Below are 109,650 nucleotides of genomic sequence, written 5' to 3' on the forward strand. Positions count from 1 at the left end.
TTTAAAGCTGTGACTTGCGGCACAGAAAGGAAGAAGAGTTCCCACTGAGACACCCTCTCCTCTTCTTCTGGCAGAGCCTTGAGCTTACACAGCATCTGCTCCAGCGCGGGGGAGCGAGTTGGAAGGGATGGAGCAGCTTTAATGCAGGATCTCCTCACCACTGCCAGGCCAAGAGAGACCCCTGGCACTGCTTTGGGCTATTCTCTGCACTCAACATGTGGGGCTTGGCTGAAGAGGTGGGACAGGTCTCCGAGGAAGACACTGAACCACAGTGCAGGGAGCTCTGGGCTTGGCTCCCAGTTCTCTCACTGGGACTGGGCAGCCCTGAGCCAGCCTCTGGACTGGGAGCTCACTTTCACCTGCTATCCAGAAAAAAACAAACAAGCAGAAACAGAGCACTTCAGCCAAGAGACTAAAGGGATGACAAAGTGAATGCAGACAGTAACCTCATCACCTGGAGAAAAGGTTCAGGATAAAATCTTTGCTCCCTTCACAGGAAATTCACACTTGCATTTCTGCAGCCTAGCACAGTCCATGTTGGTTACGTAACTGGCAAACAAATTCACATATTAAGACCCAGTTCACATGTAGGCGCAAAAATAGAGCTGGCTGAGAGAATTCAGCAATTGCAGAAGTACCAGCAGACTCTGGTGGTTTGCAGGCAACCCCTACCAGCAGAGGAATAAACTGATGGCCTGCACCTTAACTCCTTCAAATGGGAATGGGACTACCCTTGTTTACATGAGATGTCTGTCTGAAGAGAGTCCTGTTTCAAGCTAAACCCAAGGTAGTTACAGCACTGCCTGCAAAGGGACAGCAGGACACCAGAAGTGACTGCAGCATGCACATTATTCCATTAACTGCTGCTTCACATCCACTTTCTCCCCTGCTTCTCTGCCCTCTTTTTCTTCAGCAGAAGGTGATCCTTCCCTGTTTGTAGCTTGTACTGTCTAATACATGCCAAGTGAAAGCAGCCTAATTATATTTATTGGCATGCAAATACAGCCTACTGGAGCTTAAGGAGGCTATAAAAATACAGTCATGCTGGTAATTAATATCTGCTGTAAAGTAAGGTAAAAGCTATATGACAGAGAGCCTTGCTGGACCAAGGTTCAGTTCTGCAGGAGAGCATCTCCCTGTGCCCTCTCTTAGAGTCTCTTCTGAACGTTGAAGACATTTTCCTAATGAACTTAGCTCTGCCAAGGTTGGCTCCTATTTTTTTAGTTGGAGTTCACTTTCCGAAACCCAGGGTATTTTTCACCAGGACATCCCCATTCCCTGCTCCAACTGCCCCAGCACAGTCCAGTGAGGAAGCATTAACAAGATACTTTTATTTGTATAATATACCTCTGCTTTTCCCCTGTATTCCCTCAGACTCAGTCACTCAGGTCAGGGTGAGTCCCATGAGTGGGGCATCATGTGAGGGACACTTGTCACCTCCACCCATTCTGTCATTAAAGAGAGACCTTCCCCCTCCAGGCCTGCCAGGGCAGCTCCTTCCATCAGCACCAAGTTCACACAACAAAAGTGAATGACAACTGGGAAGGCCAGACTGTCTCAGTGGGAATTTAGCTCCATGAAAAAAACAAGTAAGACCCACAGGACCCCGGCTGCCAGAGGGGCTGGGAAGTGGACCTGGTGTGGAGGGAGGGTGGCACATTCTTGCTCCTCATGCCAGGGCAGAGCAGAGCCCCTGTGCCGCCTTCCCTTGAGACCTTTACACGAGCCACGGGAAAAAGGAGCCTCCTGGGGTGTTCCTCAGCCTTTGAGGGGTAAATACAGATTATCACCTAATCCCCTAATCCTTGAGGATTAATGGATGATCTGAACTCCCACTACTGAATTCAGCAGGGAAAGGCCATTGGCACCTGGAGTCCAGAGCACACACATCCTCACCGAGTCTTGGCTCCAGTGGAGTGGGATAAATCATTTTGTATTTTTGAAGCAGAGCTGCAAGGCAGCAATCACACTTCCATTTTCAGTGATCACCGCAGCACCAAGTAAATATTTTATCGGTGTTTTACAAAGCAGACTCGATAACGGTACATTTATTAACAGTGTTAGCAGTGTAAGTATTAATTTTTCATATGCTCCTAAAGTGTAATGAATAAAGCTCCACTTCTTCTCGGGCCACAGCGGGGCAGTTTCATGCTTTAGAACAAGTTTCTTGCAGAGGACAGAGGAGGAGGAGGCCAATTGCTTGGGGCAGTCTCCACTTCCAGAGCTTGAGGAAGAGCATCAGAATAAACCCTTGGCTGGGGAACGTCTGACTAGAAATGCAATGCACAGGAAGTTGATCTGCCTGACTTGAGGCAAAAGGGGCTTGTGTGAGTGTGTGTCTGGTTTCTGCGCTGCTGTAATTAGAGATGCCGTGTTCCAGCTCCCTCCTGCCCTGTGTGGACTCTGGGCTCCTGCTGTCCCGCATCCCAGCGCGTGGCTGGCAGCAGAGTGAAGGTCAGGAGCAAATCTGCAGACTGGAAACCTCCCGTGTGGTCACTGTCCCGGGTAACCCACCCCAGGAGAGGCTGCTGTGCTGAGTGTGTTTGCAAGTGCTCTGTCTGCTGGTACAGCTGTGTTTCGTTTCACTCCTCGAGTGCTCAGCATCTGCTGCAGCACCAGGGGGCCCATAAGCCCACGCCGGGTGGCCTGTGGAGCAGATGCTGTGTGGAAAACAGGGAAGATAACAACAGAATGTTTAAAAAAGGTTAAAGGAACAGATGGAACAAAGATTCCTTCAGACCACTTTTTTTTTTTTTTAATCTCAGAGTAAAACCGACGCAGTGCCTTGAACTTTTCCTTGTCACTGGATGGGAGTGGAACCGGGACAGACGACACCGAATCTGACCTGAATAAAAAATGAAGCGACCCGGCTTCCAACATCCACAGAGAGGTTTTTGGAGCCACCAAAGCAAGGTACACGAGTGAAATCTGCTGAATTTCCAAAGGATGTGAGCCACAGATGCTAGACATGATTAGGTACCTCACTAAGTTGGGCGATAAACCCCTATTAATCTACGAAAATGCCAGTAAAAGAGAGATGTGTAAGGATACCTGAACATCTGAACCTGGATGACTGGAGTTCTTTGAAGAAAGTTTAATTTATATACGTGAATATTTGTTCTGCTTGTCCTCAGTGTAAGTGGTCAAATATCTTTGCTCTTCTCTAACAACTATTTCCTTTTGTCAGAAAATTAAAGCTTTGACAGACAGCTGAAAAGAATGGCTATTGCAGCAATTGTCAGCCTTAGATTTTTTGGTCAGAAATTGCTAGTAGCTGTTTTCCATGAGAAATTAAATCCTTTTTTTTGATCAAGTCTGCTCTTGAATTCTGTATGAATGATTCCCTGGAGAGCACTTACAATACCCAGCAGCTCCCTGCCCCTCTGCTCACCCACCTATTAAACCAAGCTAATAACAATATTTACATCCCTGACTCAAGTTTTGTGAAGCTTCTTTAAGGAACATTTTCAAAGCGCTTTCAGATTCTTAAATGAAGGCTGTCCAGACAGTATAAAATTCAATTACTCTAGAAACTAAAAAGCCACGATTTAATTTTTAGCTTCTGAGTAAAACATAAATCTAAAAAATACGTTTTAAAAGTGGAGACCAAAACCAAAAGCCCAATTGGAGAGGTGGAGCTGTGAGCAGAGTTAATGTGGTAATCGCTTTTGTATTGTTTACCTCAAACAAATCAGTTATGGCTTGTCAAACCAAATCTGTGGCAGAGCCTGTGGATAACAACAGAGAAGTGAGCTGCAAACACGCCTGAGTACAAACTGAGTAGCTTTGCTCAGCCAGAGGACTTGAGCCCAGCAAAATCCAGCACCTTGCAGCAGATGATGGAGGGTTAGGGAGCAGAAGAGAAATTCGTATCTAGGCAACATCAGGAAGCCTATATTTGGACATAAACGTTCTTTGTTTCTTTAATGAAAAAGCACGTTAGTGAGGACATGTCATGTGAGGTATAATTGGCCGAGAGATATTAAAAACCCTGCTCACCCCAGAGTAAGACGTGACTTATGGAAGGTCATCAAACAGCAAGAGGCAAGAAGATGACAAGACATACCTGTGCCAAAGCATTACCAGAGAGGCTACTGCCAACTCAAAGTCTGAAGTTTGCAGCTTTCCTTTGTGTTTCTTTCCTCAGCTCTTCCAGGGAAATACGTGACTGCAACACACAAACCATTTGTCCCAGTGTCCCCCCTGCCAGCATGACAGGCAGTGGGCACAGGGCCCTGGTTCAGCAATTTACTGGGAATATGGCTCTTGGTTTTCTCCCAGTAATCCAGGCTGCCCTGGCTGTGTGGCACAGGGATGCTCATCTCCCATCAGCTCATCCCACTGCTTCCCCATGTCTGGGATTAACTCTGCAGGAGGGGCTGGGAAGGGTCGGGCACCTTCGGAAGTGACCTAAAGCCAGCGCAGAAAGAAAAAGCCTGCAAAAACTCCCCATGGCTTGTCTTCTTTTCTGAAGGGTTAGAAAGAGCAGCTTTCTGCACACCAAAGACTTAGGCTTGGTTTAAGAATTAGGCAGACCTGCTCGATGGATTAAAGCACCTCCTGGACAGACACACACAACCACTCTTACAGCACAGCTCAGCCTGGCAAGTTCCAGGTGCTGCTCTGCATCAGATGAAAATCATTTCTGCCCTGAAATAAGGTCAAATGAAATAAAATCAAGTAATTGGCTTTTTTCCTTGATACTTTTACTTTCTTTTTCTCTGCCTGTTCAGACCTTCTTGCTATTTCTTGAGTCTGCAGTGAGGAGAGCAGAGAGCTTTTTCAAAGTGTGTTGCTGATTCCCAAGGGGAGTTTCTGCTTTCAGTCATTTTTGCTCAGAGCCCCATCCAGGACAGAGGAGGAGCAGGAGTGTCCCACAGGCTACAGGCAAAGCCATCCCATGCTCCACGAAAGGGTTCAGCTCTTCAGTGACGAGTTGCATTCCTGTGCCTTGACTGAATATTTCCTAAATTAGCAACTGTTTTTGCTCTTGTACCCCAGACATTTATTTCTGAGGACTGTCAGGTACCAGGTGGGGTTTTCATGAACAGGAGCACTTCAATGATTGTTTCCTGGTGCCCTGTCTTTTAAGCATGAGCTTTGCCAGTACATAAATACTCAAAAAGCTCAACATTTCTGATGCAGTCTTAACCCTTCCTTATGAACATGCTGGTGCTGTAGCTTACAAGCTGATGAAACCTTCCTGTGAGCATGTGGGGTGTGTGCTTTTTTTGGTTACTCTATCAGGTTAATTTACCTGGCAGAAGCCTGCACAACTGCTTTTATTTAACCTTGAAACAGGAAGACTCAAGGGCATATTTATGAACATTCCTGCAGACGAAACTACCGAGTCCCTCTTTTCCAGACAGCAAAATACACCAATAAAATCTTTGCCTCTACAGTATCCAGATGGAGATTAGGCAGGCAACTCTCCCTCCCAGCCATAACCTTGTACAATTGTCTTAGTGCATTACTGCTTGGTTTTTTGTGTTTTGTTTTGTTTTTTTTCTGCAAATCCCTACGGACCACACAACAGAGCCAGAAGTATCCGGCATGAAGCTGATTATGAGTTCTTAATTCAAGAACAATTATTAGTCAACTTACAAAAGAAAATCATAGTGCAACTAGGCTTGCAGTCTCTCTGATTTTCCACACATTTCAATGCTAAACTTGTCTTTTACCAGTGGGAGGTGATAATGAAGCTTTCAGTTCACGGATCTGCATGAGAAGTGATCCCAATTATTTGCCTGGGTAGGCAATGTGTAAGGCATAAACTCAATGATTTTATCCAATCCAGAAATTACTCTCAAAAATGTTGCAAAGTACATTTCTTTTTTTTCTTTTTTTCTTTTGTTGTTGTTGTTTTTGAGAAGCCTCTCTCTCTAGAGATTTTCCTGTTGAGACTGATGAGAAAAGGGCACCCCAACTCCTACCTGACTTCCTTTCCCCACCTTCTTCCATGGAAAACTTTAACTTTTTACAAGTAAAGCCTGAATGCTCTCAGTTGAAAAACCAGACGCATCTACAACAAGTTCTCTACTGTCTGCGGTGATAAGGAAGGACATGGAGCTGTTGGAGCACGTCCAGAGCAGGCACCAAGATGATCAAAGGGATGGAGCAGCTCTGCTGTGGCTTCAAACTGACTGAGAAGAGGTTTAAATTGGATATTAGGAAGAATTTCTTCCCTATGAGGGTGGGGAGGCCCTGGCACAGGTTGCCCAGAGAAGCTGCGGCTGCCTCATCCCTGGAAGTGTCCAAGGCCAGGCTGGACAGGGCTTGGAGCAACCTGGGATAGTGAAAGGTATCCCTGCCCATGGCAGGGGGTGGCACTGGATGGGATTTAAGGTCCTTTCCAATCCAAACCACTCTGGGATTGTATGATTCTATGAAGGAGTTGATAACCAGTGTAAAGTCACAACAAGACACACAGTGACAGCATTAAGAGGGGAAGAAAGGCCAGAGAGACCATTGCTGTGAGGCCTGAGATTTCCTTGGTGGGGACCAAAGCAGGCAGCTGAGCCCGGGAAATGCAAAGGCACCCAGACACAACCATCTGCCTGCACAGCCACACTGCTCACACAGACCTTGTTTAAGTGCCTTTGTTCTCCAGGCACAGTTGATCCAAACACGGCTCTGTTTTGATTATTCACGGTAGGACTCATCTGAGTTTTGGCTGCAGGGAAGCAGCAGGGGGAGTACAGTTCAGGTGGTCCCACAGTGCTGTTTTCCTCTGTGGGACAGACTCCACGCCCCACTGTGCACCACGGCCAGAGAATCCCATTGCACCCACCAGAAAGTAGGTCGATAAGAAAAACATCTCTTTCCTCCCCTCTGTAAAGCTTGTGCTATCAATTGTATCACGTTAAACTGAACCCTAAACTCCACCTCCTGCAGAAAATCAGTGGATGGTGGTTTTATTTTTAATTTTTTAGCCAATCCACAGTGAGAAGAGCGTTTTGCCCCTGAAGACCCCATTTTCTGTGGGCAAGCTCACCAGAACCAGCAATGGTCAAACATCTGCAGTGTACCTGGCAATACTGGGATGAAATAAAATATACACAAAGCATTTCCATGGCCTGGCAGGGACCCAGATAAAAGGAAAGGAAAGAAGTGCATGGCTTTTCCTGTGACTGCATCCCTGGCTCTCGCAACAATCACCAGTTGTGTTCTTTAGAGCCTGTCCCCAACTTTGCAGCCAGTTGTGAATTTTAACCTTGAAACTTTAATCATTTTATGATGCACTGAGGAAAATCAGTCCTTCCCAGTCAAAGGCTGGAAGAATCAGCCTTACTGACACTTTTTGGAGGTAGTCATTTGGTCTTTGCCCAGTAAACTGACCCTTAGTTCCAGGGTCACTGCGGACTTTCAGATATCCCTGCTTTCTCCAAGGTCATCTGTGCATAAAGCCATGTGAACCTACAAATCAATGCACCTTTTTATCCTAAATTTTGGCAAGCAGCAGTTTCCTTTTGTCTCAGGTCCCTACTCCCACTTCAGCAAGGGTTCTGTCCCTGTAAAAGCCGTAGGCATAAATGAGCTCTGGCATTTTCTATTTGTGTATTCTCTAATACTGCGAGATAAAGATTAGAAGACAGATACGGCATTTAATGGTAGGTTTGGATATTCTGGGCACACAGACCAACAGATGCGATCAAACTTAACACTCACTAAATATATCTGTCTTGCCTTGAATGGTTATTAGAGTCTAAAATTAAATGAAAGCATGCAGATATAAACAAAACACTGTAGATATAAAACCAAAGGGGGAAGCTGGAAGCTGCTGTTTTGCTTTTCATACAGTAGTGAAATGGTTAAGGATTTTTTCTGAAGAACTTTAGAGGCACAATGGAGAAGCACAGAAGCATAAATCTGAAGGTTAAATTTGTATTGGCTTTGCTCCTCCTTCCCATAGGAGCACAGATGGTAAAAACCTTAAAGCTACTCCTGCTATTATCATGCAATAAATGAATTATCAGGTTTCTCCCTCACAATCCTAACTATGGAAAGCACCTTCCTACTCACATCATGATCAAGATAATTTAAGTGAAGAACTGCTGTTTGTTTGATCTAGGGAAAAAAAAAAAAAAAAAGAAAGGAGGAAAAAAAAAAGAAAGAAAGGAAAAGACATCTCTAAAAGACCTGGATCACCCTTTGGACTTGGAGCAATTGCTTCCACAGTCACCTAAAGCAACAAAGCCAGCCAAGCCCACTGGATTTCTAAAATGATGCAAGGAGCTCCCTCCTCAGCTCCTGCATCAAAGAGCCATTGGTTGTTTGTTGTGGAGGCTGTGAGAGACACCTGAGAAGTGGCATTCCTGGAGGGAAAGCAAAGGAAAAAAGAAATCAGCCTTGCGAGGAGCTTTCTGGGAGGAGAGCGAGGAAACGTGAGGGGTAATGAGAACAAGGCAACGCAAAGCACTAAAAACATACTGGAGGGAAATATTCCCTCTGATGCCCTGACTAAAATAATCCCTTGGAAAAAGTGAACCCCCCTCTGCTCGTGCTCTGCAAGCTTTGGTGCAGAGTAAAGCCCACTTTAGCAGTAAGACCCTGGTAGGCTTCAGGAAAGCATTTCTCTTCACACATAAGCAATTAAAAAAGATGAAACTGGGATTTCAGCTGCTGCTCTGATGTTGGAATGTGGATGAAACACCACAAGGATTTAAATCTCTACGCCAGTACTCTTGCTCAAATTCAGTGAGAAAAAAAGAGCAGACTTTGAGAAGCCAGTGAGATGGGTCTTAATTAAATAACATCACCAACTGAACCCCAAAGGTCAGTGTGAGCACTAGCTCTCATGTGCACTGCCCACAGTTGCTTAGCGAGCCTTATCACCCCTGCTTCATTCTCTATATACTGAAAATAAATAAATAAATTTTTTAAAAAGCTGAAGTTTTGGTGTTTAGTTGTTTGGGAGTTTTTGTTTGGTTTTGTTTTTTTAATCTCCTCTGCATGTATAGGGGTCATCTTCTTCCAAGAGCTGCAGCTTCATGAACAACTTGAAGATTCCCAGCAGCAGGAGGTGGCAGCAGCCAGGCAAACTTACATATAAGAGAGGGATCATCTAAAAAGAGATTTGGTTTTCTTCAGTAAAATCATATACAGGTGTCTTTTCCCTTTATTTGTCATGGAATATAATTTGGAAAATATTAGTCACTCTTCTCTCAAAAACACAAGTAGTGAAATAACACAGGCATTGAAGCATTCAGATGTGATATCATAAAAAAACAGCAGAAATACAGTAAGGAGAAAATTAACATTAGTTGTTCTCAAAAAAGTCCAGCAAAATGCTTCCTCTGACTTATGAATTAAGTCATTTGTGCTTCATCGCTTGCAGAGATGAAAGCAAGTTATTGCATGATTGAAGAGCACAACTGGATTTTTATTGTAGAGATCTGCTGAGCCACTCCAGAGCTGCTGTCTGCAGCAACTGCAGCCACGCAGGGTGCTGGGAGCTGGTTCCAGGGAATATGGCCAGATCCAGGAAGGCTGGAGGGAGAACATCCACCATGACGGGCACAGGTGGATCACCGAGGGGGAGCTCGGTGTCTTTAGCATGGCAGAGGCTATTTTTGGCATCAAACCCTCATGCAGTGGGTTTCCTTTGAGTGCTTGGTCTATCCGGCATAAGCTTTTGGCCGAAGTCTTTCCAGCCAACTCAAGCACACCCACTCATTTCCATGCCATGGAAAAGCAGGATGGGTACAGAAATAGTCTCAGATGTGGTGGTTTTTTTTGGTTGTACTTCTTTCTCACACCCCTTTTTGGTGTAGCTGAATTTGCAGGCGGCTCCCAGCCATCCTCCCTGCAGGTTTTGCAGCCCCTGAAGCTGGAAGAGCAGCTCTGAGCTCTGAGAAACACGACCTGTGGGCTGGCACAGAGGGGCAGGGAACACACCGGCAAAAAATAACAAGAGAGACAGAACAGGAAGCCTGGGGCTCACCATTTAATCCCGTGGGATGAAAACTCTAAATGGGTAAAGAATAAATCTAAATGGGTGAAGAATAAATCTCTACCAAGGGTGATGCCTCAACAATGGAGCCAAAGCAGCAGCGTGTGGGGACAGAAGGGGGAACTCAGGAGGGCAGCAAGAGGGAAGGAATCCAGCTCCCCTGGGAGACTTCCCACAGACAGGCAGGACAGGGCCCTGGTTGGCCACCTCCATGTTCACTCTGAGTCCTGCTGTAATGGCACAGACAGGCCAAGATCAGCCACAAATGGCTGGGTACATGAACTGTATGGAACTCCCTCTCCTCCCCCCTCATGAGCAGCGGGGTCACCCCTCAGCCTCCCCTTCTCTAAGCTGAGCAAACTTGGCATCCTCAGCCACTCCTCCTAAGTCTTGCCCACTAGTCCTTTCACCATCTTTGTTGTCATTATTGGGACACATTCTAATATTTTAATATTATTCTTGTACTCTGGAGCCCAACGTGGCAAGATTTCCTTCAAACTTAATTCTGGACTCATTATTCAGATTTCCCAAGAGCAACCACTGTTATTCCTCAGCATCTACTGATGCCCAAAAAGGCACTTCACTACTGACACCTTTTTCTCTGAATAGTCAGAAAGGAAATTCCCTCTGACCATGACTAATTACCATGGGAACTGCTGCACAGTATCTTTCATTTCCATAGTCCTGCATGAAGGGGAGCCCTAAGCCAACACAATCAGACAGTAGAAGGGGGGAAAAAAAGCAGAGGTTCCACCTGAGGACCACAGTACTTTATACAGAAACACTATTATTTTGAGCTAAGGGAAGAAATGTTTAATCCCCAAAACACAGATAATCTGTCTTGAGCAAGATGGAGCATATGGAAGATGATGAAGGTTTCATTCATTTCTCTCAAATATTAAAAATAAAAGTGTAACAACCATAATAATGGCTTGTGGACAAAGTTCCAGCTAAGTGCTTTCAGAATAGCTGCACTCTGAAACAATCTGACCAGGAGAGGTTATAACGAAATAAACTGAAGCTTTGCCTTAGGGTTGGTGAAGTAACAGCACAAAGAAGTGTACAAAGCGTACCAAATTCCACGGAACAGGTGAAATTAGTTTTCCCTGGGTATTATTCCCTAAAAGACAGAAGGGGCTCAGTGCTGTAACATCCACTCAGCACTACATTTGTCAGATACTATTTGGCCAGTCCTTTTCTTATGAGGAAGCCTTGTCCTGTCTGATTTTACACTTTCTTTCTAATTAGCTTTCTGTGGGAAAAGCCCAAAAGGTATTTGTTGAGCAGATCACGCAGACATTCCTCCCCTGCCTCTCCTCCTAGGCTTGCACTGCTGTAGGTCTCTGACTGGCACCATTTACCTTCCAGCACCCCCTTGGGTGTGCTCTGGCACCCACAGGCTCAATGGCAGCTACTACAGGAGAAACTGGGAGCAGTTTCACTTATCCCTCCAGACTGAAAGCCACAGTTTTAAAATATAATGCTCTTATTTAAGGAGGAAAGGGATTTCAGATTACTGGAAGGGATAGTTCTCAGAGTTTGAAAGTTTCTCCTTTTAGCTCCTGGCAGGGCTGATTTACCCTAGAAGCCTGTAGGCTTTTTACCTCCAACCAAAAAAAAAAAAAAAAAAGGGATGCAGAAACTACAACAAATTAATTCCCTGACAGATCTTGGGGCAAATCGTGGGCCTGGCTTGTGAATTCCACACCATTATACCCCACCAGTATCCTGGAGGTACAACATCTAAAATGCTTAGTAACCATCATCCAGATATTGGAAGGTTTCTTTCTGTCTATTATTAAATGCATTGACCTCCTCTTTATCTCAGTCAATAGATCCTGATTTCAGTCCCCAGAGAAATTTGGGTATGCTAATTATGATCACCTTCCTCCCCCAATGGAGACCTTGTTCTGACACGCTGAAGTGCTGACTTCCAAAGGGAACAGTGAACTGTGCACGGAGAGACAAGAGGCTCCCCTTTCAAAACACGCAGGGTGGATTTTCTGCAGATGAAGGGCTGGAGACACTTGCCTGGAAGAAACCAGCCCTATGTGTCTGCCAGCAGGGACACCCCCTTGCACAGGCTCCTTCCCAGCTCCTGGGCCCCAAACATGGACCTGGAGAAAGCCAGAGCCGCTGCAGTCCCTCTTGGCAGCAGACCATTAAAACTTCACTGCCCTTCCTGAATCTCCCACCCAAATAATAACTCGCTATTTCAGTAGGAAATGATGTGGAGGTCCTATGAAAAAAGCTTCCTGCACTACAAACCCCTGAGTACACACTGCCCACATCCAGTGCTGGAAGAGCCCCGGGGAAAACAAAGCACTCAAACTGATTACTGAAGTTTCTGTCATACTGCATACACAGGAAGAGCAACCTTAATACTGACATTTCACAGCCTTTTTATGATTTACTTTGTAACCTTTGTGTCGTTCTTTTAAATACAGTCGTTTGCAACATCACAAAAGAAAAAAATGGCAAATATCCTCCTTGACATGAGAAGTACCCTCTTGACTTAGAAACACCCATTTTCCTTCCTGGAATTACTATTTCTAGGAACTGACAGTGACAGAAGAGAGGTAAACAGATGGAGGAGTGCCAAACCAGTGACCCTAGGTGTTCTGCAGCTCCCACCTCTCTGCCGGGGTGTGACCCTGTCACTCCCCAGCCAAGAGCGAGGCCACAGGTGCTGGTTCACATAAGAGACGTGTACCAGAGAACTTCTGCACCCCCCACACCTGTCTTATTTATACTGAATTCAATCATTTCTTTGAAGAAAGGAAACGTTATTCCCTGCCCTCCTGTGTACTGAGTCACCTCCTCAGATCCAACCCCACGCTGCAAGTCATTGCAGATACTCCTCAGTGTTTGTTACAGGAATTACAGCTTTGAAGTACACAATAATTAAACCAAGACTGAGCAAAGGAGGAAGAAGGTGAAAAAAAACCAGTCAGGTTTAACCTTGGCATAACTCAGATCACAGCTAGATTTTTTTTGGCTTAGAATTTTTAGAAAAAAAAGTATAAAAGAAAAATAATAATCTATCAGACTGACTCAGGAAGAGATGATGTTCCTACAAGGTGAAGCTGCGGTTGGGATCTCTTTTTCACTGCACGAAGCCCATGCTGGCTGTAACTCCACTTAAAGCCATATCAAACAGTCAAAAACATTGCAAAACTTGGTCTCTTGCAACCCTGCATTGCTGAGTTTCTAGAATAAATAAACAACTCATAAAACAAAGGCCTCAGCCCCAGTATTCCCCAATGCTCAGCCTGGGGTTGCTGTGGATACACCACTCACCTGCATGACCAATCTGCCCTGGCAGGGCAAGCAGAGCCCCAGCCTGCCAACACTGACATGCTCACACATTTTATGGCCTGGAAACAATAGTGACAATGAGAAGAGAAATGCCCATAATACAGCAAATTAATATTGCTAGCACACTGCCAGAGATTACCTTTTCCAACAATGCTACAGAGATAGAGGAAAGCCCTAACAAATTATGTGCAGAGTATAAAAATAATAAATTAAATTACAAGAGAGCAGCAACTCAATATTTTGCATGAAAAATCGATTTTCTCTCTCAGCTCTGTAATACAGCCGGCAAAAGAAAGAAGACCAGCATATTATCTCCTCAGACTCCTAAACTGCCCAAGTAGGGACTTTGTTGTTATTTTTCTAAGCCGCTGAAGCTTCTTCCTTTTGCAGCAGGTTTTGTTCTGCATTTCTCCTTTCACCCTCTGCTGACTCAGTGACTGGAAAGTTTAGAGGTGGAGCTGATAGTGCTGCTTCATTTCTAGTTGACATCTGATATTGTGAGGCCTGTTCTCTCTGCTTATGACTTCGCCAAACTCCAAGTGTTTCGGGTGAATTTTACCATTCCAGTTATCAGGCTCAGACTGGATGTTTGCATTTCTTTAATTTCATTTCAGTCCAGTGGAAGTGAAGTCTTCCTGTAAATAAAGCAATGGGAAAAGATGGGCCCCAGAGCGAAGCCATCCCAGCAGACAGGACTTCTGGAGCCTCCTTCAGCCAAGCCCTCCCTCAGACCAGAGACACAAAACATCCCGTGTCCAGCCCAGAACACCTGCAGGACTGGGACAGCCCAGTGACTCACACCCAGCCTTTCTACTCATAAAAACCCCACAAACAAGTAATCACACTTCTCCAAAAGTGGCATTTTTATAAATATCCAAGACAGATGCTTTATGTGTTCTGCAGCAGTGCCACCCAGCTTATGTAAGCGGGCACAAATGGCAGCACCAGAAACTTCCAAACACAGTTGCTTTAGGGCCAACCTCACCCAGACATTGCCCCCCTCCCTCACAGGTTCTGTGTGTTTGAGGGTTGTTAACATTTTCAGGTATAGCTCACACCCCTTCCTGCAGTTCAGCTGAACCATCCTAAGAGTCCCACGTCCAAGTGTCTGTTTTGAAAGTGGGGCAAAGTGACCATTCCTGAAATCTCGAGGGACCAGGAAGAGCAGACACTTCACCTCACAGGGAAATGGCCCCTTTCCATGATAAAAAGAAAAATCATTTTTACCTCTCAGAGCAGCCACCTAAGGCTTAATGAACACTCACAAGCCAGAGTATAGGTAATAAGCCTGACCCGATGAAGACAAGGATAATGACAAAAGAGAAGAGTTCTGCTCCTGTGGTGAGATGAGCCCAGGTGGAATCACCACGGCACCACTGTTGGCAGCAGGAAAGCCTCTCCCGAGAGTAAAGCCTTTCCCAAGTCCCGGGAAATAAGCAAAAGTCCCTCAGCTCTGGGGAGTTACAAGTTCCTCCAAAGTGCCCTAAACCAGGTTGTACTCAACCAGCTCACAGCCTTTACTTGAGCTCAACCAGCATTTCCTTGAGTTCACAGCTCAGGTTGTAAAACTTCATGCTTCTCACAAAAGTATTCCCCAGAATAATCCTGCCACGTAACAGTCCTCAGGTGCACACTCCAGTGAAAACAATTTGAGGGTATAAGGGAAAAGGAAAAAGAGGAAATATCTCCACACTGTTATGTTTTTAAGGTTTTAATACCCATTTCCTTATTCTAAATGTATTTGATTCCCAAATAGGCAAGGTGCAAGTTTAAAACGAAAGAATAAATCAATATTCCATTAAAAACAACAGTGGGATTAGACCTCCCTGACTTTTGATTTTCTGTTTGTCTTGCTGGAGCCCTGTCAGCTCCATTATTTTGTTTTGTCATCCTGTGGCCAGTTGTGAGAAGAAGTAAGAGTGTCTTGGAGAGGGATCTTCCTCTTGGCTTCCTCTTGCAGACAAGTCTCTGGTGTGAAAGTTTACAAATCTTGGGCAGGGGAGGGGGAATTTCAAGGCAGTAAACAGTAGTTTGTCACGTCATTTTTCCTGGCATTGAATTTTCCCTGAACACTGCCCAAGTATTGGAATACATTCCCAAGACTTGCCAACAGCAGGACGTTTTCTCACCCAAAACGAAGAGTGTTGACACACAGAGTAACTGTGGCAATGCAAACACCATTTTGTCTCGTCCTATATAAACCCTTCCACAAAACATAATTTTTTATATGTTTCCATGCTCCATTCCTTCACTTCCAAACTTCTTTTCACGGCCAAAACCAAATACATTCCAAATTTTCCTCAGGGAGCAAAACTTACTCTCTCTTTCAAGTCACACCAAAAATAAAGCTGACCCAGTTACCAGGGAGCTGCTCAGTCAGAAATCAGCTGGGGAAAGCAGGATGAATGACATTCTGGATCAAATGCATAATTAAAGGGTACTAAATACAGCTGGCCATAATTTTTCAAAGGAAGAGGATTTTATATAGTTTTTTTGTAAATCAACATCTTTTAGTGGGTTTTATGTAGCCAAAATTTGGGGGTTTTTTACTGTCTCATATATTTTGAACACAGTTATTTCTACCAAAGCAGCTAAGAACTCTTATGAAACAATAATCAAAACAAGTTTTTAACAAGAAATTTGGTTTCAAGTATGATTTGCTTTGTAGACTGTAACCTCCAAAATTACACCTTTATTAAAAAGACAAAAGTCGAATTTTTCTCTGAAAACGTTTTACCAAAACTTATTTGCTTTTTTCCCCTTTTTAATCCCAAAAATAGCTGTAAAGTAACAATTATTTTGTGATTAGGTCAATAATCTGTGCTTAGCTGACACCTGCTTGCAAAGAGGTTATTTATAGTCTTGAGGTGATTACCAGTACTTTCATTTCCCCAAAACTCTACACTCTGCTCTTCTGATTGGAACTAGATGATCTCTGAAGTCCCTCCCAATCCAAGCCATTCCATGATTCTGTGATTGTTAATGAATGACCATTTCCATAAAGATGGAAAGAAACCTCTCTATTTCTCCACCCCTCAAATATAAGGAGATATTTTGAACTCTGCAACATGGAAAAATTTTAAAATTTAATAGATATAGTTTTCTTCTCATGAAGAAAATACACAGAACTTATTTTTCAAGGGAACCAAGCATTTGTTTGTTCCTTCTATCAACCTAAATCAATTTGGAGTAGCTGCCCATGCACTTACATTGCCGCCTATTATTTTTATTTGATCACACAGCAGCTCTTCCCTTTCAAAGAGTCACATTTTGCAATGTGATCACAACAAGAACAGAGTACATTATTTTTACTAATGCTTTATTTAAGAAACAAACGTTCACACTGACTGAAATGCTGATTGTAATTAAGTGGTTTTAGTGAGAACAAATTCCTAGTAGAATTTCCTTTAATCAGTTCAGACTGGTTTTACAGTTTTGTTGCAGGTAAATTTAATCATGAAGACATGAAGTCACATGTAAATGTTTCACACTGTTTTGACTAAAATATCTCCTCTTATCCTGCAAGACAATTAGTGCCATCTTGGCATTCACATTGTTTGGATTTCTTTGACTCCGAACTCTTCTATTTTATGGCTTGTTGGCTCTTTGATGAGGAACCAAGTTATTTGCAGAGCTCTAGCCTTTGCAGTGTGTGTGTGTGTGTGTGTGTCTGCATGTCCTTGTGTTAATCCACACATTTTCATGTACTCTGGGAATCTCAGCTTGGACTGAATCACAGAAATTCACACTGATGGCTATGTGGCAACTGGAACAATTATCCAGATTTATTTGGATGGGAAAGACTTTTCCACCATTCTGTATTATCGCATCATAGGAAAAGAGCTGACCTGTCCCATCCCAGAGAGGATGGCATTTAGATCCAAATCTCGTGAATAAATTTCATCCAGAAGGACGAACGATATTAAGTCCTGAACTATCTTTACGTGTTTTATGGTCTTCCACCACAGCTTTATTTCACTCTGAATTTGGAAAAATTCTTAAAACTTTACGACTTACCTTCTTATCTTTAAATATGATAAGCTGCAGATTTTCCTGCAGCGAATTCTGGTTCCTAGTCAGACTGTACACTATCAGCCTCCCCGCAGCCCATGCTGAGAATTAGCAACATCAGAAAGAAGCAAAAGCGGGACTTGCAGTTTCGGATAAATTAGGCCAAAATTGCATAAGATTGATATTCAAACTAAACTTTCAGAAGACGCAAAAAATTCTACCCATTTCAGTTTTCCCCTCTCTGGGGTGCAGAATAATCAACTTCAGCAACTGATACAAAAGAGGATCTGTTCAGAGGCTCCTCTAGCAAACACAGAGCAGCACTGGAATGGAAACGAAAGCACTTCTCTGCTGCTGCAAGATGGATTGAGGAGGAATTTGGGAAACAGCACTTGGAAGTAGAACAAGGGGACTAGGCAGGCTAAAGAAATGAAGTTACCAAAACACACCAGTGCAGTAACACGAGGGATAGACACTAAGCTGATGAAAAGCAACGCAAACAGGAAGGAAAGCTGCTTGTCCAGTGTAAGTCATCAGTGGGCAGGCGCTGGGGCAGGGTTCCCCAAACAGCTACACTCAAGAGCGCTTGAACTTCGTCTCCTGCTGAAATCCCCTGCATTCCCTGAGCTGCTCTGGTTCCCGAGCTGCACAGGCAGTGCAGGATTGCCAGGGGGAGCTCCGAATCCTCGGGCTTGGGCGAGTTCCCTTATTTTAGCACTATGGGTTCTGTTGTTGGATTGGGTTTTTTCCACGTGTACATGCAGATTTTGATTCTGCTCACAGAGCAGGCAGTATTCCCCGGTACACTTTGTGTAGTTCCTGATTGCATTCCCATTTCTCCCACAGCAGCTCCCCTGCACGACACAGCTGAGACTTTACTCACAGTCAGACTTTAGCCTGGGAGGTGGTTTATTTAAAGCTGGGTTTTCATTCCAGTTATTGTCTCTGCAGAATGGACAAGAGCTCTTTAGCTGCCAGCCTTGTTGCTGCTGATCAATATTGATCTGAAATGTAGGTACAGTCATTGTGCACTTAGTGTCTTTGGGAGCCAGAGCTGAAAAAGTGACCATTTTTATACATGTCTACGTTCCAGCTACTGCAAATTAGTCATGGGATAAACAGATTTACCATGCCAGTAATTCCAAGATGAACTGGTGAGGTGAAAATTGATTTTAGAGTTTAGCAGGATCACTGTGTGTGCAGCACCAAAAACTCGCACTCAGACCATCATTACCTGATTTTGAAGGAGCTTGAGACAGGTACATATAGATGGAGCAGATGAGGCAAAGTGAGGTGTAAGGATTTCCAAAGGAAATGATGGAAGCAAAACCAAGTCTCTGGGCTGTAACCCTCCAGTAATATCCCCTCACTCCGTGGCCCCTTTGTTTTCCTCTCCTGTTTGCGGATTTATTTATCCAGTGTCAATGCACACGGAAACGATTCACTTGACAGAAACCTCCAGCTCTCTCCTGAGCGCAAGAACGGGAGAACCCACAGTTATTGGAGAGCTGAATGTCATGAGATGGGCAAGGGCTCGAGGAGAAGGGCTGAGTTAACCCTGTGTACTGATGTGGTGCCCCACAAGTGTGACCCCTAAGGTAACACTTACAAATGCTGGAGATGCCACAATTACTGAAGTCATTAGAATATCTGACTCTTCTAAACATTCCTGCATGTAAACTGAGAGTCCCACCCAGAAACACAGTTATTCCTTGAAATCCCGACTTTAACTTACACATGAAGCACACCTTGTGCCTTGTTTTTCACACTTGGCTCCTAAAGACAGATATCAATTCATGCTCCAAGGAGGAGCATGGTCACAGGAAGGTGAGGGCTGCCCTGGGAATCCCAGGGGAGATGCTCTCAAACAGCACGTGGTACAGAGGGATGCAGGGGTTGACCATACAGAGCTCTTGCTTATTGACAAGTCCAAAAAGATAAATTGGGGTAAAAATAGGAAAGCAGACAGGTACAGATTGGAACTTGAGCAAGAACTACCTTAACCAGGACCATGATTTTCCAACACACAGAAGCAGATGATGCACAGACAATGCTCTGTTCTCACCCCTATTCCCCAGCTGTGTGTGAGCTACAGAATAGTTTCATCAGAAACCGCTGGCACATTAGAACTACATTCCCACACAGCATAATTGAGGCTGCAAGCAAAACAGCAGGTTGTCCTTCATAAATATATTAAAATTAAACTGCAGAAAAGTCCGACTTACAATCATTTTGTGAACTTTAAAGATGACTGTTTCTATCTCTACACCTACATATGTTCCCACACAAAATACTACACCAAATTACAGTAAAAGAACACAGAGGATTGTATCCTGACTGAGACTCATACCTAAAACACAATAGAAATCATCACATTCAGAGATGCAGAAACTGCAGAGTGGAAAGATATATTGGGGGAGGAGGAACAAATTCACAAAACCCACTAAAAATTGGGATTGCAGGGAGAGTTTCAGATCTGTTGTTGCTGCCAGAAAGGACAGTGAACAAAGGAGAGTCATGCTCTATGATATGGCCAAACCTTGCTCAACACAAATCAGAATTAAGACTGACATGCAAGTAGAACTTTCATTATGGACTTATATCTGACTGTCTTGTTGTAAAATACTATATGAAATGTAGAAAAAGTGGGTCAGAAAGATTAAGCAGGATTTTTCCATTATTTCACCGTGTTATTTTGCTTACAATAAAGCATCCATTGCCTTAGCTTAATTTATTTTGGGGTTAATATTTGCATTCTTCACTTTTTGGGCAGCAAATTCCAGATTCAATATGATGTTTAGGTACAAAAAGGGCTTTAGAATAACCCCTTCTCTAGGGCGTCTGCATGTTTGCCTCCTGTGCTGCACAAGTAAAGCCAGTAAAGAAGTGAGTAGGAATTTTCCCTACAGGAGTTACAACACTCCTTCCAGCCAACCCCCCCCATCAAAACCCCTGGGACAGGGCAGCTGGGCCTGCCCATTTCACCACCTTTTCTGGGATTCATGGTCTTTTTACCTCCATTCTTCACAGGTCTGGAAGGCTTTGAGGAAGTCCCATCACTGGGAAACACTCCTATTTTCCTAATTCATGAAATGCAAAAAATTATATTTCCTTCATGTGCTGCAGTCCAGTAAGGAAAACCACAACAGTAAACCCCTAACAAGTTGTTACAATTAGGAGAATTTTTCCATGCACAGCTGTTGGCTAAAAGAAACCACAGAAGTCTTACCTGCTGCATCTCACTGGTCCAGTTAAGACTCTCCAATATTCGTGCCCTTAGGGCTCAGCTCGTTCCAGAAAACAAAAGAACAGCAAGGCAGTAGCTTTGGGCTTTTACCCCAAGATTAAAACCTCCACTGCCATATATCTCCAAGTGCTGCCCTGGAATAAATTCACTGTCCAACCTTACATGTGCTCAGGAAGTACTGGCAGCAGAGTGTGGCCCTGGCAGGTTTTTATGGTGGAGCAGGTACCCTCTGTCCTCCTACAGCTGGGGCAAAGCTGGAATAAGGTGGTCTGGGTGATGTTTGCTGAGGAGCCCAGCCCTGCCGTGGATCAGGGTGTTGCTGCAGGTGAGCAGGCACAGAACCAGCATCAGCTGCTGGAGCACTCCGGCCAAACAGCCTGGGCAGCACAACCTGAGCAAGCCCACACCTGGTTTGACCCCTTCCATGGAACAGGGACGTGTTCAGGATAAACAACACGCGGGGTAAAGCTGCAGTCTGCTGCTGGGGACAGACCTGGCCTCTGCATGTGTGGCCTTTGCACCCACAGGGGCACTGAGCGAAAGCAGGATCAGACGGCTCAGCCTGGGTGATTCGCTGCAGGCTCCAACGGGACTGCACAGAGGTGACCTTCTCCGAGCCCGCTGAACAGCACTTTTTGGCCCGAGAGGCTCAGCTGCACCACGCAGCCCCAGAGCGAACTCTCAGAGCAGAGCCCAGCAGGATCGCGGGGGGTTTCCCGGACGCCCGGGGCTGCCCGGCTCTGCTCCCTGCGAAACCCTTTGCCGGTGGCCATCTAGTGGAACGCAGCCGAAATGCTCCCAGCCAGGCAAAAAGGAACGCAGGGCTACTGCAGGCGTTCGGGAGGGCTTCGGTACGAACTCACAGGCAGGGCTTCCTTCCTAAAAGCATCGTTTCCAGTTACACAGCACCAGTTTTATCAGGCAAGCTCCTGACTTTGAGAAAAACACAGCATCCCGAAGGTAATGGGCTGGTTTCTCCTCTCAACTGGTTCTACTGTGATGTCTGGTCTGTGCTAGATGAGTTTGTTTCTGATTACATAAAGGTAAATAAGGTGGGAACTGGGCCTATTAAGTGTATATTGAGCTGCTTCTCTAAGCAATTTATTTTTTTCAAACATGGGGGTTATTTATTTGAGACTGGTATAAACAACTAACAGAAAGACTAACTCAGTGATTTAAGGATTCTGGGTGTGTTCCTACCATTAGCACAGCCATGGGTGACCCCAAAGGACTGGAGTTTCCCTGCAGCTGTAGAGGGTATGTTCTGATCCATTCTGGAGAACACCTTGGCTGGAAAATTCCTGCTCCTTTAGAAGGGCAAAGAAAATGCTCAAAGTACTACACAAGTTCATAAGGAAACCATGGGGGACAAATAGGACAGCTCTTCAGCCAGCTGCAATAACTGAGTGAGGGGACAGGACAGGCTGCACTCAGTACCCAGCAGACCCCCCTCTCTTTCCACCTATTAATGAAATGAGAATGCAGAGCTGCACTACCTGTCCTTTCCCCAGTTCCTTCTTCACTCCAGTACTTTCATTTAAATTGTCAGCTGGGTTCACAGGGAACAAGTTCCTGTGAAGGACCGTGAGGTGCTACAGTGAAGGGCAGCAGTGGTACCTGAATGTTAATTCTGCTCCTCACTTCACTCACTTTCCAGACTGGAGCAATTTGCAGCCACGTTCCTCCCGCAGATTTTCCACCTGTAAAACAAGACATGGCAGGGTGAAAAAACACGGGAAGTTGGGATTCTTTTACTGCAAGGGTGGTCTCAGCATGTAAGTTTTGTCCAGCTGAAATACTTCTCCATAAGACAAGTGCTGAGGAGTAACCACCTCTTCCTGCTTTATCAGTTTACAAGTACTTGAACCCTAATGGTTTCACACCCAGCTCTGGGTCATGCCAAAGCATTGATTAAATTGAAGAGAATCTGATTTAATATTGCAAAGCCTTTTGAGGACAAAAAACATGCATAAGCTGTGACCTGTGTAATTGAATCCATGCAGAGCTGAACTGGTGACAATACCAGTCTTACCAGTATTTACAGATCATAACACTGAATTAAAACCCACCTGGGATTCTTCATGTTGAAGAGCATATTTCTGAATGATGGGAACAGAGCAAGAGGATAATCCTATACAGTAAATGTCTATGAAGGTTTCAGACTGGGAAGCAGGAGGATCATACTGCTTTATCCTGAGTTCCCTTTTACTCCACAAAAAGCTGGGATAACTGGACAGATGTAGGTTGTCTGAAGGGTAGGTTACTATCTAGACTAAGCTGGGACTGCAGAATTTGTCCCTAAGTGCATAGCTTTTATTTATACTTCGAGCTCTTTTCCCCATCCAAGACAGTCCCATAAAAGAAACAATTACAGATTCTGAGTTACTGGAGGCTTTTGGTTGCTGGAAACACAAAGGTCTCGGGTTTTATTTCTGAATTCCCAGGCTTTACTTGCACAACTCCCATTAATATTGATGGGAGTAAGATATCTTAAAAACCCCAATGCACACAAAAAAGAATAGACTCCTAAGTGAATGTCTATTATCAAATGACAAAGAGCTGTAGTCTTTGCAAAAGCCAGCGAAGAGTATTCTTCTGTTTAATGCCCTAATAAGTGTCCTATTATCCATTTAGTTCAATTACACTGAATGAGTCTGGTTTCTCCAAAGCCTTTCACTTTGTCACAGTGAGTGCAGGAGGCTGACAAGAAAGATGAGCCACTGCTGGCTCTTGGGTGGCTACACCGCTCTCTCTCTCTACCTCAGTGAGAGCCAGATCCACTCATTAGCAGAAAGGAAACAGCCATGACAATGGCCCCCAGTAGAGCCCTCGAGGTACCAATCTGACAATGATCCCATTGTAAACCTCTTATCATCAAAATGTTTTTATTCTCATCCATTACTCAATCTTCAGGGACTCAGACACGGAAAACAAGGAGGAAATGGCTCCCTTCTGAGCTGCTCCGAAGAACATAAGACAGCACTGAACAATTTAAGCCAAGAGCTCCATGTTTTTTTGATATGCTGCTTAATTCTCAGGAATTGGTTTTGTTGTTTTTCCACAGCAGTGCCTTACTCTTTTATGAGACACCCCTTGTCTTTTAGGAGATGTCCTCCACGGTGCCACAGGGGAGGACACAAATGCACGGTGCTTTCCAGCAGAGAACATATCCAGAGGTTTCTCAAGCACCAGTGACACCATCAGGAGTTAGTTAATCTTATCCCATCAGAAGGGGCAGCATTTGAAAATTAGGGGATGCAAAATAATTACTGATTTCAAAGAGATTTCATAGTATTTTAGCACAATCCAAAAAGTGGATGTATGGCATTTCACCTTTCATGTGCTAGCAATTTATCCAGTGTGCAGGAGACCAGAAACACGGAACTTAAAGGATTAAGAGGTGTTGTCCCTACTACAGATACAGTTACACTGACACCATCACGCCTCCTGCCAGTTACTGTTGTCCTACCCCAAGGAATAAACCTTGAGGAGTCCAAATTTATTTTAATATATATAAATAAGCTTTCTGCATTTATTAATTAATAATAAAATAACAACAATAATAATAAATTTACAATATAGAGCCTCAACAAGTTTAAACTTTTTTTAAATAAATGAGTTTATCAATGAGGACTAAAATAACATACAGAAGAATATCAAGATCAAAACAAACAAACAAACCAGTGGCCCAAAACTCAAAAAACCGTCATGAGGATTTCAAACACCATTCTATGTTTGGACAGCTGTAACACCTTAAAGACAGTAGGAAATCTGGACAGGAAAGATGAGTCAGGACACTTTTATGAGTTAAAAAGGTGCTGCTCAGGAGATTGAACTCCCTGACTGTTGAAATCAATGCAAAGATTACCACTGTCATCACTGGGAATTTTATTGATCAGGAAATTAATTGCTGTCTCACTGCTGTGTATTTAAAAGCTTATCCTTCCCAGTGTGTACTGGCCATGTCAAAATCCTGATTTTCAGAATAAATATACTGGCCTAGATTATTATTGCTTTTATTTTTTTTCCTAGTGCCTACTAAAAGGAAATGATATTTTGTCTTAACGCATTTCTCAGAACACTTCTAGTTGATTCAAGGAAAGAAATAAGGCTTAAATACAGTACATCATAAAATCAGAAGACTGAAGGCCCACTAGTTTTATCAGCCTGGATAAGGATTATCAATAACTGACATTGGTTAGGATTGAATTTATATTCAGATGCGTTTGGATTAAACCTTTGAATTTGCTTTTCTATCTTCCCTCTCCCAGGAGTGATTGTAATAATAGTGTTTATTATCAGTGAGCTGTGAAAAAATATCACAAGTATTTCAGGAGCATAGACTGAAATCAGGATGCATTTTTTTCCCCTTGAAATCTTATTTTCTTCCGCAGAAGTTTCAATAGTCCACTAAGAGAGCAGAAATAATGCAACACAGACTTGGGCTTCTTAACGCACATCACAGGAGGCAATCAAGGATGGCACTGCAACAGTGACCCTTGAGTGGCCATGAGTTTGAAAAAAGGGTTCAAACAATCCTGGTTAACCAACAGGCAAAAGCACCACAACACATTTTTGAACAGAATTCTAACAGACTAAAGGTAAATGACCTGCCAGAAGTACTTTCCAAAGCTCTGGCTCACGTGGGATTATATGCAGGGAAAATTGCTTTGATGAAACTGCAGCACGTTTCCCGGCACGGCTTCGGTGCATTATTTGCTGGAGGAAACGGAGATCCAGAAATTAAATTTCGGATCTCGAAATGGACTCAAAATTAAAAACAAGCAACAAAACAGGAATTGAGGAAAGCTTATAGAAAGAGGTGTGATGTGTTTAGAAATAGATGTAATGATTGAACACCCCTGGTAGTCCCTGCCGGTTTTTCAGGAGGCTTTAGAGGACAGAGAGGAATAAAGTCCTGCTCATACATAGTCTTTAAACAAATGCAATGCCAGACCCGATTTGCTGTTCTCTAAAAGACGTGCTAAATAGCTGCAAAAGGCAAATTTAACTACGGTTGCAGCCCATTGTACCCTCCTCTGGAGGCTAAGACATTGAGTAATTATTAGAACATTCCTTATTGTCAGCGTTTGAAGGGAATAAATGACTAGGCAGGAGTGTTTACCTGAGCACCATTTATTGATCAGTTGGCTTCCAAATCATCTTTGGCAGAAGGCCACTCGCAGTTCTTTCAGCATGCAGATGAACACAATAAAAGGAGACTCTCCCGGCTATGCCTGTGGAGCCCCGAGGTTTCACAGCACCTCCAGTTTCTTCTGAACAGGGTTTGACAGCCTGTGGTGGCATGGGCTGAGGTGTATCTAAGGTTTCACACAATTCAGAGGCTCTTACCGTTGCAGCTAACAGTGGCTGTGAGCCACATAAAGCCTGCAGTTCTAGTCTTGTGAAAGCCTGGTGTGCCATCAGTGTACATCAGGATGAGAGACTCAATAAACTTTATGGGCCATATGAGGATTTCCGGCTGAATGGAAGAATTTGGATGGACTCTGGAAAGTGCCTCACAGCTGTCCGGTGGACTCCAGCTGGCAATCCACTTCTGGTGCTTCCCCTTATTCCAGAACACAGAATGCTAAAGGAAATGAGGCAATTTAACTGCTTTTTCACAAATAGAAAAGTTTGAAAGAAGTCTCTCCAGTGCGAAAGGCTGATATGCCACAGCCACGGATCTGCCAGTGCGTGCAAGCACCCCTGAGCATTTACCCTAAAAAACCATGTAGCACCCGCTCTGCTGTGTCACAGGGGCCTTCAGCAGGCAAAGAATCTGCCAGAAAAACCTTTAGATTTGGGAGAGCACATTACAATCACAATTTCCTCCTGAGCTTTCTCGCCTACTTCGTGCTGTGCTGCAGGAGTTGCCACAGGAGGTGCTCGTTGTAGCACATCCTTCCACCCAAGGACCGGCAGCACAAAACTGATTTGCTCTAAATATCTTATCAACTTTCTGAAAGAAAATGAGCTGAACCTCTCTTTAATGAAGCAATGTGATTATCAGTATTACAGAGAAGGGGTAAGTAATAGGAAAAAAATTGAATTAGAGACATGGGATATTTGAATCATTCTTTACATCTGTTCCCAGAGCAGTTGTGTGAAGAGCTGGAGAAAACAGCTGTTCTTCAACCAGTGGATCTGCTTTCCTTTGGTTAATTAATGAAATTAAAAGTTGACTTGGGAAATTCCTGTCATATTATTTCATAGGGGCAATTACAGCACAGTTATACTGAGGCTATGAAGCGAGAGACTCTGGGCTTTCTAAATGTACTTGGTTTTCAGACATGGGAAAATAATTTTCCTCCGTTAAGAGGTAACAAAATGTAATCCATAAATCTCTTCGCTTTACAGGCAAAGGACTAGCTGTGAACTAGGCTATGGACACTTTCTATCAAAGGAGTACCCAGAAAACTGGCAATCCTACACTGAAAAGCTTCTCTTTAAACCTTTCAAGACAGGACACATAGAAAGAAAACAGCTTTTCCTACATTTCATGAGAGGATTATATCATCCCTTCATCTCTGGATAGGTACGCAGATGACCATCTGTTTATTTGTTTTCTGGCAGCAAAATGACCAGCACAATCGCAGATGATAAATGGCCAGGAACCACCACTCTCCCTTTTGTACTGTGGCTCTTTAAGGTAGCCAAAAGCCAGCAGGAATAGCCACAAAATAGGTAGCAACTGATGAAGACATGAGCCCATCTAGTAACAGTTTTGGCCTCTTAAGAAGAAGGCTGAAAAGTTGCGATCATGTTGCTTGTGCTCAGCTTCAGATCCAAGCCTGGCTCCATTTTCCTTAATGCAGTATATATGCTCCTCCACATTAAAAAGAAAGGAAAAAAAATTTCCAATCACGCAGCTCAGTTGTGTTACAGAACAACATGTAAAAACATAACAACCAGGGGAATTCTTCTGCAATTTGCATCAGTAGGAGACACATTCCCTGCCCAAAACTCCCTGTGGCTTTCAAACCTGCTTGTGGACTGATGAGGCAGCACAGCCAAGGACTTTGAAACTTTCACAAACTGCTGCAAAACTGTAACATTTTTTTGGCAGGTTACTGTGGGGTATTTCCTTAAGGGAAAAAACCGTCACAAACAAGTGTTCTGGAAGAAATCCCACGCCTTGAGACAGGGTGCTTATCAAAGTAGAATGGAGCCCCTCAGCAGTCCTTTCTCAGGGGCACTCCGGGATGTGTAAGGACCAGGTCAGTCAATCACCTGGAAGGCTGGTTGGTAGGCTGCAAAGGGCATCAAGTGAATTTTTAATTACTGGTTATTGTGATAGTGGATGGTATAGGGTAATCAGAGTGTTTAGTGTATTTGTATGTTCATTCAATTAATGATGACTGGTTAGACAGCTGACTTAAAACTATGCCCTCAAAAAAGCAGCCTCCTGCTAAACACAGTGAGGGATCACTGAAAGATCTTAGTGCTTTTCTTGGACAACTCTGACTAAATAGACTTATTTTCTGGAAACAGTAGATTTGATGACTAAGAGATTAGTACTCACTCCCGTTCTATCTCTTCTTTACTCCTCTCGGCATTGTCTCATCAGTTTGAGAGGTTATTGCCCCTTCACCAGTTTTGAGACAGCACTCTCGGCCAGGCCTGGAGAAGGATCTACCTGGAAATAACTCGGAGGGAGAAAGCAGCTAGTACTGAAATAAGATCAAGGGCTGACAGTGGAGTGATCTATTGATAATCTCCAGCCTGTGACAGACCAGGAGCAATGATAACACTGATTTTGCAGTGTTAAAGCTGATTTTGCCCATCTAGGAGCAAAGGGACCCAAAAGAATGGCAACAGTTAAAACCTGAAGGTAGACGAAAATAATCTCCTAAAGAAACTCCTCAGAGAATAAAGGACATTGATTCTACGGCAGGATCTGAAGAAACAAAACTTCTGACTCAGCACCACAGGGCAAAGGCCTTAGGGTGAGAGAGACAGGCATGTAGCTCTTTTATTGCCTTAAAACACCTTTCTCTTGTGTTCTGCTCTCTCCTCTTCCGGCTACAAAGAATAAATATGTTGGTTTAAGGAAGCCGTTGGGCACTTGAGCACAAACTCTGGAGGGTTTCTGATCTGCAGGATGCTGAACTCAGAGAGGAGGAGAATCAGCAGGCTCTTAAAGTGCTGTGGAGGCTGCAGTGTTAAACAAAATGAAAGGTTTTGCCTTCAAAATATTCAGCAGAGATTTCAGCTCTGGTTCAATACAGACACTGCTGATCCCTTTGGTGAGTATTAAAACTCTTCTTTAATCTCCACCAGTGCACAGAAGAGCCGAAGTATCTGTGATCCCAAGTGCACTGCACCCAACATTTTCAGCTTGTTTAAGCTGCCCTGTGACTTACACAGGGATGACTGACCCACGTGCATCAGCTGTCAGAGGCTTCCTCCTGCTTGGAAGCTGGTCCTGGAAAACATGGCTTTCTGTGGGCAGGCACCACTGGATTGTCAGCACCAGCTACTAACACGCAGATCCCTGGTCTCTCAAGGGAAAAGCACCATCAAGAGTCCTTTAAAATAAGAATATTACAGGACTGATGTAGCCATGTTAATAATGGACAATACAGCTGAGAAGAGGCTTTCTATTAAAGCCTATTATTTGGTCTACTGAAAATAATAGCTTAACTACTGCTCAGTCTGTTTCCCCCCTGTAAAGCATATTATTTCAAGTATTTCTAGATCTGAACTGAGGGCTTTATTATCTTGGGTTTTGAAAAATAAAATAGAAGATGAGAACAAATCATAATGTTTCCTGACATTTTTTCTATACTCAATCACAAGGACTTAGAAAATATCTTGTACAATAGCTCTGAGTACCATTTTCTTGGAATATTTGATTCTGACAAAAGCAAATTGCAGTTTCAAGTAATTCAGACACTAAATGTAGCACCCTTAAATGCTGATCTCCTGCGAGTCCTCGTTTTAACATTCATTTCAAAGTTATTTTCAAAGAATCCTTTTTCTCTTTTTCTAAATATTTTCCAACTCCCTAGGAGTTATTTCCTAAGCCTAATGGCAGCATGGCAAATTTCCTGCCGTTCTATAAGGGAGATTTGCAGTGGCACCTCCTTGCACATTCACATCCTGCACTGGGATGTGAAAAGGTAGTGGGGTCTCTAAATCCTGGGGCTGGTTGAGGAGACTGGACTGGCAGAGAAGTAGCTTTGTTATAAGTTACTTCTTTTCTTGAATTTTGAAGACGGCAAAAATACCTGCAGGACAAAGAAATATAGCAAGAGCCTCTACTTATCACAGCTTTATCAGCAAATTGCTCTTCAGAGTAGGGCCATCTGCCATCAAAAGGCCATCAAAAGAAGTGCCAGGAAGGCCTCCATGAAGTCTCTCTAGAAGCCCCTTGCAGCTCTCAGACTACAGTGGATGGAAGAAACTTCTTTTCTACAGACTGCCACAGCCCTGCCAGGCTCATTTTTCCCAGCCTCTCTTCTCCACAGCCCAAACAACCCGCTTCATGCCTCCCTGTTACTCCCAGCAAGCCATGATCACAGAAATGGCCTCAGCTGTTGCCAGCACTGGCATCTCAAAGGCCACTCTGCCCCTTCCTCTGAGGGTGGTAGAATTTCATTACCTACACCGTTCAGAAACACTTGCTGCTTCCTGGGTAGCAGGGTTTATCCTCAAATACCCGTCACTGAGAAGAAAGACATCTCAAACAGGTGCTGAAAGAGACACAGCCTTGGAGAACACTGATTTCAGTACTGCTGTTTACACCCAGACTGTGACAGGTAACGCTGCAATCCAAACCAGCCAGCAGCTCAAGATACTCCCTACAGCAAACTGGCATCGGAAGAATGCAGGAGGATACTCAGAGTGAAGGCCTACAAATCACACCCACACAATGGTACTCAACAGGACCCTTCCTGAAAGGAGGAACCTCTCACACTCACACGTGTATCCCTGTTCTTGTTCATCTACCCAACCAGTAAACGTGTATTTCTGATTTATTGCCGTACTACTGCAGAAAATACCACCAGCTGCTAACAGCCAGGAAAAGTGGGGCACTGCAGGGCTGTGCTGCTTCAGGACTATATTGTTGGTGACAGTAACAGGCGTTGTACAGGGCTGGGTGCAGCTACAGCCAGTACATGAAACAGGGAAATGCTCAGATGCATTTAAAACTACAGCACATTCAGGACTGCACCAGGGCTGAGTATTGTTATCATTCATGCTTTCTACTTCCAATGCAATGTATGCATATTTCTACTAGAGGAGGCCTGGGGGAAGAGAGAATTCAAATGAGATACGCCGCAGTTTGGCTGTCTGAGTCAGTCTGATTAGACTTTCATATATTCTGGAAGATTTACAAATGGATTGTGTGCCTCTGTTTTGAAAACATCCTTGTCTACATGACAATCAGCCAATCCAAAGCTGCTGCCCTTTCAAGGGCACTTGTCTTGAGCATAGGAAGGTGTAAAAAATACTGATAATGGAGTTCAAAAATCTTTCAGCTTCCCTAAAGCAGGAAACCTGAGACAGCCTGGAGGCTTTCGGGAGCCACAGCTAAATATTAAACATCTATTCTGTTGGCTTTGACAATGGATTCAGTTACAAAAACGTAACCACAACCAAACATTCACCTTTGCAAATTTTTCTGGATCTCCCTTGCAGCAAACAACAAAACCCAAAACAATACAAAAAAAAAAAAGCCAAACAAAACCCCAAAGCCAACTCAAAAAAACCCAAAAAACCCCACCCCTAAACAAAACAAAAAAAACCACCACAAACCAAGAAAAGAAGCCCATTGGTGAAAATGCTGCTTTATCTCTTCTGTTTTGACTGCTGTTCATGTGATCTGAGATAGCCCTTACAAACGTCTTGCAGCTGCCTTAGTGAAGATTTCAGTTTTGTCTACTTCTAAGGCACTTAATACCAGCAGCAAGATTCATGTCAAGGCTACGCTCCATCTATTTTACCTTGATTAGTCTGAGCTCCTGTGTCCCTGGAACAAATCACACGTGGGTTTGACTTGTGTCCCGTGCTGCTCCTTTGCTTATTTTCTGCACTTACTGTAATTGTTTTCCATGACATTTGTTTATAGAAAAAGGTTCTAAAAATGTTAATAAACAAGGCAGCATAAGCTAAATCTGCCTGCAGTGACATCGTAACTCAGAGAAACCTGGAATAAAAGGATTTTGTGAGGCTGAGGGAATTCTAATATGCTCCGTTCCTTAATTCATCAATTCATTAATTTCCTTAATCCACTTCCTTAATCCTCTTCTCCCCACAAATTCAGAATTAAAGACATCTGAAATAATGCACACAAACACTGCACGTCTTGTGGACAGCTTTCAGCTCCTTAATTAATTTACACGTAGCCTCTGTAACTTGTCCAGCTGAAATCCGTGGGTTCTTGCCTCCTATTCCTAAAGCACTGACCAGGGTGGCCACTAAACACAAACAGCATCCATTTAGAGCTTTATTCTGGACTTTGGGATGTCCTCGAGCTGGCAGAGTTGTTTCTGCAGCAGGTGCTGAACCTGACCAGGGAACTCACCGAAGTGCAAGCCATCCTGGCAGAGTCAAACCGGTTTGTATTCGGCCAAATCGGTTCTCCACCCTCAGCTGCAGAAAACATCTGCCAACACGGAGGAACTGGCAATGGAGAGTAGAACCACTTCCTGCAGACATTTCCCAGAAGTGACTTTTATCAGAGAAAGATCAGGATGCATGATCCCTCCTCATTAATATATGATCAACACTTTGGACTTCGCTGTGTTGGTGGGAAGACAAAGGACAATTCTTTTGCAAACTGTGGAACCCCCGCTATTGAGTCATTAAACGATTCTCACGAAGAAATATCAAAATTGTTAATGCTCCTTTCAGCTTTGCCCCCACCCATCTTAACTAAATCTCCTTAAACTCTCACCTTCCAGCCGTATTTGAAGACAATACCTAACACTTAAAACGTTTTAAGGGTGTTTTGCAGACCTCTCGGAGCCCAAATTCAACTCGCGGGTGACAGCAAGAATTTATCAGTTTGATCACAGACTTCATTTAAAGGAGTATTGTGCGCTACCAGCAAGACCCTCCCGTGCGAATGAGGAGCACTTAGAGCAGTGAACGCTGCAGGGACGTGGGAACTGTCTCTTACCAGTCTAAGATAACATTTACCCCTAAATGTGTGTGAATTTATGTTCTGACTAACAAGACAGATTTTTTTCTGTTGCTCCCTGAGCAAAAAGAAAACAACCCAGGATTTTTCAAAAAGCTGGACGTCCAGTCCCACGGGTGATAATTTCATTCCATTTTTTAAGGTGCAGGGGAACTACTGCAGAGATCACCTGGGATCCCAAACACACGCAGATTTACCAACCACCCCAAGCAGCCAGCATGTATCTTCAGTTCCGCCACAACTGCAGGGTGTTCTGAAAGTTTAATATCTTCCTAAGTTAAAGTATATTGCAATTTCTCTTTCTTTATTAATCTATTGTCTCTGCTCCCTATCTGTTCATTGATATCACAGTATATCATAATACAAAACTGAACTGCATCTTGATAATGATGCCTAGAGGAGCAAGGTTCCCTAGCTGGATAAAAATGTTTTAAAACACATTTTCTACTTCGAAAATTATTGGAGAATATATCCATTATAACTTTATAAATAAAATTCATTTACTTAAAAAAACCCAGCAGAATTTCCCCCATTTGGTATCTGAGAGAGTTATTCCTCTCAGTTTCCCTCCTAAGAAAGGACAAACCCAAGAAGGCATTATCCATTTAAAACAAATCCAGGGAGGTTATACTCTGAAATTTCTGCCTTTTCGCAGGCACATCACAAAACAAGTTAATAGCACAAACATGCATTTTTCAAATGCGTGGAGATATCTGCAGTCAGGCGAAATGCAGATAAAAAAACTACACTGAAGTACAAAGCACTGGTCTAGATCCCTCCCTTCTATCTGGGTGAACAACAGAGTTATCTATCACCTCACTTAAAAAGCCAAGTACTTAAAAGCAAGAGAATGAGCATTTAAAGACCCTATAAATCTTGGGCTGCCTACATCATAGATGCACTATTATTTCTAGCTAGAAAAAAAAGGTCTATTTCATCATAACAAAACAGCCTCAACTACGAAATTAAGAATGAACATTATTCTCTGTGTAAACAGAGCATAAAAAGCATGAAAGTATGCAATAGGAAACACTGCTTGGCCTCAGAAATAAGACGAATGTAAATAATTTCAGCACAAAACAGAACTGAGGTCGGATCCTCCTGGACGGCAGGTACAATGTCACTGCCTGGAACCAGCACATATAAATATTTTATAACATATTTCCTGACAGAGAAATTTCTCTGAGCTGATGTTTCCACACCAGTGTGTCTCTCCCACAGCACACACCAGCCACTAAAGTGTGTGGCTCCCAGCGACTACTCAAATCTTTCAACAACTCTTTCGGTGACAGTATTTTTTGTCCAGAAAACACCCCACTTAGAAGTCTTTGGTTTGATTCTGACTCTGGGACTGCTCCTGTAGACAAGGTAAGCAGGTTACTCTGGGAACAACGTGTTATTCTCTGCTTCTGCAGAGCAAAGTTAAATGAAGACAAAAATAAACATTCATTTGTTAAAAGCTTAACAGCTCGATTCTATTCAAAGCTTGTTAACTTCTTTTAAGCTGTTTATTCTCACTGTCACAGCTTCGGAAGAGGTTTTCCTTAAAACTGACTGAAAATCCCAAATTCATTCCTTAGATATCCCTTCAGCTCAGTAATTCACTTCTCCTATACATTACTTTGTTCAACAGTTTCTCTTATAATCTGTTAAAAGCAAAAATACAATTCCTTAGGGGAAAAATACCATTATGTCTCCCCTTGATTTCTGGGAAAAAGAAAAAAGCCAAAGTTAAGAGATGCACCTGAAACAATTATTTATATAACTGACTTGTTGTTTTACCTTGTCTTTACTCAGCAACCCTCGACTAAGCAGTATTTTGCATTAGCTCAGTGAGAAGGTAAAATAAGGAAGGAGTGGCTAAGGAAAACCTGGGATAGGAACAGGACTAGCAATGCCATGTAATATAAAAATGCCATTGTGAAAGATATTCATGGGGAAATGGACTAATCAAAGGAATCCTTGCCCTTCTTCCTCCCCGGAGTTTTCTGAGTCAATCCAAATACGCAGCCACAATCAAGGAAGCAAGGCTACGTGTAAGGAAAGATATCAACAGCTCAACAACCTCTACTCAATTAATTGCAAAGCAGTCGAGGCTTTTGGAAGTTTGGCCCTTGACAGCGAGGATATTTTTATGGATTGAGAAGTGTACCCCTGATTTAGCACGTCTTTAACTTAATGAATATATAAGTGATTTTACAAAAGTCATTTTACAAAAACCTTGAGAAGTTCTGTGGTTTGGAACTAGGACACAGTAAAAACCATAGGAACAAATGAAGATTCATAATGAAATGTGCCTTGCCTCGGCCACCAGGTTAAATCATCAGCTATCCAGAGCTCTTCGTGCACAGTGGCTTGAGTTTTCTGGCTCGGAATTGGCGACAAATGCTGCCCAGAAAACAGTGTTTTCTGTTGATTCCCCCCCCCAGCTTCCTTCAGTCAATAGCAGATGGAATTTCAGTTTTCTCACAAAGACTATATAGATTAGAATAACAACACTTACATTTCCAAGGGAGATGACGGATAGCAACAACAACAACAACAAAAAAATCCCACACAAACATTCTGGCCATCTGGCCACTGAAAGGCAGAACTGAAGTTTGCTCCTGCAACAGGCCCACAGTCTCACCGTGGGAGAAGCAGGCACGGTATTTCTACAAACCATCATCTGTACATAACAACATAACCTGATATTCCCAAAGAAACAGTTTTCTATAAATACAGAAAATGTTAATAAACCTGATGGCTTCCTAAAAGTTTACGGAGATGCAGCCAAAACGATGACATCTGTTTGTACAATGAGGAGAAGCTTTACATGTGAAAAATAGCCCAAGTAATTAGTATCTTTTTAAATTAAGACAGTTACTGCTGGAAAGATCTGCAAACTTGGTACAAACTAATCTTTTGTTTGAAGTCTGGTAGAGCAGAATTTACATTACAGTCAGGGAACTGAGGAAAAATTGACAGTCTTGACCTATTTTGCAGCTAAGACTGAGTGGAAAAGTGCTGTAAGCACTTTTGGAGTGCTCAGATATGTTACTAAGACAAAATATTCCAGTCTTTCAGAACAAGAGTCACCTCGACATTGGTGTATTTGTAAATATTAATTAGAGCTAATGACCCCACTTTGAAGTGAGTAATTACTGCTATAATGATGCTGAAGCAGAGTTCTAGCAATGTGCAGCAGAATCTTGAAAACAGCATCAAAGGAATCTTTTTTTCACAGACATTTTTCCAACTGAATTAGCAGAAACCAAACTGAACAGATATACCCCTGACTTTGAATTTTGACTTAGAACTGTGACTTCTTTGGACAACTCCATTATATCTATTAAGTGACTGCATATTAGTCGAGGAATATTTTATTAAAATTTTACCCCTTCTCCCAATACAGGTAAGAATGCAAAAAATCCTACATTTTTCTTTTTTACCCTGATTTTTAAAAAGAAGTCTTAAAACACCTCCACAAAAAAAAAAAAAAATGAATGGGAACATTTAATTTCATTTTGGACACAGCATGTCAACTGACCCTCAATTATTTGCAATTTTTGCCTTTCTTTGCCAATGACAATTTGTCAGGGATGAATATGAAATTTTTGCTTTTAGAATATTTTAGAGAAGGAACCATTAATTATTCACACAGCTCCTCTACTGCACTGACCCTCAGTAAGATGCTGTAGAGCTCTGTCTCCTCGGGGAAATGGGTGTTATGTCTTCCAGAGGTCTTTGATGCCTGGAGATGGAACATTCCTCATGCATCAGCCCAGAGAAACCTCTGACTGGCTCAGGCAGCCCCCTTTGGCCCTTGGTGCCCTGGAGATGAACACAACCCATGAGGAACAGTTCATAGCAGGGACAATCCTAGGAAGAGAAAACAGGAACCCCCCTCACTGGGAGAACAGCTCTGGTCAAGACACCCTCATCTTAGAAGAACTGGAAACAAAATAGATTTAAAACACAGGAAAGAAGTTTCAACTTGACATAAATTAATAGATTAACTACTGGAGTCAACAAATCTTATAGACCACTAGAAGAATTTTTTTTTTTATTTTTCAGCCATATTAATGGAAAGTGTCATTTTAATGCAAACATTAATCCTTTTCTAAGAACTGTATTTAATGCTTATTTTTTCATTAACTTCCAGATTTCTAAGTCAGTTGATATTTTGAAATGCAGCTTTTGCACAAAAGCTCCCTCTGACTTTGCAACTGTGACTGTTGTTGTTTAGGAGTTATTTTGTTTTGTTATTTAAGAATAAACTTCTATTCATTTCCACTCAGACTCTATCCCACTGAGGACCGAGAGACAACATGGCATTCTGAGGGGCTAATTAAGAGATTGGTGGTGACATTTTAGCAAATCCAATTCCCTGCTGGGAGATATTAATTCCCTCTTTTAAAATTTTGGGGCTAGAAAGAAACAGCCAAAAAAACAAAGCCTTCTTACAGACAGTCATTTTGAAGTACTCAGATTTTTTTTTTTTTTTGCAGTTGATCAGGTAAACACTGTAAAACAGAGAGCATGACAAGGAAAACAACACTCTAACCCTGGATCACCACCGAGTTCGTCACCTGCCAACTGAAATAGGTGCCTGTGTGGTCACACAGTGCTGAATATTCTAATGATCAAGTCTTTTGCATAGGATCAAGAGTCCTTATACAACAAAACAGACACATTTCCAATCAAAATACTTGCTAGGAGTTCCTCAGAAACCTCCCAGGCAACAATATCTATCCACACAAGCATAAGAAACTGAGCAGGGAAATGCTTGGAATCTTACTGAGTGACCCTGGAAAATTCCTTATTGAAAGAGCATTTTACAAATGGACTTTCTCTTCAGCCCTATGAGTGCTTTAGTTACAATGAATAAGAGTTGACAGCTAAAGCAATTTTAAAAGCTACGCTTCTGGAATAACAAAACGTGCAAACAATGGAGAAAATGTTTCTCCAGCGTAATAAAAAAATGTATTGAAAAAATATCTTTTTCCCCTGTTTTTTTTTGTATTTCAGCATGATATCTGTGTTTACTTTCTGGGGTTTTTTCCAGCAAACTCCACCTGAAATGCCTCACCCCTGGTAAAAGCAGAGGACCTGTCACAGCCTCATCCCTTCACCGGCCCTGGCATGGTGGGTGATGCAATCATGTGGGCAGTGACCTTTTCAGCTCAAATCGAATGTGTCTTGCCAGGGCAACGCTGGATTTACCTTTCAGTTCCTCTTTGCGTGTTCTCTGCCCCCCACTGAGACAAAATCACCATCTTTATTTGCAGCGTTCAGGCTGAAGAGAGCTGGATGCACCCCCTGTCTCCGGGTGACGTTCGCCCTGTCTCATGCAGTTATTTCTGATGATCATTTTTGCTGCTGGAACAAGCCACTCTCCAGCAGTTCCTAGACCAGGCCTTCCTACAGCTCCAGTGCAGCTGAACCAGCAGCTCAGTTTAACCAGGCTGCACAAGGCGCTCAGCTCCAAGCCCTGCAGTGAATCCCTGTTTCCCCAGCGCGTGTTGGGAGCTGGGGTTTACAGTGGAACCAGGCTGAATATTCCCCAGGCACACTCCCTGGGGAAGCCTTCCTGCATCACTAGCCTTGGGATCTGCCTACTCGTGCCCTTCCATTACTTAGTGCCAACACCTGATGGGCAGCTGGAACTTCTCCTGTGCCAAGCTGTGCCCAGGGCAGGTGACAGCACCCCGCCCGCGAGTCCCCCAGACACCGAGCCAGCTCCCACCTGCCAGGGAGCAACCAGCTCCAACCTCTCCCTGGCAGTGCTGAGGGGAGAGTCTGACCCCAGACTGCTGCAGGCACAAGAGGGAAGGATTGAGAGGTGCTGCTAATGGGATATTCGGATTACCAGGGGCCTGCACGGGCTCAGGCACTGCAGACATCAGTGCTGCCTGATGCTGCGGTGAACATTCTGCTCCCCGGGCCGGGTCTCTCTCACCAGAAACAACCAGTCCTTACAGCAGCACAGGAGTCACCTCTGGCTCACATCCAGTTGAGATCATAGTGGTACCATTCCCTGTGCCAGGGGAGCTTGGGCCAGTTCTACAAGCTGAGACACAGGTTGGCATTCCCGTGAAAAGCAAATGGCTTAATTTAACACATAAAGGACAGCAAGGCCTCTGACAGAACTTATCTCTTTGCTCAAAGGATTATTCCCTGAATCCAGTCTACATATACTGTTTTAACAAGATTATAACACACAGCTGCAGGACTAAACAAGCTGTGATCAAACCCAATAAGCTTATTTCTCTTTATTCTTTCCTTCCCAGAAGCAGCATATAAACAAACGTGGTGGTGGAGCCTAAAAAGGATACTGCCAGTATCAGTGGGTTGTGGGGTTTTTTTAAAAGAGGATTATATACTTAAGCTTTTCGTTTTACTTTTACTTAAAAGCTTAGCTAAACTCCATACACATGCACAGCTCCTTTAGGGTGAGGTCCTCCAGCAATCATTTTAGCAGGCAAGGACCACAAACACAGGGACCACAAACACAGAGCTCCCCTCAGCTCAGGTTTCTCAAAGCAGGACCCCGAGCCTCTCAACACCCACACCTTGGAACAGCCCTACCCAGTGTGAACTGCTCACACCTATTAGCACTGCAGACTCACCTAAAGGTAGTGCTGCTGCAGCCAGTGAAAAATGCATCACACATCAGGTGGCAGCATTTCAAAACCCAGTACCAAGAGAGCACTCTGGGAGGGAAATGGTACGTAACTGCCATGACCTGAAACAACAGAAAAGTTATATAAAGCAGAGATGACTTAGTTTTCACTAGAAGTGATTTAGAAATAGATTGCTTTGTATTTCTGTGTAATTGTCCAGCATGCTCTTCTACAAGGTGGGTCCATGAATCAGGCCAAATGTATTCAGAAATGAATGTTTAGAGGCTGACTAGAGACATTAAATGTCTTGTTTCGGGCCAGGCCACTCTGTCAGTCTTTAGATGCTCAGGGTTATCAGAAGCTGGGACCCAGCATGAGACTTGCACAAAACCACTGCTGAAACTGCAGTCAAAATGACTGATTTACAGGAGCAGAAGAATACAGAGTTATACAACTAAGGCAAAATACCAGCTCTTCTTTTCCCCACCTGTGAAGGGCTGCCCTGAGGGGCTTGCCCGTGGGGAACAACCCCGTGGTGAGTGCTGCTTGGTGTGCGTAGTACCCAGACCCAGATACTTCCTCTGCCTGGACTCCTGTGTGCTGGGGGCTGTACAAAACTAAGAAAAACGCTGCCTATCCTAAAAACTTCATGGGTTTGTATATACCTATTTAAGGAGCACTGTGAATGTCACATGCAGATAAGCTGTGCAGATCCCTGACTCAGAGAACGTGGAGTGCCGGAAGAAAATGAACAGAAAACCAGAAGCAAGTAGGAGGCCAATGCAGCAATAAAGTTGCTGCTTGCAGAAATCACATGCGAGTTGGCCTTAGGGATCTGCTATTTTGCAGGAAAATGGTGTACACTCCTGGTGCATTTCTTAATTTGTATGTTCTTTCTGAACCAGAAGCAGATCCGTTTTGGGGCCAGTTTGTCCATTTTTAGGTGTGCACAGGTGTTCTGCCAGTTACTGCATTGTCAGACACGTCCTTTTATTTGCAATCATCAGCTTGGAAGTGACTTGTGTATCCTCACAGCACCTCGAAGCTGCTTAAAGGACAGCTGGAAAAAAAAAAAGACAACAGGAACAGAAAGCTGGACAACAGGTCCAGAAAGTATACAAAATGTAACTCAAAAATAATTCTCTCTCATTAAAAGGTCTAATGATGAATATCTAGTGATTTTTCCTTGGTAACGTGTAACAACATTTAATCGTTCTTACAGAATTTCTTATGTCAGCTTTTGCTTTCCCTGACTATAAATAAAGTCTATTATTAAAACTTTCCTTTGTGTCAACTGAAGAGATGAGTTACTATTTTTATAACAATCTGCTAAATATCAGAGCACAATCCATTCTTTACTCCCCAAATCTTCGCTTTTTCTCATTAAAAGAACAATTTTTTTGACTTTGCTTCATCTGTCACCTGTTCTTCACTGTTATAATCTTTTACGATTGCACGTGGACGCTTTGCATCCATCTGACAGAATCTGAGCTGAAGAGAATACCAAAGGAGGAATGGGGAAAATGTGTGACCTGGCAGGACACACAGATGGAACAAACGCAGAATTCTCGGAACGCCTGAGGCTCTTGCCTTTCCTAGTCCTGCAGCCATACCTGCCTGTTGCTACCTGCAGGCATCAGACCCCGCTTCGCTGGCCGCTCTCCCGTCCCTCCGCACAGCTCCCCTCTCACCTCGGCGTTTTTGAGCGCAGAGAACGCAAAATAAGCGGTAAATGCCTCCTGCGCGCCCCCTCCTTGGACAGTGTCCCGCTGAGCCTCAGCGCAGGCAGCGGGAGGGACACTGCGGAGTCCGCTGTGACTTCGGACCCAACACCGAGTTTGGGCGCGCTGGATTAGGGTGATTTCCTCGTTCCACTGCTGTGTGCCTGCCCTGAAAGAACACAGCTCTGCTGGCAGGGGGCAGAGGGAGCGGCCACCGAGAGCTCCCAGCGCTGCCCGCGGAGCGCAGCGCCGGCGGGAAGGGCGATCCACCACGCCTCGGAGGGCTCGCGTGGAAAGCACGCACGGAACAGCGGCACCCGAGCCACGCTGTGAACATTAGAGAGGGAGAAAAGCTGCCTCAGCAGGAGCTCCTGAGCTCACCCGCAGAAGGAAGCGGATTTGAGGGCTTGGGGCTATACGAGCCAAACAACGCCAAAATCCAGGGAGAAACCTTCAGGGCTTGGGGCAGAAAAGGCCAGGAACTCAGACCTGACAAGGTGTAACCTCGCAGGGGTCGAGCAACAGGCTCACCGTGTTTGTAAGGAAGAGCCCCGCGCCTCGTTTGTGCTTACGGAAGCAGAGAACAATTAGCTTAGAAATTCTCTTTGAAGTGCGACTGGAACGCACCGAAACTCTGGGAAAGGACAACCTGAAGCCATTAGGAGCCTGCGGGAGGGCAAGGACGGCAACCACACATAATAGGGGTATCGTAATAGGGGTATCACAAGGATTTTAGAGCCAAAGAGTGTTTCAAAGGGCTGAGAGACAGGCAGTGCAACAAAAGGGTAAGGGAGAATGTTTTTGTGTTCCTGGGATAACGGAAATACTAAAGTCTCTGATGGGATCTAAAGCAGCTGAATGCCAGCTGAAGAATTTTAACGGCATTGCTACAATCCTGCGAGTAAGCAAAACAAGATACTTAGGAAACATTTACTTTTAAATTCAAGGCATTAACGCTGGTTTATTCCATCATTATGCAGCCAGGCACGCTTTAAAATAGTGTATCTGAAATCCCAGGAGGGCAACTGAGATGAGTTTTCCAAATTATTACCTGAAGATGGCTCAAAATATTTGTACATTTTGTAGATTAGGAAAAAAACATACAGCGAAAATACACTGATTGAAGGTCAAAAACCAGGTAACACACTGGAGAGGGGATCTGGGATAAATACCAGTCCCCCACGACTTCTCTGCTGCTAAAGGTTGGTCTGGTTGGTATTTTCCCCACCATTTAAGGAATCTATATGCTTCTGAAGAGCAAATGCTCTATAAAATTTAAATTTTTTTAATTGTATATGATATGTTTTATATGTATCCATCTCTGCGTCTCCCTGGAGGAGCTCAAGGCCAGGCTGGATGGAGCTCTTACAAACCTGGTCTAGTGGAACATGTTCCTGTACACAGCAGGGCAGTGAGACTGGATGAGCTTTAAGGTTCCTTCCACCCCATACCATTCTGTGGCTCTGTTTTATTTACACAAACAAATAAACATGTGATAGCACAGGTCCAGTCTGGTCTGCCCTCAGCTCTCCTCCTCATCCCCCTCACCCCAAACACCAGCCACGCACCCAACCACTCGTGCCAGGCTGGTCACTCAGCAGTTCCTCCCACTCCATCAGGACAAATTGTGTGGGACAGAGCGGGATTTCCAAGTGCTGCCAGCAACCTCCTGTTGTCTGCTTCTGTTTGCTTAGGCTGGAGAACCCACAACTGGCTGGAAGCCTGAGTCCCCTACCACTTCAGGGACAGCAGGTGGGTCACTTCATGCCGCTGTGCAGCACTTTTGCCACAGAAAAACACATCCTAAGAAATTATTTCCTTTTTTTCTTTTCTCGATGCAGCGCAACGCTCTGATTTGAGCTATTAGTCTAGGAGAGGTTGTAGATAAAGGCAGTACTGACAGAAAGAAGCACTGAGCTTCGGTAAAGAGAAGCACGAGACCATGCAAAGTTAGAAATCTAATGAGAGGGGAATATCGAAATTGTAGCAGTGAGAAGTCACACAGATACCCAAAGAATTGTGCTGGTGTAAGTATGTTACAATATACTCGTCAGAGTTGCTACAAGCACCGTGAATACAGAGACCCTCCAGTAAATACTGTGGAATCATTTCATCTGTGCTGTAGCAGAGAGTGTTTCAACACTGGTACATCAAATGCCTGAAAATGTTTCAGGCTTTTTCCACCCTACTGTCATCCAGGACAGGCCAGAGGGCACAGCCACAGCCCAACCTTAGCCCCTTGTCCTGCAACACAAAACCTCTGATGGAGATCTTGCTGAGTGCCCCTGCACCTTTGGAGCACCCCAGAAACACTCCTTTTGGGAACATTTTCCATACTGAAACAACCTGAGCCTCTGAAGCTGAGGTGTCAACAACACGCAGGTGTGGAGAAAGCTTAGTTGGAGATTCAGCAAAAGCCTGACCCAGACCATGCTATTGGGAACCTCAGGCATAAAAAGAACTAATGGGAACTTGGAACTCTTCCGAAAAATGTCAAAACTACTTCTTCCCCCCCTCCCCAGTAAACCTGGTGCATTTAGCTAGAGAGATAAACCTGAACTGCAGTTTGCATTTTATTGATGAAAAAAAAAAAAAAACGTGGGGAGTCAATAAAAACAGAAGTCACAGGTGCTATTCCTTGGAGAGAAACAAGAATTTTGTGGACGCTGGGGTCCAGATAATTCCTCTGCTGTGAGGATGCGGCAAAAACAAAAAAACCCACCCCCAAAAAAAACAAACAAAAAACCAAACCAACAAACAAAAACACACACACACAAAACAAAACACCAAAACAACAAAAAAAAACACAAAAAAAATTTGAGAGAAAACAGCACCAGAAGATTTCCAAATGGGACACTGGCAGAAACTCTTGAAGAGCAGGTCAGACACAGAGAAAAAACAGTAATCAGCCCGTGATTAACTGCAATTCTAGGGCAGAAAGAAACAGTGAAAAACTTACGGAGAATCTTGCCAACTCTCTCAACCAGCACAAGTCCCCCTAATTTTTACTTGTCTCACCACAGTGACACCACCGGGTCTGAAAAACACCAGCTCCTCCCTGTTGCCTCACCGGTCCATTCTGGAGCTCGACGCTGCTGCTCTTCTTCACTGTTCCCTCGAAGTTCCGCTCCTGTCTCTGCTTTCTTCTCTGACGGCAGTCATTCCGTACGATGGTGATTTACTTTCACAAGAATCCCTTCACTTCACCCCGCCTGCACTTCCAGTTCCTGCAACTACACCAATCCAAACTGTTCATTCTGCTAAAATCTTTATTATTTGTGGTACTTTAATCATCTTATAAACTTACAGGTCCCCGCTACAAAAAGGCTGCAATGTCTTCCCTAAGCTACTTCTGATTTTGTCCTCAAACATGATTAACCCCATACTCCAGGATGTTACTATTGTCCCCTCAGATTTTCCCTCAAAACCTGCTCCGCGTGTCCTTTCGAAGTGCCCTCAGCTTTATGTCCATGAAATTCCGTCCCTTCTGAGTTACCTCAGGCGTTCAAGAAGCTTTTCCCTCAGTAACTCCATGAAAGACCCTTCTGCCCCTCTGGCGCCGCTGCTTAACACTCCCTGCCTCTGTAACAGCCTAAAATCTGCCCCGGGGCGACCCCAAAACCTTTTATCGGAGCTTCTCAAAGCGCCTTTCGCCTCTCGGATCACGGGAGCGGCGGGCAGCGCCTTCCCACCCTGCGGCACAGGGAGCCGCGACTGCCCCCCCTCAGGGCTCCCTCCGAGCCCCGCAGGGACCCTCAGGGCAGCCTTTTTCCTCAGTGTCCCTCACAGCCCCTCAGGGACACACGAGACCCCCATTTACCCCTCAGGGCAGGCTTTTCCCCCGTAGCGACATGCGGGATGCCCCCTTCTCCCTCAGGGAGCCACCTCTACCTACTGGTGGGAAGGCATTTATGGGAATCCCGGCTAGATTCCTGGTGTGGCAGGTGCTTCTTGGCAGCATCTGGGGGGGTATTTAACACAGCACACAGGTGCAGCAAATCCAGCCTGAGCACATCCAGGAATCTTGCATTCGGAGCTGATTTCTAGTCAAAATATTTTGATTCCTTTGCATGCAGAAATACTGACATCGTGTAGTACGTGACCAGAAACTTACTGCTATTTTTCAGTGGTCTCTTTGGTGTTTGTTAAAAAACAATTTATCAAAAAGCCCCTCTTCTCTACTCTTCCCCTGCAATGGTATGGAAAAAAAATAGGGGTGAAATGTGGAAAAAAAGATTTATACTAGAACTGCTTCTCCAGCCTATATCCTTCCTCTCCCTGCAGCTGGATTTGTATTTTTCATTGCCTTGAAATTCCTGGGTACAAAGCACTGGCCAGTCCGAGTATCACAATATTCTCCTAGATTGGTAAAAGTGAGCCCTCTGAGATAACCAAAGTCCTGAAACAAACTTAGAAACATGAGATTATTAACAGAAAAGGAAAAGAGAGAAATTTCTATTTAAGTTCATATGCTGGCTTAGAAACCTTTGGAACAGGTTTCCAAGCTTTTTATTGCAAAGACTGACTGTATTCACTAAGTTTATTAACATATAAGCATGAACTATAGTTATATAGTTCTTTACTATGTGGAAGGTGTTTGTGACGAGTCAGTTATAACATGATTAATCCTTTTACTCTTTCCACGGGACGGATTTTTTTATGCTGTGATTTTTTTTTTAATTATTTTTTTTATTTGTTTGTTTGAATCCCTGTTTTGAAAATATTCAGATTTCAGTCAAAAATCACTGGGCAAGATATTCCAAAAAGCCATGTTTAGGATCATGACCACAATCTAGGCTAAGTAGAGAGAACTTATTCCCCAAAATACGTCACAGGATTCTGCGGAGCTGTTATCCAGGGAAAATGCATGTTTCTGTACAACTTATTCCGTAAGATTCCTTTTATTTCTTCCTATTTCTTGACTTGAAGGAAGTGCTTTATAGTACTTCTTTATTTCTGAGGCTGCACATTAGTAAACTCAAAAAAACCCCTCTGAAGAGCAAGTATTTTCAGTCAAAGGAAAAATGGAAAACGTTGTAGGTGTCAATCAGTCAGGGATAGAAAGATGGGCAGAATGAGAAAGGTAGGGAAAGAATTAGCTGAAAAACAGACTGTCAGAAGAAAACACTGCTATTACAATCATAGATCTACACAGATACAGGGGAAGGCTCTACTTAAAGCCAGTTAACAAAACGGGTTTATTAAGCATCAGGAAGAACAAAACCTGCTACTTACTCCAAGAACAGTAAAAAAGTGCTAGGAACCAACCCACAGCCTATTTTCATGGAGTTCCTGTCTGTGCTGGCAGGCCAGGGCTACATTTCTGCAACTCTATTAGAAATAAATCACAAAAAGCTTCAGTCAGCTGAAGCAAAGCACTGTAAATATAAGTGAATCGTATATGAAGGGCCAACAAAGACTTGCCCGTGTGTCCTCCTCACACAAAGCAATGACTTGATAGCACCATCTTCTTCCTCCATTTCCCCTAATAAAATGCAGGGATTGCTTTTGCTTGGAGAGACACGAGGAATCAGAATGCAGGGTGCTTTGAGTTGAAAGCTCATCTCGGTCCAACTCAGGGACACGTTCCACTAGAACAGGTTTCTCAGAGCGCCATCCAGGGAATTTACACTTGGAAGCAGCTTAAAAAAAAGTCAGGAGGAGGGGAGGAAAACAGCTCCCGTGTCCTGCACAGGTGAGCGCCAGCATGGCCCTCGCACCTCGCTGCGTGGATTGAAAGGCTTTTGGTGGTCAGCGCGGGCTGCTGTCGGGGCGAGGGGGTGTCGGGCCAGCAGGGTTGGGGTCCCTGTTTCCCGTGCGGCGTTTCGGGGCGCTGCCGGCGGCCCTGCCGGGTGCAGGGTCGGGTAACGCTGTCGGCGCTGGGCTGCCATCCCGCTGGGCACCACGAGAGGGCAGCACCGCCCTTCGCCGGGCAGGGGGCACGGGCGCAGGGGGAGGCCCAGGCTGGACCCCCAGGGCTGTTCTCGACATCCTACAGCTCAGGAGTCCTCGGATTTGTCTGCAGGCCGTTGCCAAGGCAGGGGTTGATTTATTTTGTATTTATTAATTTTACCTTTATTTTTATTTTATTTTATTGTCTCCTCGTTTGCACGATAAAAAGAAAGTCGCACTTCCCTGCTTGGAGGGGGGCACTGTTTGCCCTGCTCCAGCCTGGAGTGAGTTTTTATGGGCAGGTTTATAAAGCCCTGCACAGCCAGCTCTGTAATACTGACAGACCTTCGAGTGGAGCTGCTTTAACACCTCTGCTCTGACAGCAGCAGCACTGTGGGTCTCAGCGATGGCAGCACAGCAGACAGATATTTTGGACTGTTGGCAGCTTGTGCGTACTTTAGAAACCTTTATCTTGCTAAGGCAGTGGAGCCCTTTCAGTCTCCTCATGGGGAGGGGCAGGAATTCGACATGAACAAGGCAAACCCCTTCCACTCCTGCCAAAGCTGCTGTTCTGCCCGGAGCCCCGGGCTGCCTGCAGCAAGGAGTGCTTCTCCATGCTGCGAAATAGTGACAGTGTCCTGCATAATTTCCTACCTGGAATCCAGTTACATTATTCCATTTTGAGCAGCAGGGAAGCAGAGTCTCTAAAAAAGTACACTCATGTCAGGTCACAGTGGCTTCTGCAGACTCGGGGTTGCCCAGAGTTTGCAGGAGGGGGCACAGAGGAGACAGGCAGAGCCAGCACAGTGTTTATTTGTCCCAGCTGAAATCGCTCTCAGCGGTGAACCCTGCTGGGTACAGTGAGTGGGACCTTTCCCTGTGGCTACTTTCCAATCCCTACTTGCTGGAAGCTGGGAAGTTTAAGCTACTTGAATTCTCTTGCTTCTGGCGAGGTGGACTTTTCACAAGGAGATACTTTAGGCAAAAACTTGTTACAGTGTGTAAGGGGGAAGTGATGGGGTGAGCCTTGTTCTAGAGCAGTCACCTTGTTCTAGAGTGTCACAGCACTGAGGACCCGCCAGCCCCTCTGTGTTCCCTGTGCCCTCCCTGGAAGGTTTTCTTCTGCAGCCTTTGGTTCTTCCTTGTCATAAATCCTGTGGGATTTAACTTCTAGCTACTGATCCTTTTGGACAGTAATGGGCCTTTAACTAACGAGACATACAATTGAAAATGTAAATCCCTTTCCCTTGGGGAATCAGAAAGCAGGTTTAAGATGCAGGCCATGAAGTGCAGGAGTTCACTGAAGTCGCAAACGAGGCCTGATTGACACTGATCCTGCCCCTCAGCCACAGGAGCGAGTACCTGTTTCCCGCGTGGTGCTCAGTGAAGGGGCAGGCTGGGGGAGCAGGAGACCTGAGGTCACCTCCGTCCTGAGCTCCGTGAGCAGATGCCAGTGGCAAGTTGCTGGCACGGAAACTGGTGTATCCCGCAGCCCGTCTGCTTCGTGTCCGGCTCCGGACTACGGACATTTGGGAAAACTAGTGACGCCAAGTCCCGTGTCACACCTAAACCTGGGCCCCGCAGGCTCCCTGTCCCCGAGCTCTGCCTCAGCACCCGCCCGGTGCCCGGGCCGGGCAGGATTCGTGTCCGGGCCGGCCCCATGTCCGTGCCCAGGCCGGGCAGGCTCAGTGTCCGTGTCCGTGCCGGCTCCGTGTCCGTGTCCGTGCCGGCCCCGTGTCCGTGCCCAGGCCGGGCAGGCTCCGTGTCCGTGTCCGTGCCGGCTCCGTGTCCGTGTCCCGGCCGGGCAGGCTCCGTGTCCGTGTCCGGGCCGGCTCCGTGTCGCTGCCCCGGCCGGGCCGCCCCGCGGGGGGCGGGGGAACCGCAGCGCCCGGCCCCGTGCCCGGTGTGCGCACGCGCGGTGCGGGCAGGCGCGGCTGGCGGCGGACGCGGCGCTCCCGGTGCGAGCCCCGAGCGGCACCGCGGCCGGGCCGGGCCGGGCCGGGGCACTGCGGGCACCGCGGGGCATGCTGAGCGCGCCGCGCAGCCTGCGAGCACAGCCCGCCCGCCGCAGCGTCGGCCCCGCCGCGGGAGAGCCGCCCGCCCGGGCCGGTGAGTGCCGCGGGGCCCGCGCGCGGGGACACGGAGGGGCGGCCGCGCTGCGGGCGGGACGGGCCGGGATGGGATGGGACGGGACGGGATGGGATGGGATGGGATGGAGGGGCGGTGCGGTGCGTGGCGGCTTCGGGGGTCGCGGCGGTGCGAGGCCGGGGGGGGGGGGGGGGGGGGGCGCACGGGGCGAGCGGGGCCGGGAGCGCCGGGCACGGCGGGAAGGCGAGCGCGGGGCGGCCCCGGCGGCTTCCGCTTCCTCCGCTCCCTCCCGCCGGCCCCGCGGTCGGGCTGCGATCCCGCGGAGCACGGAGCGAAGCCCGGCCGGGAGCGGCTGCCTTAAACAGCGCAGGGACGTTCCGGGGGCATCGCGGAGCTCCTGCGCTCTGCCCGGTGTGTTGTGTGTGTGTGTGTGTGTTTGAACGAGAAGGGCTGTCCCCACGGATATCGGGGAAAGAAAGGCATTTCCCCCTCGGGCACTGAGCAGGCTCCCCAGGGCAGTGGGCAGGGCCCCAAGGCTGCCAGAGCTCCAGGAGCGTTTGGACAACCCTCCCAGGGACTGGGGGGGTGTTGGGGTGTCCTGGGCAGGGCCAGGAGCTGGATCGATGGGCCTGGTGGGTCCCTTTCAGCTCGGGATATTCTGTGGTTCTTTGAGCTGTTTCTCAAAATAAATATAACCAAATTAATATTTTACATTAAAATAATAAATTAGTAATATGTAGTAGTATGTATACATTTTATAGTTTATAAAAATACATATGTGTAAAACACTAAGTATAAAATAACGTTAAATTATCGCTTATTTTAAATTTAAAATAATAAACACACATTATAATATTTCTTATATATTGCATAATGGTATATAACAGAATAAAATAATTTGAATAAATTAAATAGACCTTTAAAATAGACCTTTTTTTTTTTTTTTTTTTTTTTTTTTTTTTTTTTTTTTTTTTTTTTTGGTTTTCAGTGGTTTAGTTTGAAATAGTCTCCCAGGGATCAAGTAAGGCATGGTAGGACCTCAGCTTTCAGGACCATGTGGCTTAGGGCATTTAAATATGTACACACAAGCCCATGTGTACTCCCTGTACTTCCAGAAGCTCCTGATAACCTGACCTTATTTGTGAAGTGTGTCAGACCAAAATTCAGGACGTGGATGTGTGTTCTCCAAGGCTGCTGTGCCACTGGATTTACTGTTCCAAACCATTTCACCTTCTAAACAAGATGTTCTGTAACCACGTATTGGTATTGGTTTGGGCTCTGAAATTCAACCATTTGTGGGATTTTTTTTTTTTTTTTTTCCCCCCAGAAGATATAATTAGTAAAAATGGAGTGTAAAATTCGAGTAGTGTGATTGTTTGCCAGGCCTTTCAGATAGAAAGCATCATAACTAGATCCAGTCTTTGTTTTTTGTACACAGCTGATAAACTGTCCTGCTATTTCAGACATTCCTTCTCCAGCACTGGGTTTCCTTTCCATCGCAGAGATAACCAGCAAAACGATAACTGGCTGCTTACAGTGTTTGCTCTAAAATCCATGATATGCCTTATGTAGCCTTTGGAGGAAAAATAGCCTGATCTATTTGTAATTTTTTTTTTTCAAATTTAAAATTAATAACAGTCTTCCAATCCTGTTTTTTAAAGGAGAGCATTGTCCTCAGCCTTAGCCAAGCTTTCTGCCCAGTTGCTTCAGTGGGTCCTCATCAGTATTTATTTTAGGTGGTGTAAAAGAACTTTTCTTGCTCACGTGGGTACCCCGAGAAGACAGGGAGTGGAACATGGAACGTTCTGCTGATTATTGCTGCCACAACACTTGGTTTTCCACTGTTGTTCCCTTTTGACCTGCTTCTGTATTAACTCAAATTCCTCTTTTTTTTTGTTCTAAGAACACAAACTGAAGATCTCTGTTGCTTAGAATTTAATTTCCGTGCAGTTCATTCTATGATTCTTTTCCCCCCATGCAGGTGTGCAAAAATGGCCAAGAGAATTGCAGAGAAGGAACTGACTGACCGAAACTGGGATCAGGAGGATGAAGCTGAGGAGGTAAGCTAAGCATTAGTTCCCCACCACCACCCCTGCAGGTGGCAGAATAGTTGTTGACATGTGCTGTTCATTTTGTGGGTAAAACCTACAGTAAAAGTGGTTACGAGTGTAGCGATTAAAGGCAGTTTTATAGAAGTGAATTTTATAAAATTGCTTTTTATAAAGCTTTTAATATATGCAGACCCTATGGCAAAGCAGCTTCTAAGACTGAAAGTGACATCAGTAGCTCGGGGGAAAGGAACTTTACATTTCTAGAGGGAACCCTAGGCTTGTTAAAATGCTTTTGGACTCTTCAAATGCGTGAGAGGTATTTATTGAATTCAAGGAAAAGCGGAGTTGATTTCTTATGATAATGTGTCCAGGTTGTTGGCGAGTTAATCACTGCTGTGTTTTTCGGGTGGGCTCTGGTTTAACTCCTTTCCTTGTTTGTTAGGGAGCAGGATTAGAGTTGCGTTCAAAAACCACTGTGCCTTTTGAGAATTTCAGTAATGATTCCCTGGCTTGCTCCTGCAGGTGGGCACATTCTCAGTGGCCAGTGAGGAGGTGCTGAAGAACAGAGCCATTAAAAAGGCAAAGCGCCGGAACGTTGGATCAGAGGTAACGTGGTCACTGGACACGAGTGTTGGGGACAGACTCAACTGCAAAACAGGGCGCCAGGCTCAGGGTTTTACTTCCATGGCCTTGTGTGGTGATGCTGCATAAAGTTGTCATTTCACCCAACAGCTCGCACGTGCAAGTGAGTTTTTGCTTGTTGTTCCATGGCAAGGAAAAGGTCAGAAGTGGTTAACTGGTATTGACTGGGTGAAGCCAAAGCCAGGACAATAGGCTGGATAAAGTCTAAAAAGCAGAAGAAATGACAGGACAGCTGAGGTTGCATAAGAAACCTGTGAAATATTTACAGAAAGGTAAACTTGAAATTTACTGACATTCCTACATGCAGCAAGCACAGTGCTGCAATGAAGGAGACTGCACTGAACTGCAATGTCCAGAGAGGTGAGACTGAGCAGAGAGACAGGATAAAAATCGCTGCCTAGGAGTGACAGACGGGACTGCAATGGAAAAGGTAAAGCACAAAGGGAAGCAAAAGCAGCCCACAAGGTCAGAATGGAATACAACCTAAAATTGGTTAAGCTTTGCCATTTCTTCAAGGGCAAAAGCAGATGAAACGCAGAAGCAGATCTCCTCCTCTTGTTTTCCTCCTCAAGTTTTCCAGAGACACTAGAAGTTCACTTCCTGGAGTAATATTTCATTACCTCAGAAGACCGAAAAGTACCTACTTTAGGCAGTGCCTATTTGTACGTTAATCACACTGTCTTTTGGAAACATGAGGAACTATGCCATAAAATAATGTGGTTGTAAAGACTGTTCAGAACTGGGTAATGAAAAGGCTGCAGAGACACGTTTTGTGATCGAGTACAGTCTGTCTTTGCTTCTCTCACCAGTCACGTTGGAATATTTTGGGTAAATCACAAATGTTTCGTAGGTGACTCCAAAATAGGCTGTTTTGGATGAGGGCCTTGAATTGTTAGACCCTTAATTGCGGTTTTAAGTGCTAAGAGTTGCTGAAAATAAACCTGCAATTATACATTGCTGTGTAATCATTTAAAGAAAACAACGTGCTATGAATGTCTGAATAGGCAGTCAAACACATCCGCTGCTCTGAACAACTTCCGTGTATCCACTTCTCAGATCCAGTTTATTTTCATACGAAACACCTGAGTCCTCCAAAAGCAGTAGCAGTGTGTCACAGGGAAGCTGCTCACTGTGTTTGCAGAGCTGACACAGTAACACACGGAATGACACGCTGAAAATGAACCAGGGATATCGGGAATGTTGAGTGGGAATGGGATTTGTGTGGAGGAGATGGATGTAACTGGTTGTCTCTCTTCTTTTCTCTTCCCCAGTCTGAAAGTGGAGGAGCGTTTAAAGGGTTTAAAGGCTTTATATTGCCTTCTGGAAAAGGAGGAGGTGGCTTTGGTGGATTTGGGAATGGTGCAGGAATAAAGCCTTTGGAAGGGCTGTCTAATGGAAGCAGTACTGTCTCTAGCACTCCTCCTTTCAGCAGTGTGAAGACCACTCCTGAAACACCATCAGCATTTGGTAAGTTTTAAATAAGCATATCTGAACACATTCACCAATAAAATCTGAATTTTACTGATTAGAAAACAACTTCAGACTATCAAAATCAAAAAGATTTTGAGACTTCATTCCTCTTCGTGAGATTTCTTGAAAAGATTTTAGGCTGCTGGAGTGACAAGTTATCCAATGAATGCAGTCTTGAGATGTAGGAACTAAATCTGCATTTGCTCTAATACTGGAGGTAGAAGTTAGTTTTACAGGCACAAATGGGAATGGAAGAAACTGGCCTAAGACACTCCTGGAATAGTATAAAGCAGCTGGTGACATGTTCCAATTAAACAGTTGTCCTAATTCTTTAATTAAAAAAAACTAATAGAAATTGTCCATATGGTAAGACTACAGTTTCTTGGTGTGATTTTTATTTTTAAGGTCTTGTTCCTGTTTATTTTGCAATTCTTGGTAAATATGTGCTGCATACCTCTTGTCTTAACCTCTTTTCTCCTGTACACCTGACATGGCAGTCTTTCTCAAATTTCATCTGTTACATTCATACCTACATTTTAAGGCACTTGGAATACTTTGGCAAGCCCCTGAGGAATATTAGCTCTGTCCCTTTGTGCTGGAGATGGAGAAATGTTACCACTGCCCCAGGATTTTGGAGTCCATGTGCTTATAGAATACAAATGGAGAAGTTTTGAACTCCGGAGTAACTTAGATTTCAGTGAGCTTGACTAAATTAAGGGACACTGAAATTCTCAGGATTTTCTTAGTTTGCTGCCTATGTTTTTTATATGGAAACCACTCAAAGCATGCAAAATCATGGGCTAGTGCATTCAGGGTGTTTTAAAGTGCAAGAGGTAACTTGACTATTTTGATTTAGTGTTACGGTGTTGTAAAGCTGTAAAAACTTTGTGAAATTTTTGGCAAAATACAAAACTTGTACTTGTTCTGTACAAGATTTTCTTTTCTTTTTTTTTATTCACCAGCATGCTCCGTCTACTTCATCTGTCCCTGAACAAACTAACTGTTCTAAATTCAAAACACGGGTCTGTGTCGCAGCAGTGTGTGCTCACTGGTTCAGCAGTACCTGGGGGAGGTTTTGGTTGGATCTCAGGAAAGGGTCCTTCCCCCAGAGGGTGGTTGGCACTGAACAGGCTCCCCAGGGCAGTGGGCACAGCCCCAAGGCTGCCAGAGCTCCAGGAGGGTTTGGATGATCCTCTGGGGCACAAGGGGTGTGTCTTGGGGAGGGTCCTGTGCAGAGCTAAGGGTTGGACTCGATGTCCTTGTGAGTCCCTTCCAACTGGACATATTTTGTGGCCCAAAAGGAGCATAACTGAGCAGGGATGAGTGACTTGGTAAGAAATACGGGGAACACTGGTTGGGCTTTTCAGAGAACTCTGCTTTCCGGGGAAAAACAACGTTCTCAGCCCCGTTCTTCTTGTACCAGGGTCGCCCGTGTCCAACGGCCCCGGTGCTGCAGCGCTTGCCGAGACCAAGGCCAAGGGGGGCAGGCAGGGCTCGTACCACAAGCAGCTGGCCGCCCTCAACTGCTCCGTGCGCGACTGGATCGTGAAGCACGTGAACTGCAACCCGCTGTGCGACCTGACCCCCATCTTCAGGGACTACGAGCGCTACCTGGCCAGCATCGAGCAGCAGCACGGCGGCGACAGCGGCTCCGAGGGCGAGGCCACCAACGCCCCTGGCGCCAGGGCCGCCCCTGCCTTGGGGGGCACGAAGCTTCAGGGCTCAGCATTCCTGTTCAACAGCGGCAAAGCCGAGGAGACGGTGGACGGGAAGGCCGAGGCTGCGTCGGAGAAAAAGGAGCCGTCCTTAGGAGCTGCATCGACCGTCTCCTTCAGCTTCGGCAAGAGCACCGACAGCCCCGCGCTGGGTTCCCTCGGCTCAGGAACACTCAGTAGCTTCTCCTTTTCTCCTGGGAATTCGGGTTTGTTTGGAAAAGACGCAAACCAGGCCAAGTCTGTCATTGCAGCACCCACCAGTTTACTGGAAGCTCAGGCAGAAAGCAGCAATACCGATGAGAAAGGTAAATTCTGTTTATTTCTGTTTATGGTTCCGTTAATGGTAAGCTGTGAGCCTGTGCCACTTAAGGATACGGCAAAGGTGCAGCAACAGTGAGTTGAACGAGATCATGGCCTGGAACTGTGCCAGGGCAGGGTCAGGTTGGATCTCAGGGAAAGGTTCTTCCCCGAGAGGGTGGTTGGCACTGAACAGGCTCCCCAGGGCAGTGGGCACAGGGCACCAACACTGCCAGAGCTCCAGGAGTGTTGGGACAATGCTCTCAGGGACGGGGTGGGATTGTTGGGGTGTCTGTGGAGGGCCAGGGGTTGGACTTCATCCTCCGGCTCAGATACTCTGTATTCTATGGTTCTGTGAGCAGAATGGTTCTTGAAGTGCAGACCCACACCAGTAATCTGGAAATCCCAGCCATGCACACGGTTTAAGCGACACTAAAAGTACGTGTTTACCAAAACCCATGGATTTCTGTCAGATTTACACTTTCTCTAATAGAATATAATCCTTTACCTGAAGACAGGACTTGAAAAGATAATATTTAAAGCAGCTGGTATGTTCACCTGTGAGTCTGCTGGACATTTCGATCCCTCTGCTTTTCCCAATAGCTTTATGAAGAGATTCCCTTGGTAAAATGCTTGAGATACAGAACAACTGAGTCCATTTTACTGAACAGACTGTGAGGCCACCAAAGTTACATAGCACCTGACAGCTTTGCTCTTTGCCTCCACTGGGTACAGTGAGCTGATGGAATTCCTAGGAGCTGAGGGATTGGAAAGGCATAATCTGCCACTGCCTCTTGGCTGTCATTCCCACTGCTAATTCCCTTCCTCCAAGTTGAACCTGGCTGCTGGAAGTTTTTATTTAGCTTTACTTGAATTTGTGGAGCACACTCTTTGAAATGTGAAAACTGCTCTCTGTTAAGGGTTTTGACTACTTAAGCTTTGTATTTTGGGGGCTTGATTGTTTGGTGAGGGTTGGGTATTTTCACCCCATTTAAACTCACGATGAGGATGGAGTTGTCTGAGGGCCTGAAGGAAAAGCAAGTAACACTTTTTTTTCTGTAGCTGAAGCTGCTGCAGAGCCCACAGGGACTGAAATGTGTTCTGGTCACGCATGTCCATGTCAAACATGGTGTCCACAAGGAAACTCTTAAGTGCCAAAAACACCCTGTGGGCTCTGTGCTCACAACATTAACATATTCAAACTTTGTTTGAAGGAGGAGAAGAGGAGGAAGAAGAGCCACCAAAAGTCGTCGTTAATGAAATAAAAGAGGATGATGCTTTCTACTCAAAGAAGTAAGTGACTCTGACTTGGAAAATAAAATTCATACCTGCATATTGCTGTTTTTCACTGCAGTGCATGATTAAGGACCTGTTCTTCACTTTCTAATTGATAAAGCTTGTTGGGAATCCACACAGAGTATGAACTTGTAAAAAAGTTAATTACAGGCAAGAATTTGTAATATCTTATTAAAATTCTTCTGTATCTTGAACACAACAGTAATAGTTTGTGTTCTGGTTGTGATCAGTTTTTTACAAGTGAAGATGTTCTTGCCTTCATCAGGTTTTGTAAGTTTAAACTGCAGTGCTACCACAAAAATTTCATGCTGTGTAGCTGGAAAATCCACCAGCTGCTCAGCTATTTGCACAGCCTAAAATAAGACTCTTCAGCTGGAAAATGCTGATTGTTGTGTGAAGGAGTGAACAAGCTGTGCTTTTAAGCTCAAAATGAGACCAGCTGTACTAGGAGCAGTTTTTCAAGGCATGTTCAGTAGTCCAAGTAATTGACACTCAGCACAGAATTTGTCCTGCTACCAAAAGCCATTAGTTTTATCAGAGAGAAGGTGTGTGCTGATTTATTAAGAATGGTTTCTTAGGTTATTAAAGCTTCACTTAAAAATGCTTATAAATCGTACACAAAAGTTCTCCTGTAGCTTCAGAACGTTACAGCAAGTTCTTTGTAATTAGTATTTTTAAACGTAGCTTATACAGTTACTGCTCCTCGCAGAGTGCAAGTTGCTCTGCACTTTACTTTTCCCTGAAAGTAGTACATTTGTCATTTCAGTACTGAAAGAAATAATTACCTTTCTCTTTGATCTGCAAGTGCTGTCTGTTAGCCTGTGAAACAAGGTCAAGAAGAATAAAGATTATTTTATGTCATGTTAACTCCTGGTTGTTGATACTGTGAGTCAGATGGGTACCTGTACTTGGTGTACTTGGGAGATACTGTTATGTCTTTAATCTCTACATGGCTGCACAAACAAGGATTTTGAGTTTGTTGTTTGTTGGTTTTTTTTCCCCCCCACAGGTGCAAACTGTTTTACAAAAAGGATAATGAATTCAAAGAAAAAGGGGTCGGAACATTACACTTAAAACCAGCGGGAAATGAAAAAACACAACTCCTAGTCCGAGCAGATACCAATTTAGGTAAGTGAACTTCTTCCAGTAGCAAGTCTTGATGTGAAGTTCCTTGCTAAGCATTAGGATATTTTTGTGGTTACACAGCTTAACAGACACAGTTAGTGAAAACCTTTCTACTTTTTATTTTCTCTGAATAATTTCACGTATTGAACAAGCACTTGGGTGCCTCTCCTGAGCATTACAAAGAGAGCTCGTGAAGCTGTGCAGGGAGTAAACGTTATGGTGTATGTTTGGGAATTCCTTCCCTCGCCTTTTTTACAATCTTTTCTCCATCCCTGGCTTGAGTGGCCTTGAGGTGTGGCTTAAGGTCCAGCTTCCACAAAATGGAGTATCTGGTATGGTTGTAGAATCCCTGAGGACCAAAGCCAGGCTGCACTGAAGGCCAGGGTAAATCTCAGCTCCCTCCTGCTTTCATCCATGGGCAGGTATTAGGAAGTCTCTCCTTTTTCTGCAGCTCACACAGCAAGACATTTGAGCTTGGGGATTCCAGGCGGGAGTTTCTGGAAGCTGCTGCAGTCATAGTGATGCACACTTTCCTTTTTGCTGTCTTCACACAGTGCTGTATTCCTTTCCTAAAATCTCACTGTGTTGAAAAACTGAACTGCAAAGGGAGGCGAAGACTGACTTTTCCCTAATTCTGCTGCCATGTTCTGAGCTATTTCCCAGGTCTATAAATGTGTGTGTCTCCTGTGGAACCAGACTGGAGTTTGTTTGCCGGTGTTCAGTAGCCCACTAACCCTGGAGCTCTCGCACTCACTGCTCTCCTAACTCACTACCTGCTTTAACAGGTTGCCACAGAGCTGTTGTCAGTAACCTGGCACAGACCACACCAGCTCTGTGGGAGTATTTGGGGATACAAAGTACTTCCTGCACCCTGGTTTGTCCCGTTTCACATTAACACCCCTGTCTGCATCAGAACTAAAGTTTTGTTTCTGCTTCTGAACTGCACCCCATGTCAGAACTAAGCACTGGGAATGGATTCCTCACTTGCTCCTTCTGCCTTTTCCCTGTGTGTCCCTGCCATCATTTGATATTCTTCAGGCTCCTCCCCCTAAAAAAGGAGGGCACAGTTATTTTCAGAGATTTCCTCATTCCTGGTGAGGAAAGAAATTTGAGAACAACGGCCCTGAGCAAATGCTCAGGGAAGAAAATAAGACAAACATACCTGATGTTTGTGAGTTGCCCGAATCCCTGTTTAGTACCTGTACTAACACTGTATTGCAGTAGAAGCTGAACAGTGGCTAATGGCAATTTTTTTCCCCCCTCCTCACCTGCAGGAAACATACTGTTGAATGTCCTCATTCCACCTAAGATGCCATGCACAAGGACCGGGAAGAACAACGTTCTCATAGTTTGTGTCCCCAATCCACCCATCGACGAGAAGAACCCGACTGCTCCTGTCCCCATGTTAATAAGGGTGAAAACAAGTGAGGATGCAGATGAGTTGCACAAAATCTTACTGGAGAAAAAGGAGGCTTAAATAAGTTGCAGTCAGTGATTTGAGGAGTTGTTGCCAAACTGCTGCTGCTCTTTTTTTCTTCCCTAACTTCACTTGAACATTTAACTCTTTACTCTGATATTAAGAACTGTTATAGGAATTCTGGAAAAAAATTATGTGAGGAAAAGCTAAAGTAGCTAATAAAAGCTTTAATAGAACACAAGTGTTGGACTGTGCTCCCTCATTTTTCAGTGTCTAAATGCAGGACCTCTTCTGGATAAAGCACATGGATGTAAATCCAGGCATGTAGCACCGCTCGACCAAATGGACTGAAAGCCGAGTACAGAAACACGGTACCAGAGCTTCCTCACAGACTGATGCAATGCAACCACCTCCTGCTTTGAGAAGGGAGGATGTCCAAGTTTACCTATTGAAACTGTTTGTAGATTCCAGATTTTTAATTCTGATTGGTCTGTTGTATTCTTGCTGGTGAGACTGGTTTCTGACTGGGTGACAACACTGCACCCCACCACTGATGATGTGTATTGTCCTGTGTCTGAACTCACACAGACCCACGTGCTTTTGGGACTCAAGAGACTGCAGATGGTGACAAGAAGATTTGCTTGTGTAGACCTGTTGACAGTGGTGTTTCCTAGAGAACTGTCAGTTCTGTCCTTACTGTAGCAACAAGCTCACGATGTGCAATAGTAGAAGCAGACAACTGGAAGACATTTTATCTGGGACCACACCAGCATCCCCTGGCTTCTGACACACCAGAGGCCAAGGGCTGCACTTCCACGATGGTCCTTCCAAGGTGTTTGTCCTCCATCCTTGGGCCACACCTGCAACGCGGCTGCGGCAGAGCTGTTCGTGTTGTGTTCGTCCTGCTGCTGGTACTTGCTGAGCACAGCTCTTCCCACAACCAAACTTCAGGGCTTTTGTAGACCTTTTGTGTTGCCTCTGGCCCTTCCTTGCCCCTGTGCTAAAGCTGCAGTGCTGTGCTGCACAAGGTGCAGCTTTAGGACAAGCTTTCTGTTGCACGGAGGGAGCGCTGGGTGAATCTCAAACTTAGTTACTGTCAGCTGTGTTAAAATTAACCATGTGGCAATAATTCGTGGATTAGAACATTGATTCTGGTCTTGGTTTCCATCTCTCAGCGTTATATCAGACTCTGGTTGGTGGTTTAATCCTTTTCTTTTGCAAATCCTGTTTGCTGGAAACTCCTTCCCTAGTGATTGTTTGCTACTGCACTCCCAACTCTGGGACCTCTCCGAGAGCTCGGTGTTCATGTTAAACTTGAAGTGCTCTCTGGCTCAGCTCTGGAAGATGGAACAAACATGCCACCCTGCCTCTGGCTAATGTGACACACAGGAAAAACCCTCTTCCTTAGAAAATTCCCACAGGTGATCTGGAAATCAACCCTAGTGGCATCCTGTGGGCAGGGAAAAAGGAGTAGCACCATTTGCTGAGGTACTGCCCCCTGCTCTGGGGGCAGCTGCCTCTGGGCCTAATTCACTGCACAATTCAGGTTATGGCCTTTTTTCCCCCCTCTTAACTAAAAGGAGGAAAAACTTGATAGGATCTTGACCAAAGTTCAAAAACAAAGGCCTTTGCTCACGTTTCAGCCACACTTGGCTACAGGAACTGCGTTTTTAACACTGAAGTGTAAAAGGAGCTTAGATGCTGTTTCAGATTATTATTTCAAATACGAACTGGTGCCTTTGGGGGTTTCTGCGTCTGGCTCAGTACTTAAACCATTAAAAGTCAGTGACATTACTTTCCTCAAAGTAAGATGTTTTTAAAAAATAAGTCTTGCTGCTACCTGAATTGGAGGGCTTGTGTGCTCACTGTGCAGGGATGAAAAGCAGAACATGACCTGGCACTGCAGCCCAGGCTCCAGTGTCAGGTGCAAGAGCTCAGTTAACATTTGCATTTGTCTTTTGAGTGGTGTCTTCCCCCATTTCTGCAGAGCTCTGGCTGTGCATCCCCCGAAGAGCAGCTCTGTCCAGGTGCGCCCGTGGGCTCAGCCTTGTGTTCCTTTGCTTCCGAAAGCTGCTGGATATGGAGCTGCTCCTTCATCCATAGAAATGTGGACCAACAGACTGTCCTTGCCCTTCTGTCCTCGTGCTGTGCCTCTGCAGTGGGGCGGCCGTGGGGTTCTGCACACACAGTTCTGACAGTGCAGCTCTGCCCTGTCTCCAAGGGGGAGCACAGAGGGGAAGGAAAAATAAGAATAATAAATTGTGTTGGAAAAAATTAAACCTTACCATAGGCACGGTAGCAAGTCAGATCTTCTTTTAGCTGTGGGTTATACTGATATGAGACACCTGAATTCTTCAGTGTATGCATTTATCAGCGAAGCCAAGGAAGGTAAATAATTAGGATGTTGTATTCATTAGCCTGTCAAATATATGTACAAAAATACAATTGTAAACATTTTACGTGGGGAAAGTTGCCCCTAAAAGAATGGGGAAGAATTTTACTGCAGATCAGACTTGAATCAACATCAGTTCTGGTGACCCTGCCGTTATCTGGATTTTGGAGCAAGGAAGTCACACACCTTTCCCTTGGGGCTCAGGTCTAGAGCACAGCCCTTCTGCAGCACTGTCAGAACAAAGACATTTTTGATGATGCTCCAGTTAAGAAATATTAAAATACACAAATGCTGTAAAAGGTGAGAGATTGTGACATAGAAATAAAGACCTAAAATGAGTTAAAAGCAAACATTAGGGGAGAGCATAGACATCAACATACTAATGCCTTCATAACAAAGTGGCTCATGCTATCCAAGGAAGGAATTTTGATCAGAATTCCTACTCCGGGAGGCATTCCTGTGTCTTGGGAGACATTTGATGTATTTACAGCTGGATATCAGACACCTGATGTTAAAGATGCAAGTTCCTGCCCTTGTTTGCGTTAATGCCTTTGCTGTCTGTAGGTGTTGGAGTGTCTTAGGGATCATCCATTCCTCCTGCTTCTCTGATTTGAAGTTTCAGCTGCTTAGAAATCTTTCCTCTCCCTCTCACCTCTCCACTAGAAAATCAAGATCTGTGCTTTTTAATTCTCAGAATAACCTCTAAGGGAGGATTATTACACCTGGTTTGAATTTTATTTTAAAATATTAAATTGCAATATGCAAGGAATTTATTTTTGTTTGTAATGTACTTAAAATTATCTATTTGGGAGTACAGCAGTGTGTTCCTGTAATCCCTTTTGGTTGATGGATGTAAAAGTTTAATTTAAATTTACAGTTCGAATGAACACATTGTAGAACATAAACCAATCAGGAGGTTTGCTTTGCTGTTACAAACTGTAGTTCAGCTCCCTTTGCAGCACTGTAACATTTCAAATGTCCTTAAAGACTTTCTTTCTGATGCCTTAACTTATTTGCATTTGAGAAAATTTTGTAGCTGGTGCCTGTGTGCAGAAATTAACTGACATTAAACAACTGAAGTGGCATGAGCTAGTCTAAATCCAATGAAAATGCTGAATGTGATGATTTGTTAGTTGTTAATAGATTTCAAAATGCTCTGAATTTTTCAGTGGATACTTAAGTTTTACATAACTCGTCATGTAACAATGTTTTCATTAGTTCTGATACACTGAGGACGTGTACAAAAATCCATGGAAAATGTGAATAAAATGAATGGGAGATTCAATTGTCTTGTGTCAATCACTGTCATTTTGAGTGCATAACACTGTTAATAAAAGGAATTGTACCACCAGTTGCTTGCAGGTGAACTCCTGCCTGGAAAACCGTGCTGCTAAAAGAAGGAATATCCTGCCCTGGCCTTTCCTCATTCAAACCTGGAGCCAGTTAAGACAGTTTGTATCAACATCTCTACCCAAACTGCCCAGGACTTTTTGAATAAAGAAAGAGAAGCAGAATTTACACGGTTTGAAGTAATCATCAGTATAATTAGCCACATTTTTGGTAGGTTTGTGCACTGTTCATTTTTTAAGGCATTGTTTAGAAATTCTTATTTGCACCTGAGCATCCTGAACATTGGTGGGGATTACTTTTAGGGACATCTTAACTTTTGCTGAGAGGTGACACTGAAAAGAAGCATGTCTGGAAGTCTGCAAAGGCTTCAAAGATATGACAGAATTTTCCTGTTTGGGCAGTACCCCTGAGGAAGAAGTGTGACTTTGCTTTACTACCTCAGAGCACAGATGACATAACACAGTACAAAATCTTCTGTCTAAACTAGTTCTGGAGCTCTACCTGAACTGGTGGGCGCTTGGGGCAATTCTGTTCACTGCAATTCCAGAGAAAACTTGCAGGTGGTTTCTCCCTTGCAAAAACCAAATTCCTAACTCTGAAGAGAAAATGGTGGATTACATACCAAACTTAATTAATCTGGCAGTTAATGAAATCTCTGTTTTCTTACCTTTGCAGTGAGGTCAGAAATGACTCCTGTGACCAACCACCTGCGTTGGGCGGGGTACCACGGACATCCATAGCAGGGAGCACAGCATTCCAAATCTGTGCTGAGATGAAAGCCTGGATAATAACTCCTCCTGCTCCTTGATGCTACTTCCATCACTGTCATTTTCCAAGGAAAACCCAGTCTGACACTTGCAGTGATGAAAGAAGGTTGTGGCCACCCTCTCGTCCTTCGGGAACAAAGCAAAGCCTCCCCCCCACTGGGTGCACGTTTAAGGCATTGGCTGCTTCCAGTAGGGGCTGGATGAACACAATGGCTGCATCCCAATTACAGGCCGAGTGCAGGACTTGGGAAAGTCTGTAAACTGCTCCTGCTGAATCTCCCCAGCAGGAAAAGCAGAACCACAAACATGACCACACTTCAATGTCCGGGGGAGATGGGAGGGGACAGAGCAGGGGTGAGTCAGCACACACTGAAATGCTCAGTGCACACAATCCAAGGCAGTGCAGAGATAAAGGCTGAGCTCGGTTTTGTGACATTGCACAAACCCTCGCTGAAGTTCTTCCTGAATTAATCGGGAAGAAACCATGACAGCCATCGGTCCTCACTATCATGCACTGCACAAACTTAAATGTTAATGACCATGCAATTAAACGTGGATCAGTTTAAAAGGGTTGTCCTAAAGGCAAAAAGCTCTTCCAAACAAATTCAGGACCACACTGACTCTTACCTTCTTCTCCCTTACCCAATGTCAAGTTGTCAGAGACTGACCACTGAGAAAAAAACACGATTAACAGAGTCCACAGTCGTTTAAGAGGTCTGTTTATTGGCTGCAGGGTCCAACACTTTCTTCACTGCTGCCATATGCAAAGTCACCTCTGTTTTTGGTGCACAACGTTCTCCTTGCTCTTTGTTCACAGGGCTCAGTACAATGCCAGCATGATTGCCAACCCATCACTTTAAAGCAACACTGATGAACCGACGGGGCAAATAAAACCCAAACCATGCAACGTGTGTTAGGTTGAGAAAATGAGGCTGAGAATATTTATATATTTACACAGAGAACGTTCAACATTGCAACCCGCTCCCAGACTTGTGTTACCCCGACCAGGTATCCCAACAGCTACATTCTGGTGTAAAATACTCCTTCTTTAAGGTTTGGTGCAAAAGCTACTTATTCCACAACACCTTTAACTGGATTCTACCGCACCTACTTGTGACACAGAATTCCTACACACCAGCACCACACACTGCCAGGCACAGCCCACAGGACACGGTAAGGCATTCACAGACCTCTGACTGCTGGGACCACAGCAGATCCATTTTCCAGAGCTTTCAGCTGTTGACCTTTGGAAACCACGAGAGCCTTTCAAACAAAGAGGGTGAGTCCCTAAGAGATGGATGGCTCTTCCAAGAACCTTAAACTTGTCATTCCTCGACACTGCTACACACAACACAGACAGAATTTAATACGTTAATTTCCTAAATAAAAACTTGTTCTTAAACCCCACTGGGTAACAACAGGGCTTAGGCACTTCTGAAGGTTTTGTCTTACATCTGTCTTTAATACGGGGAAGTTTCAGACTACAAAATACAGGACAAGCAATCATCTGGAAATGGAATAATTAAGGACTGGCAAGAAGCAGGTCAATAGTCTAAGAGCACAGACTATTTCTCTGGACTCCACATCCACACAGAACTTCAGTGACCACATGGGATTCTGCACATGAGGGTCTGCTGGAAGAAATTTCCCTGCAGAGCCAAGGACTTCACTGTCTAAATTAAAACTTGTGTAAGAACACACTTTGGGAAAACCACTTCACTGTGAAAAGCCACCTGTGCAAACAAATCTCTTTTCTGGAGAGCACACCGTGCCCAGAAATGGAAAACTGAGTGACAGTGACCCAGGGCCCAACACACCCAGGCCTTGTAAACAATGAAAACCAGGAGAATGGAAGGAGAAGGAGCAGGGACGACACGAACCAGGTTAGCCCAGACAGCTGAAAGACTTGTGGTGCTTCTAAAAACAGCTTCTTTTAGGAGGAGATTTGGAATCCACCCTGTGCTGGCTGGCAGTCTGAGAACACAGCTTCACACACGTGGTATCTCTAAGGCAGAGCAATAATCTGCTAATACAAAAGAGCTGATTAAAGAGATTTCTGGGGGAAAAACAAAAAAAAAGAAAAAAGAAAAAAAGGCTTTGTACTTGTTAAATTGACAGCAGTAAAAAGCCTGCTAGGGGTGAGAAGATTCACATCCTTTCATTTGACACTTCATAATACACAACATCCATGAAGGGCTCAAGCCTCCATCTCCAGAGGGAGTGAAGGGGTGGAAGGATGGGAGGAGTTAACTGAGCAAGGAGGTGTGGTGGGATTCTGTAAATAAATAAAGCTGTTCTGCAAAGCTTCCCAAGCGTGTTAAGCGTGCTGCATCCTCAAACACCACCATAACCTGTGGAACCCACTGTGCTCCAACAGTTCAGAGCCAAAGAGCCTTCACAGCCTGCAGGACACACCAGCTCCATCCCCAGCAGTTATTGAAATGGCCAACAGAGGCTTAAAATGTTTCACTGCTTTGGAGCCACAGAATTAAATACCACTCTCCAAATTAATGGGGTGAGAGGTTCCTATTAACATTCCCTTTTCTTTTTTGGTGTAGTGCAATAGCATGCTAAGGGGCCAGCTGAGCCATCCTGACCCGAGCAAAATTTTGATGAACTTCCCTGTCAGTCTGTCCACACAAGGACAATAAATTATAACTTTCAGGGTTGTTAAAAAGCAGAACAAAATGTGGAATTTGATAACAGAAAGTGGGAACCACGGGCTATACATAAGAAGTCCAAGTCAGTGGTTTAGAGAAGGAATAGCTGAGAATCTGGCACATCTTTGTTTCTGAAAAGCACTATTGACATTCAGTAAACTTTTTGACCTCTATTTTCCATGGACGGCCACGAGGGCCGTACCTGTAGTCCTTTTCTACTAGAAAAGGTGAGTCTTCCACGTACCTATAGCATATCCCACTAGCAAGACACAAGAAATAAAATGATTTTTTTAGGACATTGCAGCCCTTCAAACACTAGACACCAAAATGCACCCACGCATACGTAACAAAGCAGACGATACCTCCTGTGTGACAGGTGTGGATCTGAGCTGCACCTTCAGTAACTCTGCCCTTACACTAACGCACTGGCTCAGAATCACTCTGAGATTTGATTTATCACTCCTCATCTGCTCTGAGATCTTACACAGCAAGATTCGCTCAGTCTTTCAAATCACACAAAGCGCAGCTACCTAAACACAACACACAACACCAAGGGAGCATTACAAACTCCTGTCGACTGAGAAGTGTTCAGGCACCTACCACTGGAGTTCCTCTCCGGATACATTTCCTTTTCTCATGTGTTATTCCTCTGGCTGGCTGGCTGACTGAAAGGTAGCAGTTGTCATTAGGAGCACAAACACGAACCGTCTCTCCCTTCCCTCCCCAGGGAATATCTGAAGGAAAACCAAGCGCTGGTTTGCCCAGTCCAGCAGTATGAAAGTGCAGAATGAGGAGCACACTGAGAGACTTGTTTCCTAGCTGAGGAGTGGTTTAATTCCCAGCCCGGGCCAAGGGAGAACATTTGTCTGAACTGACATCAGGCACTGACTACCTGGGGATCTCAGGTAAGCACCAGGCAAGGTCCTTGAGGGCCCTTCAGCTGCTGAGTGAGGGCTCCACCTCTGCCCTGGCTGAGGGACAAAGCCTGGGGCAGTCAGGTTGGTGGGAACACCCTCACACAAGCACGTGGTCCACAGGCACCGGCCGAGGCTGCAGTGAGAAGTGGCTGTGCTGGCAATGACAAAGTGAACATTTCCTAATGCTGCTGCAACACATTTGAAGCCAACTAGAACTGGTCAGCTGTCCCTGTCATTACACTCATGCTGCCGGTGTAAGAACTGCTGCCGCTCCCAGGCCTGGCCTCAAACACAGACAGACCTCCTTACCATGCTGGAGTCACCATGGTGGGCTGAATGGCAAATTTAGTCTGCCTTTATGCTGAAGTGGAGCTACTTCCATGGCATCTAGCCTGAGGGAAAAAAGCAGAAAGTCCTGTTTGAGAGGTCAAGTCATTAGATGCTACTGAGAGAACAACAGCAAAGCACTTGGGCAAGGCCAGGTGTGAGGGAGACACAGGTCCAGGCTCAGAGCACGTGCCATTTGGTAACTGCAGCAACAGCATCAGGTTTGGGTGCTCAGAGTCTGAAAAGTGACAAAAATGGCATCTTTGCTCTCCCTCTGTGCGTGTGGGGAGTCTGACGTGCCCCAAGACACGTCAGCCCTCCTGCTGCTGTGCCAGCTGTGCAGTCCTAAATAAACTCAAGTATGGACAGGCTCCCATACCAAAAGAGTGAGCCAGAGCACAGTAGTCTCAGTATTTAATCATTTTGTTTTCATATCCAGGACAGCAGGGTTTTGCTGTTCAGAGAGAGCTGCACTTCATGTGTAAACATAAGGCTGTTTTCCTGAGAGCTCCTGACACACCACTTTGAGACCTCCCATTATGCAATTTTTAGTCACTTTTCAGAACAGAACTACGTTTCCATCTTTTGTATTCCCAGAAAACTCTCTGTGCTTCAGTATGCAACAACCAGGAGATGGAGGATCCGGGCAAGCTGCCCGACCATTGATCAGCTCTCATGCCCTCCTTGGCTGCAAATGGCACCACAAGGATGCCTCTACGTACTCTCAAGTCCAGCGCATGCAGGAGGATGTTGGTTACTGGGAAGGTTTTAGGCCCTGGAGTCCAATCATGGCCTCCTGTTTTTCCACTTTAGACTCAAACTGGCATTGACTCAGCTGAGAGAGAGATAAGCAGCATTAGTACTGGAGATGAACCTCGGCTTTACTATAGCAGCACATTTTAGCCTTCTTTTCCCTGGCTTGTTTTCTTAGCCAGTTCTTGAGGATGAAAATGTTGCTGTTCTTTGGTAGATGCGGAAATCTGTCAGCAGAGTTCACCTGTCCTAACACTGACACACGAAAAATGGGAACATTTTCAGCCTCTATTAAGCCCTGACCTGACCTGCTGCACGTACCAAAATGGCAATGTATCTTTGTAGGCTCTTTTTCCCTCGGCAGGACGTGACTCTCTCTCATCCCTTCACCCCACCCCACGCACACGCACGAAGCCGTTCCCACGAGGAGAGCGCATGGCCAGAGTCTATGGAACTATGTCCATTAGCAAGTCAGTAGGAAATTCCCAGAATGTTTCTCTCAAGGAGTATAAAGTTTAGCACATTCTGTACATATGGTTGGTTTTCTCAGTTATAAAGTAAACACGGTAGCAAACTGTCCATAAGGTGTTGACTCGGTTCAAACGCAGCCCCTTCTCGTTTTATCTTGCTGGGAGTCCTCTCCCAGTCAGAAACGCTCCAGCGACGTGGGCATTCGGTGTGTGACAGCAGAGGAAGGAAGAAAGAGGCACTTTTGATCGGCTGGTATTCCTGGACTTCCCTTTTTCCCGCGGAGGTTTCGTTCCGACACTAGGTGGTAGTGCTAGCACGGGAACCCGCTGTGCGTAGGCACTTGGCAACTCGGCTCCAGGCAGGGCCCGCTCCGCTATGTCATCAGGATCGGCTTCTGCCGCACTTCCAGGATATCTGCGCGAGGGACACAAACACACGGCAAGCTCAGGGAGCTCCTGGAAGCAGCCGCAGCCCCGGGAAGCAGGCAGAGCTGGGGATGCACCTGTGGACTGCAGCACAGCCCACCGGGAATCCAAAGCGTCCGAGTTCACCGGGGCGCAGCTCATCTACCAGCGTTTATACTGGGATGGAGCAACACCTGTCAGACACGGGGTGGCAGGATCTTCCCGGGAAACAAGTGTAAGTGCCAGTAACCAGAGATGCCCAGGGGTTTTTCCCTTTCTTGAAGGGAACATCCCCAAGTCCATTAGAGAGACTTCTGGGTCTGAAGATGTGGGGACAAATAATTCAACTGGTTCATCCTTTCTGCAGCCCAAAGCCTACATTTCTGCACTCAAAAAGCTGCCATAAAAGCCACTCCTCTTTTTGGCTCCTCAGCTCCATATTGTCCAAATGTGACAGAATATGAACCTGTAAAATTTCTGTCATGATCGCGGGCATCTTTCTAAATATGACAGTAAAAGCAAAACGCTGGCAAGGCATGACACTGGAAAATTTGGAAACTGGGCTGCTATGTCCTTTGGAAGGCTACGTAGAGAACAAAGAACGTGGGAGAGGGGAGCACACAATTAAGAGGGTGATCAAACACAACTGCATAAAGAGGATGACATGAGTAAAAATTGATCTGCGGCTCCAGAGGGCTCCAGCCACACTTAGAAAGAATCAAACACAGTGGAGGGAGTCCAGTGAAGGGCCACAGAGATGATGAAGGGACTGGCTCACCTGACACACGAGGAGCAGCTGACAGAAGTGGGACTATCTAGCACAGAGAGAAATCTTACCAGTATGTATAAACTCAAGACATTTTAAAATGTACTTTGAGCACTGTCACTGGGATTTTAATGTCTCTCTTAATGGCCTCTCCCACTTCACCCTGCCCCACGTGTAATGCTCCTGCTCCCTGGAAAGCTGCCACTGGCACAAGCGCATTGATCACAACAAGGCCTTGGAAACGGGCTCTACCTGATGTGTGAAACTAAAACAAATGTGGGTCGTGAAAAACTGCAGAGGAAAATTCTGCCCTGGAGCCCAGACATTTCACGTCCTATTTCTGTGCATCTCAATATACACTCCAACTCCTGCAACCGTATGTTCAGCGAATGAAGCCTCAGAGAGGATGTTCAAGCTCAAAGCAAATATTTGAGCAGGGAGCATTTGTGCCACCCACTTGAGCAACTATGAAATGCCAGCAGGAACAATATATCTTCTGTGAACTCCAAAAGGCCTGTGGTGGGAGAGTGAGTGAGCTTGGTAACTCCAGCTAACTTGTTCTTAGATTATCAACACAATTATCATAAGGAATAATTATTTTGCTGAAACGCTGTTCAAAGTCCATCCTTAATTAGAGAGGAGCAATTTTTACTGGAATTTGTCATTTCTTCTAAACTGAAATCAACCCCTACATACAGTGGGATTGCAGAGAAAAACTTGTTCCTCTGATTTAGCAGCAAAATCCCCCAACACAGAAGGCTGTCTAGGAACCAAAGGACTCCGTTTTTGCACAACACGTGCCAAAATTCACCTGTTAAAATTCGATGCAATGGCAAAGTGATGTAAGTTAAGTGTGCATAGAGTAGAAAGTTTTCATCTGTCCTGTTCAGCTTCAGCCAGGAGCCCACCAGCGAGCGCCCTGTCCCCGACAGGGACCGTGACCGCAGGTTGGTCGCGTTGTGCAGATCTGCAAAGGCACAGAGAGACAAAGAGCGTCAAGGGATTGCACTTCTTGCACTTCACTGCAACACTTCTGAAGGTCAAGAAAAGAGGAAGGCCTCCTACTCACGGTGCGGGGACAAACCACGTGCAGGACGTGACTATTACTGGTTTTTTAGATCAATCAGACCTTGCCCGGCACAGAATTCACCATTTACACTGAAGCCAATAAATGGCAGCAGCTGCAAACAGCCTCCTGCAGCAGCCAGGACAGGGGATCAGCCCTCTGCTACCACACTGCACAAGCAACGCCTTGAACCAGTCCTCCCTCATACACAAAATCACAGAACATCCCTAAAATTAAGCAGTTACTTGTGCAGAGATCCACCAGAGTAACAGAAGAGAAATTGTTTGTTTTGAAGAAAACTGACAGATATCTAACACGCAGGAGGAGAGTCAGCATTAATGTCCCAGCTTCCTGCACTCCTGGGACCCTTCAGCAGAGCCACTCTTCTCATAACTACTTCAGATAACCACAAGTAACTTCTTAAAACAAGAGGATACTGAGCCCCCTGTAAGTCCGACATGGCTTTTTACAACTGCAGGTCTCTCCCACAGCCGTATGCTGCATTTTTGGACTCTTTGTAAACCTCTTCTCCAGTGCCCTGTGACACACAGCCCTGCCCCACAGTGCTAGAAAGCAGATGCTGAAGTCAACGCATGAATTTTGGATCAGAGTGATCCAAGCTCTGGGACTGAAAGCAGGTTCTGATCCAAACAAAAAGAACACACGGTGGCAGCTACTCTAGATAACATGGGTTAAAACACAGGTTTTGATTAGGCAAATGAGGGAAAAAGAGGGAAGGTTTTTATTGACAGAACCCTGAATTAGCTACAACCAGTTTAAGCTGCACAAAATCTGCATTAAACATTATCACTTCAGCTTGTTTTTTAATGTGCAATTCTTTGTTAGCTAAGCTGGTCCACTCCTGCTGATGGGCTCTTTGCTACTATTACAAGCAGAACTCATGACCTGAAAATCACCTTTGTGTTTATCTGTAAGCATGCCAACAGACAGATTTATTGACTGAATTGTTTTTAAATATATGAAAAGCAGTTTGGACGTTGACATTTGTGAGTTTCCTGCCTCACAAAACTGTGATGTGATTGGATTTACACTACAAAAACTATATTGTGAGTCAGGCTCCATTTTTTTTATCTCACTGGTTATTTCCTGCTGAGTAAGTAAAATTCAAAGGAAGAGTTCCACAAGGCATTGCACTTTAATACAGATGAATTTATGAGGTTTTCTCTTTAGAGAGTTCAGAACTGGTTCAAAGCCAGTTGAAGTAAACATTTTTTCACCAACTTTAACCAGCTCTGGATCAAGCAGTTCTGCTACTTACCCTCTCATGTTCTAGGGAGTCTGGATTTGAATCTCCTTCTGTCCCACAGGGTGAAAATCAGGGAATTCAGAGAACTTGCAGCTGAGAGTGTGCCCTACCCCACAATACCTGGAAGAGTGTGGCACCTGGGAAAGGGGGGGGTCTCTGCTGCTCAAGTTTCTCTCAAATGGGCCAATATAAAAGGGAGAGATAAGGTTTAAACATATTTATGAATTGAGCATCAAAAAGATGCTCAAGCCTGTGAAAAGCCCCACTTTCAGAGGTACTGGCTCTTGTGTGGAGCTCTCCTTTATCCACCCTGCAAACCTTTTCGGGAACCCGGCGCTGGGATCCCCTCCCACAGCCCTGTGCCCTGCCCAGCCCAGCCTGTACAGCTGGCAGCACGTCCCTCACCTCCACCATCATCGTCTCTGAAGAATTCCTCGCTGTCGTTTGCCGAGTGGGACTTTTTCATCTCGGCAATTCTGTTCCGGGGCACTTTCCTCTTGAGGGACGGCGAGAAGAAGGACGGGCGGTTGTTGCGTTCCGGAGTCGGGGGGGTGCTGAAAGAGGTGACCTGAGAGGGAAGGAGAAACAAAGGTTTGCTTTTCCCTCTGCGAGCCACGAGGCAGCCACAGGCGTAAAAATCCAAGTGTCACCTGAACAGTCATCTCAGCTTCAAGACGCGCATTAAGAGGGAAAATATTTTGATATCTCATCTCCCTCAGCTGTCACGCGAATAATGACCGCTCTGCCCAAGGATTTACAGTCATAAAGGAACAAAATCAATCTTTTAGGCACCAAGAACGTCAATCTTACTTCTTCAGGAGACTTATTATGCTAAGAATGTGCCGTATTGGACACACTCAAATGGTGCACCTTCATTTCTTTGGCAAGCACGAGGCAGTAGTTTCCCCGCTGTCCCACGGCATCCCTGTGGAAGGTCACAGTGTCCCCAGGGAGCAGGGTCACGAGGCCATTATTGCACCCAACATGCTGAGGCAGAAGCGCAGTCAGTGCACGATCGTGTGTCCTGTTTCTATACAGGATTGGGGAAACCCAAGCTGAGATGCCCCAGCTGATTTGACTAGTCCAAGTGATGGCAAACACAGGCATAGAAGTGTCTGTGGTGAAATACAGGGACAAAACTATCAAGAAACCCTTCCTTCAGAGCAGAAGTTGCCCTTGAAAAATCCACAATTAAGGCCAAGCACATCTATTTTGGAGAGAGCTGAAATGCAGGGCTGATGTACTGGCCTTGACAGCAATATTTTAATAGTTTCATTTCAAATGGAAAAACAAAAATAGGGATTGCTACTTTGCAAAATCCAATTTGATGTTTTCCAGTTGACACCAGAAGCCTTGGAGACAAGAGATCATGTCACCTCTCCAGGCCTGATTCCTCCAGCCCGTATTTGTGTGGTGGAGAACAGGGGCCAAATCAGCATCTATGGTCTGATTCTATTGGCATTTTACTGCACTTGCACTAAAATTAAGCATATGTATGAATATGATACTGCATCCAGATCCATAATGTCTATAGGCTTCACACTGGCAGCATTCCTCAGTGGCAAAATCTAACAGTACCATTTCCTGGGAGGTTTAGCAAGCAACCTACATAACACACATATTCCATGTTTTTAGGTAAATCCCATCTCTTACAGAAATGGAATCTATTATTTTTATGGAAAATAGGCAGAATCAGTTTCCCTGGCATCAAGATTGCTGTTGTTTCAACAAAGCACTCCTCCAGAAGCATGAATCATCCAGTCATCTCTGTATCTAAGTACTTGCTCAGGAGAAACTGTGCTAAAAAATCCACCTCATGTACTGAGTGTGTTCAAAATACGCCCTGGCAAACCTCAGTTCAGAACCTCGATGTGAGTTCAGCCCGGCTTCAGTCCCTCTGCTGGCCCTGGAACAGAGCGTGTTCAGGCTTCACCTCAAGTCAGCATTTCTGGCTGCTGCTTACCCTCTCATGCACTGGGGAGTCTGGGTTTGAATCCTCTTCTGTCCCATAGGGGGAAGTGTCCCCCGTGGAGACTCTGCTCACGGCCATCTCCGCGTGCCCCTTCCCCTGCGGCCCCTTCATCCGCACAAACTCCATGTTGTTGTATTTATAGAAGCCAAAGGACATTCTCTGGGCCATCTTCGCTGCAACACTCACCTACAACACACCAGGACAGGAGAGAAAAACATGCAGCAGCAGCCCTGCAACTTGAAAATAGCCATCTCTGGAAGAATCATCTGAGAACAAGTCAAAACCATAGTGGATAGTGATTCTTAAGAAGTGTTTAAGCCCAAATCTGAAGTGATTTTACAGAGCCAAACTCAGGCTCTGAGAACCAACTCCTTCAGCTGTGCAAAAGGCAGAGTCACCAATGGCACACTGAGACAAACCAGGTTTTTATCCAGACCCACACACTGAGCACAAGCAGGGAGGGACGTGCAGATCTCACTGCAGCCTGTGCTGGGACACCTGTTTGAGTCCAAAAAGCTACAGGCACACACATGAGATGCCCTGAACCAGCAGAGCACACGGCACAGCTCTGGCACTACCTTATGGCAAGTCACTTCAGACAGTTGTGTCTCCACACTGTCAAGGCCAAAGCACAAAGAAGCAGCCCCATGCCCAGCTAACCTTCAGCACCTTCAAACCCCCTCAACTGGCCCAAGGGCTCAACTTCCAGTTAACACAACTGAACTGGAAACTGAACTGAGAACTGGAAAAAGGAACAGACCAATATGAAAACAGTCAAAGTTTGGCCTAGTGAAGTAAGTCGGACTTATCTGACAGTTTAAGCAGTTTACAGCAAGTTCCAGCAGCTTATGAAAGTCTGAGATGCCCATTATGGAGCACAACTCATTTTGTACTGAGAATTACAGAATTGTAGAATAGTTTAGGTTAGAAAACATCTTTAAGATCAACCCAACCCCTGACCGCCCACCACTAAAGTATGTCCTTAAGTGTCACATCCCCATGTCTGTAAATCCCTCCAGGACTGGTGACTCCACCACTTCCCTGGGCAGCTGTGCCAGGGTTGGACAGCTGTTTTGGTGAAGAAATTTTTCCTAATATGCAATCTAAACCTCCCCTGAAACAACTGAAATCAAGTAACCTTCAAAAGCATAGAGAGGTTACTTCTGTAAAGTTCTGTAAAAAGAATAGTCCAATTTCAAGTTCTGCCTGTGGCTGTAGTGGAGTATTTGAAGAGCCATCAATTTTACTCCATCTAACAAAACAGTGTCAAGCAGCTGTGCTGTCAGTCAGGACATTCCTGGGCTACGAGATGGCTTTGCCACCTCAAATCTTGTCTTTCCATGGCAGAGCTTTCTTCTTCTGTTGTCTTCAGTGATTCTGCATTCCCATGGATTTTAATAGCACACCTGCTGATTGTGTGAGGTCACAAGGTGACAGGGGGAAAGAAATAATTTTTATGTTCTCTCAAGCTGCTAGAGGAGTTTAACTGCTCACATTTAAAAGAGGGAAAAGGAAAATTATTGAGAACCTCTCCTGACAAGGGTAGAAACAAAGGGAAATGAATTTTACAGTCACAGTAGATATTGTGGGAATTTTTTTGTTTCTGAAGATCTCTCAGGATTGTCTTCATAACAAACCATTTGAGAAGCTTATTGACTCTTGATTCCACCACTAAGTACTGAATTTGAAGCTGAAAGTGCTGGCAGCATTTCATGTTTCTGTAGGAAAGCAAAGAAAGCTTCTTTCTGTGGCAGTGAGACCACAGTGGTCTTCTGAAAACAGCCATGAGCACAAAACAGAATGGAGAAAAATACACTTTATACAGAGCAAGGTAGTTACCAGAGTTTCAGATCTGCCAGGAAATCATACCTTCTCTGAAGAGACTAGAAACATCTATGATCCTTCAAGAAAATGAAGGGGCTCCCAGAAAACTGTTGTTCAGGTCCATTCCTGTGTCATGCTCTTGACTATTGATCACCTTCACTCCTTTTGGAGTCTGAGTCAAAAGCAGTAGCTTACAGGTAACTTCCAAAGCCAGAAAAAGGCTGATCCAACAGGACAAAAAGCTGAGAGCCTCAGCCACAAAGACAATCTGGTCAGAGCACCATTGCTGCAAAGGGCAGTGTCCTTCAGAAGCTCCTTACCCTGTTGTCGTAGACCTTCTTGAGTGCTTCATAGCGGATGGACCCCTGGAAAATCACCCCTTGGAACGTGTTGCTTTTGTCACTGGCCACCAGCTCCACACAGACCATCTCTCCTTCTCCCACCGTCATGTCACTGAAAACCTGCCAGAGATCCAAGGTGAAACACTTGGAGGCAAACTGCAGTCGTTCAAATGGAAATACATTCAGATTCCCAGGGCTGTCCTCAGGCCCAGGGCAGTTGCAACAACCCTCAATCAGCCACGAACATTTGTTGGTAAGGCACAGGAAACCAGCTAATCAGATATAAGACCAGTACAGGACAAAACTTTGCTGCTGCTGCAACAAGGAACTCACCTCTTCAAAGCTGTCAATCATGAAGAATATGTTGGGGTAGCTGATCTTTGACTCCTCTCCTTTACTGTCCATCGGGTGTTTGCTCGGAGATGCAAACACTTGCTGAGGAAGACACAGAGGAAACACCTCTTCTCAGTTAAATGTCTCAGGGATGGACACACTGAACACAAGGCAAGGAACACCAAAACACCTCAGCCCAGCACTGCTCACTTACACTAGAGGTGCTGGACACTCTGCAAAAGCAAAGCCGGGCTGGTTCCTGCCTACGGCCTGATTTGCAATAATGACCCTTGAGAAATCCTTGGATTTTCACAGGCAGGTTATCAAACACTGCTGGCTCCACAGTAAATGTCCCCCTGTGGAGCTGACCTCTCACCCTCCTAAGGCACAGCTGAGGTATCCCACACTTCAGCAAGGAGAAAACCACCCCCAGCTGCTTTCAGGTCACTGCAAAGAGCACACACACAGCAACAGTGACGGTGGAGCAGCTGACCCAATACCCTCCATTTCATGTAATTTAATTGTTATTGTTTGCTTAGTGCCACGCTAGGACCAACCTCCCCCAGGAATGGGAATTGTGGCCCTCAGGAGGGCAAGCACTGGGTTTCTCATCCCCATCTTCTGCTTCTGCTCCTTTCTCTATCCACTGAGCTTCCTCCTGCACACTCCTCCCTCTGTAGCAGTTCCTGAATTCCTTTGGTGACTTCACACCACAAAACGTATTTAAATAGCTAAAGGCTTTAAATGTTATCATTCCAACAAGATTAGCAAGTAGGTAAGGAGAGAGAAGGAATTCATACCAAGCAGCTTTCTTTGCTTTCACCCCTGCTCAAACAGAGCTTTGAGTTAAAGAACTCTGTCAAATCTTAGCCCACTGTGGACATGCTGAAAGCTCTGGATCTGCCCAGGCTGACAGGCTTGTGACGCTCCTGCTGCATCCATTCAACACAAAACATAACTACAGACAGGATATTACAGCATGACAGGGGTGCTTTGCCTTTTTCGTACTTATGAAGCCTACATGCGCGTTTACATATAGATTATTAAAAAGCAAGGTTGCTCCAAGACCAGAAACAAAAAATGATACTTGCACCAACAATTTATAAGCAGTGCCACAGCAGGGGCCTCTAGGAGTGAGGAACAAAAAACCTCCTCCTCATTCTAGACACTGCTCACATGCAGTGGGGGCATGTCCCTCAACCTCTTGTTCACAGTTTTCAAATCTGCAAATAACATTCACAGATCTTTCTCAAAAAAATTTTGCAGAAGTTAACTGAGGGTGAAACTTGGACTAGTAAAAACTGAAAATAAGCCATGAGAAATAACTGGCTTACATCAGCAGGGCAGTGTGGTGTCTCAACAGCACCAGAAGAAGGAAATTATGTGCCTAACCAATGCAAATTACAGAGACAATAATCAGCAGAGCTAGTTTTGTTTGTAGGCAAAATGAAAGTTCTTTTAAAATGGTAAAACAAAATTAAGGGATTTAAGAGCACTGGTTTATTTCTGTCAAGCCACACAAGCAGCTGCATGAGCTAAGGGAATGGAAATGCCTGGGAAAAAAACAGTCTTTGAAAGGCAACAGCAGTCTTTTAAGGAATCTCTGCTAACTAGGAGAAGTTGTTGCCAGATCTGCTGGAAACTGAGGGAAGAAGTCACAGGTTTCCTGTTCCCATCCCCTTCATGCTTGTTATTCAGTGTCCTCCACTGTGCTAAGCCCTGGATTAACTGCACACAAGCAAGTGATTAAAGCCTTTGGTGTGGAGATGGAAGGAACGAGCAGTTTAAGAGAGAAACTGAGAATCTCATAAAATAATGAGATACATCGGTAACCAGTAAATTGTCCACTGTCTAACAGTTCTACATTACAAATTTATCCTGAAGGCTCATTAAAACTAAAGCTAAACCCAGTTTTAGGTTTAGCCTCAGACTGGGGAACAGCTGGGCATGCTCCCCTCTCCTCAGCACCACCTTCCATCTCCCCCCCCCAAATCCAGCAGGCAATGACACTCACCCTGAGAGCATGCAGGAATCTTCCCAATTTTGTGAGAGGGGCCATAAAGGACATTTAGATCTCCCATTTAGGTGAGTGGCAAGAAACGTCACTACCCAAGGACCTGAGATGCCTTACAAGGACTCATCTGTCAGAGCACAGCTTGAGAACCACTCCCTGGTTTTGGAGCAGTTTTTAGGACTAGGTAATGCTGGATGCCAACCTCTGATCCACGGCAACAGAAGGGGAAGCTCACCTGAGATTTCTTTTTGTGGATGTGAATATCTCCTCCATCCGAGCGCGTGCACACAGCACAGGTCACCACATAGTCCAGCTAAAACAGGGCACCAGGGAGAGAAACTGAGGGTTAGAGTTGGGAAAACAAAACCTTCATGTGCAGGGAGCAGAACACATTCTGTCCTCATTCTTTTTTTGGCTGTCTAAAAACTAAGACGTTTCAGTGTTGCCGTTTTCTTTATGATGCCGAACCTCCTACGATTTTCAAGGCTGTGTTTGTTCATCAACCCAGTGACACTGCAATCTCTGCTGCACAAGCCCTGGGTAAGGACACTCCTGTCCATGTTGTTTGTTTAGCACGAGCTTCCTGTCAGCTGGAGGAATGAGCAGCACATCCCCCCTCAGCACACTAAGGTAGAAATGGAAAAGATCTCCCTTCAAAATGGGAAAAACAGACACAGTGATGAACACAAGTGACACGTTAGAGAGGTCAGAACACACTGACACAGCCTGACAACAACCTGAAAAACCTTGCAAGGACCCAAGTGCCACAGCTCTGGACTGCAAAGCCCAGCTGTAATAGCATCTCTGAACTCTGAGGGTGGCAAATGGATCCTGGTTTTACTGAGCATCAAATTAAAGCAGAAGCTGCTCTCTGCGGAGAAGTTCTGCAGTGAGACTTCTGGGAGGAAGAGGGGAGAATGAAAACAATTTGTTTTCCAGGATGTGTGCAATGTCTCCCATTCTGAGATCACAATCAGCAAACTTTTAAGGGATCTCGAGGGGCTACAGTAATGTTCAACATCCCTAAGCACCAAAATAACACACACAATAACCAAACAACTTAAGAGTTAATTAAAAAATTAATTTGTGCCTCATGTTTCCACCACCAGAAAAAGTTTTATTAAAGTTCTGATGTCAAGAGCAGCAAACCCCCAGTGTAACACATGACACTGCATTTTCACTTAGCAGTCCCCTCCCCTCTTAGCTGCACCACCGTTGTGAACTCCAATGGAAATATTTCTTGTCTAACAGTCACTTTCCCTCTCAAAAACCATTAAAGTGGACAAAGCCTTCCTTTTGTAAAACTCTGTGGCAGAGCATTAAACTCAGCCCATCCTCAATGCTCACAGCTGAAGTTTTCTGAGGAAAACAATAAACATCTCAGTTTACGTTCACTTAGATTCTGAAAGGCAAAATTAAAGCCAATGTTTCCTTCTACCCTCCAGGAGTGTTCAAATCCTCCAAGCCAGGGAGGAAAGGGGACAGATCAAAGCCTACCCCCAACCCTGTGGAGTACAACCAGCCCGTGACAATGAGATGAGCATCACTGTTACCTTCTGCAGGATGAGGTTCAAGTAGACACTCTCTTCCCAGTCAATGTCAGGGTCTCCCAGGCCAGGAAGCTTCTTAGAATCTCTCCGGTAAACTTCCACTTCAACCTGCTAAGGAAATGTCACCTCTCCTTGAGAACTGTTACTTAAAGGCACCTATTTGCAAACAGAAAACTGACACCAGAAGCTCCATGTTGTGGAGCTTCCTAGTTTTCTGTCAGGATCTGATTTTGCTGACTGTGCAAGGCTTTGTGTGGAAATGAACTGGGGAAAAACGTGGGATGTGCAGAAGAACAGGGAAGAAAGGCGGGTCTGTGCAGGAGAACCTCAGTTTTGGACAGCAGCTGCATTTATTCCTTCTAACAGGTTTTAACAAAAAGGAAAGTAATAAAACCATGGATGCCCAGGGAGTGTCTTCAGGGCTTTGTGAGAAACAGCCCTGCAGACACCAAGGTCATCCAGAGCTTTCTTCTTGGGATTATGGCTACTGAAATTTTCATGGGCAGTAACTGCAGAGGACAATGAGAAAAACACCCTCCAAAAGACAATTCCGAGTCCCCTTTCCTAGATCCTGTTAATTATTCAGGGGTTGCACCTGATCCTCCTGGAACAGACTCTGGAGCCCACAGAAAGGCAGGAAAATGGCCCAGTAGCCATGGCAACTCCACACCCACCGTAGCTGTAAAGCTGAAACAAAGCTCACTGCAACAGAGACTGTACACTGCGCAAGAGGCCAAGTGCTGCTACAGACAAACCCATCCATTTCAAAACATTTACTTCAGTATTAATTACTTGAATTCTGTGCCCACAGCCACTTTGCATAACCCAAAAGGCAAACCAAGAGAAGGAGCACTAAACGATCTGAAAAGATGATTAATTTCTGGTGTCTCTGCATAAAGCAGAACAGCAAGAAGATGTTTCAGACTCCACGGGGTTCATGGGTAGCTACCAACAAACACACTTTCTAAACTGAAATGCAAACAAGCCTTTTGTCACACTTATCTGTAAATGGGAGACACATTCGGGTCAATAATCCCCACGGGGTTGCAAGAGTAGCTGCAATATTTCCCACTCTGAAGAAGTCAAGTTAGTTAAAGTTTTGCAACAGAAGAACTGGTGAGAAAGAGAACAGGATGGGAAAGCACATTTTGCAACATCTATTGCACGAATTTAGGACTTAAAATAGCAGCAATCACCTCACGTGAATGGGGATTACTGAGCACCGAAGTTCAAAAGTCAGGCCCCATTTATCCCTAACGAGACAAGAGTAAAAGGCACACAGGGCCATCTGTACCCTCAGCTGGCAGCCAGAAACAGCAGCTTCCTCCATCTGCAAAGACAGAAAACTCTCTCCTGCATCCAGAAAACTGCTTGATCCCCTCATTTGAGGACACACACCAAACACAGGTTTGTTGGATCCTGCACGGCCTTGAGACTGTTTTCTCACTGAATTTTCACTTTCTTCATTCATTATTACATAGGTTTATCATCATAAAAATGAGGAGAAAGCAAAAATGTGCCAATCCGAGGTCACACAGGGTGTGGGAATTCTTTGCAACACCCAGTGTGGCTTCTGCTGAATCCACTCAGCACAATTTGGGATGGAATGTTACATCCATAACACCACAAATGGACATGGGAGAAGAAACATTACAGAACGGTAAGAAATCAAGAGTGTTGCAAACCATCCCTGTTGAATGCAGACATGCATAAACTGGGCTACTGACCAGAAAATGGAGGGGAAACACCCTGGTGCACAGACTAGACATTTAGGTTTTAATTACTGCTGTTATTAGAGACACGGTTATGATATTCCAGAGCTCCAACTCAACTGCATATTGATTTCAACACTGAAGCCAGACATTCCCAGACCTCTCGTGAGCAGGCTGAGCTGGCTGTCACCCACAGATCAAACACACTAAGAGCTCTGCTCAACTTGTGACCTGCTGAGGCTCTCAGGGAGCTCCAAGCAGACCCCTCTACCTTTTCCAGGGTGCAAGCCCAGCCTAGCAGTGCTCTTCTGCCCCTCAACTCCCCAGAGCCTCAGACAGATATGCTGCATTTCTGACACTGAATTATTCATCATAATTCATCACATGGGGAAACTGGGTCTGGGCTTCTTCACCTCCCAGCAAAGTTGCTCAGCGTGGCAGAGAACAGAGCACCTTCTCAGCCACGTGAGTCAGTGCAATTCATATCAAATTCACTTCTGATTCCGGCCTTCTTGTCACCCCCTCTGACTGCTTAAGATGAGTTCCTCAGAGGCTGGAAGAAATATAAAGCAATTCATTAAAAATGCCCCTGCAGCCCACACCCCTTCCCGAGTCTGGAGTGTACTGACTGTGACACCACGAAGACGTTTCAACTGCACACTTGCTTTGCCTCAGACGGGAATTCACTCTGGAAATAGGGCAGGAGATGAGAGCATCCTTGCACTGAAGATGTTGTTCTCCTTCCAGAAAAATCAGAATATCAACCTGGTAACGCCAGGGTTCCTTCATCAGGTCTCACAATGAGCTGGGGTACAACAGCTGGCTCTGCACTGACCTGCACGTGCTGCCATCACTGCCTGGTACCCACTTGCCACCCATGACCGACGAGAGAATTTATCTGGTCAAAAAGACGCAATTTTTGGCCATTTGTTTCTCTGCTGCATTCAGGTGGTGCTGTGGCACTGCCGTGGATTTAGCTTTGGAAATGGAGTGGTGTCCCCCCACAGCCAGTATTTGTTGTGTCACAGGTCCGGACACACAGGAACATGCAAACCATGGCTCCTGTTCAGTTCTGGTTCTGAAGCTGCAGTCACAACATCAGTAGCTTAAGCTTTTAGAGGACTTAACAGCCCCAATGACTGTCCCCTGCATTTGGCAGCAACTCTACTCCTCTACATTCACAGGGTGCTGAAGGAAACAGGACCTACTCCAAAATCCAGGCAAGCTCAGAACATATACCAAGGGTGTCTTAAATTGATCTTGTTTATTGCTTTGCCCTACAGATCCAGCACCCTTTTCAGGTGAGCAGGCACGATGAAAGGCTGAAGACAACCCAGCCCTGCTGGTCTGTCACTGAAGCTTTACCTTCATTTCCTAGCTGTCTCTGTAACACCCATGTACTTGCATTTTCCACAGTCTCAGGGCAAAGTAAAGCTGCTCTCTACAGAAAGATAACAAAGCATAATCCTTTATAGACTCCAAAGAAAGAGCCAGAAACATTCCACCTTGACCTAACACCACTTTAAAATCAGAATCCCAAGTCCAACCATGTTAACCTTTCAAAGCTGTAGGTTTAGACAATGTCCAGGAATCTTTGGAAGTGTGAGGATCAGAGCTTACATTTGCCAGCAGGTCACATCAGCTGACGTGTGAGGCAGCAGCAAAGGGGTTCTTGCATCTTGACTTAATAAACAGCCACAACTCAAAGGGATTCCACCTCACAAAAGCCTACTAAATTCCTTAACCTTGGGAAAAGCTACACTCCACAGTGCCCTGGCCTGCACAGAACCTGACACAGGGTTTTGTTTAAAGGCACTGAGAGAAGAAGTATCTTCAAAACTTGGCAAGAAAAACTGCGAGAGTGTTACTGCGACACGCCAAGGAAACACGGAACTGATGCCCTTCTCTGGGATCCAGAGTGTGCAGTGGAGACAGGCCAGAACTGGAGATGGCAGCTCTGCACTGGCATTCACATTTTAGGAGCTTAATTGCTGTTTCAGCCGTATATGCTCAGTTTAGAAATTGGTGGGATGGAAAAAGAGAAGCAAATGGAAAGTCCCTTGGACCAGAGGGTCTGCAAAGCAGAAATTTAAAAGGCCTTTAAAAGTGAAATTTAGGATGGTAGAGAAGTTCACCATCAGCACCTACTGACACACCAAATGGTACCAAATCACAGTTTATTGCTTCAAGCTGCTGTGACTAAGCTGAATCCAAAGCCCTCCTCATTCAGCCTTAAAAACTGAACAGAGCCTCTAATCTTGATCCTACCAGGTTTTTCCCTGCTTATCCTCTAGTGCACTTCAACTTAAAATCAAATGTTACTGCTGACACTCTTCAGCTCCAGTAAGCACAGAAAAAAAACCTGTGGAACTGGAACTGCTTGAAGTCACACAGGGCAAAACCTGAAAACCCTGGATGAATGGATATTTGTTTCCCACTGACACAGCCCATCACACCAGGGCATGCAGATGATGTGAACACACCACGTGAGTGTGTCCTCCAGGGAACAAACACCGCCACTGTCAGCACTCACACAAACAGCCAGAACACTCTGGTGGGTGGCAGGGAGGCTCACAGTTCTATCTGGTTTCTACAGGTACCAGTCTCTTGTTCCCTCCCCTTTCATGATATGACTTTTTGCTATTTTGACATCATCTTTCATGAAAGAATGTCCAAAACTACAAAGTAAAATAAAAACCCATGCAGTCATAATTCAAAGAGTAGGAGTAGTTTTTTGGTGTCTTACTGCGCTGGACAGGCTCAAAAATCAGGTAAAAGAGGAGCTGGAACTGCAAAGCAGTCAGCTAAAATCAAACAGGAGCAAGGCTGCACAGGTACCAAAGAGTCACCAACTATGAAGTTTCACAAAGCACCTGAAGTACTTCAAAGTCAGAGGAAAGGTTCAATTCTCAGAGGTCAAGCAAAATGCCAGCAGCCAAGAGGAGTTACAAAATGCTGCGTGTTCTACAAGGCCCACTCCCCAGCCCAGCTGTTACACTAAATCACTAATGCTGATTTTGCAGTAACTACTTCTTATGAAACCTCCTCACAAATAAAAATTATTTATGGTGCTCTTAGGAGGCTTCAGTAAAGCTCTGAGAGCAAATGCAAGGCTTTATGTCACTGAATCCTCTCCACAAGAGGTTCCAACACTTGAAGCTGATGAATGTGTTAAACAGAGGTTAATCAGCAGCTCGAGGATACTTGATTATGTGTTTGCAAGGAGCAGGAGTTTTTTAGGAGGGGGTGTCGTCCTCAGTGTAGATGATGAGAATACAGTATTTTCCCGCTATTTTTCACTGCTGCATCCCAGCTCCAGGAGGCTGTTTGTACTCTGCTACTGAGTACCAACAGGTGTTAATTCCTGATTCTCTGGTATCTCAGGCAGGGTTCTTCTAGGAATACGAGTGACCATCTTCCTTCTCCTTTTTCCTCCCTTTCTACAGATTTACACTTCAAATTTATAAAGCATCACCATCAAAAAAACAAAACCAAGTCAACTCCCCCAAAAAGCAAGCAAGCTTTCTGCTTTCCCCCAGTCTGTGACAGTGCAGGTCCCTCACATGCTGCTGGTGTTCATAGCATTAACCACAGTACTCCCTCCACAGTCAGCTTTGCGTTAACACCGTGTGGTGGGCAGAGCTGGAGGCTCCTCACCCTTGGTTTGTAGTTCTTCAGATGTGTCAGGCACTCCTCAGCACCAACCCCCACGCCAGGCTAAGCTTTCCCACGTTCAAACACGTCCCTGCTCACCTTTTTGCCGTCCGCGCTCTCCCCGCCGGCATAGGACAGTTTCCTGCGGACGTAGAAGAGCATGTCGTCCTGCCGGGGGGCCCATTTCTCCATGAAATACGTGGAGAACATCCACGTCCAGAACACAATTCGGTCATCTTTGAAACACCCTGGGAGGCACAAAAGAAAGGAGAGGTAAGAGCTGTGGAATCAGCAGGTCACCCAAAAGTCTTTGCCACACGGGCTGCAGCCGAGCTCAGCTGTACCTGCAAGTTCCTGACCATCATTTCCTCCAGGAAACGATGAATTCCCAAGCGATGGATCCCCTTGAATCTTGAGAATGACACAAAAAAAAAAAAGCAGGAGAAGAGAAAAGAGGGAAGAGGGAGAGGCAACAAAGCCTTGTTCAAGGAGACAAATGACATCAGCAATAGCAGCACGCTTGGCCTCTCCCCAGGAAAAGGAGGCACAGGAGAGCTGACATCTCATTTTGTGGAACTCTTCAAAGCACTTCACTGCAATGAAACAGCAAAAGGTGCCACACCTCTTCTGTGCCCTAATGCTCATGCATTGTTAAAGGTAAGAAGAGAAGTGTAACTCAGCACGCCTTCCTACTCCACTGTGTGTGCGTTATTTGTCCAACAAATCTTTCTTCCAATCTTTAATTACTGTGGTGGGCAGGAGATTTGACTTTCAAATTTTTAAGCAGCCAAAAGGGTGACTGAAAGCAAAATATTAGGTCTCTCCAACCAAATCAAAATGTAATACTGAAAACAAAATGAAATCCCACTGACGGACTGTGCACAGAATATGTTAATCAACATCAAGCAGGACGGTATTTGAAAATATGTATATGGTTGATTATATTAAAAAAACTCGTGAAAAGGCTGAGAGAGAACAGCAAAGGGCCAAGGTAGTCAGTTCCCAGTGCAGGTTAATTCCAGGCCACACTGCAATTATTTCATTTGCATGGCTGCAGTGAAGCAATTTTAATTACTTAAGGCAGCAGAGAACATAATGTGCAATCCTGAATAAAACCTCCACTAAACACCTGAGTACTTAAATGCTATCTGTTTTTTCCAGCAGAGAAATGGAATTAAACACTGGATAGGATCAGGTACAGGATGCTGGGCATCTGCATCATGATATCCCCTCCTTTGGGCACAGGTGAACAGGACTGCACAGCAAACAGCTACACCTGAGAGCCCACCAGGCAAGGGTGGATTCCATGCGTGTTCAGACTCCCAAAACCAGGATTATCAGTGGTCAGAATATTCAGTAATGGCCTCAAAGACACTTATTAAATCAGGGTTGGAGCACCTGGATTCCCAGCCTTAATTACATGAGGAGCAGAGAGGAAAGGGGGAAACAGGATTGCCCCAAGTTCATGTGAGGTTCTGAGAACACCAAAGGAAAAACAAACAAAAAAGAATGTACATTCTCTAAGACCCATCTCTGAAAGCACTCTGATGTTCAGAAGTATAATGCTTTGGGTTTCTTTCATACACAAGGAAACAAAATAACTCTAGCTAAGACACTCCTAAATTTATAATGCAAAAATCAAGATCTAACCCCGGCATTATAAACAAGGGTTCGACCACTCCCAGATTTTGACAGTAGCTGCAAAACTCTGGGAAGCTGCCCACGAGCCGCTGACACATCAGGTGTGTTTTAGGCCCCAAAGCACAGGGGTGAACGCGCTCACCTGAACCACTCGTGGGTGGTTACAGCAGAGAACCCACACCTGGAGGGGAACAGGCCCCACGACTTCGTGTGAGCTTTCACCCCTGCTGGGGAAAGCAGGGCAAACTGATTCCAGGGATTCAGCCTGGGTCTGAACAGGAAACCTGGGGACAGGAGCGCTGCAGCAGTGAAGCCACTCCAGCACTGCAGCACAATGCAGGGGAAAGAACCCCGGGAGCCACGCAGGATGTTTGTCAATCCAACCCCAGCTGAGGAGATGCAGGGATCCAACCTCAGGGATACTTGCAGACACTGCTGTAATTAAAAGCAGCCCGAGGATGCTCTGACTGTTGCGACTGCAGTGGCTGAAGGACTTGTCTTGGAGCCAAAAAGAGCCAAATCACAGCAAAGCAGCTGCTTTTATTCAATTCTAGTAGTAGCAGAGAGGATGTGCAACAGCACACAAGGAGAATCAGCCTTAAAAGTCTACGATGAAATAGCATTAACTTGGAAAGGAGACAACATTTTTATTTGTAACTAGAACTTCTTAAAACTCAAGAGGGGGGAAAAAAATCTATTCCAATTTCAATCTTTAAATTGTGTGATTTCTTAGGAAGATCCAGTATGTCCACTCAGGAAGGCCTCCAACTATTAGATCCCCACATTACAGTAATTTTGGTGGTTTACAGCATCTCACTGGAAACCTTCCAGCTTTTCCAAGAAGAAACTTGGAAATACCCATAGCTGAGAGCATGCAGCGAGTCAGCTTCCTGAAAACACTCCTCCCCTAGCAAATCCTGCTTCTAACAGAATAAAACGGAATTAAGAGTCCAGACTATAAATCTTAATTCACCAAAAGTTGATTATATAATTATGAGACCTTTGTCATGAATAAATCCTAATTACAACAATTTACTGTAATTATTCATTTACATGAATTTTATCCTCATTAGAAGCAAATTTATGCCAACTGCTCTGTAATAAATGTCTTTCTTTTACCTATTAGATTTCTATACTGAGCATTCATTTCGGGGAACTGACTACAGATCCATGTAAGTAGTTGTGATTTTTTTTTTTTTAATTAATGCTTTCCAAAAAAAATCAGTGGATAAAGAGAAGTGTCAGGATATTATTTTGCTTCAAAGGAATAGAAGAAAAGATTTCCCGTTCAGTGCATAATCATTTTTTCAGCACGTACCACTCAGAGCTCAGAGGAACAGTAATTTCAGCTAGACAGGGTTTCCTCCTATGCTTTTATTCCTCCAGCCTGCTACTCTTCACTGTGGAACATCATAAAACTCATTTCATCCAATGCTGCCACAGTGCAAGTGTGATCATCTGCGAAATGAGCATCCTTAGATGTTTAGGGGTTAATTAAATGCTTTAAAGATCTTTACAGCCCAAGCATGGAGAGGAAACAGTTCTAAGCAATTCACGCTGTACTTCATTTTTGTTTTGAGTTCAGCCAAGTGTTCTGAGAGGACAATATGAGAAGTGCTTCACCCAGATTAAAGCTACCTTTGATGCTATAAAGCTGTAATTATGACTGCATAAAATCAGGATGGATGTTCCCTGTCCAGCGAATAGTTGCCAGCCAACCAGATCTTCAGAAACCCAAAGTTCAGGCTCCTTCCCATCCTTACAGGGACACCATTCAGTGCCTTCAGTCTGACCTTACAGCAGCAGGACTTGGGTGCGCTTGAGAAGCACACTGGCAGGGCAAGTAACCCAGAGGGAATGGCTGAGCACACAGAGCACAGCCCTGCAGCTCCTTCCTCTCTCCAAAGTCCCGGGGCTGGGAAAGGAGCAGCTTCTGCAAGCACGCGAGGCCTAAATCTGTCAGGAAACGCGACATGCACTTCCAACGTAAGTTCTGCTGGCAGAACTCTTGCTAGAAAAGGAGGGAAGGCATCACGGTCACAGCAGGGACAGTGGCGAGACAGATGCCACAGATTAAACACCCCACTCTGCTGCAGATATAGCCCTCCTCCTTCCCCTGAAGTGGAGGGAACTGTTCTCCTACCCCCACGAGTGTGGCACGCACACTCTCCATGCAACATGAAAAAGACTCAATATTATCCCAGCCAGGGAAACTTGGGTTCTCCAGATTATATGCTTATCCAGGAAACAGGGGGAGCTGAGCCAAGAAATCCATAAAAGGGTGCGGAACCTGGCTGCAAGCAAGCAAGGACTGATTTCAAGGAAATGCACACCTGCACACGGGGCTCTCAAGCTGTGCAGGCACAAATTCAGGAATTCATCTCACTGTGTCTGTCACGTCTCCCCAGGTCTGTGGCTGGACACCACACAAATGGTCTGGAGAGGAAGACAGTGGTAAGAAGGTCCCCCTTCTTTCCAGCTTTAGAGCCTAAAGAAGCCCATGGAGGTGAGGAGAAAAGAGAGCAGCAGCAATCTGGCTACCACAAAGTAGCTAAATTCAGATAAACGAGAACTGCAAAGTATGAAACTGCAGGAGAAATATTTTAAATTCTTTCTGTATGACACCTCGTGAAATGCTGCTACAGGGCACTCCTGATGAGGCAGTCCCTTGGAGAACACTATCCTTTTAATTCTAAGGGATACAAAACCAGCATGTAAGAGCTGTGAGTCAAGCCCAAAGGTTGTTTATCCCAGTCTCACGCCTTAAACAGCCCGCACTGGAGAAGGGCAGGGAGGAGCAGAGTGTGTTACCCTTCTCCTCAGTTCCCTCCCAGCTCCCAGTGCTTCTGTCCCAGAGACCTGTGCACGTGGCAGCTCCCACTGGAGCTCTGCTCTATTCACCTGCTCATCACCTTCTTGGACCCCCATAAACCTTCACAACCTACAACTGCTTGAGACCACAAACCCCACGGCTTCTACCACACATCAGGTGGTTTGGTTTGTGAGCTTTTTTTTGGGGGGTTGGGTTTTTTTTGCCTATTGATTTCCAACTTTAAGCGATGGCTTTATTCACAGAAAGACACAGTGAGCAGCTCCTGCCCACGCACTGCATTCACACCACCCACTTCACAAGCATCTATGGCACACAACATCCCTTTTCCAGGCTGGGAAGGCCTACTCTACCAGCTAAGCATCCCCTGAACAGAACCCATCCCCACAGCACCTCCACTGCCCTCCTCTGAGCCTTTTCAAGTCTATTCTGTTAAAGATGAGCACACGCCCTGGAAACTTTCTGTGGCAAAACACTCACTTCCACCCTTTCCCTCAGAAGGTCTAACACCTGATGTCCTCCTTCAGCTGCATGGAACAGAGGAATGATTACAGCTCCCAAACCAGGTGACACCAACTTGTTCTTGCGATAATATTTGTAAATTGGCCAAACCCAGTGGCAGAAACATGTCTTTACACAAAACTCTTTCTTCTTCTTCTTCCCTCCTCTTCAAATCTTTTCATTGCAGAGCTCTAGCACAACTAGAAGGACTAATCCACCCTCATGCAGAGCCAGAACAACACTCCACATTTCCATTGTGCTTGTGCACAAGTGGACACATGACAGGACTAGAGGAGGGTACCCTGGAGCCTCCACAGGCAACACTTCCAACACAGCCATGGTTTGAATTACCAAAATCCATCCCAGAGCTCTTCGCTCTGGATGCCTCTTTATCCACAATTCCTTACGCAGGAAAGCTCAATATTTAATATGGTTTAGTTTTCCAAGATTAGATTTATAAAAACCCGCTTCATCCGCAATAAAAACAATTCACCCACCTGAGGAACACCCTCAAAACTGAAAAGCAATCAACCAACACAGGTTTCTCAGTTGCCTCCTTACTCCTAAGATCTTTGTACAGCTGTTTCTGAACCCAAACCATCCTCTTCCTCTGTTTCCTGATTTACTGAATGTCACCCAAGAGAGAAGGGATTCACACAAGTTCCCCTGAGTGTGGCTTTAGGCACGTCTGCAAAGTGCAGAGAAAGGAGAACAGCACACAATGCAAGGAGAAGTTCTGCTTTGGACCCAATTGCTTTTTCTAGGTCAAACTGAGCACTTCCTTATTGAGAAAACAGCTAAAAACCAGTAGAACAAGTCCCATGAGGAGCTGTTACCTTGTGAGAGGTCAAATACTACAGTTACCAAGCATCCTCTTATAGTTTTGGTTTTTTCCTTCCTGTTTTTGTACCAAACTAAGGTTTTCTGCCCAGTACTCACCTCACCATCCAAGATACCAATGACACACCTTACCTACATCCTCAGCTGCTTTCTAGAGCATCTCTGGTCACCTCAGAAAACCCCTGGAACAACTGGATTTCTGCTTTCTGAACTTCAAGTATCATCTGCCACTTTGATCACCGTTATCACACTGGTTTTCCCTGGGTTCTCCCCTCACTGAGAGGAGCACAGAATGACCTTGCAGAGGTCCGGCACAAGTTCATGTATTATTCAAGTCCAATTCCTCAAAACATTTTTGTTGAAGACAGGTGAAGAGAACATCTCAGCTGACCCTGCAGCTCTTGCTGAGGTTTACACCCCAGCCAGGCAGTGCCAGATATCAGTGCTGGAATGTACTTGATGCTGCTGCAAAATGCAAAGGACACGCAGAGCTGTGCAGTATTTTGAAAGGCCACTAAAAGAGACAGAGAATAACTGAACAGGCCCGAGTTTGAACACCAGCCACACGGTTTGGCTGCGGTTTTAGAGCTTCCTCAAATTTGGACCCTTTGATTTCTCGCATCTTGGGAAAAAAAACCCAATCTTGGCTGTTACTTCATTTCATGCAGCTAATGAGGATGTTGAAGGAAAGCAACTGTTCCCTCACAAAGAGGCACTAAGAGGTTTCAGTGCTTGGACTTTGGGCACTGTGGTTTTCTCCTCTGTTTCCCTTGGGATGGTTTCTGTGTTACTCAGAAGTGGAAGGGGGGAGAGACCTTACTGACTCTCATCCACACTTGTTTCAATTCTCCGTTTCCATTTGCACTTGCTCGTCTCCCACTGCAGGAAAATTGCTACACAGCATCACTGCTGAGAACATAAACACAGTCTCCTCTAGAAAAAGAATTGTAAAATGTGTTCCTAAAGTTAACACCTCTTCCTGCAGGTCTTCTCTTTGCTGTTACTTCATACACAAATGTGGAAACCATCGTTTTAGTTAACACTTAACACTGAATCAAAGCCCAAGGAATTTAAAAGCATCAACTACTGTGAACTACCTACAGGTATTCACTTTGGAAAAGTGGAATTCAAACAGAACCATAAATAATTTGAGAAATATTTTCCAAGACAAAGCAATTTGTTAAATTTCGAGAGGAATGTTAATTTAGATGTTAAATTTAGAGAGAAATCATCAAATATCAGAGGTCAGTGTGAAGCACCAAACAGAGACAGTACCTTAGAGGTATCTTTAAGTATCTAATCCTGGCAAGGGTCAGCACAATGGACAGGATACAGTCAACTGCTACTGCATGCAGAGAAATAATAAATCCACTTTCACCCAACATTATCAGCTACTTTGCTGTACTTCAGCCTCTCAGAGCATGTGGTAGTTCAGACTCCCAGAAGCTGCACCTGAAGCTGTTTCAAACCACAGGCAATTCCACAGGGGGATGGAGCATCACTTCCACAGATTTAATTTACTCATTAGGGAAACACAGGTGGAATGACCTGATGATGCCTTTCATAAGAAACCACTGCAGAAAGCTGCTGTGTTTCACAGCTGGTGTAACTCTGGGGATTTAGTGCAGGTGTAACCATCCTCCTTCAGAGGGATTCCATGGGATGCATCGCTTTAAACCCAGTCAGAGGAACAAATGGCTGCACATTCCCTACCACTGCTTCCAGGATCACCCAGCAACAGTCCCAAACATGCCAAGACCTAAATCCAACCTGGGAAGGTCACTTGGCAGCTCACAAAGCATGTGGCACTGCTGGAGTGCAGAACCTTGTCTGTACCAGTACAAATGTGCATTTTCACTGCTAAAATAAGTGCTATTTTTGTCCCCTGCCAAAGCAATCCCTCGGATCAAAGACTGCTGGTCCAGTAAATCTGTGACATCCAAGGTCTCTATTTTCACGCTTAATAAATACCACTGTCAAAGCCCTAGCTGAGAGGCTACTGGGGTAGGTCAGGTAAACCCAGCAAACTGCATTTTGGAAGTATTCCAGCCATGCAAAACTACCAAGAGTGTGGTTGTTACTGATATTTCCATGGATGTGCCTCCCCTAGCACCTTATCTTTGCTGCAGGCTGCTGGTCAGCACCGTGCTGGCAAGGCAGAAGGAAGGAGGAACTATCACAACAGCAGTCTGCAGGGAAGCAGAGCTATTTCCTACACATGCCTACTACCACACACTGGCATTTTCCAAACTCAGTTTCTTTGTCCTGAGCAGAAACATCGGCAGCAGCTTCTGAGTGAGCACTTGGCAACGTTACGCTGGGAGCCATAATTCTCACCTTCCTTCTACACCACAAACCCACTCGCTTTGAGAAGCTGACAACCAACACTTTCACCCATCTTGCAGCCAAGAATTTAAAAAAAAACTTGCTTGACACTGCATCTCTCAGCTGGCTGTCCAACTTGACATGCACATGTAAGACAACCAGTCTGCAGAAAGATGTATTTCTCAAAAAACAAGCCCTTTACACCCCCCACTTTGGGTTGTCCAACAAATGGAATGTCTTTGCCACCACCAAGATGCTTCAGTTAATTAGGCAGCACTCCCTTTAGCACTGACACTGTTATTAATGCAGGCTTCTGAGATAACAAATATAGCTGGTTAGTTAAAAATGAAAGTGAACTGCCTGCCCACTCACACATCCCAGTGAAACCTCCTCGTACAGCAAATGCAGGCCCCTCTCTTCAAACAAATCACACTCCGAGGAGGAAGAAAAATGTTTCCTCTAACAGCTGATCACTTTACTGTGAAATCACCCAAGTACAAGGAACCACTCCCAGGCTGTCCCTGCAGGTCTGGAGAGCATCGATCCCCTCACACCACCCCAGGTTTTTGCGCTGCGGCCACTTTGTATGTGTGAGGAATGGGATTGTTTCTTGACAGCCCTGAAGGAAAGCACAAGATTTTAATTTAGTCCACAACAGGACAACTGGAAACAAGAAAAAAATTTGCTCTCTGGGGAAATGGTCGTTATCAATTAAAGGAGAGAACAAAAGGAGGAACTTTAGTAACACCTGTGACACACCACCTTCAGTCAGAGAGAACCCAAATCCTGCCCTAAAGCCAGGGAACCCCAGTCCTTAAGGTAGAGCAATTACAGCAGAGCTGCTGTTCTGGTTCATAGACAGAGGTTTAATCTGCCAGTGACATTTCAGCCACTGCAAACGTGCCGTTCCTTCGCACAGGTAACCAGCATCACTGCTCCACCTTCCCTCCTGTGGGCAGACCTGCACAGCTCCGAATCCCCACAGACCTGAAGGTTTGTCCATGGGTGTTTTAGAGTGACCTGGCCCAGGGAACACGACATTGACCTAAAGAGTCATGGGATTTCCTCAGTTTTGGCCTCCAACCTGCAACGTGGCCATGCTTTGACACTTCAGCTCTGGTTCTTCTGTCCCATCCACCACATGACTCTCAACAGGCAATCTCTCCAGGCCAAAAAGACTTACAGAAAACAGTTTCTAAACAACCACAAACAGTCACAACCTTTATCTGCTAAGAAATCACTTCTTCTGGCTCTCATGACAGTTAAAAGGCCTCACGCAGGAACATGTGAGTGGAGAAGAAAAGGTCTTTAGAAAATTCCTCAGCACAAGCACCAGAAGAAACGTCTTTCTCTGCCTTTCTGCACCACTGGGCTTATGAACACCTTCCTCTGGGATTTTGATTACATAGTTTACTGTTCCCACTATAGCTTTGAAGTAAAGAATATAAAACTTCATATTCTTCTATTCAATCATCAAAGCATTGAAGCAGAGATCTTGTATTTGAAGAGACACATCAAGGCTTCAGACGCAGCAACAGTAACTCCGATTCCCCCAGTCCTTTTGTTTTCTGTAAATTTTAGGAAATTAAAAACCTCAGGGGGACTGTGGGGTCCCTGTCTCCAGCAAGCATCAGGTGGGTGACAGCGACACTTGGCACAAGTTTGGTGCCAGGAGTGCAGGTGGCGCTCCTGGTAATGGCACAGGGAGGGACAGGGGACAGCACAGCTTCCAGGAACGGGACACCAGCCTGCTCCAAGTGCTCCAGTGAGCTGGCCTGACAGGTGTTGAACAGAAGAAAGTGAATTGATCCTGGAATATTTACAGTACCTACATCCCCAAAGCACCTGACACAAACCTTTAAATCTTTGTTCCTTTGTTGACTGAAAGGAAAAAGCCACATAAAACACACTCCAGAATGAACCTGAAGAGTCAATGAACTCAGCATAACGTAATCTATGCTTGTAATACCAAAGATTAAAGAGGGTGAAATTGGTTCCCCTTCATTCATGTAAAACATGGCCAACTAACAATTCACATGATGTGGTGACTACTCACCCTTGGTATGAAAAACATGGCTCATCTCTTTTCATCCTCATTATTTAGGCAGAATTAAACTACTCATTAAAAACAAGGGGAAAAAAAGCACTTGAACATGACATACAATGTATATAAAAAACTGGATCATCATCATTCAGGAAGATGCCTGGCTTTACAGAGCTTTATCTCCAAGGGGTCCTGTGACGAGCCTTCTTTTTGCTCCTGAAGGGATGAGATCAGGCCACCACTAAGATGGAGTGACTCTCATGAGGCAGTAAACTCGTGTCCTCAAGAATCACACTGAACACCCTGTGCATTATTATGGAGCACTAAGCGTTATGGGAATTTGAAACTCACCTCTCAGGGTCCTTTAAGGCAGGTAAGTAAACACATTCCTTATTGAAAATACAACACTGCTGGACATTCAAGTTCTCCTGTATCTGTTCTCCACCAAAGCAGAGGAATAAACTTACAGTGAAATCTTTCACAGATCTTCGTAGAATACTATAAATCCGTTTTAAAACACTTCCCTCATCTGGATGATGTTCCACCATCTCCAGGCAATTAAATCAAGTTCTTCATAGTGCAAAGACGGCTCAAGCTTCACTGGCATTTTAATCTATCCCTCACGTTGCTGCTGATCACACGAAGCCCTGTGAGACAGGACCAAGAACTCCCAAGGCATTTCTCCCTTTATCCAAGCTCGGCACTCAGATACGCAGAGATTGGAGCTATATCCGAGTTACTTCCAGACTGAGACTATCAGAAGTAATCACCTTCCACATCCATTTGCCCAAGGGAAACCCCACCCAAGTGTTCACTGATATTCCTACAGAAGACTCTACACACTGCAATCCCAACAAATCCATAGAGTGGGAGCAACACCTACTGCAAATTTCCTGACCTTTGGAATCCAGGCATGGAGGCAGCCTCAGGCAACTCGTGACACAGGGCCTCTGTGTGGCCGCTTACAAACAGCTGGGTCATTAGTGAGCCATAAAGATTTTCATCATCCCAACAGGAACAGCAAAGGCAGGGACACCCACGAGGGAAATCAGGTAGTACAACGGGCTGGGTCACCTCAAATGGCCTTCTGCACATCCACAGCACTCTGGTGTACCTGGAAACACTTGCAGTGCTTCAAATTCGGTCCTAATGTGAAGGATCGTTGATTGCCTGCCATGAGCTTTGCCTTCTGACTTAAGAAAGAAACTTATTCAATATTCTGAAGCACCAAATGCAGCCTCAATACCAACACCACCACCCTCACTCTGCTGTGGCAGGAAGGACACAGCCCCAAAAGGAATTGCTCTTCATGTCACAACTAGGGATTTAACTTGTGACCCCTAAAATATGTCTAAGGAACAGCCAGATAAAGAATGTTACTGTTTTCAGGATTCAATTTCTGCACAGTACTAGTACACAGGCTGAACTAGAGAACAGGCAAACCAAAATAACAAGTTCTCTTTTAAAGCCTTGTTTCTAAAACAGGATTGCAGAAAACCCTCTCAATTTTCACATGCAGTATTCATGCTTCAAACAGTAAGAATTCGGGGGGGGGGAAAGAAATTACTTAGGACTGTTGCTGCTTCTGATTAACTTCAGCGAGCAGAAGTGCTGTTGCAGCGTGCCCAGGTGACTGCAGCTCCTCCCCAGCAGCAGCATCACGCTGTGCCTGCTGCTCCCATATCCTGACTGCTCTGTGTTTCCTGCACACAAAGGTAATCAATCTGGGATCACACACACCAATCATTACTAACTACTTAACCGCAGGGGTTTATTTTTCCAGAAGTGTAGCTGGAACACAAGACCCCATATACTAAGTTTGCATCCTCTGAACTTTTTCTGTTCATCAGCACCCTGAACATTGATGTTTCGTCCTCCAGGAAATTCAATTTCTCATTTCTCAGAAAGAATATCCACAGGCACACAGTTAAATCTTTAAAAGATCCACTCTGGACCTTAGAGTTAAGCTGTATCCCAATCCCTAAAACAGACCTCCCATGAAAGTTCGACCCGGAACCCAAACTTCCAAATGGACTTACAACTTAAGTGCCCTACTCCGGATTTAGAGTGCACTGCTAGAATAACAAAACCAGTTAAGGCAGCAACTGGAACTACAGTATTATGTACATAAGAGATGAGTGTTTCCAAACACCTGGACTGTTCCCACTGTCAGGCTTACAGATTCCTAATTCCACCAAGAGAGACTCATTTTCAAAAAACTGGGTATCCAGCACTTCTGCTAGCACGTAAATAGTCTTGCCTCCTTCAGCATCTCCAGTCTGACTCTCACAATTTGAACCTCTACACTCCTGAGCAGGACCTGAAAAATCCCATAAAGCTTCATCTCTATTAAAACAAACTAATAACCCAACAGCTCAAAAAATAGGTAAAAGCTGTAACAAAGTCCATTACGCTATTGATTGTTATTAAATGTCTGTCACACTCCTGACAGAACCTAAACCTTCAAGCCTAGTGACAAATCCCCTGGAAACAGAGTTCCATCACTGGTGAGTGATGGAAGGCCTGACAGGCCATTAGTGACATCAGCATGAACAAGGTTCTAAGGAACAACCGAAACGGAATTTTATATGACCCACCATAAAAAAGGTGTTTACCCTGGAGGGCTGCAGCCCTAGAGCTGACCCCAGACAGCCATTCTCCATGATCTGATCCTACATGGACACTCTGAAACATCCTGTGCTTGACTGTAGGAGTGACAGGGTGGGATCCCAGGGCACAGAGCCCTGTGCTTTGCTGGGATAGGAAGCAGGACAGATCCCTCACCCCACTGCTCCAGCACATGGGGCAGGTGGACAAGCACAAACACATTCCCACCCCATGGCCAAACCCACTGGGTCCCAGAATCTGCTCCATCTGTGGTTTCTCCTACACCACCCCATCCAAGCACTGAACTACACATCAAATGTCTACGGGCATCCTTGATCTCACAAATCTCTCCCAGACAGTTCTCTATGCCAGGCAAAAAAATAAAATCATCTTTCTCCCACACAAATCTGAGGTTCAACACCCAGGGTGAGCTGGGTAAATCACTATGACTTCAAAGTACCTACTTTAAATCTGATTTAAATAATCTGTTCTGATCTTGCTTTGCATTTGTACTTTCCAGAAGTTTTCCTGAAAAGAAATACAGAGTCTTCCTGGCTGGAACATTGTGATTTTTTTTAGCCTATTAGGAAGCTACTCTATAAACACTTTATTTACTTTTGTAAGTTACTTAGCCTGGTATCTTTCTTTTTCCTCTTCAGTATTGGACTATTCATTTTTTAGTGAACATTTCATATTCATTAGTTGCAAAACACTTCATAAACAGGGCAAAAAACCATAGTACAAATATTAAGGTATAAGTAATAAAAACTATATGTAAACTGAAATCCAACTGTTCTAAATGAAATTAACTCGTTCCAGGGGACATTATCTGTAGTTGGTGAATTTGGTTGTACGTGTCCCTCAAGTGTTTGTTAGGAAGATGTGATTTTCATAAGTTCTTGTTATCTATACATCAAAAGAAAACAAATCTTCCCAGCTTTTGTACCTTCTCACCTTTGACTGCACAGCTCCCTGAACTAACTCCATGAAGAACCACGAATGAAGAATATTTTGAGTCTACAAGAAAGTGACTCCTGTCAAACCAGTTCTGTGCTGCAGCAAATTCTCTGCAGGCACCTCCACCTACTCTGTGGCTACACTTTATTCAAAGTTACAGAAGCAAATAGATCCTTCTTTAATATTATAATTTAATTAAGAGTTACCACACTACAATACGAGTTAAGGCCTGAATGTAGTACTTTCAAACCCAAATTATTAATTCTTCTTTTTAATTCTTCATTTTAATCTCTTCTGCTTTCCCAAAACTTCTTCTACAGTTCATCCTTCTACCCATATTTTTTCCATGTTATGTTTCCATCATGTTTTCACCACACTCAGAGGCACGAGCACTTACTGTGTGCCACCTCACCCTCCCTTCTCTCAGGAAGGCTGGAGAATTCCTTCCAGGAGTTATTCATCAAGGTAGTGTGGCCCATGAATCATCCCATGGTCTCCTCTCACATGACAAGCCCCGAGGTTCGGGCACTGCTGCACAAACAAGTCCAGGCATTCGAGGATGAACATTCCCCCTCCTGCTGCCCCCACGCCAGGCACACCCTCCTCCACCCTCCTGTCCTCACGAATCGCTCAAGTCCCAGAAAACCAAACAGAGGGAACACTTCATGACTGATGAGAGTGTTTGGCCTCTCCAGGGGCACCCGGGACAGGTTCCTATTATACACCTCAGTGCCTGGCAGCACCAGTTTTCAGCTGTTTTAAGGGCAGCCACCTGCTTTTTAGGATCCCTATTATTTCTTCATCCTTTGCCTGGCTACACATCTCCATTCCTGACCAGCCACAGCTCAAGCAATTGTTCAGATCTACCTATTCCATTTCCTTACTCATTTTCAGCTCCAGTATGAATACAGTCACACCTCCCCCCAGACACACTCTGCTGCACTAAAAGCAGGGCAGTTTGTCACTGGAGGACAGAAGGACACAAGAAAATTAAGCAACTGACAACATTACACAGTAGTCTCAGGAACAGCCAAAAATAAAATCCTCCCAGTTCAGGTCTTTGGCCAAAAAGAGCTTTACACACAGCCTGGCTGAGGAGACACAGAGTGTCCCCGAGGGGAAATGTTTTGCCAGAGAAATGTTGTAACCAGTGGCATTTCACAGGGAGCACTCAGTGCACAGCACCAGGGCAGTGCCCTGTCCAGCTGGTGACACCAACACCCAGCGGACTGAGAGACATCACCCCTCCCAGCCTGGTGAGGAGTCACACATGAGTCATGAATTTGAAGCACAGTGTCAGATTGGCTGCATTTTCTACATTATACACACAGGACATTGCAGAAAATCCCACGCAACGGGATTTACATCTCTGGACAAGGCCTGTCCAAATGCTTATGTGCTATTCCTGAAACAAAGCAAATCCTCTCACCCAAACCCAGTGTCAGCAAAACCAGCAATTTCCTTCTTCACTGGGGCTCACTTAAAGGAAATACATAAAAGGAGAGAGAGTGAGTCTCATTTTATCCTTGAGGGGTTAACAGCACTCAGGGAAAAGCCACCATGGGAGTCTTTGACAGCTGATTTGAAGGCAACTCTGAAAAAAATTAACAACAGGTTTCACCTGCAACAGCATTCCCTAGTGCAGAGCAGACATGCACCAGTTTAAGCCACAGAATTACACCTGACAACCTTCTGTTCATGTACAGTTCCTACTGAGCACCACTCCAAAAGCTCAGTGTTTTCCCTCAGAGAGGTATTTAAACTCTTTAGTACCCCAGTAATAAATCACAGTAGGGGGGAAAGAGCTCCCATTGCCTGGGAGTGGCAGTACTGTAGATCAGGGAATGCAGCACACCACCGAATGCTCATCTCCACACACGGACAGACACACAGGCTCATCCCCACAGCCAGGGCCAGCCCCTCAGTGCCACAACCTAGCCAGCTCTCCTGGGCCTTTCAAGTTTTCATCTGGTAGAAGAGTGGTGTCACTGTCCTATTCCTCGAGTGATCATCCCAAAGTTACACAGCAGGACTCCTCACCATGGGCTGTTATGGATGTGTGTTGAAACACAAGCAAGAGAGGGAGTATCTGTAGAGTCTTACCAGGCACCGCAGTTTTTGCCTTTTCCAATTTCAGCAAAAGAAAGTGATGGTGATTTTCCTGCTCCCGGGAATCTTTGCTTCCATTCAGATGTGATTTGGCCAAACATGCCCCAACACCACCCTTCCAATGAATGCATTCTCACAGGTATTTTGACTTCATGGGCTTTTTCGCCTGTTTCATTTACAGTTTCTTTGCCATAACACTTTATTTGGCTCTGTAATGTTTTGACATCACACTAAAGCAGACCCAATTCCATTAGAAAAAAGCACAAAGAACCAAGAATCATTTCTCTTGTCCACACAAGCTTTGGCTCTGTGGCAAAGCAAAAGGAAAGAACAGAGAGCCCATTCCTCCCCAGGGAGACCACAGCAAGCACTGGCAGACAACAGTGCATAAAGGTCAGGCGCAGAACCAGAGATTCCCCACGCCAATCCACATCCCATAGCCAGTAAAACCTGAATAAAAACTTATTCTGAGCTTTTAACAAACTCTTTGGAAACGGAGGAGACTTTTGGGGCCTTATAAATGAGCTGAGGAGGGAGAAGCCATTAATAAAGGCCCCATGGAAGAAACAAGGGAAGTGCTGCACGTCAATGTTCATCATTTCAAGCCCTGCCCATGCGAGGACTTCTGGGCATCCACCCCTTTAGAGCACTGGTCCAGTTCAAGATAGACAATAGTTTTGAGTAAGATAGACAGAAGTTCTGGATCTGAGGAATGATTTCTATGATCTCTACTGCTGCACATAAAAATGAATACTTTCTATTCGTTACCCTGGCCAGAAGAGTTTCCTGATGCAAAGTGTTTTGGCTAAGGAGCTGATGTACCAAAAGTGGACTGAATTTCAACCTCAAACTTCTATTTTACAGCACACGAGCTTTGCCAAAAGCCAAATAAGGCCACACCATGTGACATGTACATTGACAAATATACATGGACCAGATGTAAATAAACAAGATGGTAAATAAAACCTCCACGGTTTACAAAATGAAGTGACCAGCAAAAGCCATAGCATTCTGTGCTTACTAGACCATGGCAAGCGGCGTGAAGTCATTTACTCAGAGAAGGGAGGCGTCAGGCTCAGAATCTCCAGAGAGCGTCTGAGCGCCGTACAAGGGAGAGCACCGGCGAGAGGCACCACGAATCGGTTCTGCCCGCATCCCAAAAACACGCGATGCGCAGTTTCACACTCAAAACCCACCATACGGGCTGATGCGCGCGGTGCCTCCTGCCCATATTCCTCCAAGGGCATTTCAGACAATGGGGCCGGGAGGGAGCCCGGCAGGCTCCCGGGGGCTGGGGGGGCAGGCGGGTCCCCGCCCGCGCCCCGCACACAACAGGTCCCGCTGCCGGCACCCCCCGCACGGTGCGGGGGCCGGCGCGGCCGCTGCCGCTGCCCCGGGGGTGCCGTCCCGGCCCCGCCCGACTCACCGAGGCCGCTGATGTCGTGGCGGAGCCCGGCGCGGCTCCGCTCCTCCGCTATCGCCCGCAGCATGTGCCGCAGGGAGCGGTCGGGCTCGCCGTCCGCCTCCCCGTCCCTCCGGGCGCAGGCCATGCCGCCGCCGATGAGCTCATGTCAGGCCGCCCGCGGAGGCGGCTCCGCGGCACGGCCCGCCCGGGAGCCCGCCCGGCCCCGCCGCCAGCGCCGCTCCCCGAGGGAATTCCCCGGGAGCCGCCGCCGGAGCGCCGGGACGCCGCGATCGCCGCGCCGGCGCTGCCCCGCCGCTCCCCCGCTTCCTGCAACAGCGGCGCGGGGAGGGAACGGCGGCCGGGAATCGCCCGGGCACGCCCAGGGGGCGGGTCTGCACCCTCCGTCATCCCGGGACAGCCCATCCCGCATCCCTGACATCACCCGTCATCCCGGGACAGCCCATCCTGCATCCCTGACATCACCTGTCATCCCGGGACAACACATCCCGCATCCCTGACATCACCTGTCATCCCGGGATAACACATCCTGCACCCCTGACATCAACCGTCATCCTGGGACAGCCCATCCCGCATCCCTGACATCAACCAGCATGCGAGGCAACCCATCCTGCATCCCTGACATCACCCATCATCCCAGGATAACACATCCTGCACCCCTGACATCAACTGGTATCCTGGACAACCCATCCTACATCCCTGGCATCAACCATCCTGGGCAACCCATCCAGCTCAGAAATGAAGGATTTTCTAAGCCACAGCTGGACAGCAATACAACCACCTGCTCAGTTCTCCTGCAGACAATTGGCTCAACACGTCCTGTTTATAACATTGCCTTGTGCTCTCCTCAGCTCCCAGAAATACTTTAAAGGATCAGGCAGCTTCTCTCTGAAGCCCTGTTTGAAACTTAGCAGGCCTTGGAGGTGGTGGTGGGAAGGAGCAAAAGGGACAGAGGACTTAAGACTTGCCATCCTTTGAGAGCTGGGCCTTTTGCTATGGCTTAACAAGAAGGAAAAGTTTTCAAATACTGCATGGCCATCGTCCAAAATAGCATATATTTACCCCATATTTCCAATTTCGTTTTCATGTCAACTTCTGACACTGATAAACTCTCACCCATAAACTAATAATCAGACACTCATTTCCCATAACATGGGTACAGACAATAGTATTTCCTGTGGAAGGCCTCTATGCTGACTTTGACACAGAAGACAGATTTGAAGTCAATGCAGCATTTTACAAGTAAAATATCTAGTTTTTTCACAAAGCAATGGAAAATGGGGACATAGAATCTCATTGTAGTACCTCTTCCATTGTTAAAACTGATAGTTCTCTTTCTGAGAGAAAATGGAGCTTTGCAGTCACTTGCTGGCCCTGTAAATGCATTCTTGAGAGTTATTTATCCCGTGGGGTAATGAAAAGTTATTCCTGCCCCTAGTCAGCCCCCAGCCTTGCCTTCAGCTTTCTCTGGCTTCTACCAAAACACAAAGACAAGCTCCTTGGCTGTTTTCTTTCCTGCAGGCTCCCCCAGCCAAAGAGGATCCCTAGCAGATCACAGCTCTTGATCAGAAAACAGGGAGATTAAGTTTGCCTTCTTAAAGGGGCTATCGATAAAGTACCCTCAGGATCAGTTAGAAATCCGGAATGCTAATTGATTTTGGTTTTTAAAGATCCCATGGCACCTTTTAGAACAACAAACCACTCTGTCCAGCCAAGCTCTTGATGAGAATGGGGCTTTGTATTTGATCTTTCCATATTGCCCCTAAAGCTCTCCTTCATGGATGTTTAGAACCACGCTGTCACTATAACCAGCTGGCTTAATGCTGTGAGGTGTGTCTTCTGCACTAGGCAATAACAGCCAGCTTTGCTACACAACACTCAAGTTATTTATACAAGGCTGTATTTTCCTTCCTGTGTTTATTTTAGTAGCAGCTAATAGTGAAAGCCTGCAGTGCCTGTTAATAGGAGCACATGGGGTGTGAATATCTAACAATGAAAATGCGTTTTCAAGTCAGCAGATAGGGGTTCACTGAATGTATTTCAGTGTCTCTTGGATGAGTCCTGTGCTACACGTGCCTGACAGTCCTGACCCTGCCAAAGCTGTGTGGCTACCGAGGGCCTGTCAGAGACCAGTGCTGCTTGTGTGCCCTGAGCTCTGCATGTGCACAAACATCTGCAGGGTTCTATTCAACCCATTACAAACATGTGAAGTACCCTCATCTTTTTCATGCCTTTCCTTAAGACATGAAATAATAAGAAGAAATTAAGATTAATAACAGCTATATGTGGCAAATGAATGTTATATCTAGCTTAAAGACACAGGGCATGAAATGCAGTTTTGTGCTGAAGAGATTAAGCAAATTAAAGATTCTAATCCTATTTTAGTCTTGAATTGGGGTATTGCCATCTTCAGCAGCCTGCTGTGTTCTGCTGAAGGCACATTTATGGGTCAGTGGGCCATCCAGGCAGTTTATATGCAAAAATTAATTCTTCAATCTTTCCTTAATTGCCTCCCTAAGTGCACTAAGGCATTCTGACTTTTAGAAGATGGCAGTTTTGGGCCCCCCCCTTTATAAACTGAGTTAAATTGGCCAGCTTGAAAGATAATTCAAAATTACTTCTGCCACCTCCTAGTTTTCAGCGTAGGCCTAATTTTGCTCCCAAGATTAAACATACAATTACAGTTACTGAAAGTTCTATCTACAGTATGTTACAAGATATTTATTTTTCCAGCTAAAATGATCCTTTGCAGTCACACCTCTGAATGCACAGCAGAATACTTCAGTTCTGAACTCAGGGGTGTTCTACCTGTTTAGCTTTCTTTTGCCCTTCCCCCTTTCTTTGCACCACTCTGGTCCCTCCTGTCCCTGCCTCCATCGGTGAATTGCTGTGGGATTTGCGAAAAGGAAGGCAGAGATGCTCAGCCTGGCATTGTAGGAGCAGAAACACATCTGAACTCGCATGAAAAGCTTTCAGCCCAGCCTGATCCCTGTCCTCTGTGAGAGTGCTCAAGTATTACCTGTGTCCTCTGAGATGGCAGGTGTGGTGGAAGAGAACTGGGTTCAGGCAGGTGAGCCAGGGCTGGGAGCTGACCTTGTGTGACATGGAGCTGCTCCTGGGAATGTGTTGTGTTTGCTGGCCACGCCAGGGCTCGTGCAAGTCCTGTTTGCAACCACAAAGAACAGGTCTCAGCATGCCTTAAGGAGCAAATTAAATCCCAAAAGACAGATATAGCAGAAACTGCTTCTTCAGAGGAGCGATCAAATCATGCACAGTTTGTAAAGAACGTAGTGATTAAGTCCTTGATTCTTTGGGGAAAAGATATGTGATAACTTTCTAAAAATAAACTGACTTTTCAGCAGTAATTTCTAAATAATTATGTGAGAATTTGGAAATGAGTTTTTTAATTCCTGAATTAGCGTGTACCTTCTGGGGCAAAATCCAATTTGAATATGAGTAACAGTTGCATGAATGCAAGTGGTAATGATGGAATCTTTAATTTTTTTAGAAATATCTAACCAAAAGGGTGTTTGAAAAGCTCACAGTTTGGGCAATAGAGTAATTTTATTTAAGTGGTTTTAGTGCTATGTTAATTACATTCTACTACTGTATAGTTATGGTAGTATTTCAGTATTAATTTTAATGAACAACAGTTAATATTCTTAATAACAGGCAAAATCAGAAAGAATCTGTGAGCAGAGAGCAAAAGAAATTTCACTTTCCAGAAGATCTGAAGGCTCAAGGTACTATTAATGTTTGGATGAAAGCACATGAAACGTTACCTTTTTCTCTGGAGTCAAAACATAATTATCTCGTTTGGTCAGAGCTGGGGGGGGGAAGGAGCCCTGTGAAACAGGAATTTTATCTGGAAGATGGTTCTCCAGCTGTAACAGTGTGTTGGTGCTGGTTTGGAGCATGAGTCACGATGACAATTCTCTGCACACTAAATCAAGGTGAGGTAACCAGCCTTTCTGCACACTGAGGTATTGAGCCCACTCAGTTGTTTCCATGAGATCTTCCAGTGGTGAACTGAGAAAATGCAATTAGCTGGGGTAGCTTAAGCTGTGAAAAAGGTCTCATCTGTTTAGGGGCTTGGAAAGCATTTATTAGGGCCCAGAGGAATCAATAGTCCTTTCAATAAATGTTTTCATAAATCATGAGCTCTGCTTTTCTTGCAAAAAACGTGATGGAAATTATTCCTTTATGTATTAAACAGGTATCCATCTAATGAGTTCTCAACAATTCATGGTCACTTCAAATAATCCTAACTTTTGGGCAGCCAGTTGAATTACAAGCAATTGCCTCCTAAGTTTCAGACTTAGGCACTAAATCCATAAGGTGTGAAAGACAAGTAGTTTTATCCTGGCCTCAGTGGCACAAGTTGCCTGTCAGTTTGGCTGGCTTGATCTGAGGCAGAAAGATAACTTTTAATCTATGTTGCCTTTATAGAACTTCATCTTTTTTTCCCAGCAGAATAGTTAGGTCAGTCTTTATGAAGACCACCTGTGTACAGTGAAAGGAATCTGGAGAGCAGTAGCAGTGTTTCAGCACAGACCCTAATTAATTGCACAGGTGTAATTAGCGACAACAAAGGACATCAGCTTTATGACAGAGCTGGAACAGTGGACTGGGAGGAGAAAGTAAAAAGACTCCTGTATTTTTGTCCCTGATACACCACATGTCAGCACAAATCACAGTGGCAAGAGTGTTCAGTGACACCCATCTTTCTGGAGCTCTGGCTCCCTCATCCACGTAAATGTGGTGTCACTCATGGAATACCTCCTTGACAGTTGCTGGCCCTTGGAATTTCTCAGCAGAAGCAGGACACTGAGAGAAGGAAAATGCTTTCAAAAAATAATTCTAAGTTTAGCAGAAGCAAACAGTCAATGTTAAATGAACTAGGTTTGCATGACCTGTCCTTACCTGTCAGCTCTCCCCAGCCTATTGATATGAGCAGGTCTAAGCTAATCCCAGGATTTTCTATCAGCCTGGTATTTACAGCTGGGGCAAGACTAAGCTCAGATTCTCTGAAACAGCTTATCTGCAAGTGTATGCTGTGCATGGAGCCAAACTTCTCGGTGGAGTTGGAGTGGAACTGGTGCTTTTGGGATATATCAAAATGGCTGGGTTTCAATATTTTCACATTCCATTAATGTCCAGACTGTTAAAAAAGGCTATCCTCAATCTTGAAACTTTGAGTACTGCAATTAATGGTTGGCTTATCTTTGTTACCTTCCTACTGATGTTCCAGGGGAACCTATAGGACAGTGTGATTAAATATCAAGTTAACAACTTTGGTTTAATTTCTTTCTCTTTCCTGTCTCACTCGCTGGGTCTAGAATATGTATGTAACGACTTATCCGAGGGTTCACCAGTCCAAACTGTAGAGAAATGAGTATAGTTTTCCATTTTCCTATAAGCATGTTGGTAATTCACATAAACCAGAAGTTATTTGAAATATAACAGAGCTTTCCATGGCTGGGCAGGATGGTTTTAATTCTGAAGGGCGTACATGTGTTTTCCTATGTTGTTTAGACACTGCCTCCTGTTAGAGGCAATTTATATGTGTGCAAATCTTAACTGGGCTTGTAGCCTCCTTTAACAGTGCCTAAAGAATTCCCCAAATGGTGCTTTGGAGGGACTGTGTGTGTCAGAAGTAAAAGCTTCTTTACTGTTTGTAGACCAGCTTACTCTGTAAGGCATTTGGGTCCTGCCAGGAGGAAAGAGTGAGACATTTGAAGGTGTGAGGTGTCCAGTGCTTTTCCCTTTAGTGGCAGTTGTTCCCTGGCCAGCTGCACTCCCATGCTCTCCTAGGGAATGCTGATCACACTGGTGCAGGCAGAGCCAGAGGAGATGGTTCACAGCACAGGCAGCCTCAGGCCATCCACAGTTTCTGGGTGTCCCTCATGCAGTGAAGTTCTTCCTTAGTCAAATATTTTAGCCTATAAAAAGTGCTCCCCAGATCAGATTAAAAGGTAGAGACATCTGTTAGATTTAGGGAGCTTATGTGTGCTTATCTCAGGCAGAAGGCTGTGGGATTTCCTTTCCTGATGCAGTGCAATGGAAAAAGGGGCACTTAGGGAGCTTCAGGAGGCAGGATGCCTCTTTCCAGGGAAGAAAGGCTTCCCTTAGCAAATTAAACATAAATGAGCTGAAGAACATCAATTTGAATTTCACAGATCTAATTGCTTATAGAACATTGAGGATTGCTTGATGCCACGAATTTAGGCAGAAACTTTTCACTCAAAACGTGGATTTGATTGCTAAGGCCAAAAGAAATGCTGTATTGCAAACATCTCTTCCTCCTTCACAGCTGTCCCTGCCAATGCACCCAAAGTGTGGTTGTCAGGAAAATCCTTTCTCCAGGCAGTGTTGCACATCAGGAGTGCCAAGGGCTGCTGTTATGGCAGCTCTGAGCTGAAGGCTTTCCCATGCATGCCAACTCTCTACACCTAGTCCCTGCTGCTTCCAGGGACTGCTGAAGTTCGTGAACATCAGATGCCAAATTCACAGAATTATTTCCTGCATCTCACTAGTTCTTTGTGGAAACATTAAGGGAGCAAAGCGATTTCCTGTCAGGAAGAGCTAATGTCCCTAATGCAAGCACCAAGTCCCTGCAGAGTGCTGGTTTCACAGGCTGGATCTACGTGCCAGGCTCAATCAAGGGAATGGGAAGACCTGGGAGGTAATTAGTGAGTGTTTCTGTCCTGGCTGGGTGTTAGTTCTGACAAGTGCTTCCATTTGGACAGCTGCCAGAGTTCCTCTTGTGTGCACATCGTGTGCAGGGCGAACACACCTGGAAGGCTTTGCAGGTAGAAAGGGACGACTCCACTTG

General features: G+C 45.1%; 2 protein-coding genes across 8 annotated transcripts; one reads left to right on the plus strand and one right to left on the minus strand.

Moving 5' to 3' along the window:
* The first annotated feature begins 48,922 nt into the window (after positions 1-48,922).
* On the plus strand, positions 48,923-59,239 carry NUP50 (nucleoporin 50). 2 transcript variants are annotated; one of them, XM_027907296.1, is made up of 8 exons: positions 48,923-49,006; positions 50,967-51,045; positions 51,559-51,642; positions 52,950-53,145; positions 54,572-55,168; positions 56,375-56,453; positions 57,466-57,584; positions 58,856-59,239. In XM_027907296.1, exons 2-8 carry the CDS (start codon positions 50,977-50,979, stop codon positions 59,056-59,058), a joined length of 1,347 nt encoding a protein of 448 aa, XP_027763097.1. In that variant the 5' UTR covers positions 48,923-49,006; positions 50,967-50,976; the 3' UTR covers positions 59,059-59,239. The 2 variants fall into 2 exon arrangements, with proteins under 2 accessions (XP_027763097.1, XP_027763096.1); XM_027907295.1 differs by lacking the exon at positions 48,923-49,006 and adding an exon at positions 50,486-50,587.
* A 4,970-nt stretch (positions 59,240-64,209) lies between these two features.
* On the minus strand, positions 64,210-103,025 carry KIAA0930 (KIAA0930 ortholog). 6 transcript variants are annotated; one of them, XR_003573868.1, is made up of 11 exons: positions 102,819-103,025; positions 85,638-85,786; positions 80,176-80,283; positions 78,858-78,935; positions 76,609-76,710; positions 76,255-76,395; positions 74,102-74,296; positions 72,544-72,706; positions 70,617-70,772; positions 68,486-69,049; positions 64,210-67,476 (listed from the first exon to the last, which is right to left on the minus strand). XR_003573868.1 is itself a non-coding variant. In XM_027907298.1 (10 exons), the coding sequence occupies exons 1-10, from the start codon at positions 102,940-102,942 to the stop codon at positions 69,009-69,011; spliced, it is 1,254 nt and encodes a 417-aa protein (XP_027763099.1). In that variant the 5' UTR covers positions 102,943-103,025; the 3' UTR covers positions 64,210-69,008. The 6 variants fall into 6 exon arrangements, 3 of the variants coding, with proteins under 3 accessions (XP_027763099.1, XP_027763098.1, XP_027763100.1); XR_003573866.1 differs by having other exon boundaries at positions 64,210-68,246; XR_003573867.1 differs by having other exon boundaries at positions 68,134-69,049.
* Positions 103,026-109,650: the final 6,625 nt, after the last annotated feature.

Source organism: Empidonax traillii, unplaced genomic scaffold (assembly GCF_003031625.1).
Source record: "Empidonax traillii isolate 1590-97213 ecotype Southwest subspecies unplaced genomic scaffold, ASM303162v1 scaffold1435:size109650, whole genome shotgun sequence".
Lineage (NCBI taxonomy): Eukaryota > Metazoa > Chordata > Aves > Passeriformes > Tyrannidae > Empidonax > Empidonax traillii.

Coding starts and splice junctions, on each gene's coding strand:
- NUP50 (XM_027907296.1), top strand. CDS start 50,977: ATGGCCAAGAGAATTGCAGAGAAGGAACTGACTGACCGAAACTGGGAT. Junction 51,046..51,558: donor AGGAGGATGAAGCTGAGGAG/GTAAGCTAAGCA, acceptor TTGCTCCTGCAG/GTGGGCACATTCTCAGTGGC. Junction 51,643..52,949: donor GCCGGAACGTTGGATCAGAG/GTAACGTGGTCA, acceptor TCTCTTCCCCAG/TCTGAAAGTGGAGGAGCGTT.
- KIAA0930 (XM_027907297.1), bottom strand. CDS start 102,942: ATGGCCTGCGCCCGGAGGGACGGGGAGGCGGACGGCGAGCCCGACCGC. Junction 85,787..102,818: donor CCACGACATCAGCGGCCTCG/GTGAGTCGGGCG, acceptor TGTGCCTCCCAG/GGTGTTTCAAAGATGACCGA. Junction 74,297..76,254: donor AGAAGGTCTACGACAACAGG/GTAAGGAGCTTC, acceptor GGTGTGTTGTAG/GTGAGTGTTGCAGCGAAGAT.